Source organism: Bactrocera tryoni, chromosome 3, assembly GCF_016617805.1.
Source record: "Bactrocera tryoni isolate S06 chromosome 3, CSIRO_BtryS06_freeze2, whole genome shotgun sequence".
Classification (NCBI taxonomy): Eukaryota; Metazoa; Arthropoda; class Insecta; order Diptera; family Tephritidae; genus Bactrocera; species Bactrocera tryoni.
Window position 1 is genome coordinate 74434936 of NC_052501.1, and position 144179 is coordinate 74579114.

The following is a 144179-nucleotide window of genomic DNA, read 5'->3' on the forward strand; positions in this document are numbered from 1 at the left end:
TTGAGACTTGCGGAAAAACAAATATGAGAAGATCACATTCCAGTTTTTGAATACCGCTTTCGCCTACAAAAACACAATATTTAACGATGAAAACGTTCTAGCGCTAAGAGACCATCGAGATTCAGGAAAAAGCATAAACAGGTACATTAGAGGTAGCAGCTTCTAAACCCAAATTGGTTGTATCCTTTGAAGAAGGGAACTCAAATCCCCAAGAAAAGAAAGAGGCCTCATTGAGGGCGAAAGTTCTCAAAATCGGTCCGGACTCTAAAGCAAAGCTGAGACGTGTTGACAGGTAAACCAGAGGTGGCAGCTTTTAAGTCAGAATTGGCTGTCTTCTTCAAAGAAGTGACCTCAAATCCCTAAGAAAAGTCAGAATCCTCAGCATGTGGCAAAAGTTCTCATAGTCGGTCGAGACTCAGAGCAAAGCTGAAACAGGTACACCAGACGTGTCAGCTTCTAAGTCAGCATTGGCTGTATTCTCTGAATAAGAGATCTCAAATCCCTAAGAAAAGTAAGAGACCTTGCTCAGAATATGGCAACAATTCGCAAAGTCGGTAGAGACTCAGAGCAAAGCTGAAACTTACACCACAGGTGCCAGCTTGTAAAACAGAATTGGCTGTATTATTCGAACTAGGGATCTCTAATCCCTAAGAAAAGTAAAAGACCTCGTTTAGGATATGGGAAAAACTTGCAAAGTCTTTATAGACTCAGAACAGAGCTGAGACGTGTTAGCAGGTAAGCCTGAAGGGGCTGTCTCCTTCAAATAAGGGATCTCAAATCCCCAAGAAAAGTAAGAGACCTCGCCCAGGATATTCGCAAGTCAGTCGGGGCTCAGAACACAGTTTTGATTGTTGAAATTGAGAATTGATTGTATCCTTCAAAGAAAAGATCTCAAATCCCTTAAAAAGTAAAAGACCTCACTGAGGTTATAGCAAAAATTTGCAAAATCGGTCGAGACTCAAAGCAGAGCTGAGATCCAGTTCAGTCCAGTAAAGATCAAAACTCTATACCAACAACCTACGGTTGAAATTTGAGCAGCATTCCGGACCGTTTCATTCACCCAAAAGCGGTAGATTGTTTGAAAGTGTTAACAACCTCAAGTGTTTGGTCCCGCCTGAAGTTTCTTCCTCTTTAGTAGTAGCTTTAAATTTTTCACTTTTCGCATTGGCGCTTGCTGAATTAATTTGATATTTACTTCTGCATTTCTTGTGCCTCTTGCCTTTTCAAGTCTCACATACATTTTTATGTTGATTTCGAGCTTTATTTTATTATACTCTCCAGCAGCAGGTATCGACGAGGCCTACAATTTAACTCGTATAGCAGCCGCCTGTGCTGCAGTTTTTTCCGCCTCCTGGCTTCGTACTTACATTTATCTGCATGCTGTCGCTGGAGCCCTTACTGCAGCTTACGATTTATTACAAGCGCTTTGGCAGGCAGCACTCCTCTACTCTATTTCACTGCCTCAACTTAATATGCGCATATTTCTCAAGCACTTTTCTACCCCCTTTATCTTCTAGGCGCACCATGGAGCGTTTTTAGCGCGACCTCTTGGAGCACTTTTGGTTGCAGCAGCGCGATTGCATATTGAGCAGTGCTCCGCGGGACACCACTAACTGCGGCAAGCACGAATAGCCTGCTGTCAAGACCGAGAGCGGACATCCCTTCATAAATATGTATGAGTTTGGAAAAAAGGCTGGAAGATAGGCGTAAAGAATGCTCGTCAATACTTAAAGCTGTCATAAATGTATGCGAGCAATGTTGCACGTGGCAATTTAAATGTAGGAGCTGTTAAAAAACAGACATCCAATTAGACGCTTGTAGAACTGGACTGCTCATTAAGCGGTAATTAATGCTTTTACTGCGGTATTTTTTCTCTTGGAATTTAAATGGAGGATCACAGGTGTCTTGAGCTATGCTGCGGTTACATATATTCGTATTTGTATATGCGTACATTAGAGCGAGTCAATTTTTTCTATGGAATCGCATATGGAAATGTTCTACGGTTCATTCTGAGCAACTTTTCCTAAGCGACTACAGGCCTAAAACTGATTTCGAGCTCCGATTTTTAAGGCAACGTTTCTCTTTCAAGGATTTTAAAAAATGTTCGTCTGTTTTTGAGATATCCGAAGGAATAATTCCCGCACAAGCAATTTTTCCATTTTTTTGCTCTTTGTTAATCAACCCATTCTAGTATATATACATACATAGAGTCTAGTAAATTAGACTTGTGTGAGACTTGTTTATGATTAAGAGAGACGGTGTGATCTAAAAATACCTTAAAATTATTCCTATATGCCATTTTAATTGGCTCGCGAAGACAAGTAATAATTAGAGCTAGAGATCACATAGTATAATGCTTAGAGAAATATTTGTAATTGTGGGAACCAAGTTTATTTCTAACACAAAAAACCACGTGGCCTTTCCAACAGAGTTGAGGTCTTTCTCTTCCTCTGCTTCCCCCGGCATGTACTACGTCGAATACTCTCAGAGCTGTAGAGTACTCTCAGAGCGCAGCCGCTGTCTCTTAATTCGCTGAACTATATCAACGCACAAGAACAATAAATCGTCCCCAAAACCTTTCTCTCGAAAACTCGTAATGTTGACTCATCAGATGTTGTCATCGTCCATGCCTCTGCTCCAAATACTTGAACGGGAATAATGAGTGACTTATAGAGTAGTATTGTTTTGGACTTTACTTCTCAGTTGCCTACTTAGTCCGAAGTAGCAGCTTTTTGCAAGAGATATTCTGCGTTGGATTTCGACGCTGACGTTGGTGTTGGTGTTCATGCTCGGTGCATGATAGACGAAATTATCTACGACTTCGAAGTTATGACTGTCAACAGTGACGTTGGAGCCGAGTCGCCGAGTCGCGATGAGTTCGTTTGATGACAGGAGATATTTCGTCTGTCCTCCTTCACAACCCATACGCTTCGCTTCCTTATCCAGTCTGGAGAAAGCAGAGTTAACGGCGCGGTTGCTAAGCCCAATGCAATGATATGAAAATAATCGGCGTACGCCAGACGATAGTGAGTCACCTTCTCTGAAACCTCGTTCGGTATCGAACGACTCGGAGAGGTCCTTCTCGATACTGACGCTGCTTTTGAGAAACAGAAGCTCCAAAGACGAGCAAAAGCATGACATGGGTACTTTAAGGGGCATAAAAGACACCCATCGCTTGACCAAAATTATAAACAGTACATATGTGTCAAGGACCTCTAATTTCCGAAGATACTTCCACTACTAGCTCTATTGAGTAAAACTTCTATCTGCCAACTTATTGCTACATATCCATAAATATCGCCATTGATTTCATTGTCAAATGGAAAACTTGTAAGAGAACTCCATACATGCCATATTGCCACAAATTGTTGCAAGTTGAACTTGCACTTTTTTTGGATGACATTCAACACCAGTAGCACAAAAACTAACTGCAAATTACGGCATAAAATATTGCATATTGCCAAGTCCAAGTTGGCGGCCAAATTACACGAGTACATACAGAGTGGTCGTGACCATTGCTTTATGGGCCACTCCCTCCACACTTTAGTGTAACGCTTTAGTCTAGCGGAATTATACACGAAGCATGCCACACTCTAAATGGGTTAAGCGGCTGAGACCGGCTTACTTAATTGCCGTACTAAAGTGGTTTATTATGTATGTAGCACCGAAGCAAAGCAATCGAGCTGAGCCCAACAAACTGGAAAGACAGATCAAGCAACAAATGCTCCAACGCAAAAAGTGGAATGGATGGATGTGTGTACATAAATACATTCATTGGTATGTTTGGACGTGGAGACAAACCGCGAAATGTAGCAGTGGCGAACTGTCGATTGTTATAGTTGTATACAGCCGGTCAGAAAGCCAGTGCAGTCCACAACAGAAGCCAAAACTACAAAAAATACTATTTAAGTGCAGAAACAAAAGCAAGCCACAACTTGCCTTAACACCGCCACACGCCAATTTGCCACCAAAACAATTACCGTTAATGGCAGAAAAGCAAGTGCACCGCCAAACAAGTCAAATCATTAGCCTACTGTGTTGCGCAGTTGGACTAAGTCGGCCAGCCAGTCAATCAGCCGGTTGAACCGGCTGCTGAGCCAGCCTACGCGTCGGACAATGATAATTACTAAGCGCATTAGACAACGTCGATGACGCCAACGACAACGGCGGCACTGTAGGCGTTCAAATAGGCACTTAGACTTCGCAAATGAGCCATTCATGGCCGACTACCGTGTGAGCTGAGCACTAGTTTGCTCAATCGGCAAGTTTGACTGTGGACTTCGTCAGTCGGTCCATGTGTGACGTTCAGTCGGTTGTGCAGGAAAGCAAACAGCGGCGTGTTGTTGTCTCGGCTGGCGTCAGTTGTCTGTCTATTGAGGCGTACTACAAACTTATACAAATACTCCGACAATACCCTCAACCTGCCACCCTCCTCCACCCAACAAGTGATTTCACTACTCAAGTGTCTCCTTACAATTCAACTGTACTATTCCACTATTTAAACAAACAATCGCCTCTGCGTCCCACTTCATACCATTGTGTGTACTTACAGCCAGCCGGTTACAGCACTCCAGTTTCTCTTGCATGACGGTCAAAAGCTCGGTCAACTGGCTAGCCATTTTAGTTAGTTGATATGCAATAAAACTTTTAACAGATTTCGCCTAATGTTAACGGTTTTTTTCTTTATTTTTTTTTTGCTGCTATCCGTGTAATTTCATTGTGTTGTTGGCCGCTCGTTTGGCTTGCCACAAATTTCCAAAAGCCAGTTTCGCGCACTTGTTGCGTTGTCTGTCCGTGGGTGTTCGCTGTGGCTTCGATTGTGGCGTCAAATATAGTGTTTATTGGCGTTGCGCTTATTTCGCTTGTTTTTCAAGCAATTTATTGCTGTTGATTTTGTGGAAATTGATATCTGTGGGCAATCGAAAATTGTTTAGTTTTCGTCGGGACTTTGATTTTTTGTATATTCAAGGGCAGTGGAGCACTGCGTGCCAATAACAATGCAGTATGGTTTACAAAAATATTACATTTAATGGGACGGTTGTTGATATTCACTTTCATTTTCGACTTGTAAAACTCTAACGATTCTTTTTGATTTATTTTTTTGGGATTTTGGAACCTCGGACTCAAAAGGGTGGTCTGTCGTCCGAGGTTACAGTTTCCTTTTCGTTGGGGGCGTTTTTACGTGGAGAGTCCCGAACCTACAGCACAACCGTGGGGAGGGATCGTTCGCCTTATCACTTCAGCTCGCCTTCAAACGGATGTTCTTTGGCTAACCAGAGGATACTAGGTCTAAGACCGAAAGTCTTGAGCTGTCATATGTAAAAGAGTCGATTTCTGGCCACTCCCAATTGAATGGCACTCAGAGAACTTTCCTCACTTGCGTGAACTTCAGAGTTGAAAGGAAGAAACTGTCTCAAAAAATGGTCAATGTAATCCAAAAGGTCTGAAGCATTTAACTGCTTAAAAAGTTAGGTCACAATAGGTTAAGTTAGGTTCTAAGGCTGGAGATGGAGGTGATCGTTGTCGGTCTGTTTTGTGCAGTCCATTGAAAAACTAGAAAAGGAACTACTGTAATTAGATCTAAGGTATATATGTATAAACAGATAACCTTGAATACATTACAAATCTGCTTGGGTGTTTAATTGATATTTCTGTCAGCTAAGCTGGATGTCTGAAGATGTGTGATCCGAGGTATATTAGACATAATCTCGCAGTCAAAAAGAAAATTAGATGCTTCTGCTTTGTCTTCCTCCAAGTAGCTTCTGTAACTGAAAACTGGTAAAGTTTAGTTTTAACACGTGAACGCAATGACCTGTTAGAACCAGAACAAATAGCTTGTGGGTTCTCTTGCGATTTACATTGGTCTAGAAGGATCTTACAAACGCGCGAGTACTGATATTTGCCTAGCGTTCACCAAGCTCCTGCAAGGCCCGGCTATCCAGCAATAACCGGCAAGAGACCAGTGAGCACCTACCCATTCGACTGTTTTAAAAGTGTCTATGCGCAGCATTTCCTTACCAACTCGACAGCTTTGTGGTTTCCTGCTATTTAACTGATACAACAAACTAATTCTCCGTTAGTAGTGAGGTTAGGTATTCCTTAAAAAGCGCTCGGTCAATAAGTTCGAAAGTAGTATGGCCAGGAATTAAGTAATCCAGTATGAAAATAACAAATAAATAAATATTTCGGAGTAATAAATCAACTCGCTCAAGCAGCTCAAAGATAATCACCGCGATGGAAGCAGCTTCACTGTAAGAGCTCAGCCTCCTGCTGCTATAATAGAGACAGCAAGCAATGTAAAGCAGAGCTCGGGAAAAATTTTGCAAAGTCTCCTGCAGCATAAGCTGAACACAAAGCTATTAAACGCTGAAGTCTTAAGTATGAACTGAAAAGCAGCTTAACCAGCCTCTACCATGGACAAGCTTTCTGTCTGTGTCGTTGCCTTTGTCCCTAAGTATGTAGGTAAACGCAATCGCAATGAAATATAGATTTTACAGCTTCAATTGCAGTGGAAAATTGTTTTATTGTTGTATTTGTTGTTGTGTGGCTTACAGGCAGTGCCGGTGGCACGTGTAAATGTCGTCTTCATCTCATAAAATGGGTATAAATATATTTATGAGGGCAATATACGTAGTTCAAACCTCTCAGAAATGTGTTCGGCTTGTCATTTGAATATGTGTATATGTCTTAATACATATTTACCCACACATTTTGTATATTAAGAGGGGAAAGCATCTCTGCTTTTGAAACGTTCAAACCTTACGGAGAGCTCTTCGGCAAGTAGCCACTAACAACTGAAGTCATGCGACCCACTAGATTTAGTATCCTCAACAAATTCCTGCAACAAAATTCCACAACTTCAAGCTAGGTTATGTTAAGCTATGGTTACATAAATTTGTTTGAGATTATTTTATGATTAGGCTATTTACTATTCGCAACAGCACCAACTAGCTTGAGACACAGCATTCATTATTGGAAAGAATTCGCCTGAATAGACCGCGTCCAGCACGCAGTGATGAAAATATAGCGGCCGCAGCTTAGAGTGTACACGAAGACCGTAGAGACCGGCGTAGTTCGCAACAACTCGGACTAACGTATGCAACGACTTGGCGCATTTTACCTCGAGATCTCAAATTGAAACCGCACCAAGAAAGCCGTTCGACCTTCTCAAGCGACATAGCTTCGATTTATGGGTTCTTGAAAATGTACAAGAAGATTCGACGTTTTCGAGCCAAATTTTGCTCAGCGAAGGGGCCCATTACTGGCTCAATGGGTAAGTAAATAAGCAAAATTGGATGGGTGTTTGGGACGAAGAGCAACCTGAAGAGACTCAAGAGCTGTCATTTCATCCAGAAAAAACAACAGTTTTGTGTGGTAGAATCATCGGTCCATATTTCTTCAAAAATGATGCCAATAAGAACGTAACCGTCAATGGCAGCCGTTATCGCGCCATTATAACCGACTATTTGATGCCTGAAATTGAAGCACGTGATCTCAGCAACATTTCAACAAGATGGCGCCACTTCCCACACATCGCATCAATAAATGGATTTGTTGAGAGAACACTTCGGAGAGCAGATAATTTCACGTTTTGGGCAGGCCGATTGGCCACCAAGATCGTGTGATATTACGTCGTTAGACTTATTCCTGTCGGGATATGAAAAGTCTAAAGCCTATGCGGACAATCTCGCTTCGATTAAGGCCTTGGAGCAAAACATTACGCATGTGATTCGCCAGTTACTAGTCGAAATGGTAGAACGAATCATCCAAAATTTGACTCAACGAATGCACCATCTGAGACAAAGCCCCGGCCCATATAATGTACATACATATGAAACGATGATTAATGAGTTAGGGAATGGTAAACGGTTTTCAACCAAAGAGGCGCTATTTCTGAGCAGTGGATATCTCAACTACACATTACTACAAAACTATTTGTCGATTTATCGAATTTTTGTAGTGATGAACTCTAAAGCTGTCGAGGATTAATGGAGGAGATTGAACTTAATGATATCATTTTTCGATTGGCGTTTCCATTTTACAACAGTAATGGAAACTAACATTATTCATCGATGAAGTTTTCAGTATATTTATTTATTATTTATTCCACGAGAGATGAAATAAAAAAGAAAAGAGAAGAGAAGGAAAAAATACATCATATCATATCACTTAGAAAATATTGAAGCATAAATTTCATGCATATTATCTCCCATTTAAGCTGCGATGAAGCATTTATTTGGCTTTAAATAACAAAACATTATCACAAATTTTCATGACTGCATATTTTATGAATCCAGTCGGTAAAAATGGAGAGTTATATGTACAGAGAAACATAGAAAAGATAAGTACATATATTGGCAGTATCCATCCACATTAATTTGGCGTGATGCACTCAGATGGTGCATTAAGTAATTTGTACATTGAGCCACATTTTTACGGCACTCTTGTGAATATGATACCCATATATATTTGTCATCGGTTAAAATACAAATAAAGGGTGTTTTTATTGAGGTGTAGAGTTCATAGGTGGAGACGCTGTCAAAATAGCTGTGAAAAGATGTGTATGTTAAAGCAGCTGTCAAATTAGTTGTCGAAGTAAACACCAGTATTTGACATTTTCTTCATTATTCTTGCTATGGTTATACCTGATAAATGGCACCCGGAAATTGTAACTCGAACTCTCCTCCGTATAATTGATATTTCAAGAAAACGTATTTTGCTAAATTGGTAGGACTGTCCTTAATTACTGTCAACTGTCCTTAATGATCTGTGAACCAGTTTGAACAAAACACAAGCCTATGACTGGTACAAAGCCTTCAAAGACGGTCGAGAGATCGTTAAAGACATGCCTCGTTCTGCACGACCTTTGACCTGTGCAACTCGAATGAATATATAATTTGAAGTAGAGTATATTCTGCCCTGTCCACAAAAATACGTCAAACCCTGTAGAAGAGCCTTGGCAAACAGATCGACTCCCATCACTTTTGTCGATTTAAAGGCCACTTTCGCTAACACTGACAGGAGCTGCCTGTTTAAATTTGGTATCCCTGTGAAACTCATACGGTTATGTAGGACGATGCTAAACACAACCATCAGCTCCGTCAAAATGGGAAAGGATTTCTCCGAGCCATTTGATAACAGATGAGGTTTTTGACAAGCAGATTCCCTCTCGTACGCCTTGATAAATGTAATGCCGGAAAAAGTGGTACGAGGCTCTAATCTGAATCACAATGGCAACTTCTTATCTAAAAATACAATACTTCTAGGGTACATAGATGGGACTGACAACATAGGCATTAACAATGCAGCCTTTTCCAGCCTAAAAAAGCTAAATAGGTTGGTCTTATGGTAAGTGACGGCAATGTTAGATTCCTCGAGGTCACACGTAAAGATTCCTCATTTCTTGAGTACTACATTACTGTTGGCAGCTATAAATTTGAAAAACTGAAGGACACTGTATATCTTGGAACCAGCAGAAATTCCACCAACAATCTGCGATTGAAGATCAAAGGTAGAATAACTCTTGCCAAACTGGTGCTACTTTGGGATCGGTAGATAATTGAGAGAAAGGTTCGACGAAGAAATAAGTTTATTAGTCTCTCATCATTTCCTTCCTTTGTGCTCAAAGAACAAATAAGTTTATAAGTCTCTTAAAGGTTTCCTCCTATTACACGGCGCAGCAACATGGACGAGGACGAACCGAGTTGAAAAAAACTTGGAGCATTGGAGAAAATTGTTCTCGGCAAGCTCTTTGACGCTGTTTCCGTTAACGAAGAATATCGAAGAAGATGGAACCACGAACTTTATGGAATCTACGGCGACATGAATACAGTTTAGCGTATAAAACTTCAACTGGTTACTACTGGCGGGTCCTCGGAAAGCATTGCAGGCAACTGGCGATGTTTTGTGTTCTTGAGCCAGACTAACCCACAATTGAATATAAATAGCAGCGATGCTCTTTTAAGCAGCATATGCGCTGTTTAGCTCATGTCATTTTCTATGGGAGATGATATTCCAGCGAAAAGGCGCTTTGATTCGATACCCGTCAGTGGACAACGAAAGGAAGAGCCGCACACATCCAATGGAAGAACCAAGTGAATAGCGACCTGCCTATACTTCGGATGAACAACTGGTGTGACCTCGCAAAAGATAGAGGAAAGGAGTGAAGTCTTGTGTTCTCAACTTAGAATGACCCTTGGTTGTAGTGCAAAAGAAGAGGAAGTTGGTTGGCTGGTTGAAAAGAGGGACGCTAAAGCTCGCACCTGCAGCCGGCCGCTCTAAAGTCAACATTAGGCCCCTTGTGCGACCTACAATACTACCCAAAAGTACTTTTGGAATGTAACCTTGGTTGCAATTGTTGAAAGGTGTTTCTTTAGAATCCAAAAGCCCTTGAAATAGCAGTTTGGCCGGTGGCAACTTAGGGGAATTTCTAAACCGACAGCCTCCAAGCGAGTTAGCTGGTCTGTTTTTACATTTGCTGTTCTAATAATAATTCCATAAGTTGTTAGAACATAATTTTTTTATAACGTTGAAATAAACACCCTTTATCTACTTGTATAGCTTTTTAAGGTGCTTATACCATATATATACATATGTCATATAAATATGCATCGTGGCATGCCACATGCATTTTTGAATTCACTCATTCGCATACTATAACGGTATTGTACATTGCCACGAATTATTTATGAGGCACTGTTCAACGCCCCAGCCATAGCGCCAACAAAGCAATGGTACACCTATATATATGATATACAAATATGCATATATATACAAATGTATATGTAAGTGTATATGAGCACGCATTTCCATATGAATATCTGTGTATATCTGCGTGTTGTATGCTTTTATTGCCACCCAGCAGCTAATTTAATATTTGCGCATACAAGGATTGCGCATAATTAACAATTTAACATTTCATCAATTCAACGCAGCGCTTGATTGCGCAACAGCTGGTGCAGGCGTTGAGGTTAGTTGCATTGCGAGTGTGTGCAATTTAATTTTTTTCGTTTTGCGTGCCATCGCTCCTGCCCATTTTGGTTTGTTGGTTGGCTGATTCAGCAATCGCGTTGTCTTAATGAAAATTGCATGCGTTGAGTTGGTTCGCCAAATGGCGAAAGGAATGAATTGCAGAAAATACAAAAAATAAATAAATAAATTTTTGTTCAAAAAGCAACATTAAATTGCAAGCGTACGGCAACGCACAGCCACACACATGCACACAAAAGCGTCGGTTTGTTCGAAATAAAAATTTTAAACATTTTCCCAGTTGAATGGTTGGCGAATGCATTTGGCAGCTGCCAGCTAAGGCTTACCAACTTTCAGCGGAATTTTACATGAGCAAATTTAAAATTTGTACAAATGTTATCTTTGTTAAACAAGGAGAAATTTGCTTTTATATTACAAAAGAGAGCTGGAGCAAAGTAAAAAATTAAAGCTAAAGGCATATATTGCATCGCTGAGAGAAAAATTTAAGTGTAATACGAGTACGCATATAATGGGCGAAGTTATAGTTTTAACATATTCGAAAATTTCTTTGATTCGAAGCATTATATATTATGCAAAAAATATGCATTTAGGATTATGATTACTTTTTAATTACTTATGATGTCTACTTCTGAAACGTAAATACAGGAAAAATAAAGATAATATTATTGAAATCGTATATCGACATTACGGATTACAATTACTTTTTGATTACTAATGATTAGTATATTACATTACTCTTGTGATTACTTTTTCATTACCATTACTTAGACAAAAAAACTTTTTATTTACTTACAATGTCTACTACTGAAACGTAAATACAGGAAAAATAAAGATAATATTATTGAAATCGTATATCGACATTACGGATTACAATTACTTTTTGATTACTAATGATGAGTATATTACAATACTCTTGTGTTTACTTTTTCATTACCATTACTTACAAAAAATTTATTTTTTCTGTTGAAATCAAACACTAAATGATTATGATTACTAGTAATAGGAATTATGATTACTGTTAATCACTATGTAGTCTACTTCTGAAAAAGAAATACAAAACAACAAACATTTTAATATTCAAATCGTACATTTGAAATAGAACAGAAAAAATTAAGCGATTACTACTTAATTACTCATGATTACTACATTATGATTACCATTACATACATCGAAATCGAACACTTAATTTAAAGATTACTAGTACCAATAGTAAAAACTATGCTTTGTATGTAATGGTAATCGTAATGTAGTAATCATGAGTAATTAAGAAGTAATCGGCTAAGGTTCTACTACGGATATAAAATTACAAAACAATTTACATCTTACTACTGAAATCGTACATTTTACATTACGTAGAAAACTGTACATTTCCGATTACCATTACTTTTTGATTAGTTCTGATTACTATGTACATTACATTATGATTACCATTATAGAAAAAAATTAGATTGTAAGTGATTTTATTATTACTAAAATAACGGCAATTATACTTAAGTTATATAAAATTATGATAACTCCATTCTTTGTGGTTGCGGTTAAAGTAATCAAACTTTTTATGATTATAGAGGATGACCTATTTGGATGCTCCCAACTCTTTTAAAAAAACTTCAAATTTAATGGGAAATGTTTATTATCATTCGAAAGAACATTATCTAGCATTTATCTCGAGGTGTTTTTGCCTTGATTTGGAATGAGCGGTACATTCGAGGAGGAAGCGTTGACATGATTCTATACAATCTTCTTTCAAACAGATGTTCAGTCTAGCAGTATGGATGCCGTTTGGACAGTATTCAGTTGTAATTCCGACAGTCATTGAGAGGTGGACCTTGCTGAGAGCGAAGAGTTTCATAGACCTCCAGACTTCTGGCCTAGAGGAAATCGTAGCCTTGCGATTACATAGCTGCTGGTAGTTGACCGACTCTTGCTGAGCTGGTCGAATATTCAATAGTGCAATAGTGAAGGACAAGACGCTAACCTGTTCCCATTCCGCAGTTAGTTAGACTGAAGTAGATATTAGATTAACAGGTTCCTGCAATACCGATGTGGCCAGGCAACCAAACCAGCCCACGATAATCATAAAATAACATAATGCGAGAGATGAGGAGTCTCAAGCTGTGGTGAAAATTATTCAAACTAAAATGATAGACCTCCATTAATTATCAAAAACCGTAATACATCTTCTTCTATTTCTGACAAAGAGTGTGCTCACAACAAGAAATATGTCTATATACATATGTATACAGATAACCGAACGGCTTTGAAATCAGTAAAGTTTGTTTAGGATTTCATCAAAAAGTAGTCAAAGAGAGCCTTGATCTAATGGTGGATCTACCACCCTATTTCACGATAAAACTGCAATGGATTCCAAGATATAGTGGTATTCCAGGTAACCGTGAAGCCGTTGAACTATCTAGAGCACGCAACACCCTGCAACTTTCTTATTCTTTTTTAATTGGCGTAGACACCGCTTACGCGATTATAGCCGAGTTGACAACAGCGCGCCAGTCGTTTCTTCTTTTCGCTACGTGGCCGAGGCTGTTGGTAGTTTTTCAGTTTGGAGGCTTTTTACGTGGCGGGTCCCAAACCCAGCGCACAACCCTATGGGGAAACACCCTGCAACTAGGCTACGGAAAAGTAGGAATGCTTTAGAATAGCTGAGGATATATGGAGTCATTCCAAAAAGCCTTTCTGCGAAAGCTTCCCAGGAGTTCATTATGCTCCTTAATTGGAAGCATATGGGCCTCACTATGCAGGTGTTCGATAGGAGACTTCAAGAGGCATCCTGTCGTAGTTCGGAGTGCCATGTTCTCAAAAGTTTGGTGCTTCTTCGTCTGCGTTTCACTGCATCCAGGCGACCATATTTGTGCGACGTAGGTAAGGACCGGCTGGCCGATTGCCTTGTAAGTTACCAACAACGTGGCTTTGTCCTTTCTCAATGTGCTACCAGCCACTTGGATTTTGTTGCGGCTCTGTACTGATTATCGTGGTCGTATAAGGAGTGAAGGGGCACAGACTGTCGAAAGTCACACTTCATATTTTTAGGGTCTATTGGCAGTCGGAATCTTAACCCCATTGACTGAAATTTTATGGTCAAGTCTATACTCCTTCGTCCAGTTTGTGAATATGGTCGCTTGGATTTAGAGAGGGTGAGAGTGTTCAGTTCCGTGCACCCTACAGAACCCCTTGTTTAATTCTTCTCAGTTTTGATGATTGACGACCGCTCAGGCCTTAGTGTCTTCATTACTGGGGAGAGAAGAGTTATTAGACGATAGGACTCCCATTTGTTTGCGGGTTTCCCAGGTTTCAGTCGTGGGAACACTCTTCTGATTTTCCACACATCGGGTATTTGAAGTGTGGTCAGCGACAGAGTGAGGACCTTGGTAACGTAGCTTGCTACCGTCGAGCGTAGATCTTTTAGCATCAGCATGTTAATGCCATCAAGACCAATGGATTTGGGCGATTTTGCCTTGTTGATGGCACTCTAAACCTCCTCATCGGTAAAAATAAGTGATGCCCAGTCTTTTGGCTTTTTGTGCAGACGTCGGGTAACACATCCTTTGGCTTTGTCTACCGAAGAGTGCAGTGTGAATTGCCAGCTAAAAAAGCGCGCGCGCTTCTTCGGGTCCGAAGAGGCATGGCCATTGAATTGAATTTCAACTCGGTCATAATGTCTCTTTGGATTAGACAAACCCTTGACAGTAGTACAGTTTTAAGGATGGTAAATGGCATCATCTAATTGAGAGTCTAGGAATCGGGTCATTTCGACGTGAGAGGAGATAAGACGATATAAATTGGTACGCAAAGAACTTGTAAGTATCATTAGGAGAATGAGCATGCTTTTAGTATTTATGAGTAAAGGCGAAAACATTCTAAATTATAAAATATCGATTTTATTAACCTGAAGTTCTTTAAAATTATGCAAATATGTCCAAAGAGAACAAACACCAGCTTAAATTTCCTCTGATCAAATAAGTAAGGTAATGAATAGTTTAGCAAATTAGTTGCGCAATTTAATTTAAATTCGCCGGTGTACGCCCTAAAGTATGCTTCTCTGCTTACAAATGTGTCTAAGTAAATATTTCATTACGCCGTTGTTAGCTTTCGCAGTATACCCTTTTCATCATTTGCATAATTTAAAGGCACTCGCCGCTACTTTAAAGGGTCACTTCACCCGCTGTGACATACACACGCATACACAGCTACCACTACCACACACATGCAGCTCATTGTGGCCCTTAACCATTTTCCCAGTTTGCTTTTGTTGCTTGCATCAATTTGACTCATCATTTTAAGTGGTTTCACCATCATTTGCCGCTCAGTTGAAAATTTGTCGGCTCTGATGTCAAACCATTTATTTATTTTTAACCTTTTCACAAATTCTGTGTGTGGCGAGGGAAGGACTTGTAAAGGTTTATGAGATAAATCTCTGTATAAGTTTAATTTAAATCGTTTTCTGTATTTCTTTCAGCTACGTTTTCTGGCTTTTGTGTTTGTTGCAAGTAGACAATGGAAAGCATGTTTGGTTTTTCTTCTCAAAATGGAGTATGTTTATAACGGAGACAGGTTGAGTATCGTAATTTTGTTGTAAACAAACCCAGCACCCCTGGTCGGATTGTACATTGATTTCCTCTGAAAGGAGTTTGACACTGAATCCCACTGAATCCATATTCACTAACTGGACGAAAGAGTCCAAACTGGATCTTAATATCACAATCGACGGCATTAAAATTTCAACTGTCAACAACACTACGATTTTAAGTGTTACACTATACAGCATGTGCTCCTTCACTCCTCATACGACCACGATTACTGCCAAAGTATAGAGCTGCAATAAATTCCTGAAATCAAAAGCGGAAAGTTCCTAGTGAAAGGACAAAGAAACCGATGACATCAAGTAGTATTCCGACCAGCCTTTCCCATTCACAGCCATTCACAGTGGATACGTCAACACTTTCGGCAGTTCTCTACCATTGGACGGCGTACTAAGAGTCAAGCCATAACCCAGACGAAGAGCTAGGGTTGCTCCTGAATTTAGAGTGACCCTTGCGCAACTTCATTCTGGTTACTGTAGCATGTTAAACTCTTATTTATCCAAAATCCAACCCGACATTCCAAATAAGTATGTGTAAGCCTACCGGGCAATGAGTCACCGCATGTCTCTAACCATCAATTTGCATGCACAGCGAACTCTCCACACTTAACACACTACTCCGTTCGAGCCCGTCGAATCAGCATGTTTTCTGGGATTATCGTTAGACGACTTCAATGAAAACCAGTCGGAACTTTAGCACCTAAGCAGGGACTTCTTCACCGCACCAACAACAATAACAAAAAAATCTTCTTTAATGTTTTTCTGATAAGATATCGAAACCAGGTTTTGTGCAGTGTTATGCCTCTAACCATCATAAGTCCAGTAAAGTGCCTAATAGCGATCCACTCCGTTACGGAGAAAGGACTCTCTAAGTTATATGAGCAATCAATTCCATCCAATTCATACATAGCCAGGTCTATTAGGTCGATTGTGATTTACTAAAGTCAACAGTTTTACAATATTAATGAGAACAAACAACAGTTTTTCATTTTAAAAAAGCTGTTACCCATCACTTGCGGGCTTCGAAGAGGGCCAAAGAGCATAAACTTTCATAAAGTTCCCAAGAAAATCGGTAAAAGCTTTAATACAAAGCTTAATGTTTTGTTACTGTTATGTCAAAAGCCGAAGACAATACACAGAACAGAATCCAGATTATATAAAAACAAGCTCAATTGTAACAAATTCAACGAAAAGAAAAGAGGCAAACAACAAAAAGTCACGTGAAAAACCCTCAGAGGCTTTGTAGGCAGCAAACAAAGAAAATAGAATCGGAACGTTGACATTGTGCTGTCAGCGCTGTGAACTGCTGCGGGCATACTCAGCTAAATGGGGATATGAGCACACACTAAAAAAATCGGAAAAAATAAAATGGAATCAACCAACAACAAAGCGCCTCATGTGTGCACGCATTTTCGAAGAGTATGTAGCGGTTGTTCCGAAAGTGGGGCACAAATACGAGCGCAACCCGCTGGCAACTCGACGACCGCGGGGGGTGTACTTGTGTAAAGTTTCAGCGCGTTAATGCACTTTATTTCACTTTGATTTGTCTGTATGTAGCGGTACTCTCGTGTACCGCCATAGGCTTGATAAAATAAACACACACACGGAAATTCACTACAAATTGTTTAAACTTTTTGCTGTTTCCATTTTGTGCTTCTCAGCTCCCGTTTCTTCAACCTAACCTATACACATACATACTTCATTCGTGTTCGCCAAATATTAAAGTAGGGCTATTCACTTAGGTACTAGTACATACATATGTACAAAGGGGTCTGGCTTATGGGTATGTAAACAAGCGAAATTGCCGCATTTGAGACAAAGAACAAACTGAAGAGATTCAAGAGCTGCCATTTCATCCAGAAAAAAGGAACGGTTTGGTGTGATTTGTGAGCCGGTGAAATCATCGGTCCATATTTCTTCAAATATTTATGCACGTGAGAACGTAATCGTCAATGAACCGACTATTTGATGCCTGAAATTGAAGCTCGGGATCTCGACGACATTTGCTTTCAACAATATGACCGACGCAACTTCGGTGAGCAGACAATTTCACTTTTTCGGCCATCCGGTTGGCCACCAAAATCGTGTGATATCACATCGTTGAACTTTTTCCTGTGGCATTATGTAAAGCCTAAAGTCTATGCAGACAATTCCGCTTCGTTTTAGGTCTTGGAACAAAACATCAGGTGTGTCATTCGCCAATTATCAGTCGAAATGCTTGAAGAAGTTATCGAAAATTGGACTCAACGGACGGACCATATGAGACGAGGCGCGGCCAAAATTTGAAAAAGATAATCTTCAAGAAACAAATGCCAAAGAATGTTTTCCCGAATGATAATAAACATTCTCCACAAAATTTGAAGCTTCTGCGTTTTTTCTTTAAAAACAAGTAGGGAACCTCGAAATGGATCAACCTCTTTTAGCATAGAGTTTGCTGTGTTCAATATTGCATCAATTTCAGTTCACAGATAGAAAATAACTGGACTTGCTACCTTCTTCATTTCGCTTTTTTACTGTTCTCATTTCTTGACGAAACTAAAATATCTTTAATTAAGATTTGGTGAATCCACTAGCTTCAACCATTTTTTAAAGTAACACCTATCATTAACATAAACTCATGGAATACCGCTTTAATTGGAACCAGCAACTAACTTAATTTTTGTTAATTATCTCTTTGCCGACACTTATCATTACTAATGTCTTCACTACCTTTGTGAGGCTCTACTTCGACACATTTAAAGTCCTTTGCATTTTGTAATGATGTATAGAAGCATTTACCTTGTAAGCGCTTGTAAATTGGCTGGAAACGTGCTTGATGGTAATGCCTCTAGAACACGCTCTCAGCTGCAGCTTCATTAACGCAGTAATTTACAAGCACATTGTTATTTCGTCGAAGCCCTCAATGCATACCGAGCATACATACGTGCCCAGTAGGAAATGAAAGGCGATATCATTTGAAAATTTCTGTATATTCTGATGTAAAGTCTGATATTTTTAGTTGAGCTCCAAACTATTCAAATATCGCGGCGATGAACTGATAAGGAGCATGCATCAGCTACTTTATAGAATATGGTCGGACGAGAGTATGACCAACTATTGGAATTTAAGTGTGCTCTCACCAATCCACAAAAAGGGAGACCGAAAAATCTGTGCCCATAAGGTTCTTTCGAGCGTATTGTGTGAAAGATTAAAGCCCACAAACTTTTTGGACCTTATCAATTAAGCTTTAGGCCTGGATAATCAACAACTGACCAGATATTCACCATACGCCAAATCTTGGAAAAGACCCGTGAAAAGAGAATCAACATAAACCACCTCTTCGTCGATTTCGAAGCTGCTTTTGGCAGCACGAGGAAGAAGGAACTGCAGTTATGCCGCTTTGTCTGAATTTGGTATCCCCAAAACTAAGACGGATGTGTAAACTGACGTTGAGAAATACCAAAAGCTCCGTCAGGATCGGAAAGGACCTCTCCGAGCCATTCGATACCAACGAAGTTTCGGACTGAGTAGGCAATTGAGAAGTTGGGTCCTCTCTTGACGAATCAAGACCAAATTCTACAAGTCACACCTCATCGTCATCCTTCTGTATGGTCGACGACAGCTGATTAGTCGGCGTTACGAGTTTTCGAGAGAAAGGTTCTGCGGAAGATTTTTGGTCCTTTATGCATTGGCAACAACGAATACCGCAGTCGATGGACCGAAGAGCTGCACGAGATATACGATGACATTGACATAGTTTAGCGAATTAAATGAGAGCGGCTAAGCCGGCTAGGACCTGTCGTCCGAATGGATGAAAACGCTCCAGCTCAAAATATTCGACGCAGTACCCGCTGAGGAAAGCAGAGGAAGAGAAAGACCTCTGTCTGTATTCCAGAAAGTAGTTTGAGCACAAAATCTAGTTTTATCCAGAGCATTTTTCATATCGGAAGTATAAGTTAGTAGTTCTAGATGAACCTATTATCTTGACTGCCAGAGATGATTTATTCTCAAGTCGAGTTTCCACTGAGCTTTCACAGTGCGAGCTTTCATTGAGCTTTCGGAACAAGTTACCGCAACACCGCCAAGTTGCAGCACTGACGCATTTTCCTAGCGGGAGGCAACTGTATGTACATAGTAACTATACTCAAATTGGCATTGAAGCGTGCTGTGTGCCTGGCAAGCGCGACAATGCGGAGAATTGTTAAAATTCTGTATACAATCAGCGAACAGACGCAACTGGCCGACAGACAAACAAGCAACTAGGCTGCACTCACAGCAGCAAACAAACTAAACAAACAGCGAACATGTAGCAGACAACAACATAGCAACAATTACAACAACAACTAATAGTCAACAACTGCTGTTCAACGCAATGCAATGCAGAAACAAATCGCATAAATCGTTTTACGCTGCAAATATTCGCTGATGCTCGAACTTGGCAGCGGAACGACGGCGCATTGGCAGATTGGCTGGCGGGATGCGCCGCTCGCTGTTACTTGGCATGCACACATGCTCATGTTGTTATCCATTAGATACAGGGCGAACGCGCCAGCACGCACGCAACATATGCGATTACATGCAATCTTGGCGCGCATTTGCGTTATTTATGCGAAACAAACGCGTTCCAGGGGGCAAACTGCGCGCAGGACCTGCAAAAAAACGTAGGAGCAACGGCTTGAGCTGAGAGTGGTAAAAAGCACAAAGCGCGCACTTAATGCCATACCTATATATGTATATAGATATCGCGACTTAGACGCACGCACTTCTGCCCGTGCCAGGTTAATTGCGTGCCGTTTGTGGCAAGCGCTGAGGATCCACAGCCTGGATTGTGGCGACAAAGTCGGACGCGCTCGCCTCACACGCACTTCGAGTAGCCTGCTCCACGGTGTAGGCAAATTCAAATTACCTAGTATTCACCCTTCTCAATGTACCTGCCAATGTAGCCAATCACATCCATTTGTTGTGCCTGTCGCAACGCCAACGCAACTTAAAGGCCGCAGCGCGATCGCCTGTAGCTCACGTACCTAGTTGGAATGTGGATTGTGCCGCCAGTGATAGGTAGTGTAAGCGCAGCATGCGCTTTGAGTACAACAATTACTAGCCAAAGCAACAAAAATGTTGGTGGAAAACAAGAGATCGTCGTTAAGGCACACATACCGCCAGTGAATTCTAAACAACTGTTCCTTTGTGCCGTTTTAATTTAATTGTTTGTACTTAAAATATTTCTAGTATTGCCTTGAGTGCCGCTGAGAATTTTCACATGACGGCTATGTAGTATGCTCTGCACTCGAAGTAGGAGTCTTCTTTTGTGTGGTGGTTAGAGCCCATAATATTAGACGGCATGCCGAGTTGTTGGGGTAACTGAGGTACAAATTAACTATAAAAATGTCCTTTTTATTTAGACATTTTTTTTTCTAATGATCAAATGAGCTAACTGAGAAGAAGAGTGCAAAGTACATATCTGTAAAACCTTCAAAGAGGCGAAGTGCCTGGCCTCATTGCATCGAGCAACTTTGTAATAAGATTTATATGCACAAAATCTGGATTATAGGGTACCAAAAAGCTGATAAAGAGATGATTTATATGTATGTCCAACCTCTAAGTTGGGAATGTGGAAGAGAAGGACGATATACCAAAGATGCCTTTTATGATTGGCTGGAGCTCGCTCCCACGATTTAAAAATTGTGCATGGCCTCCCCAAATGGGTTGAGGCTGATCGACTTCGCAGGGGCCCGAAATATGGTTGTCTGTAGTACTAGATTCCAGCACAAGAAAGTCTATCAAGCTACCTGGCTGCCTCCATCGAAAAGTTCGAAACCAGATCGATTATGTTGTGATAGATGGACGACACGTATACCGTGCCTTTGACGTGCCTACGCTCCGAGGACCTAACATCGACTCGGACCACTATCTTGTTGCAGTCAAGATTCGCACCCGCCTCTGTGCAGCAAAAAACGCACGCCAACAGACACAAGGAAGGTTCGACGTCGAGAAGCTGCAATCACAACAGACAACCAAAATTTTCTACTCGACTTGCACTTCTGCTCTCTGAGAGCACTCGTCAACAACTCGGTATAAGGGAACTGTGGGACGGCATTTCAAGCTTCTAACATATAGCTGCAATCGAAATCATTGGTTTTTGTAAAGGCCGAAAGAACGGCTGGAATGCGTGAATATGAAGAGCTTGAGAAGCTGGCCGTAAGGCATAAGAATCACAAATTCTACGAAAAAATGCGACGACTAACATAAGGTTTGAATAGCGGAGCATAATCTTGTAGGTGCCAAAGTCGAATAGCAATTACCTGCCTGGAGAACAAAAAAGCGTCACGGGCGATGGATTACCGGCCGAGCTACTCAAATAGAACTAACAAGGTGCATACATCAGACAAAAAAGGAGGTTCCACAATCGCCGCCAAATAACGTGTGATAAGCCTCCTTAATATCGCATATAATGTCTTATCGAGCGTATTGGGTGAAAGACTGAAGTCCATTGTCAACAAACTGGTTTGACCTTATCAGCGGGTCTACAGACCTGGAAAATCACAATTGACCAGATAATCAACATGCGCCAAGTCTTGGAAAAGACCCCTGAAAAGAGGATCGACACACACCACCATTTTGTCGATTTTAAAGTCGCCTTCGACAGCATGAAAAGGAACTGCATCTATGCCGCTATGTCTGAACGTGTTATTCCCGAAAAGTTAATACGGCTGTGGAAGCAAGACTATAAAATGTTCGGTTGCACCTCGAGCAATTTTTTTTTTTTTTCAAAATTCAATTTCAAAAAAATAAAAGAATTTTCTACTATCTTACAAGCTTTTCTCGGTTGTTCCACAGTTTTTTTATCGCTTTTGCGCCCATTAAAATGAATTCAACTTACAATATGAAATTTTTATAACCACACGCAACGCATATTTCGCTCACGAAACGTCCATCGACAGGTCCTAACTTCATTAAGCGTGAGCGAGTCTTCCTGCTCTGCGAATTTATGCGATTACATAAATTCTGCGGGAAGTCTGCTGCTGTCATTAGGTAGCTGCTACTACAACTAAGAGCACAGTGAAGCGTGAACGTTTTGCGCGGCAGTGTTGCCACCAGTGGCTATCAAATTTTTATTAGATTTTTTTGCACGTGTATGTGTGTGCATATACGCCATTTTACGACTTCAAATTTCAGTCATTATTAACAGTTTCCTCAATTTTATGGACACTTAAAGTTGTTGGCAGAAAAGCAAAGCATTAAGATGGGAGGAAAAATAAAAATGAAAAATTGCACATCAACGGAAAAGCCATGAAATGACGATGAAATATTCCAGCTACCTAGTTATATATGTACATAAATGAGATAAATATATAAACATGGCAGTAGCGCATGAATCTGCCAACGGAAAACAAATTCTCTTCTAAAATTTATGTGCTAAATAATTTTATGGAGGTCACCTACGGCCGCATAGGACCTAAGCCCTGCCATTGTATGCGAGGCTGCACTTGCCACAGTCCGACAGTCCCGCTTCATGTGATTTATGCGCATAAGTCCCTTTTAATGCAGTCACTCACACTATTACACTAAGCACTGACCATACTCACACAGGCTTACATACCGACAGCCCTTGATCACCAGCTAAATGACCGTGGTGATGCCGGTGGTTCGTTGCGGCAGCCAAAATATAAAATTGAGGCTGTAAAATAAAAACGTCATGCATCATAAATGGCAGTGCTCACATGTGTGTTGTTGTTTATTTTGTACTGTTTGCGCGAACATTAAAGTTTAGTAAGTGTATATGTATGTGTCAAGCTCTCACGCGTACGGTAATAATTAGGAATTTTCTTATTAATGGCGCGTGTTGTGTAATAATAAATATGCTCTGCTGAAACTGGGCGATTTGAGCTTTTTGAAAATTTCAAATAAAATATATTAACTAAATTGCAATGGACTTCGCGGCACGTTTTTCGCATTAGCAGGCAATGTCGTATTCACAAAATGTCAGTGTATTGAAGGTAACTGAGATTTATTAACCATTGATGGATGACGTTCGTATATCATGTTAAAGAGTAATTCGCGGTACGGTACCAGAAATGACCTGAAAGCTGAAAGGGTTGTTATTTCGGAGATCTAATCGGCGAAAAGTCAAATTCGCCAAATTCCAAAAAAAAAAATTAGTATTCCTTTTTCTTCTTTATTGGCATAGATTCCGCTTACGCGGTTATAGCGGAATTTCCAACAGTGCGACACTCGTTCTTCCTTTTCGCTGTTTAGCGCCACTTGAGATTCCAAGTGTAACCAGGTCCTTCTCCATCTGGTCTTTCCAATGGAGTTGAGGCCTTCCGCTTCTTCTGATTACCGCGACGGCTACTGCGTCGAATACTTTCAGAGCTGTAGCATTTTTATCCATTCGGATAAGATAATACGCTTAATAATTTGAACTATGTCAATGGAGTCGTATATCTCGTACAGCTCATTGTTCCATCGAGAGCCATACTTGCCGATCCCAATGCGCTAAGGACCATAAATCTACCGCAGAACCTTTCTCTCGAAAACTCGTAACGCCGACTCAGTAGATGTTGTCATCGTCCATGTCTCTGCATCATATAGGAGGACGGGGATGACGAATGACTTGTAGAGTTTGGTATTTATTTGTCGAGAGAGGATTTTATTTATCAATTTCTTACTCAGTCCTGTTGGCAAGAGTTATTCTGTGTTGGATTTCGATGCTGACGTTGTTGTTGTTTTTAATGCTAGTTCCAAGATAGGCTAAATTGTGTACAAATACGAAGTTATGACTGTCAACAGTGACGTGGGAGCCAAGTCACGAGTGCGACAATTATTTGTTTGATGACAGGAGATATTACCCTCGTTCAACATCAGACCCATTTGATTCGCGAAAACATCAAAAAAGTCTGCAAAATAATTTTGGATGAAGGTAAAATGAAGTAGCTTGATATATAGCAAGCACTCTAAAGATATCAACTAAAAGTGTATCTCGTACCATTCACAAATAGTTGGGTATGAGAAAGTTCTGTTCAAAGTAGGTGTCGTGCGAGCTCACTTTTGACCAAAAACAATGACGAATTGATGATTCGGAGCAGTGTTTCGAGAAGTTTAAGCGTAATAAACCCGAGTTTTTGCTTCGATATGTGGCAATGGATGAAACCTGACTGCATCATTTCATTCCGAAGTCCAATCGACAGTCATACGAGTGGATAAAATAGAGAGTAACGGTGTGAGCTTTTTTCCCCCACCCTTGTGTAAAGTCCTTTTTGTACTCGAACTCAGTTTTATCAATTTCCGTTTAACTTTTTTGTCGTTCTTCCATTACTGCTTACTCCTTGTGTTTCAGGAAACCAAAAACTTCCAACTTGACCATAAACAAATAATAAATGCCAAGGAACCAAAACTCCGTGCAGATTTCCGTGTTTTTTTTTGTAAAATATGTTTCAATGTTATTACATGCACTGAAAAAGCCTTAATATTTTTTAAGTTATGTATATAAGTCCGCCGCATGATATTTATACCTTTCGGAAGTTAGAACTCCTATAAATTGAAAAGTGGCTCTTCTTGAGAGTGAAGAGTTCCCTAGACCCTTTACTATTTAGCCTGTTCCAAAGGGACCTTCCGACTGCGCAGTTGTCGGTAGTTGATCAACGCTTTCTAATTTGTTGTGAGACCCAACAGTCCAGTAGTGAACCCAAGTAGCCAACGGAGCTCCTACTCGGTTCCATTCCGCAGTTATTGAGACCGACGTACCTGTCCTGACAATAACATCAGCTTTACAGTTACCAGCAATACCGATGGGGCCAGTCGAATCACAAAATAACTCAATGCTAGAGATAAGGAGTCTAGACAACCTTTCACTAGACTTGAGCGCCAAGTTAGTGAACTCGCTGACCTATTATCCGTGCGGGTAGTCACCAATCTTTAGCGCCTGCATTGCGGAGCAGTAGATTTGCTGCCTTTCTAGCAGCCATCTGCGATTGAAAGACACTACAAAGGTCAGGAAACCGAAAACTGCACCGACTGCAAGTTCCCGATTATGTACGAGGAATACCAACCCTCCCCGCAACTTTGATCCATTCGTAAAAAGGTCCCTTCAACAATCAGTTCTTCCCTCACATCCCTCACTCTAATGTACGTGAACAGGAAAGCGACAGCCAGGGCTAGGCTCGATAATCTGGTAATCTAAACATTTTTGAATGAAATCAAAGTGTTTGAGGATTTCAGAGTTAAGATCTAAATAAACACATTTCTTATCGGTAACTCAGGGGCTGACTTTAAGTCAGTGAAGATATAGTCCAAAATCGCTGATTGTGATCCCGAAATCAGAGTACCTACTCCATAAAATTGGTGACAATGTTAATTTGAAGTGCTTTATGGCAGGATAATACTCTACCACAGATTTTCAAGATTTTTTTCTCAATCCGCAATATTCTCAACTATGTTCAAATTCAGATCCAAAATGGTCTCACTATTTGCTATTGGTTTTTAACCAACAACAGCCTTATTAAGCACGCCTCTTGAAAATCGAATTTATGTGGATTACTGCTCAAATCGATATCGTGAAATACACCGTTAGTTACATTACCATAAGTAAAGATTTGGATGTTTCGAACGAGAATCTTAGGACCGGAAACACGACATATTTCTCCCAATTAGTTTGAACCCCCGTTTCTTTGAATCTTCTCTGAAGCCTGTTCACTGGAAATATTTAAATTAAGTCCATATTTCATTTTAAGTACTTATGAAAAGAGCTTTAAGCTTTCTCATACAAATTTTGAAGATCTAACGGCATTTTCCGCAGCGTATAGCGCAAATAATCTCAGAAATACGTTCTTTATCACAAAAAAGAAACGCTGCAGACAAACTTTTCACACACTGCAAGCACGACACGACTCCAACACTCCTAACACCTTCAACAGCGACTAACTTCGCAACATAAATATATATATTTACTTCTGTACTTTTTCCTATACACACAAGTACTTACATATATATGTACTTGGTTGTGAATAGGGACACATTTAAGTGTGTCTTCAAAGCTGTTCGCTGTCAGATTTGATATCCTGCAGGGATAATAAATTTCTGTTGCAAATGCGAAAATACAAAATGGCAGACCAACAGCATTGCCAGTTTTCTCCACTGACACTAAAGGCGGGAAGCTTAAGCGGTCTGCAGCCGCTCTGCGGGTTTGCTGGCTTCAAAATTTTATTTACTCGTTTTTGTGGTGCTAGAAACACTCAGCAAGTGAGTGGTTGCGGAATCCTTACAAGAATTTAATTGCTAACTTACGAAGATAAATGGAAATTCGAAAAATTTTGTTACTAATTTGAACGAGATTTCAAAACCGAAAAGCCACCTGCAGTTTGAGTTGAAATAAAATGAAGATGGAGATTACTCTTGCATGCCACAAGCTCATAAATAATAATAGTGTACTTAGTAGCTCCGTGAATTATGCGGATTCCTGCTTATTCACTAATGTAATGACTTTTGGTAGAGTTTTGTGATGAAATAAAACATAGAAAAGAAAGAAATAGAAAGTGGTTGAAATCGTTAGGAGAAGTATATATTTACGCTTTATTTTTGAACCAAAGAATTGCAGAAATTGTGGTCTAGCCTTCGAGATTGAAAAGAACCTTGAGGTGGGTATAAGGTGTGGCAGCAGGGGATGGCGAGAATTCTAAGTATTTTGGGTAATTAAGAAGAGGAAATAAAAAAAACGACATAAGGTCTCTCCCTTACCATCATATTGGGACAGAATAGAAAAGCTTATACCTTGATAGAACTTAGGGGCTTTCAACATCTATATAGAAGGTTCAAGCTAATGCAATGGGATCTCGACAGAAGCATGGTGAAGAAAGTCAAAACCCAATGGAAGGTTACCTGGGTGAAAAATTGCAAAAGTCATGAGCAAAACGGTAGATCACAAAATTCCCAATGAAACACGATAGAAGAGACTGCAGAAACATGCGTCAAGCGCAGGCATCCTAAACGATGACTACTCCTCTTGGATTTTGCAAGTGAACTCCAACTGGTATCGTAAAGAACCAAACTGGTCTATGCGTGGCTTATTGGTCTACCAGTTTAACCTAACCTAACCTAATAGAGTGGGAGCCGAAATCTATTTGCACGGACCTGGATCTCCGACGACCCTTCAACTTTCCGGAATACTTCAGTATCTACCAGGCGGAGGTCTCTGACGTCTGAAAAGTGTCTCAGATAGTTAACAACGCAAGATGCAACATGAACCAGATCAATACATACATATGTCGATAGTCAGGCGGTAATTAAGACAATAATCTCACATTGCATTATGTTAGAGAATGTCCTCAGAAGCTGGGAGGCTTGGTTCCAGACCACAAAGGAATTCCGGTAAACGCTATAGTTGATGAGGTTGCCAAAAGTGCCATCCGTCTGGTTACCGAACCAGTGCAGTACAATACGGATGTCAATGAAAACGATATGCAGTGAAAGTTTCCGAAAGGGCTAACAGACGGTTAGAATGACTTAAAGACATGCGGATCGCCTAGATCGTGTGCAAAGGGCTCAAAGACTTATCAGGGTGAGATAGAATGCCTTAAAGACATGCGGATCGCCAAGATTATGCGCAAGAGCTCTAAAGAAAAACACGTAAGGTTTTATTCGCACGGTCTCGAAAGAACTGCAGGAGGGTTTTTGGTCTTATGACAAGTCACAACCTACTAGCATCACATGGGAGTCGGATGCTCATTAGTAACAACAAAACTTGCAAAAGTTCCAAGGACATATACATACATAAAAGACTGCTTATAAGGCAGGACGTTATATAGAATTCGTTTTGAATATAGGAGCTTCGAAGTTCAAGGAAGTAGATAAAGTATCACAATTGGGATTAGCAAGCAATAATTTACCAAGAACTGCGCCCTTAACAAACTCTTAATTCGGACCTCTACTGTCAACTAATGGATTGCCTTGGACTGTCTGTAGGAAGCAAACACCCAAAGGCGGACAGCTTTAGCCAATAGAAGAGACATTGTGCTTCATAAAGGTAATGCTAGGCCGCACAAATTGATAGCGACTTGCCAAAAGTTCAGTAAGCTTGGTTGGGAGATTCTTATGAATCCAGCTTATCGACCGTTTTGGCACCAAGTGATTACTACCTAGTTCCTGGCAAATTCAAACCAATCTTCAATTAAGTTTTCGCGATGAAAATGGCGTTTCTAAAGTTTACTAAACTCAAAAATATTCAGTCCAGTTAAATATTTACTTTAAAATATCTATTTAGTGTGTATGTAAAAAGTCTGTTAGTCGCTCAGCCGCTAATAAGTTTTCATTTTAGGTACCGTTGTCGACTAAGTAAATATGTATAAGCACATGTGCGCGCCTGTGAAATCCTCTCTAGCAACTCAAGTGTAAAATACAATATTACCAGCGAAAACTATATAGACACATACCTGGGCATGCCCACACAAAAGCCACATGTGAAGCAACGTGGTTGTGTCCTTCAACTCACACACTCTCGCTTACCCGCCACACACGCTCTCACATGAGCACTTTAACACTTTTCTTGGTTCCAAATTTTTCCACTTCAGCCACTTCACCTTGGCTGCCAAACCAAGTGAAAATTTTCGAAAAATCACTAAACGAGAAAAGCCGAGAAAGTCTTAAGCCAAATTGTGGCGGAGCGTGTGCGTGTGTTTATCGCCTTACGGCTGCAATGTCTGAACTTGCCGCAAGTTATGTGACACACAAATGTTGCTGAATATAGTATACATATACTACATAGCTTGTTGTTGTACAACAACAATATTTTCTACATTCCTCTTTGCTCCTCGCAACGTGTCTTTGTTTGTTGCTGGGACTTCAATTTCATCTTTGGCTTCGAATGCTTCGAAAGGTGTTCTCTATTGGATTAACTCGAAACCATACAAGCGCGCACACACACATATATATATGGTACGTACACGCATAACGGTTGTTGGGATTAGTTGTTATTTAGGATTTTCGTGCATTCTTGCGCTTCCTGGTCATTGATTTGAGAAATCTTGCAAGAGGTATGCCAGCGGGTCGAGTGAACAAATTGCATTGTTTGCAAAAGGCGGAGTATTTTAAGGACTAACATTGCGTACGAATTTTTAAAACAAACCCTGTAGGAAATGGTAAGATATAATGCGAGAAGAAAGACCCTAACTAAGTATATATATATCAATGATCATCAGATGAGCTAAGTCGATTTAGGCTTGTCCGTATGTATACACTCAAACTAATCCCTCAGCTTTTGAGATATCTGTCTGAAATTTGTCGTTCTTTTCTCAGCAAGAGGCTGCTCGCGCTACTATCGGATATAGCTGCCATACAACTGACCGATCAAAATCAAGTCATAGCATGGAAAGATCTTTTATATGTCAAAGGTTGGGTCGCGCCATACCTACTTGTCCTTAGATGGAGGTTCAGTTTAATTTTGACTAAAATATTCGTCATAGAGAACATCATCATCTAGTGCCTTGAACTGCGTAGCATCTAAATATCGAAGACGAGTTTTAGATAATGCTAGACAGAAGCATAGGGGACGTTCGAGCGTTTTTCTTATGCTTACTTCCCAGCATTTTCTGCATGTAACCTCGCACTAATGCTCATCCGGTTGACATGTGACGATCTTGGCGAACCGCATGTCTTTGAGATATTCCATCACACCCTGATCCGTCCGTCAAGCCTTCCAAACAATTCAGCGTTTTTATTGAATTCCGCATTTCCTGTACTGACTCGGTAGTAAGACTGGTTTTGCAAGTTTGAGTGAACGAAAATACTTCTTAGGAAAACGTGAAGAAGCCATGGATAAAAGCTCTACTGAGCTGCATGAAGATTAATACAGAACTAAGTCAGTTTAACCTCAGATTAAGCGAATAGAACCTACACAGAGGGTGTACTGTCGCCTCTCCTGTGCTCACTTGTAGCAAATGAACTTCTCAGAAAATTTGAAGGAACAGCACCCAAACTGAAAACTATGCAGACGCCAATGCTATGCTAGTGACGGGCAAGCGTGATGAATAACCGCTTTAAATGTCTTATAGCAATGGGAGATATCGGCTAACCCAGAAGTAAACGATGGTAAGATAGATATGGTTTAAGAAAGTATAAGATTATTAAGAAGTATAAGATTCCGACATGGAAACAACCGAAGCTTAAACGGGTCGAGTTAACAACTAACCATCATATTTGGAAGTAACCGCTGCCAGCAAAATCTCATACAGGAAACCGTTGGAATGTATACAGCAGCCGGGCAGTGATTGCATAACGGGGGTATTAAGAACCAGCCGCAAGATTGGCGGCGTTAGGTGAATTTTTCTTAAGAACTTTTGGTCCCATTGGCGGATTTTTCAACATCTACACGGACAGATCCAAAATGGCTATTGGATTGGGCAACACGATCCATTGTGTGGACACTAGATCTCAGACGACCCTCAAGCTGTTGAAATACTGCAGTATCTTTCAAACAGAAGACTTTTGCGATCAGAAAAACTGCAACAATAACTAATAATGGAGGAAACGACGTGAAGAACGTCAATATACTTATACGTCGATAGCTAAGGGGAAATTAATCTCACATCGCACTGCGTTAGAAAATATTTTTAGAAGCAGGGGGACGATAAATATAATCGCTGGAACCGGAAAGCGGCTGCAATTGTATCGGGTTCCAAGCCACAAATGGGTACTGAAAACTAAACATCGAACCACGATACGTAATTAAATTTCCGAAAGGGCTGACAGACCGATCAGAGTGAGATGGTCATGTATGATCATGAAGACCGTGTGCAAGGGATCGGAATGGAAACACTCATGCTTTTTGCACACGATCTCAAAAAGATTGCAGGACGGTTGGCATATATGTATGTACACAGGTCACAGGTCAATAAGTACTGGCATCACTAGCAAACCGTCTTGACATTATTAACGATGACATATGAATGTAGAAAGTGCAGGAAAGTAGGAATGTGAGAGGCGCTAGAACATCTTTTCTGCTTCTGTGCAACCTTATCTAGAACTCGGCTTAGAAATGTATGTGCTTCGAAGTTCGAAGGACTGGATGGAGTATCAGAAATATGTAGATACCAAGTCTTCGCAAGATTTGAAGCTCAAGGAACTGGATGAAGTATCAGAATAAGATACCAAGTCTTCTCGATCTTTGGAGTTCAAGGTACTGGATGAAGTATCAGAATTAGATACTAAGTCTTCACAAGCTTTGGAGTTCAAGAGACTGAATAAAGTATCACAAATAGATACCAAGTCTCCGCAAGATTTGGAGCTCAAGGAACTGGATGAAGTATCAGAATTAGATACCAGGTCTTTGCAACTTTTGGAGTCCAAGGGACTGGATAAAGTATCAGAATTAGATACCAGGTCTTTGCAGCTTTTGGAGTCCAAGGGACTGGATAAAGTATCTGAATTAGATACCGAGTCTTCGCAAGCTTTGGAGTTCAAATGACTGCATAAAGTATGAGAAATAGATACCGGGTCTTCGCAAGCTTTGGAGTTCAAAGGGCTGAATGAAATATCAGAATTAGAAACAAAGTCTTCGCAAGCTTTGGAATTCAAATGACTGGATAAAGTATCAGAAACAGATAGCAAGTATTCGCAAAAAGAGTTGATATCCTGTACGACATAAACTTCAGCTCGTGTTAAATTGTGTCTCCATCTGGCATTACAAAGGACCTTTAGGCGTAACGAATGTTACGTTATTGTGAACCCGACCTCAATCGCTTGCAATCTTAGCGCACCAAACGAGTGAGACAGAATATGTCACTCACTTTTTTTACACTTCCACCTTCTAGTCTCATAATATGCTCTGACAGACCGATCAGAGGTCTAGCTAAAGTCATTATCCTTGAACTCTTGCTCATTGAAACAGCTGAGCATTTTGTGACTCATTTTATGCGAGATTTCAAAAACTTTCACTACGCAAACTCATTGAGGAATTTTCAACTAGCACTTCACCTTGAAACAACAACTATTTACCGCACGCGCAACAACAAATTTCTGAAATACAAAATTTTATGCTCGAACGCCTTGCGTCGCTGGAAACTGATAAGCAACAAACTGACACAAGAAGCTTTTTGCATAATCGTAAAAGCATTTCACCAAATGACGACGCTTTCCAAGTATTCGCACGCCCCTGCACCCGCAGCGAGTACACATAAACGCATGAAATGACAAAATTACAAAGTAGATCTTACTTTCAGCCGCAAGGAATAGCAACCAAAAACAAAATGTAATAATCCGAAAAGACGAGGGGATGAGGGAGTGAGCAGAAACGGCAGATGGCGCTTGAGATTGAGACAGAAAGGGAGAGGAAAGTGTTAAACCACAAAAACGCGGCGCTGCGAGCTGTTGGCATTCAGTAATGCAGTGAGGGCGGACGCGGTGTGAGAGGCAAGTAAAGAGTGGGTTGCTTTGTGTTAGGCAAAGGCGTAGCCATCAGCAACATTTTGATGCTTTTATCGCCATTTCCTTACTGTAACCGGTTAAATAGTTGTTGTAGTTGCTTTTTTACATTATCATCATCGCTACGACAGCATGCAAATGCAGTGTTGTGTTATACTTATTATCCTTGCGGTAGCAATGATTGCAACGCTGAGGACAATGATGCCCCAAATGCGCAACAAGCCGAGGCAGCAGCATTTAAAGGCAGCCTCATGGACTGCTGTTTAAGGGAGTACAAAATATAGTTATTAGGACAACAAAGGAAGAAAACAGGTAATTGAAAGGAAGAGTTAAAGCGTGGGATTGGTGAACGGGGTCTACAGCAAGCATTCATTCATTAGATGACCTTGTCAGACGAGCTTTCAAGGCAGTGAAATAAATTGCTTATTTAGGGGACTTAAAATCGCTGTATTTTTGGATTCCCGGTTAGTATGTCTTTGGCTAAGCTTTGTTTATCTCTAAAATATTGTGAGATCTACTCCAAGTTTATGAGAGGTATTTTTGAACTCAACCGCTAACCTCTATTTATCAAGTTCCCATGCCTTAATATCATATATGTATGTATATATTCGAGACAGTTTTTAACATAGAAACTTTTCACCAGAGACTGGGGAAATCGGTTAATGCATTCCCCTCAACCCCCATATACCCAATTGTCTTTCGTCTGGTTTACTTCTTACCGTATACATCGGATGACTTAGTAAGCTGAGACGTGCTTTAAAAATAGTTTTTTTTTTTATATCTTATGAGGTAACCCAATCAGATTCCCCTCTCCTCTGTTGCCTCTTTGGTAAGATATTTAGGACCGCAGCCCTTTGGCTCCGAAAACCTATTTGACTCTAAGGCAGACAGAGGTTTGACAGTCACTGAGAAACGAGACAGTGGACGCCTAAAGCTGGACGCTCAAATTGGCATTATCTGCCTGAAAGGGGTTACCAATAGTGGGTAACCAAGAACGTCGAGTTCACGTAGCCGAAAAGGACAATCGACTATAGAGTACAAGTATAACTGTGTTCTCCAAAATTATTTGGGAAATATGCTGTTACAACAACAACAATGCATTTTTTTGGATTTTTTTCGAACGCCTTTACCATTTATTGTACGCTTTGATAAATACTTTCTGGAGACTCACCGAAGCTATAATACCCTTCACAAAAAAAAACAACGATTCCATACAATAAATTTATTCGGATCGGTGAGTAAGTATGGAAGTAATATGCTACTGTGATCCTTTAGTCTGATCTTTTTGACATTTTGTGAGAATTTGTAGTCTGAAAAAAAATGCTCGTACAATAAACTTTCATTTTCATCGGGCAGTTTGTATGGGAGCTATATGTAAATGATCTGAAAAATTTATTGTTGTTGTTGTATCGGCAGAAAATATTACTGAAGTAATTTTGAGGCTGAGTTGATTGCCCGGATGAAAATACGGGTCCGTTCCGGTTACTTAAACCTGACTGTCGTGGGAACGGACAAAAAAATCTGAAAATTGTCTTGGCAGATTGTACCATTGCTTTGAACGGTAATCTTTATTAAATTTCGTAAAAATTTTTATTCAAATAAAAAAAAAAAACTTTTGTAGATTAGGTTATGTTAGTGAACATAACAAATCAACTTACACCTCATAACATAATATCTTATGCTACGTCAAACGCAAACAATAAAATTTCAATTCTTCCGAACACCCCATTTTGTTCCATTCCACATTGTACCCCACTTTGCTGCCAACTATGAAACAGATGACATCAGTGTTTTGACATTTCTCTGAACCACGGTAGAGCCATGCTCTGAACACAACATTGTTGTTGTTTGACACCTAAGTTTTTGTATTTTGTGCAAAGTGAAAAATTTTGCGCTGCGCTTTTAAAGTGTTTTACACGCTGCTAAATATAAAAATTACGGGTTTGTTTGCCAAAAAACACAGCACTGCCTATAATAATGGCGGATCCAAAGTTCGAGAACTTGCCGGGAATTGTAAGTATGCGCATATTAAGTGGCCGTAAATGGAAATTCAATAAAACTGACTCACATAAGCATACCGCACCTTGAAACGATTTTGTATGTAATTTCACTCCTTTTAGGCTTATGACCAACCCGATGTCTATGAGACGCCCGACAATGGTGAACCTGATACATCAGATTATTATGAAGAGGAGGCGGATAATGAGTCCATCGAGCGTATGCACATCTCAACGCGCGATGCCTACAATCGTTTTCGTGGCGCTTCGCTTGATGGCAGCGTAGACTTTTCTGATCGTATTGGCCGGCGTCTATGTAAAGGTTACGATGCGCGCTCCGGTGAGTACGAACTAGTCGGTTTGGGTGAAAAGGAGACACCGGTGCAGAAATGCCGACGTCTACAATGCGAAATGAACGAGTTGATGGATGAAGTGGCAGCACTGCAGGTGGATCGTAAAATTGCACAGGAAGAAAAAGATTCATACGATGCTGTGGCAACCGTTATTGCTACGGCAAAGAAAGTATTGGACTCTTTACGTTTGGAGCAAGTGCTAGGCAAAGAGCAAGCACCATCAGCCGCTGATAAGGAAGTTAAGCAATTGATTGGTAGGTTTTTAAACATATGCAAATAGAGCAAAAACAAATTTAAAACGTTAATTCTTTTTAATTTCAATTATTTTATGCAGGTCAAGTGGAGGAATTCAAAAAATCGGGACTCTTAACCGCCATACCAACACCAGGCACAGATTTGGCTGCATCTGCACGCATCGCTAAGCTAGAGCATCGTTTGCATCAACTGGAACAAGCTATTGGCGCACAACCAGAGAAACTCAGTCGTCTAACCGCCGTTACGAACACAACAAACGTTTTGGAGGCGGTGCATCAGCTTAGCACCAAAGCAGCACTGTTACAGCCCGATAAGTTGGATGTGATCGAGACGCGTCTCACTACACTCACCGGTAAAATGGATGCAATTGCCGAAAAATCGAGTGGTTCTGCTGATGATGCGAAGCGTGATCAAAAAGTTATCGAACTGTATGAGATTGCGAAACGTACGGAGCCGGTGGCTGAAATATTGCCAGACATAATTGAACGTATGCAAGCGCTTGAATCTTTACACAAATATGGTGAGTATGCGGTTGTAGTGTTTAGTGAAATCAATAGTTTATAATTCTACTTTTTATATTTATTATATAACAGCTATGAATTTCGCTAAAATAATTGCTGAAATTGAGGAGAAACAAACTACTATTGCAACCAGCTTGGTAAGCAACAAAGAACTGCTACATTCGGTGCAAGAAACATTTGCACAAAATCTGGAAACCATGAACAAGGAGGTCGCCAAAGTAGAAGAGCGTGTACAAGCCATTGCGGGCAAGAAATAAGTAATATATAAAGCGTTGCACACACATTTCACTCACTGAGGCAACTGCTTATGTCTAAACTAAATAAATAATTTAATTTGTTTACATATTCTCAAAAACGCAAAGTATTGTAATTTTCGTTTAAGCTAAACATTAACTGTGAACTTTGTTGGGTTGATTTTAAATCGGCATTAAGTTGCAGTAAACATTTTTATGTCAATAAAAGTTAATGTGCTTTGAAATAAATTCAATTTCGATGTTTTTAATGTATTTTGCGTCCAGTCAAGTATGTAGTAGCTGCAGCAACAACAGCAAAGTTTTTGAATACCATAATTTTCACAAGAGCAAAAACTTATGTGTATGCAAGCGGATATTAAACGATTTAGAACAGTTTTTTGTATCTCACATTAAGTGCAATAGTAAGGCAACTACAATAATGCAAATTGTGTTATGTATTGTACTATATAGAAAGCTTCTCCATAGCATCTTTGTGGTATATAGAAAATTGTGCACTGTTTCGTTCACTGTGGCTGCAAGGTAACACTCGTTCAGTCTGTTGTCTTGAATCAAGCAGGATAGTTTTCATTCAGTCTGTTGTCTTGAATCAAGTGGCGTTTTGTACATTCTAGGATATATTAAAATTGCTGCACATTCGCAGTCCAAGCCTTAACTTCAACTTACTAGTTTTTATATTCGCCTATTCGAAAGCAAGAAGGAATTGGTTCAGCTAATACTATTTCTGATTACATATTTAGAGATAATTAACTTCACCGAATCAAACTGCCAAAGTAAGCATTTGATCGCAATATAACTATATAGATGTGTTACATATAATTTATCCACTTGCATACATATATATTTAAATAAAATTCACAATTCGAACTGAATAAAGTAATGTGCTTACCTTTACCCTTATGTACAGAAGTCTGATGTTGGACGCTCGATATAATTTTTACATTGACCATATTATGTAAATGGTTGGGATTATGGAAATACTTAACAAATTGATTTTATAAAATAATATTTTGGGTTTTCTAACCTAATGCTAATTTGGAAAAATACGCGCCCGTTGAAGCGTCTTCCGCTAGAGACGTAGAAACAAGCACAGCACAATAAGCACTTCGCGCATGTTTAAAGCATACTTTGAGTTGCACAGATATACAGACAAACTATCATATATTATGTTAAATGTAAACTACACTGATTTTAATTAAATTACACACTTATAAAAAATATTTAATGCACTCAAATTTAACACACGACATTTTCACACTTTTCGAACGGGGAACAAACTGGAATAGAACTAATCTGACTTTTCATGCCGTTTCCGTTACTTTGTCAAAGGCGAAAATGTAACTAGAACATATCCGTTGTTAAGTCTGTTACAAAACAGAAAAGTGCAACGGAGAATATAAAAAAGAAAAAATGGTGATATAAGAAAAAATGGATGAAAAGAAATAATATACAAAAAGAAAAATATAAAGCATTAAGCTCGGCGTAAAAATTATAGTGATGATGTGGTTATAATGCAAGTCAGGACAGTGCGAACTTTAACAAAATCTAGTCTGCAAGTGCAAATTTTCTTTGGTTATCGCCGTTACTAGTTGTTTGTTGTTGCTAGCACAGGCTTATATTTCGTAAAGAGTTTTTTCCAGAAGTGTCGCTACACAAGGAAAAGAAGTGTTATTCTTTAGTATGCCATTGTGATTATTTTAGGGGCTATATACAATGAGAATTTTCAAATAATTATTATTTTTTATTTTATTTTCTTAATGTACATATATTTGAGAATGCACACAGAAAATTTTATAACGTTCCGGTGAATATTTTCGAAGTTACACGCAAATTTGAAAAGGCGTTTCGGAGTGCTTGGAAGTTCAAAGCCAACTTTAAACGCATTTTTCTCAAAATGGTGCTTTCAAAGTCCAACATTACTCGAAAACGGCTAAACCGATTAGTCTCAAATTTTTACACGAGTTTCTTAATATATTTTTTAGTAATCAAACGAAAGTTTTTTTCGTACCGATACATATTTTTTCGTTTATAAACAATTTATAGTCGAAACTTTGATCAAAAATTGATGTTTTTGGTAGTAATCGCCATTTTGTCAAAAAATTTTATTTTGCTTATTCCTTCGATTTGCTAAAATCTAGATTAACATTACTTTAACGAAATCTGTTTGGTTTTTTAATTTCAGAGGATTCAGTTCAGAGATATAGTGGTCAGCGCAAAACGTCTTTTTTGAGAGGAGCTCCCGAAGATCAGCTGTAAGTTTTTTCCAAATAAATATTTTTACTAAAAACTAAATCTTAAAATACAGTTAGAAGATACCATAATATGTGTAAAAATTTTTAGTTCAAAAAATTTAAAAGATTTCTCAAGAAAAAAATTCTGGATAATTCGCTTTAATTGTAAAATTTTTTGGATTAATAACTCGCTTTAATTTTCCAGAATTTTTTTTTGAGAAAACTTTTAAATTTATTAATCCAAAAATTTGTATACACGGCCTTCTAACTGTATATAACCCCTTAAGGCTTAAGGGGACTTACCATTTTCATTTTTCGTTCGTCATATTTGTGAATTAAATTTGCCTTTGGTTATTTTACAATTTTTATTTAAAGCCTTTTTATTTATATTATTCATAATCATAATCATAATAGTAATAATAATCATAATATAATAATAATAAGTAATAATAGTGATACGCTCACGTCGTATAATATCTTGAGATAGTACACATTTAGCTTTGAATAAATTTTCATACATTTTTTTCGCCTTTAATATCAATTTATTATATAATTTTTCACTGCTTCATTCCCGCTTTATGTATACATATTTGCATTATGTTTTGCTGCTGCTTTCCACAGTATATCTATATATGTATATATATATGTATATATGTATATATTATTGATTGGTCTCAACTTTCTCCATTTTATTTTTAAATCCTTTAAATATAATGCTTCGCCGTTTTCCTCATTTTACTATACTTATATGTAGATATTTTTGTGTTTATATGTCATTTAGTTATATAATGAGTGTTGCATATATGTATGTATGTATTTATGTTATGTAGTTTTTTTGTGTTTTAATGCAAATGTGTGCTTTAATGTGTATGTATGTTTGTTTTTGCTATGCTGTGAGTGTTTTTGATGGTTATATTGGTTTGTTTGTATATATATTTTTTTAATTTTATGTTATATACTTTTTTCTGTTTTTGTAGTTCTATTTTCTGCTGCAACGCACCTAAATGCCTGTTCAATTGCCCATAATGCTGTTCACACTTTTTGTAGAATTTTAATTTTATTTTTTTTTTTCTTTATTTTTTCAGAGTATAAGACAATTATTTAAATAACTTATTGTTGCCTCTTACTATTTGTTATATACGTAAGTGTGTATATATTTTTTGTCAGTGTATATATCTGTTTCGAAAGTGTTGTACATTTTATTTTTTTCCTTATAATTTTTAATATCAATAACTGTTTTGTTTGTAGTTTTGCTTTGATTTTTATTCATTATTTCATTAATAATTGTTTTGAGTTTTAATGTCAAACTTTTTAGTTCCGTTCTTTCGATAATTTCAACAAATAATAATTATTATTTTATAATAAAAAAAATATAAATATTAAAAAACAATAAACTGACCGCTTTCACTATGCACACATTGTCAGTTCAAAGCACAAGCTGCGCTTAAAATTTGGAAAAGTTTTGAAAAAAAGTGTTTTAAACATTCGAATTATTTTATTTTAAACATTTAATTTCTATTTTCAGACCATAACTTGCCTACAGTACTATGCGCTTAACGTTCGTTCCCTAGCATGGAACAACGAAAGCGCGCTATACATAGCTTTTACATTGCTTACAAAGCATTCACTTCACTTACAAAGCATTGACTTCGCTTACAAAAGCTTTCACTTCGCTTACAAAGCATTCACTTCGCTTACAAAGCTCTAACTTTGCCCACGAAGCTTTCACTTTACATAGGAAGCTTTTCCTTTGCTTACAAAGCGTTCACTTCACTTACAAAGCTTCCACTTTTCTCACAAAATTTTCACTTCGCTTACAAAGGTTGCACTTTTCTCACAAAATTTTCACTTCGCTTACAAAGCTTTCACTTTACTTACAAAGCTCTAACTTTTGCGTACGAAGCTTTCACCTTACATAGAAAGCTTTCACTTCTACAAGGCTTTCACTTCGCCCACAAAACTTTAACTTTGCTTACAAAGCTCTGGATTTGGTTACAAAGTTTACCGTTTGCATACAAGGCTCTTACTTTGCTTACGAAGCTTATAAAGTTTTTACTTTGCTAACAAAGTTCTTAGTTTGCATACTAAGTTTTCACTTTCTTTGCAAAGTTCTCACTTTGTTAAAAAACTTTCACTTTCCTTACAAAGCTTTAACTCACAAAGCTTTCTCTTTGCTTACAAAGCTTTCACTTTGCTTACGAAACTTTTACTTTGCTTAAAAAGCTTCCACTTTGTTTATTATCGTCCATATACACCTAAAGCTTTATAGGGTTCCTACACTTTGACTTATCTAAAAGTATGCGTCTCAAAGCTTGCACAATTTAAAGTTGTTTTGTGAAAGCTTTTAAATAATTGTTCAGAGCTTTGAAAGCTTAAAACGTTTATAAAGATTTTTTTCAGTTTTCAAATAATCATATTCAAATAAATAGTAAAGCTCACAAATTCACAACTTTCCCATACTACCTTTTTTAAAAAGCATATCAACCCCGCGAATTTCTTGAATCTAAACAAGCTTTCGAAGGTACTGAAAAAAAACACTGAAAGCTCAAATAAATAATCACATTCTAGCCCAGCACAAAATACTATATTTAAAAACTTTTAAATTAAAAAGCTTTAGTAGTTTAGCTTTGTAGGCTTTAAAAAGTTTTATAAAGATTTTTGAAAAGCTTCGAAGGTACTGAAATATATTATTAAAGCTCAAATAAATATTTGCCTTTTAAAATACTACAAGCACTAATTTTTTAAACTAAAAAGCTTTAGTAACTTGAGCTTGCAAATTTTCGAGCTTAAACATTTTAAGAGCTTTTTTGAAAATTTTTACATTCTATATTTAAACTCTTGTCGCATTTTTTAAGAGAAATTTGTAACTCATCCGAGCTTTTAAGCTTAAATATTTTCGAGAGCTTTTTCGAAATGTGGCAGACTATATACATTGCATACATTTAGGTGTTTGTGGTACTTTTATGTCGTTTCATGTAACTCTTTTACTTCATCTATGCTTTACTTTATCGCTCAAAATCATTTAACGGCATTTTTGTTAAATTTTTAAATTAACAATATTTGTTGAGAAAAAAAAGTTTTGTAAAATTTGTTTCGTAACATTTTTCAATTTGCAATGGAGGGATGTGGTTAATGACATACTCATGATATTTTACTACTTCTAAAATCTTACAACGATTGCTTGTGCTTTTGAGAAGTTTATGTGGCCTTAGTTTAGATTGCCTTAGGACTTGGTTATGAAAGAAGAGATTTTTTTTTAAGTGAGAGTTCTCTATTCAACTTAAGAAAGCTGAGAAGGTAAAACATTTAAATATTTCTTTAGAAAGGTCAGAAAGAAAGCAACCACTCGTTTAAATAACGGTTTATATAGAGCTTTTTGAATTTTTTTTCGAAATTTAATTTATCTAACGCTTTTTAGTGGAGCTTTCAGTACATTGTGTAAATTAGTTGGTTCTTTTCGTGCTGAATTTCAAAATATTTCTCGCGTTGGTAACTCTATGTAGTTGTTCTTGCACACCGAGTGTTGCAACATGTTTTAACTTGTTGGATTAGTAACTAATTTTGGGTTTTTAATTTTTTTCTGTATGCATACATATTTATTTTCAATTAAAAATTATTGTTTTTTGGTTTTTAATAATATTATTTATATATTTTTAATACTTTTGTTTAAAATTTAAATTATAAGCAGTTTGTTTTTTAGTTTTTTATAAACAAGTAGTTGTTAAATAATAATCATAACTACTGTAATTAATAATTTAGTTTAATTTTCTTTAAGAACTTATGTATTTTAGAATAAATATTTTTATTTGAGATAATTCATTTTTCATTTTTGTCATTATAATTTTTTTTTTAATTTTTATTTATTATTAAGTGTTATAATTTTTTTTTTTATTTTTTTAATTTTCATAATTTTTTTTTTTTTTATTGTTTTAGTATTTTTATGTTTATTTTATATATTTTCTTTATAATAATTATTTTTTTTTGTTACAGTTGCAATTATATATATTTTTTAAATATATGTATATATATTGTTTTGCAAATCATTTTTATTTTCTTTTGTTTTGCTTATTTTGGTGGAATCCATATTAGTGCTTTTATAACGCCTAGTAGGCCACTTGATTTACATATAACATAGTGTTTATTGTTGTTGGTTGCTAAATACATCAATTACATTTGCGTTTTATACATTCAATTTTTTGCTTAGTTTTAGTGAATTTAAAGAAGTTTAAAATACTAAAAAGGACAAACATAATAAATTTTTTTTTTCAAAAAATCGAAACAAAAAGATTAAAAAAAATATAATAAAAAATCATTTAAAAATAAGAAAAAAAAACAAAAAAATATAAAAATCAAAAGTTGGCCAGACTGTTGTAGCTAACCTCAATTTGGTTAGAAAAAAAAATAGTTTTTTGAGGTTAGTTAAGCAGATAAATTGCTAAACTTTTAAATTTAAGTTTAAAGATCTTGAAAAATATTTCAAAAACTTGGCCACACTTGCAACTTAACCTCAATACGGGGCTTAAGCGGGCTAAAAATATGTTTTTGAGCTTAGTTAAACGCTTTAGCGCTCAAAATAATATATTATTTATTTATTATTTTTAATGCGGAAAACAGTTTCACCAAAAATTATTTAGAAATGAATTTAAAAATTAATAAAAAAAATAAAAAAAAATTGTTAAAAAATAATATATCAAAAATTATTAAAAAATTATTAAAAAAACGAAGTTGAAAATTTTTAAAAAGATTTAAAATATTATTTAACCAATAGTATTTAAAACAATATATTTAAATTAAATTTAAATAAAAATATTAATATAAAAACAAAATTAAAAAAAAAACAAATTTAAAAAATTATTTAAAACAATTATTACTAAGCAAATGGTATTTAGAAAAAGTTTAACAATATACAAAAAATATACACCATTAAAAAATATTATTTTTTTTCAATGTTTTTTTGTAAATCATTTAATTACATTTTTTTAACGAAGAGAGCAGGCATATTATAAATATTTATAAAATGAAAAATATTACAAAAAATTAATTAAATAAAATATTATTAAGCTAATAGTATTGAAAATATTATTAAAAAAGTATTTCCAGCTGTCTTCACTTAAAAAAAAATAATGTTATGAATATTTATAAAAAATATTTTAAAAATTTTAATTATAAAAAAATTAATTTAAAAACTATTATTAAAATATTAAAAAATTATTTCCTACTCTTTTCGTATTTATTTAAATAATATTATATAGAATTATAAAAAAATATTTTAAAAAAATATTAAATAAAATATTGAAAAAAAGTTATTAAAAATTTTTTATAACGTAAAAACATATATTATTAAAAAAATATTTCCTATTCTCCTCGTTCTAAAAAAAAAATTAAATTATAAGGCATTATAAAAAAATATTTTAAAAAAATATTAAAAAAAAAACATTTAAAAAAAATTTCAAACAAAGTTAAAAGAATTTTATAAAAGAAACATTAAAAAAAATTTAAAAAAGAAATATTAAAAAAAAAATTATAATTTAAATAAATAAATAATTTCCGATCTTTTAATATATTGTTTAAATTAAATTATAAGGAATTATAAAACAATATTAAAAAAAAACATTTCAAAACAAATATTTCAAACAAAGTTAAAAGAATTTTTATTAAAAAAAGTATTAAAAAAGAAATATTAAAAAAAATATTTAAATTTTAAATAAATAAATAATTTTTTTTAAATATATTGTTTAAAAAAACAATATTTTAAGCTCGCTTCGTTTTATAAATCCACTCTCGCAGTCTGGCCAAAAATTATTTATATTTTTTAAATTTAAATTTAATAAAACAATTGCCTATCTCATACAACTGTGTATGTGTGTGTGTGCCTAAGCCATTTCACTTCAAAGTCTTGCTTTGCCAATTAAACTAGCGTCATTTCAACAACTAAGCACATACATATGCGTTATAAATATTACTGTTGTCTTTATTTTCTTTCTTTTGCTCTTTACAATACTTTATTCTCAATTACAACTACATTTACACATAAAAAGCTGTATTTTGTGGGCGAAAATAAATTGCTACACGCACAATAATTAATTTTTAATGCATAAACGCTAAAATTTTTAAACACATATTTAGTATACACGCATTATAAAATGCTAATTTTTTGTTGTTGTTGTTTTTTTGCTGCATTACTTTGTTGTTTGCAGAAATTAAACTATTTACAATAAACTATTTGCATATTTTTGCAAAAACAAAATAATTAAATAAATACAATTAAAGTGAAAAAATGTCTAAATTTACACTTATGCTTGCCTACAATTAAAATAAATTAAATATACAAATAAATAATTAACAGTTATAATAAATTTAAATTTGTTCATGTTGCTTAGTGTTTTTTTATATAATTTTTGATAAATTTTTTTCTGATAACAGTGAAGCGTATTTAAGTTTTTTCTTTTTACTTTGCAATATTTGCGTTTCCTTACACTAATTTTTTGTTTTTTTATTTTTATTTTTGTTTTTGTTTTTGTTTCTTTGCACACAATTAGAGTGGATGAGTAAATATTTTCTTGAATATGCTTTTTTTTAAATACAATAAATATTTTTATGCATTTTTATGTTTTGAGAAAATGCGAAAATTCACTACAAAATATACCGAATTTTACAAATACAACAAATACAATAACTAAACCGCACGCTACTAGAATGCAAACAAACTTTTGTCACGTTTTTACCACTTTAATACCACTGTCCGTTCAAAAAATAGCATAAAAATTCAAAAACGACTGCTGCACGACTTTCGCTCGACGGAATCCTCAGCGGTTCGGACCAAATGTTTCTGTCAATATTTTTGCATAAATACTCAGCGCTTTGCTACGCTCCCTTACGCACTTACATGTTTTACTAATTTTTCATGTATGTCGCATGTGTGTGTGTGTGCTTGCGCTCAGTGTGTGTGTCTCATAACGGCCTAATTTCCTTTTCACTATTTTACTTTTAGCTAACTTTCCTGTAATCATTAGTTTCATTTTCACCTCGCCAGCATATGGTACAATATATGAGCCTGTCATATATGTATGTATGTGTGTGTGTTTATGTGCACATATGCATGCATATAACGCTTTATATGCATGTATGTGTGTGTGTATATATATGTATATCTTAATATTTATAGCTAAATAATACATAATTATTCCTTTGTTGTAATCTCATATTGTTTTTGTTTTTGTTTTTGCATATACTGTTCAGAAACACGCTGTCCTTAAAACACTAATACGGATTCCATCGTAATTGTATCTCATTTGTTGTTTGTCTGTGCATTTGACGCCGTTGTGGCTTGAATTTGTGATGCGGTTTGCGATGCCGACTCCAGTGTGCGACGTGCCAGTCTTGACCTGAAGTGCAGAAAAAAGAAATATCGTTTAAAAATTGTATAGTTAAGTAAAATTAAATGCAAAAATGGAATTAAAGCAAAATTAAAAAAAAAATATATATATATGACACATTTAGCATACTTTTAGGCGTTTTGACTTTTCGGTAAACAGATTACTTAAATTATTATGTAATTTAATTCAATTCAAAAAGAAAACGAAACGGTTTTTGGTTTCAAACTCATAAAAAAAAATATAAATTTAACATACCCATAGGCGCTAATTGTCTAAAATGACTATATATGAACTTCTATATGAGTTAATGAATATTTATATGAATTTTTTAAACAAAATTAAGCTTATGCTGCACAAACCCACAGTTGGAATTTAATTGTAAAAAATATTTAGCATACTATTAGGCGTTTTGCCTTTTCAATGAATATAACAACTTAAATTATAAAATTTTTCTAGTCAGTTTGTTGGAAAATAAAAAAAGAAATCAGAAACCAGTTACAAACTCAGAAAAAGTTCATAATTAGCATACCCACCCGCAGGCGCTATTTGTCTAAAGAGTCCATATGTATATGAACTCATGAAATCTTATTTGAGTTAATAAATCTTTATTTGCGTGAATTTCTTAAAGAAAAGTTAGCAAAAGCTCCACAAAACAAAATTGGAAGTTAATTGTAAAAAATATTTAGCATACCCGCAGGCGCTTTTCACTTCAATTGCTATGGGTTTGTACATTAATACGTATTAGCTTGAATTTCTTAAAGACAAATTGATAGTGTGTGTAAAACAATGCACCAAACTCCGTAATAAAAAAAATTTAAACAGATACATAGCATATACGTAGGCGCGCTTCGACTAAAATATCGTTACATGAGTATATTAATGATTATTTTTGTAAATTTATTGAACAAAACGAAAAAAAAAAATATTTCAGTACTCAGTCTGAGGTTTATAAAAAAATTCTTAGCATACTCACAGGCGCTAATTGTCTAAAATGCCTATATACATATGTATGTATATATTCTTGAATTCTTATTTGAGTTAATAAATAATTATTTACGTGAATTTTTTAAGAAAAGTAAGCATAAGTTGCACAAAACACAGTTGAAAGCTAATTCTAAAAAAAAATATTTACCACACTCTTAGACGCTTTTCACAGAAATTGATAAACGTTTTTTAATTTATACTTATTTACTTGAATTTCTTAAAGAAAAATTGAGAGTGTGTATAGAAAAAAGCACTAAACTCAGTAAGAAGTTATTTATAAACAAACTCTTAGCATACACGCAGGCGCACTACGCCTAAAATGTCGTTACATGAGCATATTAAGGATTATTTTTGTAAGTTTATTTATTTAAAAATGGGAAGAGTGGAAAAAACATTTCAACTAGCGAAATCTGAGCTCTATGATATAAAGAAGGTGAAGATAGTGGCTAAGTAACAATTTACCAAGGTTTAAAACCCCGATTTCGGTCTTTTCACGTTAGAAACGATTCTAGGGTTTGAAACATCCATACCAACCTAGCACTCATCGCCACTAAATCTTGAAATAAATTATAATTTTTTTGCAAACTTTACTCACTTTATCTGTCCAGCCAGTAGCGGATTTATGGCATATAGCCAATCGTGTACCTCCTTATCGCCCAATGTTTGCAGCAGATAACCACGATGTTTAGTGACCACACTGCAAGAAAACAAGATTAAATAAAAATTTTGCAAAAAATTATTTTTCAACAATTTCAATTTCCAAAAAATTTCGAAAAATTTGTTCTCAAAAATCAAAAAAAAATTTAAATTTTAGATCTTTTACCTAAATGTGTTGGGTATCTTAACCATCGCAGCCTGATCCTCACTGCACTCAACCTGTGCGGTCGCCAAGTTCAATACTGCACGTTCCACTGGATCCTTCTCGGACTTGTAGATGAAAACATAAGGGCGTCGCACAATCTGAACGAGAAAATATTGATTTCAATAAAAGAAGAAAACAGCGTTTTTTGTCTTCCGCACTTACCACCCAGCGCTTCTTCCAGCCCGAACCGCCATGTTCCAATACATTCAGCACACCCTTGCGCGCCACCACAGCGCTCACCCTAATCTCCTCCAACTCGGGTACGTACAAGCGTAGCGGTAATGCCGGCTGTGTAGCGGGTGCTGGCGCTTCCCAACCGTTGGGCGCATCAGCGCGATCGGGCGAACATAACCTGCAAAAGGCGCAGCAAATTAACAATGAGGCAGAGTTTAGACAACGCGGTGGCACGAAGTATGTAAAACGGTAAAGTGAGAAGCGTACATTGAGAATTTGAAAAATGTGGGGAAGAATGCAGTTAAATTTACAAAAGTACGCATGAAACATTGATAGACTTATACAAAAGCAATTCGTATTTACTACCGTAGGTGAGATAAGGAGAGAGAGGACGACTTGTGGAGTATGTGAGTGGTGAGTAAAATTATGTGTTAGTAATGCTTACGCTTAGTATACAAAATATATGTGTGTATGTGTGAGTAAGTGATCGCAATGATTCACTATTTGACTAATGTGTTAGTAAAGCATATGTGTTAAGTTATTAGTGCTCTTCTCGGAAGCGTAATTTTCAAACAATAGTGTGTTTTATTGGAATTTTCCAACAATTATGTGTTTTTGTTGCAAAAGAGTACTCTTACTTAAGAAATCAATATAATTTTTCGAACGCTTTTAAGTAAATGAACTTAGCTATGGAAAACTTCGTTATTCAGCTTATTCAGCTTATTGCCGCTAACTCAGCATATATATTTCTGCGCAAAAAATGCACTTATAACTAAGATCTACACCTAATACTATATTTTAAATGAATTCAGCGCATTTTTTGGTGCTCTATTCCTAAAATCTAAGCTTAATGTAACTTTAGCAAATTCAGCAAATCTCCTTAATATTGAATATTTATATTATTTACATATTATAACACAAACTATGCAGTTTAAACCAATTCAGCTTCATTCAGCATATATTTTGTTATTTAAAAACTAATTCAGCACGTCTATTAACAATTAGTTCTTCACTTAATTACACTGTAATAATAGTTAAAGAAAATAAAGATATTTTTTTTCAATTCAGCGCTGGGAAAACAAAAATTAGTTAATTTCAGCTGGCGTTAATCTTCTAATAAAGCTTACAAATGTTGAACACATCGGGAATTTCTTCTATTCGAAGCACACTATGAAATTCTAAATGCTTTAATAAACGTTTTTGGTAACTCAGCGCTTTAAAATCTACTGATACTGCTCTCTTATATAAAATACATTGAAAGAAGTTATACTGAGTAGTAATTATACTGCTTACTTTATATTCCGCAGCGCTTAAAACAGCATATTACCATATATTCAGCAAGCTTAAATCTGCTTATTCTGTTTTTTTGTATAAAATACATTGAGAGTAGTTATACTGAAAGTTACATAATTCTATGCAGCTAATCAAAATCATGTGAAATATGTACATACATATGTGCTCTCTTAAATAATAAATTCAGCACTTAATACTACAACAACTTTTTAAATTTCAGCAAATTTTATTTATTGGACGACGAACATTTTTTTCTTTCTAGCAACCTTTCTATAGCGCGAATACTTAGATTCAGCTAATTCAGCGCTATCAAATTTATGATAACTTGAAAAAAATCGTGTAATATTTATTTAATTAAGTTTGTTTTTAATTCAGCACCAATGCATTTTATCAAAGAAAGAAATTCAGCTCATTGTTTTTAACATTATTTAAACGGAAATAATGCTAAATATACGATTTTCGAAGTATTGCATAGACTCAGACACAATTTTACTGGAAAATATACGTTTGGTCGACAGAAATATTTTTCTTAATTCTAGCAGTCATTCTATAGTGTAAATGCGTGTATTCCGTTAATTCAGCACCATCAAATTTTTGTTATCTGGCCAGATAATGTTTATTTCATTGTATTTGTTTTAATTTAATGTCATCTTTTTTAAAAAAAAAGATATTCAGCGCATTATATTTAACTTTATATAACTGGAAGTAATGCTGAATATACGAATTTTGAAGTATTGCATAAGCTCAGGCGCAATTTTACTTGGAGATATACGTTTGGTCGGCAGAAATATTCTTCTCAACTCTAGCACTCATTAGTAGTGTAAATGCTTGTATTCAGCTAATTCAGCACGATAAAATATTTGATATCTGGCCAAATAATATTTAATTAATTATACTGTGTTTCATTCAGCGCTATTACATATTTTTAAACATATTCAGCGCGTTATATTTATCTTTATATAACTGGAAATAATGCTGAATATGCGAATTTCGAAGTTTGGACAGAGTTTTACTGGAAGATATACAATTTGTTTGAAAAATACGCTTCATTTGATGAGAAAAAGCTTTAACCGTTAATGTGACAGTAAAAAAAATACAAAATTTCGAAAGCAAAGCAACAAAAAAATTCGTACAAATTCAAATTTGAAATAAATAAGAAAATTACCTTCGTCTAATTTTTGGTGTTGTTCTAATAAGTTGAAATTTGTTTTGAGTTTTACCAAATCAAGAGATTTACACACAAATATATAAAAAAGAAAAAGAACACAAAAGCAGAGTAAAAATTTAGGTATCAGATACATATTTTTGTTTAAATATTTTCGACAAGAATTTTGTTGGTAAACAAAAAGGTATAAAATCGTTTTCCTTTCTCAAGTAGAAAACTGAAGATTTCCAACAAAAGAAGTGGGCAATCGCAAACAGCTGCCGGGTATTAGCAAACACTAACTCAAAAACGGACTACTTACTCGATAGAGTTGCTGGAGATGCAGCTAACGGTCATGTCGGCGCAGCCCTCATCACTCGGCGACACATCCGACTGTGTGGCTGGCTCTGCTGTGGGATCTGTTGCTTTATTGTAGGTGCCTGTGGTGAGTGAAAACAGATAAAAATAACTTTATACAGTGACAACATCAGTACAGCGCTTACCCTGCACCAGCTTCAAGCACTTCATCATCAACTCCTGCTCTCTTTGATTGTACTCCCGTTCGGGCACAATCTGTTGTGGATCCTTAACGGGTGTCTGTGGTGATGGCGGTATGACCATATGTACCGGTGAGGTGGCGGCGCGCGCTGCCAAATTACAGACGTCCTTCTCTGTTTTGGTTGTGGGATTTGGATTTGTATCCATGCCGAGACGTTCGCGCAACAACAGCAAATGGCGTACACGTCCCACCTCCTCGAGACGCGTCAACTTTTCCAACTCCCATTGATGATCGAAAATGAGCGAATCGCCGCGTGGCCGCCAGCCAGAGAGATTCTCCTCGCCGCGCACATAAGTCGAACTGGTATCTAAGACGCGTCGCTGACGTCGTTGCACACCTTTTTCCGCCACGCGTGAGAGAGAGAGAGAAAGAAAATGAGCGCATTAGTTGTGAGCTTTTTGTGAGCGCGTAGCGAAAGCGGAACTTTTGAAGCTTCTCAACAGTTTATTTTTATTTTTTATAAAGAAAATTTGTAATAATGAGCTATTGTATTCGATCTGATAATTGCATGATTAGCTGCTTCAAGCATTAGATGGTAAACAACGCTTTCGAACGGCAAATAACAAACAACCAACACTACGTTAAGAATTTCTACCTGGACTACCTGCTTCAGAGGCTCTACGCAATGACAACTCATACACGCCAGACAAACGATTTGCTTCCGGATTGCGATACTGTCCGGAGAATAGATGTTTCAACGAACGTGGACCGGTGCGTGCATCGCGTCCGTAAATGACCATGCTGAGGTCTTTGGTGATTATAGCAGGGCGCGCACAGTTCTCGAGCTGCAAAATAAATTGGATTAATATAAAAATCGTTTTTTGGCATATTCAGCACATATTCAGCGTATTGCATATGTTTATGAAATGAATTTAGAACTTTAAATGTACATGATAAGTGAATTTTTATTATATTTAGACAAATGCGAACCAATTCAGCTCAATCAACATTTTGTAAGCCCCGAGTTATTAATGACAGAGGTCATATTTATGATATTTAGTAAAGGCTTTTATTTAATTAATAAATTCAGCACTTATTTAATGAATAATTGTGTACCTGCTATGAAAAAACATTCAACGTATAAAGTTACTGAAAAATTTCAAAGTGTTCAGCGCAAATTCAGCAAACATTATTTGTCAGTTTTGCAATTTTTTGCAATATTAACTGCTTTTTAAAACATTTCAAACAAAAAAACATTGTCAGCCAATAGTTTGTTGATTCAGCGCAAATTCAGCATATGTAAACATTATATTTTTGTATTTCAAAGTATAGTATTCACTATTAAACAGGTTTTTATGACAAAATATTCGACGTGTACAGATATTGAAAATTTTTCATTGCATTCAGCGCAAATTCAGTAAACATTATTTAACATTTTTGCAATACTACCTACTCTTTTAAACATTTCGAGCAATAAAATACTTTGTTAACAAATTGTTTGTTGATACAGCACAAATTCAGCGTATGTAAATTTTATATTTTGGTGTTGGAAAATATATTTTTCACTTCTAAACAGATTTTCATAATGACAATATTAATACATATTATCTAAATTTATTCAGCAACATATTTCCAAAACTTTGCGCTTGTTATTACTAATTCAGCGCAAATTCAGCAAACATAATTTTGCAATATGAAAACATTTTGAGCAACAAAATACATTGTTAACCAATTGTTTGTTGATTCAGCACAAATTCAGCGCATATAAAGTTTATATTTTTGTATTCGAAGTTATATTATTCACTATTAAATAACTTTTTATAATGGCAATATGCATATACATTATATAAACTTATTCAGCACACATTCAGCAACTCATTTACAAGACTTTGCGCTTGTTATTATTTTTTGAGTCACTGTAACAAAGTAAATTACACAAAACTTACCTCCAAATAAGCACTCAAAGTAATGTAAATTGTCTCGCCAGCCTGTGTAACGCGATTCAGCAGAGTGGAATTGTGTAAGCTCGAATCCCAAGCAGCTTCGAAACGATAGAATGAACGGTCATCGCCGGGTACGTCCAAAGTTTCACCGGGGAACAAGCCCAACGACAAAACGCACGAGTCCTCATCCAAGTCATCCGAAGATTCGGGCGTATTGCGTATACGTCCAACCACTAGCTCACGTATATCGCGCCATTTCACTTCGGCTGTCGGTTCGTGTACGATAGTGATACGTATGCGGCGTTGTATGCCCTGATGGAGTAGGAATAGACCACGGCATGGAAGATCGTCGCTATGCTCAACCACCTGTTGGGTAGGAAAACAAGTTGTAGAAAAATTTACCTAGGCAGTAGAGCCGCCGAAAGTAATTACACATACCGATGGCACATATTCGCCATTCGGAGCCAATTCGCATATTTCAAACCAAACCAAGACGTCATGCTTGGCCAAAACTGTTGACGTCGATGGGCATGGCAGTGGCCCAAATTTGGGACTGCGCACCGGTTGGCTTATGGGAATGCTTGGTGGAAGCATGCGACGTGGTGGTGGTCGCGAGACAAATTCTTGCTTAGCATCCTTATGCAAAGGATGTGTTTGGTAATGTCCGAAGATCTTAAACATGATCGGTTGTGTCTTCAAATATTCAATAAACGATTTGGTAACTGGTACAGTAATCTGCAAGCCAATTGAGAGCATATTAATAGAAGTAGGCAATTGAAGAGGCACTACAACCGCTTACATTTTGCACATGGTAGAAGCCAAGTGGTGCGCCCGATGCAGAATTCTTGACCGGTTCGGTGGAGAAAGCCTCCTCGTGACGATGCAAGAAGCTGCGCAAAAAAAAAGTATAAGCTTATTATAAAAGCAGCTCGCTTGACACGAACACAACAGAACTCACTTGAACTGACAGAAAATATCAGCATATTCAGCGCCTATTCCTGTAGCTTGTAGTACGGTTACGCGGAATGTGAACTCTTTGCCGACCTGCAAATGCTCGCCGGGCTCTTCATTGGCTTCCTGGCACTCAGAAGCTGAGTTTGAATCAATGCCACGTCCGGAATCAGCATCCTCAAGTTCTATTAAATTTTTATTTAGCAAAGTCAAGCACCAAATCGATTTAGTGCATACACCTACCTTCAAGCTTGCTGTCCAAACCACCGTTATCGATATAACGCTGCACATCATCCTTCTCGTTCAGAGCGCGATACTTTGGCTTGGCATCATCTTCGTTGAAAACTAAGCGCGCCGATTGCTTAACGCCATTATTGAAGTCAATGGACTCCTCATCCTGCAAAAAAGTGAACGAGAGCGCGTAAGTTTAAGTGCGTTTATGTCTAATTTTCAAAAATATTCACCAAAACTGGTTGCACCGCAACGCGCAAGTAGCCACGCACATCGCCACGTTCATTAACAATAGCCACCTTATGCACCAATGGCACCGGATATAGCAGATTACTCAAATAGATGAACGAGCGTCCGACCATACGGAACCAGGGAAAGCGATCATAGAAGGGATCGCCGCCTGTGAGACTCTCCACATTGTAATCCGGTGAAGTAGGGCTGAGCTCAGCCTCGTTGTGATACATTTCGCGCATTAACTCCAAGCGTTGTCTAAAGACGAAAACGGGAAGAGGCAACGGTACAGGTGGTTAGTGTTGAAAGTGGTGTATTTTAGGCAGAAAAACTTGATAAGCTGGTGCAATTTAGGCGCAAAACAAGAAAATTGAAAAATAAAATCTTGAAAATTTATGCAAATCAAATGAAACAACATTTAAGACCATATTGGTAATGAGTTGCTGAGTATGAAGTCATGCATTTGCAACTCAATCTTGCTTTGGAAATATGAAATTTAAATACGGTTCCGTAAATCTATGCTTTGCAGATCTGTATTGATTTAGTTTAGAGATCCTTGCACTGCATTTAAGCGTAAACAAAGCTTTTCTCGAAGCCTTGTACTATAATTTATATAGAGTTGAACTTGTGGAACACTACAAATTGTTTAGAAAACTTGTTAATTGATATTCAGCAGCTCATGTTATGGCGTTCCTCAAAGGCACATTTATCTTTTACAACACAAAATTTATCATTTACAAACAACATAAAGGCATATCTACGAATAATTCACAAAAAAATTAAATTATAAAACTTATTTTTAAGCATAAAGCAATTTCTTTCACAAACATAAAAATACACACAAAAGAATATATACTCAAAATAAGTTTAAAATCGTGCAAGACATTCAGACAGCAAATAATTATTTTTTTATTACTTTTCTTTCCTTGAATAAAAAGTTTAGAGCGCTACTTCTAAGTATTTCTTGGAACAAATTCGAATTTCCCCTTCATTCAACTTCTTTAAAAGTTTATAAGTCCTACGTTTAGAACTCCTAAAGAGTTTCATTTTTATGGGAAGCTCTATAAGTTATTTTGAAACCGTTCTTATTGAATCTAAAGACGGTCAACATTGGGAAACTCATGCATTGTCTATACGACGTTCTCGAGAAGAGCAAGGTAAATAAAATTAAAACCCGATGGAACGAGCTACCTGGGAGTTAAACTGCAAAAGTCATGTGTACTGAACGGAGAACGGAAGTAAACAAAATTCCTAATGGCGTTCGATAGAAGAGACTGTAGGAACATCATCGGATTACTAACTGATCACTGTCTGGTGGCGACACATGCCCGCACGATGAGGCTGACAGATTGAGAAGACACCAGAAGGCACCAGAGAAACAATGGACCATCTGTTGTGCACTTTTCCTGTATTGGCCAGACTACGCTGTAAGCACCTGGGGTCCCCACGATATGATACAGTGTAGGAGGTATCGACAGTGAGGTCGCAGTATCTGTTAAAACTCGCGTCAAGCGCAGCCATCCTAAACGGTGACTACTTCTCTTGGACTTAGCAACGGTACCCCACGGTATGATACACAGGAGGAGGTATCGATAGTGAGGTCACAGAGTCTGTTAACACTCGCGCGGACATCTTAAGCTCTATCTGGTATCGCAAAGAACCAAACTGGTCTTTGCGTGGCTAATTGGCCTTCCAGATTAACCTAACCAAAAGACGGTGAACGCAGTGTACGACCAAAAGAGATCACCATCGTTTCACTCCAAAGCCCACAAAATATTTTTGGATGATCGTAAAGTGAAGTTGCTCGAAATAAAAGGCACCTCAGAGATATAAGTTGAAGGTGTACATCTTATCATTTACGAATATTTGGTTATGAGAAAGCGCTCTGGGTAAAGTGGGTGCCGCGCGAGCTCGGTTATGATCAAAAATAACGACGAGTTGATGATTCGAAACAGTGTTTGGAGACATGCAAGTTAATAAACCCAAGCTCTTCCGTCGATTTGTGACAATGGATAGAATATGGCTCCCGAAGTCCAATCGACAGTCATCCGAGTGGGCAGTACACAATGAACCCGCTCCACAGCGTGGAAAAACGCAACAGTCGGCTGGCAAGGTTATGCCGTCCGTATTTTGGGATGCTAATAATTGTTATTGACTACCTCGAAAAAGGAAGGACCATCCATAGCAAGTATTTCATAACGTTATTGGATCGTTTGAAGGTCGAAATCGCGGAAAAGCGATCGCTTTTGAAGAAAAAGAAGGAGCTGTCTCACCAAGCCAATGTACTGTGTCACAAGTCAGTGAAAACGATGCCGAAGATCAATGAACTTGGCTTCAAATTACCTTTGCATCCACCATGCTTTCCAGATCTGGGCCCCAGCGATCAGATCTCAAAGAATCTCAAATGTTCACTGGGAATAATTTTTTGTCGAATGAAGAGGTGATCGCCGAAACTGAGACCTATTTTGAAGCAAAGGACAAATCGTACTACCAAAATGGTTTCGAAGAGTTGGACGGTCGCTATAATCAGTGCATCACCTTGGAAGGAACTATGTTGAATAAAAAAATACGGATTTTGCGAAACAAATGTGTTTTACTATGGACTATGGCCGAGGATATTTCAATTGACCTGTTACAATATTGAACTTGTGGAATACTAAAGAGAGCTTCGAACTTCCATAAACTTAAACTTAACACAAAAACTATAATAATATAATATAAAAATAGATATATAAACACATATGTTTATAAGTTTAAAGAAAAAAACAACAACAACAGAAAAAAGAGTATAGCAAGCTTGAGCTTTCCAAATATTACGAATTTAAAAATAAAGACCTCGTTGTAGCGAAAATGAAAGCAGACCTAGATGGCATTAAGTTAGCCAATGAAAGACGAGATGGTGAACTGCCAGCACCGGCTTTCTTCGGACTCGTGCGCACCGCCGACGAGAGGCTATCGCTTAAAGGCGCCAACAGCGACGACGACGACGACGATGATGTAGTGTTAACGTGATTTTGTATTTGTAATTGGGACTGTGGGTATGTGTGAGTATTGTCGGAATTATTTGGTGACGGGTATGCGCCGTTATACGTAGTAACTGTAGTTGCGGTATACGGTATTATGCCATCGTAATGCAGAGCCTCGGCCGTAAGCACAGCGCTATCACCGCACAGCGAGGTCGTGTCGTAAAGCATGGACGATGGTGGACTCTCCACATTGTAGATTTGGCGCATTAGCTCCAAGCGATAGCTGATGTGTTGTTGTTACAATTTTTAATAATTTTTTTTGGTATTTTGTTTTTGTTTTTGGTTAATTTGTAGGACAGTTAGGAATGTGGTCGGTTTGAGGGGGGCGGGGCGTAAATGTGAGGTTAGGGCGAGCAGTTTGAAGAAATTACAAAAAAAATAAAAATGAAAAAATACATACAATTTTGTTAGTAAAGCCTAGGATATGTATGTATGTAGCTAAAATACTGTATTATTGTAGGTTATGAACAATGAAAAATGTTAGGTTAGTAAGTGATATGAGCGATATGAGTGTACGAGTGCTGTGCGCAGCGCTTATGGTGGTATAGACGTAAATATTACGGTAAATTTTACGAAATTTCGTTTACTCTTCAATTTGAAAGCTTTGAGAAAATTTAGTAGCATTTAATTTTTTACGTTGATTGCAACAGAACAACCACCATGCACGTTCCAAAAATTATAATTATATAATTTATTTGAAAATTTAATTTTACTTTGCATTTAACAAAAAAAAAAAAAAAAAAATTGTAACAAAACTGCTGCTACTTTACCCCTGCAGCAACTCATTGCAAATGCCTTTGAGGATCTAAATTTACAACAAAAAATATAACCTTACTAAGGACAGTGTTGTATTTTCATTACCAAAAAAAATTAAGAAGAATTTTAATGGCCAAAATAATGTTTGCGATTTTGAAAACTAAAATTTATGTGTGAAGACATAGAACTACTCACAAACTCGCTTCCGAAAAACACAATATTTGATTGCAAATAACTGTACAGAAACTACAACTACACTTACCGCAATTTCTCCAAGGACCAATAGTGTGTGGCGCCATTCTTGGTGTCGGTCACCTCTACAGCCACAATGGTTTTCGAAACTGGTGGCGCGCCAAACTCGTCCTCGCTTTGCAATGGCGTAGCGGCTGAGGCCAGCTCAGGTGGTAGTGGTGAGTAGAGCGTGTCGGTGAGCAGTGTGAATTGGAATTGCACCTGTTTTAGACGGATTTTAGTATTTTAGGATTGTATCAAATAAAATATTGAACTCACCTTCTTTTTCAACTCTACGGAAATGGCATTTGCTTCCTTCAAAAATATGGCATTGCCCCAGAGATCGTCGCGCAATGAGGTGAATTGGTGGTAACGCCATTTGCGGAATGCCCAAGCAGCCAAGCCGGCTTCGCGTGCGGACCAGCAGGACTCATACAGTGGATTGGCTGAAACGAAAGGAAGCAAATAGTTTTGAAGACACTGTACAAAGGTGGTGCTAACGCTACCCATTTAGATGGAAAGGGTAATAGGGATAAATATGTTTTATAGAAAAAATAATAATAATAAAAAAAAGCAAAAAATTATAATAATAAAAAAAATAGCAAAAAATAATAATAATAAAAATAATAGCAAAAAATAATAATTAAAAAAAAGAGCAAAAAATAATAATTAAAAAAAAGAGCAAAAAATAATAATAAAAAAATAAAAAAACGCTAACTTCTGCTGTACCGAAGCTTTAATACCCTTCAAAGACTCACATAATTTGTACAAGAAAAAAAATTTTTTCTATCAATTTGTATGACAGCTATATGCTATAGTGTTCCGATCTGAACTATATGTTTGGAAATTAAAGTGTTACCTTGGACAACAATTCTTGCCAAATTTCGTAAAGTTACCTCGCCAAATAAAAAATTTTCCATGGAAGCACTTGACTTTGGTCGTTCGGTTTGTACGGCAGCTATGTATATGCTATAAAGAACCGATCCGAACAATTTCTTCGGGAATTGCACCATTGTCTTAGGAAATAATGCCTGCTAAATTTCATGAAGATACCTTGTCAAATAAAAAAGTTCTCCTTACAAGAACTTGATACTGATCGTTCAATTTGTATGGCAGCTTTATGATATAGTGAAGCGATCCGAACAATTTTTTCGGAGATTACACCATTGTCTTAGAGAAAAGTCCAAGCCAAATTTGATACAGAAGTCTCTTTAAATAAAAAAGTTTTCCCAAGAAGAACTTAATTTTGATCGTACAGTTTGTATGGCAGCTATATTCTATAGTTGTCCGATATCGGTAATTCCGTTAAATAATCAGCTTTTTGGGGAAAAATGGACGTGTGAAAAATTTCTAAGCGATATCTCAAGAACTGAGGGATTAGTTTGCGTATATGGATGAATATTATTTTATATTTTACAAAAAAAATATATATATTTTTTTAATATTGTTTGAAAACACATTTTCAAAACAGAGACCATTTTTGTTGAAAAAAACTAAAGTCTAATTTAGTACCGTATATAACGGAGACTTTCGCAAGCGTTGGCATCACTTGCATAACATTGGAAAGAGAGATAGTCAAACAGCTGACAGCATGACAAAAGCACTATTACAACAGTGGCTGCTAAACTGTAAAAACTTTAAGTTGTATGAAAGAGAAAACGTGAATCACGCTTGCTCACACTGAACACGCGCATATGGCTTAAAACTTATAACGGTCCTGTGGCGCAATGGATAACGCGTCTGACTACGGATCAGAAGATTCCAGGTTCGACTCCTGGCAGGATCGCACATAATAACTTTTTTTTCTTTTTTAAATTTATAGTATTTTAAAACGAAAATAATAAGAAATATTTTATTTATTGCTACTTACTGTATAAATCTTCCTCCTGGTGGAAATCTTCGGGCGAGTAGCTGCTGTACATCGACATGGTCATCGATTGCTCCTCGACTTGCTTTTGCAGCGCATCAATGCGTGCTTCATAATTCTAAAATGAAAATAAATATTTATTACAATTCAACTACAAACACAAGCCAGCAGCCACCACGCACCTTACGCTGCTCCTCGAACTGCTGATCAGCCTGCATCTTCTCACGCTTGTACTGTTCCTCTAAATTATCCAAACGCTTCTGCATTTCGGCCTTCAAATCTATGCCCTGCTTCTCCAACAATTCACATTGTGCGAAATTCCAGTCCACCTGCTGGGTGTCGCACTTCTCCGTCTCATTCTCGTTCTCGGCATTCTCAGTGATCTTATCGCGCAACTCACGCGCCTGCTCGGGATTGGTGAAGCGAAATACATGATTTTTACCGAGTATAACACGCGAGCCGGTCTTCAACACCTCCGGTTCGACTAATTTGCGTCCATTCAAATAGACCAAAGCATCTTTGTGCGGTATGAGCGTAACGGTACTGCTACGATTTTCGAAAGTACAATGCTCTTTCAAAATATGCGAACCGGACAATTGTATATCTTGCGGCACATTGGCCTCGTGTGTGCCCAAACGCGTAATGCCGTCTTTAATGTAGTAGAGTAGACATTCCGATAAGTTCGGGTCTTCATTTAGATTGACCAAATGTGGTGTTTTCTTTGGTGAGAATACACCAACGGTATCACCATCCTCCTTGACGGCTACACCCATTTCAGCGAAGACAGCTTCGCGTTGCAAGCGTATCTCTTCGGTGCGTTTTAATTTTTCCTCCCAAGTCTCGTTGAGTTCTGGTGGAAAAAAGAGTAGGAAAATAATTAGACAAAGATTCTTTTCAGCTGAGCATTAGAAAGAATGATTGAACGAATTCAATATGAGACGGATTGATGTAGGGATTTTATCTGATTAGAAAACTGGTGTATGGATTCGATAACTTAATCTGAGCTAGAGCCGACAGGCTTTAGTTTAAAACCTTTCATAGGTATCTAGTCGTAGTTTTCGGGAGCTCTTCTGAAAGTGAGACGATAACGAGAGCAAAAATCTTCTTCAAAGCTCAGATTACTACCCATCACTTCTACAATAGCGATCCTAGAGTAGTATAGTAAATGAAAGTCCGTTTTATATAATAATTTCAATATTAATTTTCCAAAGTAGTTTTTTAAAGATATCTAAACGCAGTTTTTGCCAAGGCCGTCTGAAAATAGGACGATAATGAGATCAAAGCTCTTTAAAAGTCTCTCAGAAGCCAAGATGAACAGTACTCTTCTAAAAAAACGATACAGCATAGCATCCTCGACAAAAAATTCTGACATACATTATAGCCTGTTGTAACGAAAGTTGGATCTACGGAAACGGAACGTACTCAGTTCTTATCTGACCGAAGACTATTAGCTCAAAAATAATTCCAAATAATTTTTAAGGTTATTTTTTTTGGTTTCAAAACAGCAATAACAGCGGGTATGAATCTCCCCTCGAAGGTGTAAAATCTTCTGAAAACATCGTCGATCGGAAATAATTTTCGAAAGAAAACCTTAGTTCAATACTGTTCAATTATTTTTGGGAGCTTTTGAAGAATCCGTTAGCCAAAAGGCCGAAGAAAAATCATTTGCTGATGTGGCCCGGAACCACATTATTATTGGTCTACTGGAAGAGTGAGATCTCGAATAAAAAACTACCAGAGCCCAATGGAAGCTCCGGCAATCAAGTAATCCGGGTGCACCACCGTCATGCACGAATGCCGGCTGGTACCAACGCCAAATCAAAAAGATTTACAAAGCGGTTATAGCCAAGGTAGGGAAGATATACACAGGAAGACTGGTAGCGGTGGACATTAAAGATATCACGTTCAGGCCAGTGGCTAGGGCTCACTAGTGCCTGTGATCCAAATCTGCCCGCGGAGGGTTGGAAATTCTTTAAGGCCTTCGAATCAGAATCTGACGTGAAGAACAAAAGAAACACAATGCATATCCAGCTGTTCTTAACAAAGTAATCCATCGAAAATCTGACGAAAAGTGGAGGGAGATCAACTATGGATTCACGAAGGTGAGAATTATACCTACAAGTCTGACGCCAATGCTGCAGATAACCAAGCATCGGAAAACCAGATCAATAAAGTCGAGAAGGATCCTATAGAGTCTCTCAATTGATGAAAAAAATATGGAATAAATTTTCCAAAAATTGTTTTGTGGAGCTTTCCCCTAAATGACGAACCCGAAATTTTATAGAAAAAGTATGTATATGGTTCAAACCATGCAAGGGCCGTTAGAGAGCAGCTTGGTATGCTTAATATTTTATTAATTTCTCTTGTGTTGACAAGAGCTTTTAGAAAGTTTTGAGCCTGTCTTTGCTGCACCAGAAATTTTCTCTAAAAGACTGACAATAGATATTGGTGAGTCTATCTGAGACACCTAACTGATTTACTTTACTTACAACGTAATCAAATTTCCTCAGAGCATATTGAAAAGAAGCCGCTTAGGAAACTACAGATACACTAATATTCGAAAAAAAAAATTATTTTTTCGAAGTGGGTCCAAAGCTTTTAATATTATTTTCGCTCTAATAATAAATTACTCTTCACTCCTGCACTTTACTTACCTGCAATCAATTTTTCGCTGGCCTGCAGCTGATCCACTGCCATTTCGGTAGTCGAACCGTTGCGATTGCGTGTCTTTGTTGGCGACTTTATTGGTCCGCTGCCCGATTTGGTCATTTCATCTTCTGTATAATGAGAGAAGATATTAGATTTCTTCTTTAGTTTTGTGTGTTATTAGACATTGATAAGCGCATAGACATATACATATATATATTTACAAATATTGTAGTAGGTATGTATTGAGAAGCGTGCAAAGCGAAAGAAGAATAGTTCAAGTTTATCTGAGAAGATGGTATGTTTCTTTGTGTGTTTATAGATCTATGTACAAAGGTGGGCGTGTTTTTATGTATGAGTGTTTCTATTGTATGTATGTATGTAGGTATGTTTGTGTAGTAAATAAGCAATGAGTTTAAGAGACAATCATGAAAATGTGTTCATATCCGGTTTATGTATTAAAGTGGCGGAAGCGCAAAAAATTTCGAAAAAATGTTGTTGGAAACACAATTATTTGTATATTTGCTCTGTACAAATACAAACTGCAGACGAGTACAATACATACAAATATATCGGACGTACAATTATTATATTAGATATTCGTAGTATGGCTACACTGGCGGTCATAAAAATGGGCACGGAGGAAAATACTCTTATGCTCTATACATCTAAAATAATGTGATTATATATTCCATTTTTTATTCGGAATTTTCAATACTTTTCTAAAAGAAATTATGAACGTTGCCACCTGTTAAAACAATTTTTTTTTTATTTAAAAAATGATCGCGGAAGAAAAGATGCCTACGGACTATAAATCATTGATAATAAAATTATATTTTCATTATTTTTTAAATTTTTATACTTTTCGAAAACAAGGGTTGCCACCGGTTTTATACAAATTTTAATATAAAATAATTAAAAATGTTTTAAATACTGCTTTATAAGGTTAAGAAACATTGCATACACTATGATTGAAGATTGTGAGAAAGATTGCAGATAATTTTTGCAAGAGTTGCCACTTAATTAAATTAAAAATAAAAAAATTGTTACCACAGTGACAAATGATTGGCACACAGTTATCAAACCGAAAATCGACAAAAGATTATTTATAATTGAAAATTTTTTTGTGCAGGGTTGCCACCTGCTTAATATTTGAATTAATTTATTTCATTAAGTTAGAGAAATGGTCGGCAAAAATCCACAGCTGAACACCAACCTGGGGTGCCGATTGATAATAGATACCACACTATAACGACGATAGCGGGACGAATTCAAAGTTCGTCCCTGTTGCAGTGGGGTGGTATCTAGCCAAGGTCTGACTCCTCAGTTGGTTGTTCGTTGCTCCTCAATAGCATAACATGCAAATAAGACGTCTTACTGTGGTTGCAGGTATTAAAAAAAGTGCAGAATAAAGGTGTCATGCGGTCCGTGCCGGCGATCAACCCGGTTCTCGGCTCTCAAACAGTACAGTCTCGAACGGAGCTTACGTATAACCAATGTCCTTCGAAATATGAGAGCCTAATTAGGTAGCGGAGGCTAAGCGCAAGTGAACCAGTGTAATAAAAATAATAAAGAATTAAAGGAGTGCGGATTTTCTGAAAAAAAACCGAAGGGAACTAGATGTTCCCAGAAAGGAGCAGCATTCGTAACGAGCTCGAAAGTAGCCGGCTCATAGACAAAAGTTAAGCTTGGTCTCGGTGTAAAGGCTGGCACTAGCCCTGGAGCTAGAGCTAAGCTTCGTTCCAGGAAAGCAGCAACCAAAGTAAGGCTACAAAGAGATGACAAATGTGGAGCTGCCAGTAGTGCATCTGCTAAAAATAGCCTACTTTTAAGGTCAGTGACCCAACGAAAGCCAGGTATATGGAGAAGCGTCATGCTATCGACCTGCTTAGAAGTTTACAAGTGCAACCCCCAATCAATCAGGAGCTTACAACTGAACTCTAGAATTCCATTGGTTACGCGAAAAAAGTCTACTTAATTTTAAGCTTGAACACCCAGCAGTGGCAACCAAGAGACAGAGGTCAACTAAAAAGAATAAGTCGTCAGTCAAAACGCCGAAGAAAGAGAGTGTGACACCCGCTTAATCATTTGCGGATTTGGTCCGGAACCGCATTATCATTGGTGTTCTGAATGATTGAGGTCCCGAAAGAAAAATTCCCAGAGCCCAATTGAGTTGGAGAAAGTTGCGCTGACGCTGCAGGTGCTAGTAAGCAATCCGCATGCCGACTGGTACCAAGGCCAAATTAAAATGATTGCTTTCGATGGCGAGAGATCGGTCGAACTTTGCAAAGCGGCTATACTCAAGACCACTAGGGGAGGTATACTGAGAACTAGGTTGGTAGTGGTGGACAAGAAAGCCATCCTATCCAGTGCAAGAGTAAGGCTTTGAACTCGGCCGGACCAACGCAACCAGACCACATAATACAGCCTACATTCGTCAAGTCCTTCGAGGCTCCAGACTCTGTTGCTACTAACAAAGGAATACGAGTATGTATATCGAATTTTTGAAAAGCCGGGAAGATCAACTATGGATTCACGAAGGTGGGAATCATAACCTACAGGTCTGACGTTGATGCTGCTAGCCACCACTAGATGGCTGAAGTCGACGACGATCTTATGAAGTTGAGTGTATTTCGGAGTCTGAGCTTGCAGACAGACGCTCAAAACTCTACACCAAGAGAGAGAGAGAGCTTTTGAGCGACTTTACATTAATCCTGCAATCCGAGAAAAATATTAATTCCTTGGAAACGCTAAATATAAGTCTTATTATTTTCTTTAACGTCATGAAGTAAAAAATATCATGAAATAGTTTTTATCACGATTTTTTGTTGAAATTTTTATTTAATGTTTGTTTTTTTTTGTAAATTTGAAATTATTTGCTATTTACCGTTACCATATTTTCGAAAAAAAATTATAGTGTCACCATTTTTATGTCCACCAGTGTACTTAAGTCTAAAATATTTCAATTTTGAGCACTGGAACGCAAAAGAAGCATGTCAAAAGTGTGGTTATGTTGAGAGTACGAGTACAGTTACACACACACACAAGTAGATTGCAAAAATTTTACTGTGGTTAACTTGTACATATGTTTATATTAAAAAATATATATATTAAGTAGGCTTGGTTATATAATTCGGCGTAGTTTAGACATTAGCAAGCTTGAAAATCGCACAACAAATTTATAATAATAATAGATATTATTTGTACTCTTCAAATACGCACACACACATACACACGCGTATTTGTATGCACACAAGCGGCTGCATTTATTGGCTATTAATTGGCATTTAAGCATTTTTGAGGTTAGTTTGTTAGCTGGCCATGTACAAATAGCTTGTGTTTGTTGTTGTAAATTAAGTATTTCACTTTTTTGGTTGCTAAAAGCGTGCATTGCGCAATAATTTCCAATTTCCATTGGCTGTGTGGGTGTATGTGCGTGCGTGTGTTAGCATTTTTCGATTTCATTTGGACTAGCATGTATTTTTGAACACACATACATATGCATAATTAATGCTGTGGTTGCGGTTGCATAATAATTGCACTTAATTTGCGAGTAGTAATTATATTTTCGTTTATTTTTCATATAAAATTGCAAAGCCTTGGCATAATTTGATTAAGGAAATTGCTAATTGTTGTTGGTATACTTTTTGTTTAGCAGTTCTACTTACTATTCGGATCGCGCTTCTCACAAACCACTTTACCATCGGGCCCTAAATGAGAATATGTATAGACTATATAGGCTCGTGTTGTTCGAATTTAATTTTGTTAATGTTTAAATTAATTATAAATCTGCGTTCAGTCAATTAAGTTCATAAAATTTCAATTGAAATATGAAAATGATTTATGTGCTCAATTTTAATGATTTTTTTGAAAATTATTTCGTTAGCATGAATTTTATGATAGACGATTGAATAATTTATTGAATTTTTTTGTGCGAAAATTTTAAAATTAAATTAAATTTTATTAATTAGCATTAAATTTTTGTGAAAAAAAAAATTTTAATTTTTATTAATTATTTGTAATTAAATATTTTTTACGTAATTAAACTTTAGCGTCATTCCTTGCTCCCTTATTAAATTTTTGTGTAAAAAAAAATACTTTTAAAATTAATTAATTTAGAATAATTTCAAATTTTTGTAATAAAATGTTTTTTAATTATTTGTAATTAAATAGTTTTTATGGAATTAATTTTTAGCATTAATTTTTGAGAAAAAAAAAATTATTTTAATTTTTTAATTTTTATTAATTATTTATGATTAAATATTTTTTACGTAATTAATCTTTACCATCATTCCTTGCTATTATTAAGTTTTTAGTGTAAAAAACATTTTTTTTTTAATTAATTAGTTTTGAATAATTTTAATTTTTATTAATTTTGAATTATTTGTAATTAAATAGTTTTAACGGAATTAATTTTAGGCAATAAGTTTTTGAGGAAAAAAAATTTATTTAATTTTTTAATTTTTATTAATTATTTGTAATTAAATATTTTTTACGTAATTAATCTTTAGCGTCATTCCTTGCTCCCTTATTAAGTTTTTGTGTGAAAAAAAATTAATTTTAAAATTAATTAATTTAGAATAATTTTAAATTTTTGTAATAAAATGTTTTTTAATTATTTGTAATTAAATAGTTTTTACGGAATTATTTTTAGCATTAAGTTTTTAAGGAAAAAAATTATTTTAATTTTTATTAATTATTTGTAATTAAATACTTTTTACGTAATTAATCTTTATAATCATTCCTTGCTATTATTAAATATTTAAGCGTAAAAAACATTATTTTTAAAATTAATTAATTTTGAATAATTTTTATTTTTATTAATTTTGAATTATTTGTAATCAACTATTTTTTAATTATTTGTTATTAAATATTTTTTACGCTATTAATTTTAAGCATCCTCATTTGCTCTATATTTAAATTTTTTATGTGAAAAATATAAAAAATTTAATACTTATTTATTTTGAATAATTTTTAATTATATAAATTTAAGCATTCCTCTTTGCTTTTTAGTTAATTTTTATGAAAATAAAAATAAATTCAAATTTTCATTTATATTTAATTAATTTTTAAAATTAATTTTAATTTAGAATAATTTTAATTTTTATTAATTTTGAATTATTTGTAATTAAATATTTTTTTTTGTAATTTAATTTTTAGAGTTATTCTTCACTTCCTTATTTAATTTTTGTATTTTTAAAATTATTAATTTTGAATTTTACTTTTTTGCTTTTAGTCCAATTGCTATTGCCTACTTTTTGGCGTGGGTTAGTAGTCGAATTACGGAAAGTTAGTGCGATTCTAATTTAACTCAATTTAACTATACAATATACAATATTTTAATAAATAAGTAGTATAAAAAATCTTAAAACTAACGGTAAAATGCACGCCACACCTACCTTCTTGCACTTCAATGCCCTCGGCCTTCAAGAGATCGCGCAGCTTCTGTATCTCTTCCTTGAGCTCACGTATAAGCTTGGCATTGGCGTCCTCGTTGACAATGGCCTTGCAAACGATCTGTTTGGCGCGATCGGCATAACTGAAGAAAGGATATAAAGATGTTTTTTTTTTTAATTAAAAAAAAAAATATATTTTTTGTAATATCAAATGTGCTTCTCAGAAGAATCTTAAGTTTACAACCTAAAAAGAAAACTTTTTCAAAATTCAAAAAAAAAAAATCATAAGCTTGGATGCTTGGCAGAGCTGTATGGAGGAGGGTGAGATGGAAACATACCGGCACTTTCCTCTCCATTATTTCCAGCCTTTGCAAGACTGAGACACAAACATCACGGTAGTCTTATTTTGGCGAATCAGAAGACATAGGTAAAAGTAACATTAGATGTCTCTACAAGTTTGTGATAGACTCTAAAGCGCTTTGTCGACTTGTAAGGGTCTTATATTTTATTATTTCCATCTATATAGGAGTTTTAGGTATCAGGACCACCCTGTAGAAATTCCTTCTCATCATAAACCTTGATTTTTCATATCGAAAAACTAATAAAGTGGTGATCTAATAAATAGCATAACCACTAAACCTTACATCAGACCATCTGCCTATAATTTTCTCGATCAAAAAACCTTTTGAATATATTTCTGTGGATCATTAGATGACTTCGATAACTACTAAACCGAACCTTAGCAATCAAGTGGGGACTAGATAAGCGCGACGACAACACAGATTGACAATCTCAGTGATATAATGGCAGTTTGTAAATAGATTTGCGGTTTTTTGACTTCCTGATAACAACTTTAATTCGATCTCTGTTCAAACCATATCGCTAGAGGTTGTTTGGTTTTCCCGCTCAGTCAACACAAAAGTCGTCTGAAAATCTTAGATGACCCATTAAAAGTTACTCACATCTCATAAAAGTCTGATTCTTCTTTCTTTTTGTTCCTTTCTATTGAGGTTAGAAACTTTTTAGAGATATTATAACTAACATGGACCTCATGCTCCTCTGAATATCAATTAAACTATCCAACCTGAGAGAATTTAGAATTTGAAAATCTAAAGCGAAGTCGAGGAAGGAAGATGCTTTTAACAGTTGTCTAATTGCTTGAAAATGTGAACTATTCGTTAATTTAAAAGAAAACTGCTTAAAGGTTTTGAGGTTCTCTGAGGTTTGTTTTTCATGAAACCGTTATAAATTTTATGAGCTAAATTTTCTTAAAGTTACTATTCAATCTTTTGAGTTACTCACCGCAATGTGCTCAATGTTTCATCATAGTTAATGTCAGCTGGGGAGATCGCGGCAATCATGGCGGTCTTAGAGTTGCCACCCAAGTTTTCGCGCAACAGCCAGGTCAAAACGGAGTCGCGGTAAGGTATAAAATCGGCTTTCTTTGATTTCTTGTTCTTAGAAGCCTACAAATTGAGCATGATAAAGCAGGTTAAAATAAAATACAGATGCTGGTAAAAGACTACACTGCGGAAAATTGTATGAGTCAAATGTTTAAACGAATTGTTGTGAAATTATGATTTTTTAAACTTTTTGAAATATTATTATGCATTATAAATTAAAATTTTACAAATATTATATAATATTATTCATTTAAAATATTTATATTTTTGTAAACATTTAAATATGTATATAAACTTCAACCAATACAACTTTTCAAAGCACAAGGCAATTTTTTTCACTGTAACAGACATTATTTCGCTTTAGTTAAAGTTTAATACTTACAGACTGTTTTTATTTGGAAATTTTTAATAAATTTTGAATATTCACAAATTTTTTTCAGTGTACGAATTTCCAATATTGATTATACAATTTTTTTTTTGTGCGAAATTGTTCAGCATTGGATGAATGAGAGATAAACAAGAGCAAAAAAGGCATGTGAATAGTAAAAGCTTCAAAAACTGCTGCAATAAAAATTTGTTTTAATTCGAAATTATTACTTACAATTTCGGCCAAGGCCGAGATAACTTTGCCGAGTGTTGTCAAAGACTTATTGATGTTGGCACCCTCCTTTAGACGTGTGCCTTTAGCGCCTGTCGAATCCGCGCGTTCGGAACCAGCCAAATCGACCAAGCTAATTTTCGAAACCTTCTCGGTGGTCAGATCGGTCATATTGTCGTGACGACGTTGGGTAAAGAATATGGTGAAAACGGCATGTGAGCGAGAGCTGGTCTCATTCATGTTGGTAGCGGCCACGGTGCTGATGGAGTGGAGGAAGAATGGAAAAGGAGTTATGAAAAAGGCTAAATTAGTTTGCATTAAGTATTTTATAGCAAAAATTATTGAAAAATATATTTGGAAAAATAAAATGTAAAGCCTTTGGAGCTGCAGTTATACTATTTCTTACTAAAAGTTGTTAAAGTTCTAAGCTCTTTGTACCCTGAGCGATTGATCGAAACCAGTTTCTGTATGGGAAACTTACTTGTTTGATGATATATTTTTACGAAATTTAGTAGATATTATTGCCCAAGGTAACGGTATAATCTCCGAAGAAATTGTTCAGATCGGGTCACTATAGCATATAGCTACCATACAAACTGACCGATCAAGGTCTTGTCCTTATATGGAAAACTTTTTTATTTGACGAGATATCTTTACAAAATTTTGTATAACTTATTATTTAAGTCTACGGTACAATCTCCGAAGACATTTTTGAGATTGGCCTACTATAGCATATAGCTGTCATACAAACCGATTGATCGGAATCCAGTTTTTGTAATAAGACTTTTTTATTTGACGAGATATTTGACTGAAATTTGGTACGAATATTTACTCAAGGTAACAGTATAATTTCTAAAGAAATTTTTCAGATCGAACCACTATAGCATATAGCTGCCATACAAACCGTTTGATCGAAATTCAGGCGTTATGTAGAAAACTTTTTTATTTGAAGAGCTATCCTTACGAAATTTGGTACGGTTTATTGCCCTTGGGAATAGTACCATCTCTGAGGTATTTACGCAGATCGGATTACTATAACATATAGCTGTCATATAAACCGATTGGTCGAAATCCAGTCTTTATATGAACAACTTTTTTATTTGATGAGATATCTTTATGAAATTTGGTACAGCTTCTTGTCCAAGCTAGCGGTACAACCTCCGAGTGAATTGCTTAGCTCAAACCACTGTAGCATATAGCTGTCCTATAAACAGACTGATAAAACTAAAGTTCTTGTATGGAAAACTTTTTTATTTGACAAGTTATATTCCCAGTATTTGATATAGGGTTTTACTCAGAACAGTGCTACAATCTCCGAAGAAATGGTTGAGATCGGATCACTGTAGCATATAGTTGCCATGCAAACTGAACGCTCAAAATTAAGTTCTTGTATGGAAAACTTTTTTGTTTAACGAGATATCTTTACGAAATTAGGTGAGAATTATTGTCCAAGCTAACGGTATAATATCTGAAAAAATTGTTCAGATCGTACCACTATAACATATAGCTGCCATACAAAGTGACAGCCGAGGTTAACATTTTTTTTTTGTTTTTGCATAAAAAACGCTTATTTTATAAATAACATTTAACTCAAAAGCTTTGATTTCCCATTAATAACTTTAAAACTAGCAATGTCTCAAACAGTTGAGTAATATTATTATATTTATTTAATTATTTTCACTATTCTTTATGCTATTTTTCTCTAACGATTTTGTATTGGCTTTTGTCTGTTCATAAAAGCATTCAAATCAAATTAATTTAATATATAAAAATAGTAAATCTAATTTATATATCCAACAACATTCGCTTACCGCGCTTTGTTGCCCTCATCGATGAGATCGTGTATGTCCTGATAGTCGGTGACGGCCAACTTGGATAAATCCTCCACATATGGACCGAGCAATGGATGCTCACGTACGCGCAAGTTACCTTTGTTCTTCGGATTTAATAAATCGCGTACACGTTCGCAATAGATTTCCATATATGAAACCTCAACCTGCAGGCGCGCACACAAAGAAATCAAGATAAATAGTAAGTAAGGCAAAATAGCAGCATAGAATAATGGAGAAAAAAATGTAATAAATGAGGGCGTATTCATCAGTATGCCAAGCGACAACATGAGCGCCAACAACAACAACAACATATTTACAATGAGTGCTGCAAGCATTCGCAATATTGTAAATTCGCTTTGTAGTGTCGTCTTTGTATGCATAAACTATGCGCATAAATCCCTTTTCACACATACACCCACACACACTTAACTCCGCTGAGACAACTGTCAGCACTTGCATTCTAAAGAGACAACATATCAGCTACAATTGCACAACCACCCACTCCGCTCCGCGCCACACTTGCTGTCTCACTATTTATTTGTGATTTTTCTTCCACATGCGCTTCACTTCACTTCACATCCCTTCACTTTACTTCACTTCACTTCACTTCACTTTCCATCCCTTCACTTCACTCACCTTCACTTCACATCTCTTCACTTTACATCACATTTCACCTCACTATACTTTATTACTTTTCGCTTCACTACATTTGTTTGCTCCTTAAGGCATTGCAGGCGTCCTCCTCAACTTACCGAATACTTGAGTTCGTTTGTTTCCGTGTCATGTATACGATTGAAGAGATCCTTACAAATCATCGGTATAATGCCCTCTTGATGCTCCTCCTGTTTGCCCATCATTGTGTATGATTTGCCGGCACCGGTTTGACCGTAGGCGAATATGCATACATTATAGCCGTCGAAGGAGTGTTGCAGCATCTCCTCGCCGATGTCCTTGTAGACCATCTCTTGCGTGGAGAATTCGGGATCCCGTGGCTGTCGCAAAAGTTTATTAAAGGAAGAGGAAGGAAGAAAAAAAATGCAATTAAAAAGTGTTTTCATTTAATTAATTATCGAGTTCAAGTGCTAAATTCATTATGTGTAGGAAAGTTTGTTAAAAGAATGCTTTGAAAGTATTCTTTTTAATATCCTGTAAAAGTACTTACATCGTGTGACCAATAGGAATAATCGAAATTGAAGCTTTTGATGGCTTCGCTGCTGTTTATTGGTACTTTGGGATTTGTGATAGCTGCAAGGATGGAAACGATATATAATACAGTTATTAAGATAAAATATGATTTAGTAAAATTTTATGCTTGAAAATCGGCGTCAATAACCGTACTGAAAGCAAAAACTTTCGAAACATGGCTCTGTTTTGGTATAATTGTTAAGTGTTCTATTTCAGCTTTTCGGGCTAAACTGGGCTCAAAGATGAAATACATATAGAAATAAATTTTGTTGTACTCACCGGTGGTTGCACCGCTCATTTGAATTATACATTTTGATTCTCGACCGATTTCACGCGAATTGAAGGGTCGCACTCGAACCGCCACCTTAACGGACGACATTTTGGCGGTGAGAGAGGCCCAAAGGCCTTAATAACGCACTAGAAGCTGCAAGTAAATAAGGAAATAAAAGTTTTTAATTTAATATTATTTTAAAATATAGATTAAATGTTTTTTTAAGAAATTGGTAAGTAACGAAATACGAATGGATACCTAAAAGTATTAAGAGAGTACTATCTAGACCGAATTTGTATCTGCGAATCGCTTCTGAATCGTAACAAAATCGACTCATTTTTGTCGCGGATGGTCAGTGGTGCTGAAAAGTGTATCATTAACGACAACGTCAAACAATGGCGACCGTGGTCGAATCACCATGAGCCGCCGCCAAGGATAGCCAAGCCATTCACAGTGAAGCCATTAACATCTTCATCGACTCGCTCACAGTGAATGGCGTACTTGGAGTTAAACCACAACCCATTACAGATGCAGAGCTTGAGTTGCCGCGAAAATCGAGAGTGACCCTTGAGCAGTTTTGTTCTAGATACTGTAGCACATTAAACTCACACTTATCCAGAATCAATGCTGACATATCAAACATATGTATGTCTTTGCATGCCCTGCGGACCCCACAAACCTGACACCCTTCTCCCTATGGTCCGACCTCGTCGAAACTGCACGTTTTCTGGGTCTACCGCTGGATGATTATCGTTGACAACTTATCTAATCCTTACCATAATAACGGAGCTTAGGTATCCTTTACAACAACAACATGGTCAATCCAGAATTGAAGGTCAGAAAGGTTGGTCACCTACCGCCAAACCTTCAGACCATTACTGCCAACAATTGAATCGTCTCAAGGAAGCAACAGCCCAGAATCGGTCAACAGTCAAAAACAGAGGATCTGGGTTCCTCAAAACTATGTTAGCTAACACACATTGATAATGAATCGCCAGAAGCTCGGGGAGCTCCTATGCATCCACCTTATAGTCCTGACCAGGCACCAAGTGATTATTACTTGTTCCAATCTCTGGTAAATGATTTTGGTGGTGGAAAATTTGATTAAAAAGAAATTTTTGAGGAACGACAATCCCAGTTTTTGCTAATACCGACGAAGGGTTCTACGACGAATTTTCAGTTATTCTCAAATTAGTAAGACGTTTTCGAACAAATCCTTGCATATTTGATTGAAATTGGATTATTCTAACTATACTAAATGCATCCCCGAAAACTTGGACTACTGCGTCGCAGAGGTTACGATATAAGAATGGGGAGAAGTCACTGAAGAAGAGGTGCCGTGAACTTTTTCATGAATGAGTCGAAGCTAGAAGAGAATGTCGAATGAAGAATCTTCCTTAAGAACCTCTCTAAGTCAAGCTTAGCTTTAGGTTATCGGTACATGATAAATGAATGGGGACAAGTCGCTGAAGAAGAGGTGCCGTGAACTTTTTCATGAATGGGTCGAAGCTAGGAGAGAATGTCGAATGAAGAATCTTCCTTAAGGACCTCTCCAAGTCAAGCTTTGCTTTTGGTTATCGGTCCATGATAAATGAATGGGAGAAGTTGCTGAAGAAGAGGAGTTCCCTTGAGGTTTTTCATGGATGGGTTGAGGCTAGGAGAAAATTTCGAATAAGAGTCTTCTTTAAGGACAAGCTTAACTCTAGGTTATCAGTCTATGATAAATGAATGGGGAGAAGTCGCTGAAGAAGAGGAAGCTCCGTGAGCTTTTTCGTGAATGGATCGAAACTAGAAAAGAATGTCGCATGAAGAGTCTGCAGTAGGTATAGACTGCTTTAGTCTCTTTCAGGCAGAAGTGGCTGCTATTAAAGTGCCAGTAGTCAAGGAGGTTCTAACGTCACTAAGTATAGCATCGAGTTACTGCATTTTCAGACTCGTTTCAGTGCATGAATAAAGCGGAATCGCTCACTTCGGAATGAGAATGAGTTGAATCCCTGTGTCATATTGCGTTCTAGTACTGGACTTACAGACCCTATATTTTTGCTGCTTCAACAACAACCCGTTCCCACGACAGTCTGGTATACGTAACCGGAACGGACCCGGATTTTTTTCCGGCCAAGGACTGTCAACTCGGCAGATTTATGCGGACGTTGTTTGACGACCTGCCTCTGCGCGACTGCAAGCTCCTTCTGGCCTTCTTAGGAGATCTATTGCAACTTGCTTTTAGCAAAATTCAACTTGCTACAAGCTACAAACGTAGTAGTCCTTATTGGACATTAAAAATAGCATGTTATAAGAACAAAATTTTTGTTGGATTTTCGGATCAATTTACCAAACGAAGATAAGGTGGAGCATTCAGATACTATCTTTCCCATTGTGCAGTCTTTGAAGGACTGAGATTGAAGCATCTCGGCAGTTATACCTTCGATGAACTGGGCGACTGACATAAGCCACCTCAACAAATTTGTGTTCGGCCCAAAGCGCTTCGCCGATTTGTGAGCAGTTATAGGTTTATAAGAGTTATAGATGCCGCAACGTAGCGGCTGTAAGCTGTCCAAGTGAGTTTTCTGTTAGGATTGAGCATTTAACCTTAATCTGACCTTACTATAATAAATAAGATCTTCAATTTAATGCAAAAATAAAGAATTGCCTGTTACTGAACCTTATATAACGGTTCTTCATGGCTGAATATTGAAAACATACAACAATTTTCATAGAAAAAGTTGTCCTAATTGGACTTAAAACTTGATCTAACCATTGACAGCTTAGAATGAAAGGTATGCACGGTATTCATCTTCGCATATATGTCTCCAGGTATACTACAAGTATATATATATTGCGCCTTAAACATAAGCATATTAATAAGTAGCGCCATTCGGCACATAAAGCTGCCAATTAATTCCGCTTCGGCAAAATGTCAATACGCACACATGCACCCAAACTTTTCATAGCAGGAAGGTGAAAACGCTTAGCATTAATAAAATTTGCTACTTTAGTGACTCTAGTTGAAGTGAGCACACGCGCCGCACTTTTTTCGCCACTACTGTTTTTATATATGGAGCAAAGGTGCTATAGACGTCAGTGTAAAAGCACATTTGCACAGCGGAGAGGGTGAGAATGGCCGGGAGAGCGCTGAAAAGTTGCAGAAAAGAAATTTGTAACAACTCGCGCATAATTACCACATTAATTTGTTTATTACGCTGAGTACCTGCACATTAGAACACGCACACAAGCACAAGCAGTAGGTAATATATGTGAGAACCTAACCGGATGGTATTCTGTATGTAGTTGTGAGCTTTGTGAGTTGTGCTTGTATGGGTAAAAAGAAAAACGTCACAAAAGTTGCCACAAAGTAGCCAAGTTTTGCTTTAATGAATGCCAACCCACACAATCCACACATACAAACACATAATAGGCACAGGCACATATTTTTGCATATTTCTGTGCACCTGTGGCAACACTGGCGCAGTAGCGCTTACGTAAATCCGCTCGCAAATTGCCAAAGCAACTTTTGTGCCTACACTTTTGTTTGTTTATGCGTGTGTGTATGCACTTTATGCCAGCTGCGCGCTGCTCGAGTGCCTCAAAGTTGGTACGCCATGGCGTATGAGCAACACAATGGAAGCGAAGGCGCGCAATAGCAACAGTAAATGCATGTTTTTGCATATACAAACGCATATATGTATATATACATACACAAATATATAAAAATAAATATATATATAATATACATACATACACACACACACACTGGTGCAGCCGCTTTGAGTGCGCGTTGTCGCAGCCACTTATTATTTACATTTAAATTTCATTATTCGTAATTTTCAGCAACAAAGCGGCGTAACGGAAAAATAGCGCACATACAACAACAAACACAACAACAACAATAGCAACAAACACAACAATAACAATAGCAACAACAAAAACAACACCAACAACAACAAACGAACAAAAAGAAAGCAGCACACAAATTGTGGACTCGCTTTTAGCTGCCATATTGTTGTTGTGCCGTCTTTTGTTCGCTGACGTCTTTATGTTGGGGTTGCTTTTCTGCGCTCCATTGTTGTTTTAAGCAACAGCAAATGTGATTTCAACAAATTTCATAGGTATGTTTTAATTAAATTGATGGTGTGACGTGGTCGCCAACTCCTGTGGTGTTTCGCTGAAAGCGGCGCCAGCGCGTTCTTCATAATTTAAAATGCTTTGAGTGAGGTCATAAATTTGAGGTTTGCAGGTGGCGCTGCAGCGTTGTTAGGGTTAATAATATGTGTAAATTATATGAAAAGAAATATATTAATGTAAAAAAGGTGCGATTTTCCGGCAGGTTGTTAGTTTTTACAGCTTTTTAATAAAAGTGAAATTAATAGGAGGAAAAAAATATTTGAAAAATATATGGAAACGGTTACTTGTCTTCACACAAACTTCCGAAAACTTCCAGTATACATATAGCAATATATCTTTATAGTGAAATTTATAAAGGGTGATCCATTTCGAGGGTCGCTATTCTTTCAAAGAATGAGGAATGTTTATTACCATTAGAAAGAACATTCTTTGGCATTTATGATTTGAAGATTATCACTTTCAAATGTTGACCGCGGCTACGTCTCATATGGTCCATCCGTTGTGTCCAATTTTGAATGACTCGTTCGAGCATTTCGACTGGTAACTGGCGCATGACACGCGTGTGTTTTGTAAGCTGAATCGAAGCGGGATTGCCCGCATAGACTTTAGACTTTACATATCTCCACAGGAAAAAGTCTAACAGGTGTGATATCATACGATGTTGATGGCAAACCGATCAGCCCAAAAGGTGAAATTATCTGCCCTTCGAAGTGTCCAACATCCATTGATTGATGTTGTTGAAACCAATTGTCACCCAGATCACGAGCTGCAATTTCAGGCAAAAAACAATTGGTTATCAAGGCGCTATAACGGTCGTCATTGACCGGCATCATTTTTAAAGAAGTATGGATCGATGATTCCACCGGCCTCGAAAACACACTGAATGAAATGGCGGCTCTAGATTCTCTTCAGGTTGTTTTTCGTCCCAAATATTGCTTACCAGAAGTGTGCCTCATTGCTGAACAAACTCTAGCTCGAAAGCGTCGTATCTTCTTTGAGCTTTATTTTTTTTTTATTAGGAAAATATTTTCCAAGAATAAAATTAAGCTATCAGTTAAGTTAGGTTAGAAAGTCGATTTTAACAGCGATCTTAAATCTGCTTAGAGTCCTGATCCGCTTTATTACCTAAAACTACTATATAATAGATCATAAGATCCTTAAAAATCGACAAGCGCTTTGATCTCATCTGAAATTTGTTGAGACGTTCCCTTTTTAGTTTCCGCTTTGTCTTCTGGTTCGAAAGTAAGACTGCCAAGATGCTTCATCTTCATCAAAGTCTGGACAGTGGAGGAGAAAGTATTTGGCTGTTTCGCCTTTAGCCTCTTCCATGCAATGTCGATAACTAGAGTCCAACTGGAGTTTAAGCCCTAAAACATGAATGCCTATTGCATAATGTCTGGTAAGAATGCCTCCGATTGCGTCAATACGAACTTTGCTAAAGGCAAGTAGTTCAGCAGATTTCAGGCGTGCTACTCTAGTCCAAAAGGATCTGGCAGTCGCACCCGCCGGGGTGAGTCGTCGACCAGCGCCTGCTAAGCTAACGCAAGATTCATTGAACCAGTGCTAGAACACCTCGAGATCCAACTCACTGCGATTCTAATGTGGACGGGAGAAGGGTGCCTTCTCTAGTTAACTCGTCAGCTCAGCAGTTGCCAGCGCTTCTTCTATTCTTCTGACCAGGTACCCAAACGGGACTGATGCTCTAGTAGCTTGATATTATATCTAGTGAGCACAGACACTCATTTACTAGCTTTGATCGCACATTTAGCGACCTCAGTCTTTTTTCGGACCCTTTCATATGACCAACCTTTTTGAGCCTTAAAGCGCTCTTTGTAGCAATGCACCTGCCGGGAGTGTCCATTGGTGCTATGTATAAAATGACATTAAGTGCTATTAATTTCTAGTTCTCAGTGGAGCAGAGATGCATATGAGGCTTATTAGTAAGTTTAGCCTTTTCGAGCGGTCTCAAACACCTGACGAATATGCCAAAGAACATTATTAGATTGACAACAGATTCTTAGAGCAAAAGCACCACCTTTGATGGGAATCCCCACATTTTCGTCTTCGGTCTTTTACAGCAATATAAGGCAACCGATGTATTCCTTGAGTATGGAAGATGAACCCTATGTATAAGTTCACGCAAGTGAGGAAAGTTCTCTGAGCGCCATTCAAACAGAAACGACTTTTTTACATATGCTCAAGCATCTCACGACTTCGTGCTTTAGACCAAGTATTCTCTGGATGGCCAAAAATCATCTGTTTGATGGCGAATTAAAATGACAAACGCTTGGTAATGTCATACAAATGGATGAAGACACTCCAGCTCTGAGAGTATTCGACGCAGTACCCGTCGGGGGAAGTAGACCTCTACGCCATTGGAAAGACCAGGTGGAGAAGTACCTGACTGCGCGCTGTTGTAAACTCAGCTATAACCGCGTAAGCGGTATCTACGCCAAAAAAAGGAGAGAAATCTGCCTTTACTATTTTTTCAATATTTGGCCTTCCCAAAAGCTTTCTACTAAGAATAATCAGTTTTCGCTTTGCTTAAGACTAAAGAAAACCATACTTGTTTTAACTTCTTGTTCCACTGGGATGAAAATACCTCTTGTGATATAAGAAATCAATAAATTTTACGGATTTAATCTATAGCTTAATATACACAGATGTTTTCAAGAATTATTATTGCTAAAATAATTAAGCTTTTCACCAACAACAACAAAAAACTAAAATATATAATTGTAGTTTGCCAGCCCACTGCTAAGGGTGGTGAATTTCCGCGCAACTTTACGTCCAACTTCAGCAGAAGAACAAAATAAGCAACCCCAAACACCCAAGGATGAGTCATTTTGTGGCATCCAGAAGTAAAAGAAATAAAACAGCAAAAGTTACGAGACTTGCTTTCCTATTTGCACGAGCTCTTTTATGCTAACTATTTCACTCTGTCATTTTACGGCCAGCATTGGTTAGCTCATACCAGCGGCTTACCGTTATTCATGCTCTTTTCAGAGTTAACACGGTAGCCAAGTTTTACAGTTATTATTCCACTTTTTTTCGCATTTCTTTTATGGCCACATGAGGCGGGACAGTACTTTATGGCGCAGAGACTCGACAGCGCCACATGCGACTGCCGCCAACCGAAAACTCACACAGACGCACACACATTCAAAGGGCATAACGCACATATGCACGCTGATTTTTAACTTCCTCATTTCCCGTTATATGGCGACAACCACAGCGACTGCCATAAATTTGAAACAAATATTATTTAATGTTTGTTTTTATTGTTTGCTGTTGGCTGTCATCCTATGGCGTCCGCCATTTTCCAACGGCACCACTTGCCGCCGGTTAGCTTAACGTCTGCTCTTGACTGCTTTCTGCCTTCTTCGCTGACGGATGACTCATGTAAATTGGCAATAAATGCGACAATTTTCTTTGGTCTCTTCTCTTCTGCTGCTTCTTTTGTTTCTTTTGCTTCATGTGGGGCTTTTGCTCTTGAGCTTATTTGTAATTAAATTTCCGTTATATATTTTGTAGTAAAGGTGGTTAAGTGAAAAGTTTATAGTGGCTAGATGAGGGTGTATAAAAATAAGTCGTGGTGAATGGGAAAGTTAAGGGAAATTTTAGTAAATGTATTACGTATTGAGCGACACGGTATGTTGTTGTACAAATTGCAAAAATTTAAAAATAAATCAAATTTCGTGGTTGAGGTTCAATGACCCACAACAAACAAGATTTTTTTTATAAACAAGCTTTAATTGAATAACGTGTGTAAGCATGTTTTTTATTCAATAGACCCTAGAAGTATGCAAAATATTTCTTTTTTTAATCAGCAGCGACAGAAAATATGCAATAGCGCCTATAAGTATACAATATAATATTTTTAATCAATAGCGCCTGAAAGTATACAATACAATTTTTTTTATTCAATAGCACCTATAAGTATGCAATCAATCTTTATTAGGGTTCAATGACCCAATAGAGGTAGAAACAAGATTTTTTTATACACAATATTCAATTGAATAACGTTTGAAAGAATATTTTTTATTCAATAGATCCTGGAAGTATGCAAAATAATATTTTTTAATCAGTAGCGCCTGAAAATATGCAATATAATAATAATATGCAATAGCGCCTATAGGTATACAATATAATATTTTTAATCAATAGCGCCTGAAAGTATACAACAAAATTTTTTTTTATTCAATAGCTCCTATAAGTATGCAATAAATCTTTATTAGGGTTCAATGACTCAACGAAGGTAGCAAAACTGTTATTTTTATAAACAAGATTCAAACATTTTTGTTAACTTTTTTCAAATTTGCCAGTAATCTTCACCCGGTTTATAAAAATATTTCTTTTAAATAGCACGTGGTCTCAAAAATCTTCAACACAGAGAGACACTGCCCAAAAAGCCATAATTTTTGAATTTGTTATAAATTATGCCTCTTCAATTTTAGAACAAATTTATTATTCTTTGTGTTTACAAGCTGAGCTCGATGATCACAATTTTCTACATAACCTATAATCGAACTTGATTCAATACCCTAGTGTGCCGTAAAAACTACAGTGACTAGTATATGGTATATTTCACTAAGTGGAGACCGAATGTGGAATTTTATGGTCCTTCCTTTTTTTCGAACTTAATTTTTTACGTACATATATATATCCGTGAGATGGCGCTAAGATAGATTGACTTCGAATACTTTCTTGATATAACCGAACCTTCGAATCAGCTAGGCAATATATTTTCCTTGGCTCCATAATTGCCTATAGAGTCTTTAATTCCCTGATAACTTTACAATTTGAATAGAGAAGTGTCTCGAATAGACTTGATGGCTAATAGAAGACTTAATAAAATGACACCGGTCGTTTCATAGAGACCCCCCGCATGCATAGTACCGGTACTATTATATTAGTATACAGTATGAAAAATAAAATGTACGTATAAACATGAAGTGTCTGTCCTCACTTGAAATTGCAACAAGCTACTTCAACATTAAACTCGGTCATGGCGGAATCGCCTGTAACTACCTAGACGATGAGCTAGCAGGTGGGCGCACACCCTTGGCTAACTCACCTCAGAATGGGAACGAGTTGTAGTCCATTGCACCTTGCGTTCTAGCACTAAACCAATGGACTACACGTAAACTTAACAGGCCCTGTTCGATGACCAGATGCCGTACGTCTGCGAAACCCTTTTGGCCTAGAGTAGAACGCAGGAGCTCTACTGAACTACTTGCACCTGACAAAATTCATCTACTTCATCCGGAATGATATGAGTTCAAACTGAACATTGTCTAATAGGCACTCATGCCACGGGGCTACAAATCTTGACGTACACAAATTGTCCAAGTTGTATGGTGGAGGGTGAGATAGACACAACCAAGCACTTTCCATTGCATTGTCCATGCTTTGCAAGGCTAAGTTGAAACAACTCGGCAGTCATACCAACGGCGAACCAGGAAACAAAGCAGAAACTGCCATTAGCTGTCTCAACAAATTTGTGAAAGGCTCAAAACGCTTGGTTGATCACTTAACTTAACCTTGGTCCAAATAGAAATTTTAAATTAAGTTCAAACAGGCTCGCTATGAAGTAAGGTATGATAAGTGAAGCAGAAATAAAAGAATTTAGTAAAAAAAACAACAGGCATATAAATCAGTGAATGAAGATTCAGAAGCTTTTATGAGCTTTCATGAGTTTTAATGAGCTTTCATGAGATTTCATGAGCTTTCTTTAGCTTTAGTGAGCTTTCATGAGCTTTTAAGAGCTTTCCTGAGATTTCACACGTAATCGAATGTTAGGGCGACTTTTGATTAACTTCGATTTTTTTACTTCAGAAAACAGGGTAAAGGACTCATAACTGGTTCTTACCTGTTTTGTATGAAATAAAAAACTCTAGGAAAAGAGAATTTTTCATTATATTATTTTCATGTATAAGCATTTATGAAGTGGTACTTACATTAACAAGGAAACCAACTTTTCTCTTGTTATAATTTTTTCAATATTTTAAGAAGTATTCACTTGCAAGGTCAAGTAGTATCCTTAAAAATAGAGCTGGACATTTTTTTAAAAACTGTTAACCAGTAGCCTGACAACATTTTGTGCATGATAATTTCTTTTTCGATATCGAAAAAATTTAGTGTCGACAATAATAATTTTCAAAAAGAAGGATAAGGCTGACCTTTGCCAATGAGTTACCTCTACTCTTTCTCCTCTATATGATAAGTAAGGGAGAAAGTTTGTTCTGTATGAAGCAAGTAAGGTGTATGTGACTTTAATCCAATTTTGATTAAAATAAATTTTTGAAATTAGTGGATTTTGGGAAACCATTCAGCTCCTTCAGCAAATTTTCTTTAACCTTTTTGGTCGACTGAAAACGGGTTCCACTCCGATAAACGTTGACTTGTCAAACTCAAAAATACATGTCTCATCGGCAGTTATATAGCAATATTCTACATAAATGTGAGATCGGAATTCGCACGAATAAGAAACGAGACCTGTCTATGGTACTTGTTTTGAAAAATAATTCAACTTTATCCGGACGAGTCAAGCAAGAACGTGTTTCATACACAAAATATCCACCAAAATCATTCGAACTGGACTCGGACGCGCGAGAGATGTCGAGCTCTCTTGCTATCTGCCCAACACTTGCCTGACGTTTTTCAAGTGCCATATCCTACACTTTTTTTAATATTTTTACAGTTGAAGAGAGCGAAGGTCTTCCACATTCCACATCTCTCGACCGCCTTTGACGATTTTGTACCACTCTTAGACTTGACGCAATGATTCCGTACACGAAACGTGGCTAGAAATACAAAATTTGAGAAAAATTCATTGTTCGGTATATTTTTCCATTGTATCCATCGTTAATATTTTTCTTCTTCTTTTCAAATATAATAATATATCTAAGCAAGTTCCTCTTTCTTTAAAACTATAAATATTGCTTAGTCTTCGATCAGGTAGTAAAAGGGAAGTGACCCAAGGATTTTCGACGTTTTTTCTCGAAATCGGTTATTTTTTAACTTTTTAAATCAATACAATTCAAACACTCTGCACTTCAGAAAATGCACCTAGTTGATTACTATCACTTTCGAACATTTCTAAATTAAATTCTAACACTTAGTTAAATGTGCCAACTCAACATGCAAAAACAAATTTTATCTTTTATCTGACATTTCTTTTGTATGCACACGCCGTTATACAATATTTGAGATGGCAACTTCAACACAATTGCAGAAAGAACAATAGAGCATTCTTCCACTGATTAGAAAGCGTTTTCTGAACAAAAGTTACAACACAAACACAAAGCGAAATTGTGCTCTCGACTGCAAGTGTGTGTGTATTTTGACATTTGTTTGTAGAAAGAAAGAGTCTTATGTCTTCATACAACACACGGCGAATACCAACAATAACTTACATACATTTATAGAGTAGGGTATAGCGATAAAAGTGGTCGAAAGACGAAAAGGAGGTGGTGAGATAGCGCAGAAATACATATTAACATATATATTATAGTTACACGACTGCTTTTGTAGTGGTGTGTTTGGTAAAATACATTTATATTTTCATTCCAGTGCAATAGCGCCAACGCCACACTCTTTTTAGTATAATGTCAATGGGAACATACAACGAAAACATTGCTTTTCAGCGCTAACAACCACCAGCAGTCGATGAAGAGCGATAAAACTACTGGCAAAGCGTAAAGCAAACTAAAACTATCGTATACAAACACTAAAGGTATTCGCAGGGTTGTATGTGTAGTTATGTAGACTTGTGTGTGTTAAGATTTGGTATGACTCATGGCAGCGAATTGAAGGGAATCCCTTCAAGGCGCACACCCTCAGCCAAGAATATATTGCTTTGCTTATTGCTGATATGTACGAGCGCAAAATTGTCGGATGTGCGGGAAAAAATTGCAAAATAATTTTTTTTTAACGAAAGTGTGGAAAAAACAAGAAAAACGTTAAGTTCGGTTGTGCCAAAGTTTTTTCTATTTATGCAGGGTATATAAATAAAAAATGTTCTTGAAAGACTTCATTTCAATTGGTGAGTGCTTGTATGACAGCTATATGCTATAGTGATCCGATTTGGACAATTTCTTGGGAGTTTACACAGTTGACTTGGATAGTAATCCATTCTAAATTTGGTAAAGATATCTCGTTAAATGAAAAAGTTTTCCATACAAGCACTTAATTCCGATCGTTCAGTTTGTATGACAGCTATATGCTATAGTGATCCGATTTGGACAATTTCTTTGGAGTTTACACAGTTGACTTGGATAGTAATTCATTCTAAATTTAGTAAAGATATCTCGTTAAATGAAAAAGTTTTCCATACAAGCACTTGATTCCCTTCGTTCAGTCTGTATGACAGCTATATGCTATAGTGATCCGATTTGAACAATTTCTTTGGAGTTTACACAGTTGACTTGGATAGTAATCCATTATAAATTTGGTAAAGATATCTCGTCAAATGAAAAAGTTTTCCATACAAGCACTTGATTCCGTTCGTTCAGTTTGTATGACAGCTATATGCTATAGTGATCCGATTTGGACAATTTCTTTGGAGTTTACACAGTTGACTTGGATAGTAATCCATTCTAAATTTGGTAAAGATATCTCGTCAAATGAAAAAGTTTTCCATACAAGCACTTGATTCAGATCGTTCAGTTTGTATGACAGCTACATGCTATAGTGATCCGATATCGACATTTCTGACAAATTAGCAGCTACTTAGGGTGAAAAGAAGGTGTGCAAAATTTCAGTTCGATATATCCAAAAATTAGGCACTATAATGCGCATAAACAGGTAGATGAACATGAATAAATCGACACACCCCGTCATGCTGATAATTTATGTATTGTATAGGGTATCCGACGTTTTTTTTCTGTTTGTTAAAAACTTAGTGCTAAACGCAATATACTCTACTGAGGGTGTTAAGATTTAAAATATATCTTTCGGCCTCTTCACTACGCTTATGTTTTTTCTCATTAAATATGCGCTTAGCTCTCATATATAAAGCAATTGTGTGTTCGATTCGCCACTCGCTAAGGTTTTAGAAATTACTATACTACTACTATTATTTAATTGTACTAAATATTATCCACATACTATATATAATATATACATATTCACAACAGATAGGCGTGTTAATATATATTTTTTTCTCACAATTGCTCACTGATCGACAGTCAGTCCTTCAGCATATTTTTAATGTTCATTACACATATTTCATGAATTCCTCTAAATTTGTATAAAATTTTCGATTTCGGAAGGGATTCACCCACCATAAAACCGCCACTTTGATGACTTAAACGGAACGGCAGCATATTTACATGTTATGAGTTATCTGTCCAATCAGCAACGTGCCTCAATATATTTTGAGAGGTTCCACCGACAATTTTCGAAGTAGACTTGATATTTCTGATTTCAAAATTCCCAAATACAAAATGTACACTTTTTCAAACATAATGAGTATATATTGGAACAAGAAAACAGCCGGAAATTGCAAGTAAATTCAGGCAAGATATTTCAAAAAGTGTAAGTTGGTAGAGCTGTCCTTAATTACTATAGCAAACATGACCGCGATCTGTACAACTAAGTAGTACGTTGCGATTTTTACAATAGCTAAAAATATCGAACCAAAAATTTGTCCAAAATTTTGTATTTCTAACCAAAATTTGTGTGCGGAATCATTGCCAATGTTGGAAAAGGACTACGGTTATTCAGTTTTATCAAAAACATAAGCATACGAGTAGCATAAAGTCTTCAAAGACGGTCGAGAGATCGTTGAAGACGTGCCCAGTTCTGGACGACCTTCGACCTCTTCAAATGACGAAAATATTAAAAAAACGAGAGGTATTAGAGAGATATCAAGAGAACTCGCGTGTCTGTTCGAATGATTTTGTTAGATATTTTTGATATTAAATGCGTTCTTGCTCGACTAGTCCCGATAAAGCTAACTTTTTTCAAAACGAGCACCGTAAACAGGTCTCTTCTGGCATGCTTGAGCGTGCGAATTCTGATCTCACATTCATGGAGAGCATTACAATTGCCGATGAGACATGGGTTTATGAGTTTGACATGCAAACAAGTCAACAAACAACGGAATGGTGGAGAAAAAACGAGCAGAAACCAAAAAAATCACGCCAAAGCCGCTCAAAAATCAAGGTGGTGATTATAGTTTTTTCCATATTCGTAATCTGGTGCATCATGAAATTGTTATGGAGGGACAAACGGAGTTCTATTTGGAGGTTTTAAGGCGTTTGCATGAGAACATCCATCGCAAATTACCAAAATTGTAAAAGAACAATTCATGGATTTTACACGATGAGAATGCACCATCGTACTGAGCCACGATTGTGACCGAAATTAATGCCAAAACGCAATGAATGAATCGGTGAACCACCGTGTTCACTAGATTTGGCTCTGTGTTATTTTGTTTTGTCTCCCAAACTGAAATAGCCACACAGTGGAACCCTTTTTCAGCCGATCGAAGAGATAAAACAAAATTCGCTGAAGAAACTGAAGGTCAGCCCAAAAGTTGACTATGAAAAGTGTTTCGAAGGCTGGAAAAATCGTTGGCTTCAGTGTATTACTCCTGGTGGGGATTAATTTGAAGGCGACTAAATAAATATTGTTGAAACTTAAATATTTTGCGTTTTATTTCATAATTTCCATGTACTTTTTTTCACAATGTATTACTTTCATTACTGTATATTTTTTTTTTTAGAATATTAGTTGGACTTTCATTGTTTTATAAACATCCAGCATCCAAAAAAGTTTGCATCATGTGCGATTTTTTTTTCTTTGAAACCAGGAAAATCTTTTTTTTTCACTTCTCTCACTTTTGAGGATAAAAATTTTGGACAACATGTTTGAAAAATACAGCAGCATAGCTAAGAAAAGTACAGCACTGGCACAATAAATAGTTAGAGGAGCGGTAGGAGAATATTAGCTTCTAACACAATTATTTTCTCGATTTTCTAATGTTAGTTGCGCCTCCGTAGCTAACACAACTTTTCTTAGAATCCTGTGCTGTTCAGAGGCACGTGATACTTGTAGCTTCCTTCCCTTTGTCGAATAAAATATATGCATACATGTGAACTGTGAGAAGAAACTCTGAAAGTCAACTAGCAGAGCTGCTATTTATTTTCCTAAAGCTTTGAGGACTAAATTATTATACTTCATTCGAAGATACTTAATAAAACCAAAACTAAACTTAATTCTTTATTAGACTTATTAATAACATGTAGAAAGTAATATTTCCAAAAGCCTAATCGTGGAACTAAGTGCTAAAGAAACTTACTATTTCTGCTTGTTCTTTATTTATTTTCTATAACTCAAAACCAAACAACCAAACAATTTTGAGGAAAAACTTTCACTGTTTTCCATTATGTATTTTTTATATTCTCCATTTACCTCAAAAACTTTGTATTCCTCTCCTTTGTGCTGTCTCAAAACAGCTTGCAAATTTAATCCCAGCGTAAAGGTGTTGCAATTTTCATATTTTTTAGCACTTTTTCGTTAAAAATTAATTTTATTTTAATGAAAATAATTTCTTTCAGTGAAAATATTTTTTGTTCGAAATTTTCGTTTATGTTCGTAGTAGTTTAAACAGTTGCTGTAAGCAGTCGTGCGTTTCACGAGCTAACAGTAAACACTGAATTGAAATTTTCAAGAACACAAATGAACGGCTGTTACATAGACACGAAATTTTAGAAAACTAGTTGAGTTTTGAAAAAATATTTTGCACATTTCACACATGTTACGGCGAAAATCAAGCACAAACGCTGAGAACTTTGCAGTTTCATGGAAGAAATACTTTTAAATTTTTTTCAGTTATGCAAAAAATAAAGGACTTTTACTGTTGCAGATTTACTATATTTTGTTGAAAACACATTTACTACTACGAGAATTAATTTTTTTTAATAAAAAAAAAGCATTTTTTCAAGTTTGAATTTTTTAGAAAATTTTTTTATTTTATTTTTAATATTTTAATATTTTTTTACATTTTTTCACTTGTATTTGCTTTACACTTTGCGTCAACCGCAAGCACTGACCGTAAGCACGAAACCGTTATAGCGATTTGTCACTGAAACGCTCGTCAAATAACAAACTAGCCGAAGCGCAAGCAATCCTTTCGTGCACATGCGTTCGTAAACGCTAAATTGTCAGGAGACTTCGCTAGCGCAGAGACTCACAGAGCGCTGGGAAGTCAAATTAGTGTGATGAGAGAGAAACAAAAAACTGAAAAAACGAAATGGGAGTAAATTTCAGAGCGTGAGCGAAGTGAAACAAAAGGCTGGAAAAGCGAAAATGGAGTGAATTTCATAGCGAGAGTGAGAGCGAGAGCGAGCGCAGCATTTAAATATGAGTAAACTTCCAGCTAAGCAGGTAGAAAGTAATGGAAGCATGGAAAATATGAAAAGAGCGTATACATATGAGAGTTCATGTAGTTATGAGAAGGCGCATATATTAAATATACAAACTGTTTTGTTGTGTTTTGTTGTCAGAGTGAGCAGGCACTATATACACATCACTTAAAACACCGTTGCAGTACAAACAAAAAATTGTTGAAAATGCGTGAAATGCGCAAAATATTTTTTCTTTTCAATTATTTTAATTTATTTTGAAATGTCTACTTTAAAAGTGTTAAATATACAGTTTTTTGAGGTTATGTAGTTATTTTTATTTATTTTAGCTTGATTTAAGTTATGTATTTTTTGATATTAGTTGACGTGTAACGGTGTGAGCGCATGCACATTTCGATGGACCAGATGAGCGACCAAAAAATTTTAATAAAATTATAAGGAACATTTTAAAGCTTAATAAAATACAGAAATTAAAAAAATACTGAAATTAAAAGAAAAAAAATATTTAAAATTTTGAAACGTTACATAAAGTCATTAACTGACTCCAGAATTTTGAAACAAAAAATTTTATTTTTTTTTTAAATAATTTTTTTTTTATGTTTTTATCACATTTTTTTATTTTTTTTTAAATAAATTTAAAAAAAATTTAGTTTAAAAAAAAAATTTTTTTTTATTTTTTTAATAAAATTTTTTATATTTTTTTAATAAATTTTAATAAAATTTTAGTTTTTAATATTTTTTTTAATAAAATTTTAGTTTTTTAATAAATTTTTTTATTATATTTTTTTTTTTTAATAAATTTTTTTTAATTTTTTTTAATTTTTATGTATAAAAAAGGTGGTCATTGAAACTCATTTAGCAGTCTAAATCATTGATAAGCTCTCCGAAAATCAATTGAACCAGACATAACCAGTAACTAACCTGATATAGCCCGATTTATAACTGTTGTCTATAAATTTTAAACATTTCTGCTTCAAGTAGAAGATTAGAAATTCTTGAAATAATTCAAAATTTATGCAGAGCTTCTGGTATATGGAATAGTTAACACAAGACAGGGACTTACAATTAAACCTTTGCAATAAATAGTCTTTGCGCATATACATTTAGTGACGATTTAATTTTAATTATGTGCTTTTTGGCTCATACGAAGTCATTCAAAATATAAATTACAACCTCGTAACTCAACCACCCACAGTGGTCCATTACAGGCCAAGTTTTCAAGGACCAACAAATAAAATCTGTCATGTATTTTACAAGGTTTACCATAAAAAGTAATGTAAGTGCCGCCCACGAGCTACTCATGCTCAAACTTACGGCTGCTTGCGCACCAAAAACTATATAAAAGACGTTAAAATGAAAAAAGCGTAGCCTAACATTAGGCGCTACCGCTGCTTTAGCCACAAATTTGCTGTCACACACAATAGTACAGTGTTTTGTACATACTGAAATTTACTACAAAGCGTTTACTGAAAAATTATTGACTGCACAAAAGCCTATTTATGTTTGCTGTCATGAAAGTGTGTATACATACATACATATGTATGCTGGGGTGTGTATCTGGGTATGTTGCCAACTTTGTTTGCATTGTCATGACCTTTACTAATAAATTTTCATGTTGATAGCTTATATGTGCAGCTACTTGGAGTGTGACTTAAGGAGGAGACCAAAAAAAGAGCGTACGGCGTGTGCTGGCGCCTAAATGTAGACAATGTTTTGTGACTCAATAGTATTTGAGCACAATTTTAATGTATTGAGTTGAAGAAAAATATGCTCGTAGGTGAGTGACTATTTTGTGTTTAATTTGAGCATGTGAGCGCCTAAAAATATGCAGAGTGTTTGTAAATTATGCGGAGAAACCGAAATTAAAATAAATGTACATACATATGAGAAACATATGTATATGTATGTACATATATAGATTTTTAGAATGTTTTCATTATAGGTTTTTTTTTTGAGAAGGCTACGAGTGGTATTGTGGAAAATTTTCATATGCTCGCCTAAAGGTAGGCAACGAATTTTTTATGATAATGCAGACACTCATGCAGACTGTTTTCAAGTTACTTTTCCTTAAGAAGACAACGAGTGATATTTCCGAAAATTTTTATATGCACGCCTAAAGGTAGGCAACACATTTTTTTAGAACTATGAAAGAATATAAAGAAACCTAAAAACGCATAACTGCGTTGTATGAAAATATTAGGTGAAAACGACTCTTTGACTATGACTCTTGACTCTTTGCTAATGTAAAATTTTCATATGCGCCTAAAGGTAGGCAATGAATTTTTTATGATAATGCAAACACTCATGCAGACTATTTTAAAGTTACTTTTTTTAGGAAGGACGAAGTGGTGGAAAATTCTAATATACACGCCTAAAGGTAGGCAACAAATTTTTATAACTGTGAATGAATATAAAGAAACCTAAAGGCACATAATTGCACATAATTGCGTTGTATGAAAATATTAGGTGAAAACGACTCTTTAGCTATGACTCCTGACTCTTTGCTAATGCTAATGTCGTGTAACTGTCGCAGCGCCTGTATGTAGGCAAAGTATTTTTAAGAAAATGTGCCAATGAGCACAAATTTAGTTAACTTTGAACTGAAAAGCGGATATTTATTATAAAACGTAACTATTTGACAGTAAAGTATACATTTTTTAATAAAAAAGTAAAATGAAAGCTAAAACAACAAATTAATGTGAACAACTAATATGTATATGAAAAGTTTCGATTCGCAAAATGATGACTAATTTTCATAAGTACAAATTTTGACTACTTCGTTTGCATTTTTTACCAATTGCCAAACTGAAGACAACAAGTATTATACGTAAAAACTGAATAGAAACAATTTTGCGCAGGTCACTTTTAGGCTTTCTATATATTCGTCATTATATATAGCATTTAGTTGTGCTCCTCTTGTTGTTGTTGTTGCTCATCATTGAAATGTAAAATTTCCAAAAGCGATTCCTTGGTCGCCGTCGCAGTCAATATTAGAAAGACCAGAATTGATGTTAGAAATAGCGAGAATAGCAGTAAATAGCCAAAGGCGCACATTGAGGTGTTGCGGGAGGGCCGAAGCAGTAATTTGGTGTGCAGGGCATGGCCAAGGCACGCACTAGCACACGCACACACGTAAAGTTAAACGCAGCTATGGAAAATCACACAGTCAGCCCGTCAGCTAGCCAGCAAAGGCCAACATACACAGTATAGATGGGTGAAAATTTTTCAGCTGTTGGTATAACAGTTATTCGGAATACATATTTTTTTCTAATCACACACAGTCACTGCGTTTATTTGCATTATTTGAACTTTTAAATACTTTCAATATAGACTTTTTCTCACTTTTTCTTATATTTCGCTTGTAATTTTGCATATGCAGTGCCTTTTTTGGCTTGCTTTACGTTTGCAGTGTGATTTTCAATTTTTCTGTACAAAATCGATAGTAGCGAGCACTTTATTTCAGTCTGCGCGTTAACGTAACAAACCAACCTGACACGAGCTGCGAGCAACCGAGTACTACGAGGCTTAAGGGTAAGCCAGACGTTAGTAACCTGAAACTCGCTGCTCGCATGAGTCAAACAGCAGCGACGACGACGACTACGACGACCTATACGACGAAAACGGCAACAATAATGTTGACTACGACGATGACGACGATATTGACTGTTGTTGGGGGTGATGAGAGTCAACGAAGGCAATACTGAACTACAGTGAAGCAAAATGATTTTAAGTGGTTGTGATAAAATAAATATAGTATGTACATACATACTTTTTTTTTTAATTTGAAGAAGTTGTTTTTAAAGAAAATTGAAATCTTTTCCAAAATTCTATTAAAAATCAATAATCTCTACAATAAACCTTGACAAAAAATTATTTTTGTAAAGTTTCAAAAAAAAATCGAAAACTTTTGTTTTCTTTAATTCCGAACCTGTGTAACTTTTTAAGATGTAAAATTTCAAAAATTTTCGATTTTCAAAATTTTCAAAAATTTTTTGAAAATGGAACTTTTACCTACATATATTCCAAATAAACCATTTTTAATCAAGTAAAGAAATTAACAAACAAGCAAAAACAAAAATAAAAAAATATTGAAAATTAAAAAATATTAAATTGAAAATTGAAAATAATTTTTTCCAAAATTTAAAAAAAGCAGTAACCTCTAGATTTAACATGGACTAAAATTTTTGTTTTAGGTTTTCGTAATGTGGGACCAGTGTAACTTTTTAAAATTTTTTTAAATTTACAAAATTTTTGAAATTTTTGAAAAATAGAACTTTTACCTACATACATATATTCCAAATAGACCAGTTTTTATCAAGTAAAGAAATTAACAAACAAGTAAAAACAAAAATAAAAAAAATATTAAAAACTTAAAAAATAGGTATTCAAAATCAAAAAATATTAAATTGAAAAAAATTTTTTCCAAAATATAAAAATATCAATAATCTCTGGATTTAACCTGGACTAAAATTTTTGTTTGAACATTTTCCAATAAAAATTTCGAAAACTTTTGTTTTCGGTAATTCTAAACCAGTGAGACTTTTAAGATTTCAAATTTCAAAAATTTTCGATTTTCAAAATTTTTAATGAATTATTACATATTTATTTTTAAACTTTTAAAAATTTTTAAAATTCTTTATTTTCAAAATATTTTAAAATTATACTTTTACCTACATACATATGTACATATATTCCAAAGAAAGCATTTTTTTCTCAAGTATAGAAATTAGCAAATAAGTAAATACAAAAAATAAAATAAAAAAAATTCAAATAAAAAAAAATGAAAATTAAAATGGAAAATATTTTTGTTTCAAAATTTTATTAAAAATTAATAATCTGTTTACTTAACCTGGACTAAAAATTAGTCTCGAAAAAATTTCTGATTATTAAAAAATATTATTTTGGAAATTTTTCAATAAAAGTTTTGATAATTTTAGTTTTCTACATTTTTTTGATGCTTTCCAAAATTTTAACAAATTTTTGTTTTACGTAAATATGTATGTTATTTAAAAAAAAATATCCTTAAACATCAATAAGCTGCAGTAACAAATTTGGCCAAACATTATTTTTGAAAAGTTTTTTGAAAAAAGTTTGTAAAAATAATACTGTCCCCTTTTACCCACAAACATATTTTCCAAAGTTTCATCTATTTTTTTGTCAAGTAAATATAAAGAAATAATTAAATAATTTAATACAAAAAATTACAATCGATATTTGTTTTTGAAAAAGTTTTGAAAAAAAAAGAAAATTGCTTCAAAATTTCGAAAGTTTTTGTTTTTGGAATTTTTTTCCTGTTTTCCAAAGTTTCAACAAAATTTTAAATTACGCAAATACTGTATTTAAACAATTCCACTAAAAATGCAGATTTTTTTTTGCAGTAGTAAACTTTGCTAAAAATTATTGCTAAAATATTTCGAAAATTTTTATTTTTCAAAATTAATAACATTATTATTTATTTTTAAGGCAAATGTATATTATACATATTATACATTATATTGAAACAATTAATTCGATTTTTTCGAAAACTTTTTATTTAAAATTTCAAAACTTTTTGGAAATTAAAAGCACTCAAATTTATTTCCAAAAAAATTTCCCAAAAAAAATAGCATCGAAATAATGTTCCACGGAGAACGTTAACCCAATTTTTGTTTCCTTTCAAACCCGAAATTACTTGACATTATTTAGTTTGGGGATTCTTGACATATTTCACTACTCGGAAAGAAGTTCTTCAGCCCTTGTGTTGAGCTTAGAAATTTTAGTCTTCCCTGCTATTGGATGTATGACCTCAGAGTAGTGGTGCTTAATATAAAATTTCTAAGTTTTTCAAACACTAGAACGCACCTCTGCCTCGGTGTCCGCAATAATATTTTGGTTCACCTCATATCCAATCTAGTACGCGTTCTGTACTATTTATTCTATTGCCTATCTGACTGAACTTCTGATGACCCTACGCTCAAACCAGGCTTAAGTATTGGACTGCTTTATTTGAAGAATTACTGTCAAAGGCTTTCTAAACTTACATTTAGAGTTTGAGAAGGGTTATGGTCTATACATTAGCTTACAACATAATTCCAGGTTGGGGACTATATTTTTGCCACACTATTATTGAAAGAATTATTCGACATTCATTGCCTTCGAAGAAACATATATTGTGGACTTCTTTATCTTCTTTATTGGCTTAGACATCCCATACTCGGTAGTAGCCGAGCTTATATATTCCAGGCTGAATATATGCAATACTAAAGTATGTTCAAATAGAATCAATTTAAAGAATTTTAAATTACATTTTCCTTCATATCCACGCACGTTCTGGAACATTGTGCCAACGCGCTACCATATCGTCATAAATCAAAATAAAAAACAACAAATAAGCTACGTAAAGAACCCTTCGTCTGACGCATGCGTCTTTTGGGAATTGAACTCACTCGTACGCTCTTCTAATAAGTATTGCATTACCAACTAATGAGAGTGTGGGAAAAGTGAGTATGCCAACTTAAATTATGCATTAAGCACTTACAAAAACCGACTCAAAGGAGACGAAGAAATGATTGAAGAAAGCTAGCAGAAGGACCATAAGGAAAATTCGGGCAGACGTATGCATCTTAAATAAATTCTTACATATTAATGAAATGAAAAAATTTAACTTTCGCGAAAAATAAAATGTCAAATTAATTTCAATTTCATTGAAAGTTAAGGATTTGAAAATAAATGAATGAATGAATTATTATTTATTTTTTGCCATTGCAGTTATTTATTTACTTTTAAGATAGACAATTTATAAAATTTTTGATTCTGATAAGTTTCGAAAATTAAACTTTTATTTTTGAAATTTGAAAACTTTGGTTTTCCAAAAATTTCAACTAATTATAATTTTTGTTTTTTCAGTAATTTTTTATATACTTTGAAGATTTAAAATTTACAAAAGTTTTTATTTTCCAAATTTTCGGAAATAAATCTTTTATTATATATGAATAATATGAATTTTTTTCCCCAAAATTTTCAACAAATTATTTTTTTTTTCTAAATTATTTATTTAGTACTAAGATTTAAAATTTATAAAATTTTTGATTTTAAAATTTTCGAAAATGATACTTTTGTGTTTCGAAATTCGGTTTTGCAAAATAATTTTCACTTTAAGTAAGTTATTTATTTACTTTTCAGATTTAAAATTTATAAAATTTTTAATTTTCAAAATTTTTGAGAATGAAACTTGTATTTTCGAAATGTGTAAAATTTTGATTTCCCGAACTTTCAACAAATTATTATTTTCTTTTTCAATAAATTGCTTCTTTACTATTTAGATTTAAAAGTTATAAAACTTTTCATCTTCTAAATTTTCGAATATTAAACGTTTATTTTAGAAATATGTAAAATTTTGGTTTTCTAAAATTTTCAACAAATAATTATTATTTTTTGTAAACTATTTATGTACATATAAAATTCAAAAATCATAAAATTTTGGATGTTCAAAATTTTCGAAAAGACTACTTTTATTTTTGAAATTTGAATAATGTTGGTTTTCCAAAATTTTCAGCAAATTATTTGGTTTTTTCAAAAATTATTTATTTACTTTTAAGATTTATAATTTAAAAATTTTTGATTTTCAAAATTTTCGAAAATGACACATAATTTTTGATAATTTGAAAAATTTTGGTTTTCCAAAATTTTCAATAAATTATTTTTTTTGTCAAGTTAATAAATATGTTATATTAAATTTAAGTAAAAACAATATTTATACAGTTTTTTCGAACTGTAAAAATTTGGTTTTCCAAAATTTCCGAAAACAAATTTATTTGCTTTAAGTATAGAAATATTGTATATGTATATGTACATACATATATATATATATATAAAATTCAGTAAAAATTCTTAGAAAATTTTAGTTTCCCAAAAGTAAAAGAATACTTTTTAGATTTTATTTATATGATATACATAGTTTTTAAATTTTACTTTTCGAAAATTCACAAATTCTTCTTTAAATAAATAGATAGTAATTTTTTTCAAAATTTTCGAAAATTACTTTTGAAATTTTTTAAAATTTAGAATTTCGTCATTTAAAAATTTTATTTTCCAAAATTTCCAAAAAAAAATATTTTTTTCAGTAATTAAAATTGAATAAAAATATCTTAATTAAATAAATAAAAAATTAATTTTGAGGAAAATTTTTATTATTGTAAATGATTTTTGAAAATTTTTAGTTTCCCAGAAATTAATTTTGTATATATTTTTTCAACTTAATTTATATATTTCCAAAATTCAAAAAAATTTTCTATTAATAAAGACATATTGATCTTTTTTCGAAATTTTCGAAAATTACTTATGAAATTTTTTAAAATTTAAAATTTCGTCATTTAAAAATTTTAGTTTCCAAAAAAATATTTTTTTCATTAATTAAAATTGAATAAAAATATCTGAATTAAACAAATACAAAATTAATTTTGAGTAAAATTTTTATTATTGTAAATGAATTTTGAAAAAATTTCGTTTTCGAAAGTTTATTTAAAAAAATTTAAGTAAATTAAAAAAAATATTTAAAAATATAACATACATATATTTTGAGTATCATTTTTTCGCTATTACATTTGATAAATTTAGTTTTTGAAAATTTACAAAAAAAATATATGTTTTAAGTATATAATTTCAAAATTCAGTAAAAATATAATTTCAGCAATTTATTAAAATTGTTAAACTTTTAGTTTTCCAAGCTCAAATAAAAAAATATTTTTTTTTCTTTTGTAATTCAAAATTAAACGTAAACTACTTTTTTTTAAATTAAAAAGTAAATACTGTCAAACCCTCTCGCCAACCACTTTAAACGTCACTTCCATAACATTTTCCATGTCACATCCACGCTCTTAATGTTTAATGTTGCTTGTCAACTTAGCACTAAAACACCAACAACAACATCAATTGCTACAACAACAACAATTGTGTTAGATTACAGCATTAAAATTCAATACATTTTGGCAGCTGTTGTGGTTGCCACCAACAACTACCGTTAGAATGCTTGAAAATGTCCTCTAATATTGCTGCCAAAAGCAATAATTTTCGCACACACCCACACACGTACACGTGGGCGCCCACAAATATGCGCGTTGCTTTAGTTTATCAGCAGCCTGCTGCTGTCAGCGCCTATGGACATCATTTGTCGCTGAGCGACGCGTCATCTGACTCGTCATCACCATCACTGTTAGCAACAAGAACAACAGCAACAATAAATATAATCAGTTTTCTGTTTAAATGCATGTACATATGAATGCGCGTGTGTGTGTGTGTGTGTGTGTGTGTGAGCAACACTTAGCGCTGCGCCAGCAAGCTGGCTGACGTAAAATAAAAATTTTATTGATTTCTAGGTTTGTATGCGTGTCTTTATGTGTGTGTGTGTGTGTTGGTAATTGACACTGCTTATCTGAGTGTATGTGTGTGTGTCACTTGCTCTTCAATGGGTTTTCTCTTGATTTCATCGGCTCTGACAAGCCATTTTGCTATTTTTCGCCTCGAGAATCAGACACTCAGTCGGCGTGTCGTTTTCTTTCGTCGGCTTGCTGATTCCTGCTCATTCTCCAAAAGTCCGTAACACTTCTCTACTTTGTTAGCCTCATATACCGTTACTTTTCATAGACAAATATATGTATGTAAATATATGAATTTTTATTTATATTTGTCGGTCTTCTGTCATCTTTTAATTCTTTGTCATCGCAAATACTTTTATTGGTCTGCTGACATTGAGGTTATGTTTGTTGCCAACACACATATGGCGCTAGTTTTGCAAAACTTGTTCAGTCAAGCAAATAGTCGTATAAACGAGCATTAATTTTATCCCTCTTCTAACCACATGACGTCGAAAGTTTGGTACGTGAATCAGTGGGAGTTTTGTTAATACACGCGTCGTTCGGAAACAAAAGTTTTGCGATTTCATTAGCGTTAAAGTTCATGAAATGCGATCTTCAACTAATGCCTGAGAATATCACAAAATTATGATGAGAAGATACAACCATAACTGTAGAAAAGCTTATTTCTCAACAATTTATTCAATGACCTTGAAAATGGTTGTCTACTTTCGGTGAAAATTGAGGTTAAATTCCATTAATTTATGCAAAGTCTTCTAAACACAAAACAAAAAAAAAAATGAGAATAGTCTAGTATATAACGATAAGCACGCGAAGCATATGGGTCTGTTAGTGAACGAAGGTAAGACAAAACATCTCCTGTCATCAAACAAACAGTCGTCGCACTCTCGACTTGGCTCCCGCGCCACTGTTGACAGTCATAACTTCGAAGTCGTAGATAACTTCATCAATCTTGGAACCAGCATTAACACCAAAAACCATGTCAGTCTCGAAATCCAAATCCAATAACGCTTGCCAACAGGTGCTAGTTCGAATTGAGAAGGCAATTGAGAAGTTCGTTCGCGATGATTAGAGACCAAACTCTATAAGTCAGTCATTATTTCCGTCCAGCTATATGGTGCAGAGGCCTGGACGATAACAACATCTAATGAGTCGACGTTACGAGTTTTCGAGAGAAAGGTTCCGCTGAAGATTTATGGCCCTTTGCGCATTGGCGACGGCGAATGCCGTGTTCGTTGGAACGTTGAGCTGTACGAGATATACGGCGACATTAACATAGTTCGGCGAACTAAGAGACAGTGATTACGTTGACTAGGTCTTGTCGTCCGAATAGATGAAAACACTCCAGCTCTAAGAGTAGTCGACGCAGTACCCGCCGGCACAACCAGAGAAAGATGAAGCGCTCCACTCGGTTCGAAAGACTAAGTGGAGAAGGACCTGGCTACACTTAGAATCTCCAATTTGGCCCCAAAAAGCGAAAAGGAAGAACGACTGGCGCGCTGATGGAAACACGGCTATAACCGCGTAGTGGTGTCTACGCCAATAAAGAAAAAGAAGTAATTTTCTAGAAATTAAAGACAAAGAGAATGAGAATCGACCCCATGGTAACACCTCATGCTTTCCCAGATAAAATTAATGACGGCTGATGTAAGGTTATGGTCGTTTGTGGACTAAGAATTTGAAAAAAAAATCAATTTTTTGGACGTGTGGTTTTCAATGAAAGAATACTTTTTGCGGAGTTGATCATTTTGACAGCTGTCACCGGATTAATACCCAACTTGGTTTGCATTTTAGAATGAACAGTCTTACTCCGGAACAGGGCTTGGAAATTCTGCGAATTTATTACAAAGTAATGGTTCGGGAGCTTGGCCAACGCTGGGCAAGATCCTTTTAGTTCAAGATCGAACGCAAGAGGTCTATCCTTTTGGTATCAGTAAAGCTAGTCTCTTCCTAGTTGTGGAGCTTTCAGCAGGCCATTGCCCTATTGGTGTACATGCCGTAAGGCTGGGAATCATACCAACCGCTATCTGCAGAGGCTGTGACGAAGGAAGAAGACAAGGTGGAAACAACTCAACACTTACTACTTGACAGTCCTGCATTTGAAAGGTCAAGACTTAGGAGCGCATACCTTTAGACATCCCACCGACCTGGCGGGAATGGAAATTAAACGACTGTGTAAATTTGTATTGTCTACTAAGAGTTCTGCCAATTTATAAGTTCGAACACAGGAGTTTTTCTTTTCTATGGCTTCACAAAGGACTACACATAGCAGTGCACGTGTGATCTTTCGAGATCAGCCGTCTGATCTAACTTAACCTAAGCTAGTCTAGCAGAATCGGTAATTCAAGCAATCATAGATCTATTTCACACCACGTGTTCTCTAGTCGATAATGCACATTCTCAGAACTCTTTACAGTTCAAAAAACAAGATGATCACTGATTTGGAGTGACTCGAAGCCTTGGTTGAGACGCTGTTAAATCCACGAAAAGTCACTGTTTGGGCAGAGGGCATAGGTGGTCCACATTTCTTCAAAAACGGAGCCAGCCATCGCTAAAGAAAGTACGTAAGACTAAAAAAAGATAGACTTTTAGACTCGGCCGCTTATTTGGCGAAATCTGCGAAAGTTGACCTAATGCAAGAATGCGTTCAAGAAAGTTAAAATGCGCTCGCACCAAAACCTATTATATCTAAATGGCAATATGAAAGCCTTCAAAGCGACATTACAATTGCCACAACGCTTTATCTCTCATATTAGCTCACGTAACATTTTATAAAATTTTATTCCCCTACAAGTGCACCGTACACGGCACACACGGCGTATGAGTGTTGGCTGCCGCACAGAAATCCATTAAAACTATCTCCTGTTTATTGGCACTTGCCGAGACAACACGAGCGAATTTTTAATGCCTGCCGCAGCTACAATTCACCTCACATCTTCGATTCGTGAAATTATTTGCTCAGCGCACGCACACAACCAGACACATGCACACCGGAAGATGGACGAAAGCAGCAGTGGCTTTGGTTGAAGCAGAATTCGATTCAACAAATATTGCAATGCAAGCAAGCTGTGCAAGCATTTGAGCATGTGTGGCGCTCTGTGCATATAAATCTATTGAATATCGGCAGTCATGCAAGTGCATTGTACAAACATACAGACAAATGAAAATATTGGCACAAGTAGGCGTGCGTGTGTTTGTATTGTGCGCACGAGTTGAACTATTCTTGGATGCGTCATGCAAACGCCCAGCCAGCGCTCAGTATGCAAGGTATGAAGTTGGCAGCTGAGTTGTGGAAAAAATATATATACATATATGGTTTATGTGAGATTTTTCTACAAATATATAAACTACATATGAGATATATATATGAAATGTATGTATTTGCCTTACCCAATACAAGGGTGTAATTAAGTTGAAGTCTGCTTTTACGCTTATAAAGTAAAAAATCGGCTAATTTTTATAAAAATACTTTCTCAAGATTTTCAAAATCGGTGAGTTAGCGAAATTGTAAGGGTCCACTTGACGTGCTTTGATCTTCATATTATTTTTAGCAAGCACAAGTTTGGTTATTGAATTCGATGATATTAAAGTATATGCTCTTTGAGATTGTTTTTTTAAAAGGATGTAATCTGACTTGTTTCTGGCTCGGAAAATGATAGACTTCGAAAAAAGCAAGTGCTCTCAAGTAACTCAACTAACAACATGACTTGAACTTCTTCGTAAAGTGGGCGTGACGAAATATACATCATCTCATTAACTACTGTAGCTAGCAGGTGAAGCTAGTATGAACGCAGTGAAAGTACAAAATTAAGAAAATATATACATATATTTATTTTCTCAAAATGCTTTTGGAAGACAAAACGTTAACTCCGGTTGCACCGAAGCTATAATACACTTCACATAAAAAAATCCTCAAAAGATCATAATTCCCAACGCTCGGTTTGTATGGCAGCTATATGCTATAGTGGTCCGATCCGAACAATTTCTTCGGAAATTGTATTATTGTCTTAGGTAATAAGCCATGCAAAATTTCGTGAAGATATCTCATCAAAGAAAAAAGTTTTCCATACAAGCAATGGAATCTAATCGTTTATTTTGTATGGCAGCTATATGCTATAGTAATCCGATCTGAAAAAATTTTTCAAAGATTTCATATCTGGCTTAGAAAATAATTCGTGCCAAATTTCGTGAAGATATCTCGTCAAATAAAAAAGTTTTCTATATGTATGCTATAGTGATCCGATCTGAAAAGATCCTTCAGCGATGACAATATTTCATTAGACAATAACCTATGCCAAATTTCGTGATTATATCTCGTCAGATGAAAAAGTTTTCCATACAAACACGTGAATCTGATCGTTCATATTGTATAGCAGCTATATGCTATAGTCGTCCGATCTGAAAATATTCTTCAGAGACCACATTATTTCATTAGAGAACAACCCATGCCAAATTTCGTAAAGATATCTCGTCAAATAAAAAAGTTTTCCCTATAAGTACTTGAATCCGATCGTGCAAGACCAGTCTACAAGTACCCAAGAAACGTATTGAACGTCGATTCAGCGTGTCACGAAAAGTAGCAACTTTGGCTAAATTGGCTCACTTGTAGTAGACTAGTCCGATTCTGTTCTCAGACACTAGCAGAAGCTAGCTGGAAACAAAATTTGGCAAAATGACTCCACTCAATAGAAAAAGCTCCAATATACATAGTATAATATTACATATCGTCACCTAAATTGCAAAACAACGTATCATCAAAAAAGTCGAAATTGAGTTTTGTATTGCTTACGATTCAATACATCATATTACATATATGTAACATAAAATTTTCAGCTGCAGCTGTCAGAATAACCAATATATTGGGTAGTCGAAAAAGTCTTTTCGTATTTTTTCAATAAATGTCGTTGCAGTCGTATATCTCCAGTGCTACCAATCACATTGTGTCATACCATATAGTGGAATAGTTGGAAAGGTGAAGTTTTAAACTTCATTTAACCACAAAGAAATTAAATTCGGTGAAGTTGAAAAAAAGGCTACAGCTGTTCAAAAATGAGTGAAAATAGTGAAGAAATATACATATTTCTATATATTGAAATTTTTGTATTAAGAAGGGAAGAATGCCACGCAAGTCACCAATGATATTTGTGAAGTTTACGGAGACAATCAGTATCAGTTCGTGTAGCACAAGAATGGTTCGCTCGCTTCTGTTCTGGAAATCTCGATGTGAAAGATGCACATCGCTCTGGTCGACCTATCGTTGAAAAAGTCGATGAAATTATGGAAAAGTTTGATCAGGACCGCCACATAAGCAGCCATGACATCGCTAGGAACTTAATATACATCATCAAACAATTTTGAACCATTCAAAAAAGGCTGACTACGAAAAGAAGCTCGATGTTTGGATACCAAATGAATCGTCTGTAAAAAATTTAATGTACCGAATCAACATCTGCGTTTCTTTGCTGAAACGTAATGAAATCGAACCATTTCTGAAGCGAATGGTAACAGGAGACGAAAATTCGATCAAATTTGACACTAATGTGCGAAAAAGATCATGGTCCAAGCGTGGTGCAGCTCAACAAATGTCGCAAAGCCAGGATTGCGGCCTCGAAAGGTTATGCTGAGTGTTTGGTGGGATTGGAAGGGAATCATTCAGTGAGCTGCTCCAGCCTAGTCGAATGATTGATTCTACATTTTAGTGTTAACAACTGATGAGATTGAAGCAAGCAATCGAAAAAACGGCCAGAACTGATCAACAGAAAGGGCTTCGTCTTCCATCAGGACAACGCTAGACCACACACATCTTTGATGACTCGGCAAAAACTGGGGGAGCTTGGCAGGGAAGTTTTGATGCATCCACCATATAGCGCTGACCTTGCACCATCGGACTACCATGCATTTCGGTCAATGCAGAACTCCCTTAATGGAGTAAAGCTCGTTTCAAGTGAAGTCTGTGAAAATTACTTGTCGCAGTTTTTCGCCGAGAAACCAGAAAAGTTTTACACTGATGGAATAATGTCTCTAGCGGAAAAATGGCAAAAATTTGTCGATCAAAATGATACATATTTGGTTTATTAAAGTTCATAATAAATACAAAAAAAAGTTGAAGTTTGATTAGAAATACGAAAAGACTTTTTCGACTACCTACTATATGTTTCAGATTATAATCCATGGAGCCGTTGTTGCTGCTCTTGGCTCATAAAATCAGCGAATAGTTCTGTCCCTTTTTTTCCTTCATGGAGTGCCATTTAAAGTGCTTGGTAGGCAATCAATCAAGCAAAAATTATTAAAAATGGTGAAAGGAATTTTTTATAAACAAGCAATTTCAATAATTTACATTTTTTTCGTATTTATTAGAAATTTAAGCCGACAGTTAAAATCTATAACGAAAAAAGCGTCTTTATGCTTTGCCAAGGGTTGGCATTGCTACAATTCGGAGACGACTGGATAGATCGCGCTTTATCAGCACATATTTATGCAAGAACACGCGCATAATCAATTCTTCTTAGAGCAATGACAACAACAACAAAAAAATGAAAACAACAACAGCAAAAACATAAACAACAAGACTCAGCTTGCGTAAAGTACAACAAAGAGAGCGAAAAAGTATGGTTAACAAAAAATTAATGTGTTGTTGTTGTGTAATATGTATAAATGCACATACATACACACATATATAATCGATGTCAGCTCAAAGGAAAACAAGGAGGAATTTTTGCGCAGCTTGTGTCAGTTCATATTAGCGAATTCTTGCGATATCACGACGACGTAACTACCAGACAGTGATTAAACTGTCAAGTGAGTTGGAAGCGAAACGCAGAAGAAACAACAATATAGACAATAAATAACAAAAAATTCGCAAACACACAAACACACATGCGAAATATGCATGAATTCTAAAGACTCGCCAAGGACAATGGAGACTGGCTGTGTACCGTTAGCTGTCAATGACACGCACGCTGAGCTTGTATGCTTGTATAGCGCATATACTTATATGTATGTAGCTTTAAAAGTGACAACAACAACAACAAAGACAAAGAATTGCGAAAAAGACGAAAAATTTCAAACCAACAATAGCTTAAAATTGATAGAAGGTGGAACAACAACAACAGTACATGCATATTTGTTGCTGAATTCTTTGTCAGCGCAAAGCAGACAAGCTGCCCACACGCGCTCACACATACGCACAAAAACAAAAAAGTGCACAAAAATCATATAACGGTGTAAACAGCACGGTTGCGAAACAAAAATACATAAACACAGAGAAAAAGAGAAAAAGAGGGTTTAAAAGCCCCACACAAAGCTACGCCACTGCAGCTGATCTATGGACGTCGCAAAATTTGGCTTTGCCACTAACTCGACTTTAAGGTCAACTGACTGACAAAGGTGAAAGACTTGCAGTTTTTTGTGGAAAATGTTAATTGATAGCTTTGCAGCCTTTAACATGCAAGAAGCAGAGGAGCAACACAGTTGAGGGGTGAGCTTATGCAGTTCGGAAGCTCTTGCGGGACGCTTTGTTGATATGAGATTAAACGTAAGCGAGAATAATTTGTTAGAATTATGCTACAAGGTAGTTACAGCCGCGCATTATCACGCCGAGGGACCTGACCTGACAAAAACTAATCCGTTGAATAACAAAGAAAGCTTTTCCCGCGAGCTTTCACCACCTGTAAGCCTCAAATTTTAGTTCTACCATTCATTTATTCATGCACCATCTATTCGAAGGCTGTTGAAGACTTGGAGAAACTTTCATATATCGCTGAGTTCAAGTTAATAATAATTAGGAGCTAAAGCTCGGCTAAGTTACTAGCGAGCGTGTAAAAGCTACATTTTGTAGAAAGAAAGTTCGTGACTCTTTCAGGGGTCGATTTTTTGACTATTATATTTTATGTACGCTCCGAAAAGTATACCTCATTGGTATGAATTTCTTTCATAACATTCAATTCCGGTACAGAATTGGCTGATCTTTACTAGAATGTAGTAAAAGAAATCGTGGAGCCATTAAGGCTAAGTCTAACTGCTAATTTTAAGAGCTTAGAGGGTGAACAAATGCATTGCATGAAAATGTCTCGACAAAGTAGTATTGAATTGACGGTAAAGAAAAGTCTCGATAAAAAATGATCTTTGAAGTTAACTACTGAAATAAAAAAATCCGAAAAACGAAACCTCAAAGAAACTCCAGTCACAGTTTTATGATCAAACCAATGAATGAGTTGATTGAATATGAAAAAGTAAGAAAGCGATAGTGGTAATCCTTCAAAAGGAGCTTATGTGTTCCTCAGTTATGAAAAAGTTACTGATCATCGATTCTACTAATGTAGATTAAATTTGGAGGAGCTATACGCTATGCTCCACCTAGGAACTACGGGAAAATATATATACTATACTTGGGTGTGATTGGTATCAACCAACATATCTTCTACTGAGATAAAGAGAGAGTCGAAGTTTGCTTCGAAATTGTAGTGATTTCAAATCCTTTTCCAACAAAGACTTGAGATTCAACGTTGTGGGAGAAATAGTTTCATAGTTCATAGTTTCATAATCCAAGCAGTGTACAAAAAAAAAATCGCTATGCTCGATATTTGAGCAGAAAATAGGAGCAGTTTAAAACTGCGATACCATGAAAGTCCATATATACACCTTTACTAGTTTGTGGGCAGTACTTCTGCTCTCATTTGAGGTCACTACCTTGTTGTTATCTAAAAAAAATAGTGTTTCACAAGTCCCTTATGAGATGGCGCTGAAAATCGCACTAACACTACTCTTTACCAACTCACGGCTGAACTACAGAACTCACATCATCAAGGCACTGGAGAAAAGGAATATGGTGATTCCAGAATGCAAATGGAAAGAGGCTGTACTGCGATAGCTGAAACCATTGTGGGGGAGAGTAAGATTCGTCTTGGTGCTACGAAGTGCAGCCCACAGGGTGAAGTTCTAACCGCCCTACTATGGAGTCGAGTAGCAGATGCCCACAAGCAATGGGATTCGGTGCCAGGAGTAGGCCTCTGATATTATCATAATAGCACGAGGTAAATTCGAGAACACTTTCTGCGACATAGTCCAAAGAGGCTTAAGTCTAGCTAAGGGATGTGTAATACGGTAGGTTTAGATATCAACCCGCCAAAAACAGCTGACGGCCTGTCTCTTCCGGGCTTGAGGCGCCTAACACTTGACGGCGGGGAGTTGGAGATGTCGAAAGAGGTCAAATTCCAAGGACTCACATTAGACTCAACCTTACGGTGGAAAAACACGTAGAATGAACACTGTTCCGAGCCACCAAAGCACTCACGATATGCAGACGCCTAGCCGTTAAATTCTGGAGCTACAAGCCAGGTATCATCAGGTGGCTGTATACTAGGGTGATTCAAAAAAAAATTTTTTTTTTTGTTTGGTACTCTGAAAAATAGTTTCCTAGACACCTCTAAGAAAGCCTCTCCAAAAACCTATGAGTTTCATCATTCATAATGATTTTTTTCATTGAGTTATAAAATTCATAAGAAATAAAAAATTTTCTCAAAAATAATCAAACTTCAATCGTTAATATCTTTTAAACGGTTGGGTTTACGAAAAAATCTTAGTAGACCTTTTTTGTAGAGCATTCAATTTCCTACAAAATCTAAGGAACAAGATATTTTTTCAAGTAGTTGGAGGCGAGATATGAATTTTTCTATCTGATAATAAGAAAAAATAGAAAACTGTATGTAGAAGGACCTTCCCGTTACAATTAAGAACTCATGCTTGGAGAGGCTTTCTTAGAGGTGTCCAGGAATTTTTTTTTGAATCACTTTACTGTATACCATGACCTTAGGTCTCTTATGGAGCGGTTGCTAACTCAACTTCAGCACTTGAAGTCATGCTGGTGCTCACTTCTTCTTCTTAATTGGCGTAGACACCGCTTACGCGATTATAGCCGAGTTAACAACAGCGCGCCAGTCGTTTCTTCTTTTCGCTACGAGGCGCCAATTGGATATTCCAAGCGAAGCCAGGTCCTTCTCCACTTGGTCCTTCCAACGGAGTGGAGGTCTTCCTCTTCCTCTGCTTCCCCCGGCGGGTACTGCGTCGAATACTTTCAGAGCTGGAGTGTTTCCATCCATCCGGACAACATGACCTAGCCAGCGTAGCCGCTGTCTTTAATACGCTGAACTATGTCAATGTCGTCGTATATCTCGTACAGCTCATCGTTCCATCGAATGCGATATTCGCCGTGGCCAATGCGCAAAGGACCATAAATCTTTCGCAGAATTTTTCTCTCGAAAACTCGTAACGTCGACTCACCGGTTGCTGTCATCGCAAAAGCCTCTGCACCATATAGCAGGACGGGAATTATGAGGGACTTATAGAGTTTAGTTTTTGTTCGTCGAGAGAGGACTTTACTTTTCAATTGCCTACTCAGTCCGAAGTAGCACCTGTTGGCAAGAGCAATCCTGCGTTGGATTTCCAGGCTGACATTGTTGGTGGTGTTAATACTGGTTCCAAAATAGACGAAATTATCTACAACTTCTAAGTTATGTCAACAGTGACGTGAGAGCAAAGTCGCGAGTGCGACGACTGTTTGTTTGATGGAAGGAGATATTTCGTTTTGCCCTCGTTCACTGTCAGGCCCATTTTCTGTGCTTCCTTGTCCAGCCTGGAGAAAACAGAACTAACGGCGCGGGTGTTGAGACCGATGATATCACGGCTACGCTTCACAATTTCACTGTAAACTGACTATCTTAATATTATTTAATATTTCTAACTTGCCTACACTAAAGTCCCTTTCAGCCCACGGCTGACATTTAAATTCACATTAATATAATTAAAGCATCATTTGCTGACTGAAATAATTAATTTAAGCAGATAAATCAAATTAATCTCGTACACACAAACTGCTGCTTCCAAGAATTTCAAAGTTTATAGGCAGCAACTTTTCGCTCTACAATATTTCGGCAGTCACGCTGGATACACCTTTATTTTGGGTGATATGTTTCAGATGTTCATAAATTGTGTTTAGCTGATGCTGCGAAGCAATTAGTGTCAAATTTATTGAATTTATTCGACTGACTTAATTAAAAAGTCATCCTACGAGCGACTGAGTCGACATATAGGCAAATATATACAAACCTAACATACATATATACGCACTGAAGAGAAGAACCCTCAACTATAAATATGTAAATATTTTTCGTGTGAAGTCACTGAACGACCTTTACCTTTCAAAAGTCCAGCAATTCGAAAGTTCGGCAACACAACAACAATGCCAAAAAGTGCACGCACTAAATAAATAGCCTTGCGCTCTAAGCTCACACAAAGAGAATCGCTGTGTGGAACTGAACTCAGGCGGCAAAGGCTGCAACGAGCTGCGGGTAAGCACAGCTGTTTAGCGCTAAAACAAAGCAAGATTTGATGAATTTTGCAGTGGCGGCGCTACTTTAATGAGAGCAAATGCGAGTGAGTGCCAGCTGCAACTTAAATGTCCGTATGGTGATTTTAGTAGCCCGCGGCCACAGTTGTGTTAAAAGTGAGCAGCCTGAGTGAGTAAGTGAGCTGACACGCACCACCTTCAGGGGTTCAATAAACAATTAAACAGCGGGGGCGACATTTTCCCGGTATTTTTTGGTAAACTCGGTGCGATTGCGCCACAGACAAGCAATTGAACTCACATGCGACACGTGCCCCAAATTAAATCGCACACAAATGTAATTGAAAATGTTTGCTCTCTTACTTTTGGTCCCAAAGGGCAACAGCGTAAATAAATTGAAATTAAATGAAGCAGCGAGAAAAGGAATTGGTAAATAGCAGACATGGGAGGAGGGAACATTGTTGAGTGAAATGCGTAGTCAGGATGTTGTCAAGAAATATGGAATATCTATGGTATATGAAGTTGAGCGTTGAGTTGGGGTATAATCAAGAGCTATATTTTCAAGATATTTTTAAAAGAGGTAGATCAAAGAATGAACATTAATATGAAACAACTGGCGCTTACGGTTATGCTCGACAATTGATAATCGAGTATCTGCCATTATTTGTGGGTGTAAGGCTTGAAACAAGGAATGTTCGCTGTCGAGAAGCTGTAATCACAGCAGACAGCCGAGGTTCTTTCACTCCTGCTCTCTGAGAGCACTTGTCAACATTTTGGTATAATGGAATTGTGGGACGGCATCTCAAACTTCTTATATACAGCTGTAAATGAAACCGTTGGTTTTCAGAAAAGGCAAAAGAACAGCTGGTTCGTTGAAGACTGCCGTATCACAGTGAAGAGAAAACAGACTGCCGATCTCGCAACGTTACAATCGGCCACAATACGTGCGGGATGGGATAGATACCGAGAGTTGAAGAAGGAAGTGAGACGCATTTTCAGACAGAAAAAGAAAGAGGCCGAAATGCGTGAGTACGAAGAGCTTGATAAGCTGGTCGACAGGTGTAGTGCTCAAAACTCTACGAAAGGATGAGGCGACTAAACGAAGGTTTCAAGACTGAAGTTATGGCGGGAATACTTCTGCAAGCAAAATACCAGGAGATGGCGAACCCGATTCCCCAATCGATTACGATGCAGAGGGCATTCCATTTCCCGACCATTAAGAAGTTTGGATAGCAATTATCCGTCTGAAGAACAACAAAGGTGCGGGTGCCGATATTTTGTCGCCAAAGCTTTTCAAATACGGCGGCGATGAACTGAAGAGGAGCATAGATCAGCTTATTTTTAGAATACATCGATATGATTGACCATAACAACCGTGGAGCAGCAGAACTAACTACTTTCTTCAGGTTGGACAAATAAACGAAACAAATGGGTCTGGTAGTGAACGAGGGCACGACGAAATATCTTCCGTCATCAAAAAAACCGTCGCTTCATACGCAACTTGACTCCCACGTCACTGTTGACATTTCGAAGTTATAAATAATTTCGTCTATCTAGGAACCAGCATTAACACCAACAACAGTGTCAGCTTCGAAATCCAATGCAGAATATCTTTTGCCAACAGGTGTTACTTCGGACTGAGTAGGCAATTGAGAAGTAAAGTCCTCTCTCGACGAATAAAAGCCAAACTCTACAAGTCTATCATCGTCCCCGTCCTGTTATATGGTGCAGAGGCTTGGACGATGTCAACAACTGATGAGTCGGCGTTCCGAGTTTTCGAGAGAAAGGTTCTGCGGAAGATTTATGGTCTTTGTGCATTGGCAAAGGCGAATACCGCATTCGATGGAACGATGAGCTCTATGAGATTTACGACGACACTGACGTTGATCAGCGAATTAAAAGACTGCGGCTATGCTTGCTAGGTCATGTCTTCCAAATGGATGAAAACACTCCAGCTCTAAGAATATTCTACGCAGTACCCTCCGTGGGAAGCAGAGGAAGAGGAAGACCTCCACTCCGTTGAAAGGACCAGGTGGAGAAGGACCTGGCTTCGCTTGGAATATCCAGTTGGCGCCACGTAGCGAAAAGAAGAAACCACTGGCGCACTGTTGTTAACTCGGCTATAGTAAGCGGTGTCTACGCCAAGAAGTCTCTTCTTGGTCTTGATTTAAGACTTGAACTTCAAAACTGCTCATTTCTAAGCTTCAAGGGTGTATATTAGAACGGGTAGATTTTATTTGATATGAGGGAAATGTTCTACAGACCATTCTGAAAAACTTTACCTAGGAGAGTATAGGTCTAAAACTGGTTTCGAGCCAGCGACTTAGAGGTGAAGATTAAAAAATCTGAACAATCGGTTGTATGGGAGATATATGATATATTTGTCCGATCTAACAGATTGCGACAAATGGTCAGTAGTATATCATTTTTTTTCATTCCGAAATCTCAAAAAATGAAGCACAAATTTTTACGATTTTTCGTGTTTTGGCTCTATGTAATCCGAACCGATGTATAAACGTTATTTTCGTAATCCTTATGCATATATATGGAAATATATGTAAGCATATAGGTCTACGGCATAACTATGTGCGCCAGCCCATGAGGGTTAGCAAGCTTGTAAAATGTGTGAATGAATTTGCGCATCGATGGCGCTCATGTGGGAATGAAAACAAGACCAAAGGCGACTAAGGCAAAAAAAAAACAAACACAACTGAGAATGGCGTAAAATATGCTTGAAGTCAAAAAGCGAACGCATATACGCAACGAGGCGCAAATATTTGTACGCACACAAACAATATGTGCCAACAACAAACAAACGCCATAAAGTAAGCAAAAGCTTAGCAACAACAACAACCAATCGCCAAAGGAATATATTTTGTCAGTGTGGAAAAAATAGTGTAAATGACTGCATACAAACATACGTAACATATACCATAATAAATATTTATTTATTTGGTACGCATTATATGTATGTGTACATATGTATGTATGTACTACATATGCATATGCATAAGTAGATGTGTCTAAAGCCGCCACTGCCCTTCTAACCCCAATGGATTTTCGGTCAGTCATGAATGAGTCATACGCAAGTCGCACCAAATGCCATCACAGCTTTTTTGTGTGAGGCGCAATGTCCTGTTTTGACTTTTTTCCAAAATTAAGGGCGGCATGTTTATATCTAAATAAAGCCATATCTCTAAATAAAGCCATACTAACAATAATTACGGCTTATTAAGTTTTTATTTATTATGCTTGGCTAAGATTTCTGTAATGTTTACCTTGAGTGGGAGTATCCCAAATCCGAAGCTTACTTATGCTATGAGGTCAGGAAGTTCAGCAAAATTTGCCTTTGAAGAATGCGCCTGAAAATATGCAAAGAAATACAAAAAATTGTTTAAAGTTATCACTTTTCAATTTATATAATGTTCAATATTAGCAAACAAATATATATTAAAAAAAAAAGTTTAAAATTTTTTTTCCGTATGAGTTACTTACACCTTTTTGCCTACCAATAATTCTTTAAAACATTTACCTCTCAAAATTAGCTTATTAAGACCTTTAAGGAGTCATCCCATGTGATGAGCTCAAAAAATCGATTGAATTTTTTGTTTTCAAAAATTTCGTTTAAAAGACACAGCAGTTGTAAGAAGAGCTGTTCGGCCGTTAAACGAACTTGAAACTTGAAACACGCTTTTCACTGTGTTTTTCAAACTTTCCTCCATCGTATCTCTAAAATGGCTTGACCAAATGACTTGGAATTTGTAGATTTATAGAGTACAGTCCACACATATAAACGCATGCAATCCCTAACAAACGGACCGTCACATGGGATGACACCTTAAAATGATAGGAACCCCCTTGCGTTCTCCCACAATTAGTTCACTCAGACCTTTAAAGAAATAGGATCTACAGACAGAAAAGAGCTGGAGCCATATAATATTATAGAAATCGGCTACGCCGAAGCGATATATATAAGACGTTCCATTTAAAACCGGGCTCTTGACTGTATTCGAGTCCGCTCATGCTCCCATTGCTGGAGGAAAACCCCATTTAATATGGTCTCTTTTCTTTCCAAAAAGTATAGTTAAAACTGATGAAATAAATGAAAAAGAAGCTTTAAAACTCATTTCTGAGAGGTTGAAGGAATATGAGTTGAAGTCAAAAGCCATTGAAAGATGATATTACAGAAATGCTGCTGTGGTGTTGTAATATGTGAAACTTGGCCAACCAGCTAAATCAAGGGTGAAACCGAATATCCATGATGCAAAGGTAGAGCTCTGGTGATGGGATCAGTAGAGTAGTATGAGCATCTAAAACCTTGTAAAACTATTAACAGACAAATAACTTCAAGATGAAGTGAGCGTTTGACGCTCGGGAATTTCCGAGTAGGAACGAGGAAATAATTTGTCAACATAATAACGCTCGGCTTCATGCCACAAGACTGGCTATATACTATTTGGAAATCAGCGGCTCGCAAAGAATCAATGCAGGATGAGACGGTGCATTATATGGTTCAAAAACCAAGAGCTGTCGGTTTATAATTCCGACCTTTTTTACAAATAGCTCCCCGCAAAAGACGAATAACTTCTTCTTCTTTATTGGCGTAGACACCCCTTACGTGATTATAGTTAACAACAGCGCGCCAGTCGTTTCTTCTTTTCGCAATGTGGCGCCAATTGAAAATTCCAAGTTAAGCCTGACCATTTCAACGCAGTGGAGGTCTTGCTCTCCCTCTGCTTCCCCGACGGACCTAGCCAGCGCAGCCGGTGTAAATGACGCATAACACTCGAATATTATTCCTTGTTGACAGATTGACCATTTGGAAGGACTTCGGAGTGCACCACATCTCGCTAATCGAAGAAAACTGTCAACATAAAATTAATTTTTGCTCTACTTAGATGTGATTTTTTCAACTCACTTTTGCCACGATAATCGGCCAAATAATCATTCCTTTTTGGGTCATAAGGATACATCCAAGACTCATCGCCAGTAATAATAGGTTTCATGATATCCTGGTAGTCGGAAAGCACTGTTTTACAGACGTTAACGCGACGCAGTCTTTAAAAAAAAATTTAATGATTTTGGAACCAATCGTGCTTTCACTTTTCTTAAGGGTCCAAATGAAATTTCAAATAGGTTTCACTTTCCATATACGATATATTCGATGCCAAAATGGTCTCTGACAGTTATTCATCAATTCTCAAGCACCAATTCGTAAATTTTGACGTGTTGATCAGCAGTTGATGTTGATGGCCGTCCTGGATGTGATTCGTCGTCCACGCGTTCTCGACCCTCTTTGATCGTATTCTTTCATATTTTCAATGACATTTTTCCAAATACTTACTCAAATTTTCCTTTATTTAAAGACACCTTTGCTTTGCTGCGCTGTTCCATATTAATTTATTTCAAATCATTACAAATTACTGGCGCCATTAAATTACACTCCACAAAGGTACTAACGATTTCGGCAGCAATTTAGCGCGCATACAACAATTTAGTACAAGAACTCAGAAAAATTGGGGCCACGCATTGTGCAATTAAAATATACTAGCATGTAATTTTCTAGTATTTGCTTGTGTATATTTATGTGTGAGGATACATACTAAGGACATACAGTGTTCTCTGCTTAACTGCATTAGGGTGGCCGCAGAGTAAATGCACAAAGCTGAACCGAGCGCAAATGCGCGTGTTGCGTAAATGGGAAAATGCGCTTGGTTCGACTTTAAGCGTCCTCTCTGCGGGTATCCTTACGAAAATTGAAGGTAGCCACTTGTTTAAAATTTGGAACTGAGAAACTAAATATTTATATTTTAAACACTTGCAGCTTTCTGAATAAAAAATTGTTCAGTACGGTCAGTTAGAGAATATAAAGCAAAAAGATTTTGATGGTTGCCACTTGTTTCAAATTTCAAAAAGAAAAAAATAATAATAGAATGATAAAAACTGAATAACTTTTTGAATTGTTCACTTCAATACTTTGATTGTTTAAGGCAAAAGAGAAAAATACAGAGCTGCCAGATGTTTGAAAAATTTCAAGTTGAATGATAAGTTGTAAAAATCTATATAATTTTATGAATATTTCACTTTAATACTCGGAAGGCTTAAAGTTGTAAAGAAAAATAATGTGCTGCCAGATGTTTGAAAATTTTCATCAAACTTTGAATGAAAAATAAGTTGTAAAAAACTGACTAATTTTATAAATTGTTCAATTCGTTACCCGGATGGTTTAAGGCTAAAAAAATACAGCGTTGCCAGATGTTTCAAAATTTTCAATTGATTTGGAACTTGAATAATAAGTCGTACAAAAACTGAATAATTTTAAGAATTGCTCACTTTAATAGTCGAATGTTTGAAGGTCATACAACAAATGGAGGATTGCCAGATGTTTGAAAATGTTTAATAAATTTTGAATTTGAAAAATAAGTTGTAAAACAAAGAATAACTTAATGAATTGCTCACTTTACTACTCGCATGGTTTAAGGAAAAAAAATACAAAATACAGAGTTGCCAGATATTTGCAAATTTTTAATAAATTTTGAATTTAAATAATAAGTTGTAGAAACTGAATACTTTTATGAAATATTCACTTTAATAGTCGGTTGTTTGAAGCAAAAAAAAATAATACAGTGTTGCCAGATATTTGAAAAATTGTAATGAAAAATTCTATGAAGCGATTTAAACAATTTTTTGCTATTCACAATGTAAGGGTATGATTTTAAGCAAAAAAAATTGAAGGTTGCCACCTATTGAACTTTTTTTTAAAGAGCAAGAAAAAGCGCAGCTACTGGTTACAGAAAGCTAACAATCAAATTATTTTTTTTTAATTAAGTGTTGCCACCTATTGAACTTTTTTGAAAAAGAAAGAATATGAAAAATTATATTGCAATACAGCGCATTCAATTAAAACGGTTACCGAAAGCTTACAATAATTTTGTTTTTTTTGAAAAAGTGTTGCCACCTATTAATAATTTTTAATAAAAAAATATATTATATAAAGGATTTATTATATACAGCACTCCCTCATCTAAGTAATTAAGTTAAATTAGGTTAATTGACGCATTGAATAGATTATCAGTAACAAGGATTTCAATCTGTTGAGAAAATATGGCAACATAGTTATAGGTAAGCAGTGAATACTGTACTTTCAAGCAAATTTGTAAACGCCAATATTTTGTTTGGTTTCGTCCTGTGGTAATACTCTGGGCACCAACACACCTACAGCACACTACAATACACACACATATATATTTGCTACTCCACACTAACACAGCTTAAAGGTAGCTCGGGTCAATTGCATTTCATTATGCGTCCATTAAAGCAGCACTTCAATAAATTGTCGTTAAGCGAATGCAAGCAACTACAAAAACAACAAAAACAAATATAAAAAATCACATTCAAAATCATTAAAATTTAGCGACAAAAATGGCTGCCGGCGAATTTAGCGGAAATTCTATTTAAATGCAAAAATTTGCATAGAGCAAATGACGTCCAAATACTGAGGCTGCGGGGGAGAAGGACTTGTGATTTGTGTTGAGGGTAGCAAAGTATTAGCAATCGTGGGGTGTATGAAAGCATAAAAAAAGTGCGCAAATAAAATTTTGGTGTTGAGCAATTCGCCGTGGGCGCAGTTGGCAATGCTGGCGTGTGCGCTTGAGTAGCGTTCAAGGACAAGCGCATCAAACGTCGACAGTACGAGTGTGAAATTGAACTTGCCGCCGTCGGCACATTGCTCACATAACTGTCAACGCTTTAAATACTTCTAAACGCTTTCAATGTGCGCGCATAACGGTGAATTTCAATTATATTTTCAGCGGCATATTTTAGTTATGTATTATTAAATATTTGCGTGGGTTGTGATTGGACGTTAGTGCGGGGTTGGTAATTAAAAAGACTGTGCGACCGACTTTATTCGCAATTTTTACAATAACAAATTAAAATATTGTCCAAAACCATCTTCGAATTTTTATTAGAAAATCTCCGAGTCATGTAGTCTAGTTCTCTGTCGTGCGAAATTATCTTTTTTAGTTTGGATTTGGACAAACTTTATACGTCGTCTTCGGCTTCTTACTAATCTATGATAGATTGTGGTGTCTGTCCTCATTAGAAATAGCATCAAGCTACTTTAGCTTCAAGCTCGTTTGGGTGCCTGATCAGAGCGGAATCGTTACCAACTGTAAAAGTGATGATCTGCTCAGAGGGGGCACCCTTGACCTGTAAACAATGGAACGGGATCAAGTTGAGTCTCCAGCACTGGAGCAATGGACCTCGACGACCTAATTCTATGCAATTGCGAGATCCTTTCGGACCAGTGTGGAACGCAGGAGATCTACTAACCTACCTACTCTGAGCAAAGTTCATTTTGCGCAATCGTAGATGTTCTAACTGGACACTGTCCAATAGGCATTCATACGATAAGGCTTAAAATCTTGCCGTACAAGTTTTTCAAAGTTTTATATAGGAGAGTCCTGTGGAAATATCTAGGCACTTTATCGTACACTGTCTAGCCTTTGCAAGACTAAGGCTGAAACACCGCTGTAATCTTTTCCTCCGCTCCAACCTGCTCATGCGGACTGGCGCCTCGGGTAATATTGTAGTGGTTGTGGTTAAATCCCGAATGCGTTACGAACTGACTTCTTGTCAGTTGAATGTGCAACCGCGTGTCGAACCCAAAGTATGCCAGAGGTTTTCGAAGGACCTCGAACCCAACCAAGGTGGTTAGTGTCTCCATTCCACACTGCCAATTTCTACTGAAAATGACATTTTCGGGGCGCTGGTCAGCGCATTAATTTGATCCGCTGTGCTTTTTAGCGCTGTAGGGTAAGGCTGTGGTCAGTAGGTACCCAAGTTAAACACACACCGGACGTTGTCGACAGTGGCGTGGAACCAAGTCAATGAGTGCGTCGACTATTTGTTTGATGACAGCAGATATTTCGTCTTTCCCTCGTTCACTTCCAGACCCATTTGCCTCGCTTCCTGTTTGTCTAAATATTTTCAAAAGCTCTTATGTCGGTAAAAGACGCTTTCTAAAATGACCTCGAGAGCTGAGAGCAAGATGGTTGTCAAGTCCGAATAAAAATTTCATATTTTATAGATTTTTATTACCAGCTTTGGACTCAAAGTTCGTCCCGTAAGCTAACGATTTGATGTGCAGCTTTTCGAATACTCGTGATAAATTGGTTGGTACCTACTAAAATTACAAGATAAGTTATTCTTCAAGTCTTGTTGAAGAATTCACAGAAAATTTTAATTTAAAAGCTCGTTTGAGGTTCAAAGCTCGCTAAGTCACTACAAAAATAACAGCTGCAGAGTCTAAAGCTTTCGAAAGCTTTCAAAATTGTATTTGAAAACTGAAATAGACAGTAACTATAAAAAAAATCAAAAAAGCTCGCTAGAAAAGGTACTACTTTTCAGCGAGAAAGTGAAAAATATTCTATATATAAAAATTCACAGAAAATTTAAATTTAAAAGCTCGTTTGAGGTTCAAAGCTCGCTAAGTCACTACAAAAATAACAGCTGCAGAGTCTAAAGCTTTCGAAAGCTTTCAAAATTGTATTTGAAAACTGAAATAGACAGTAACTATAAAAAAAATCAAAAAAGCTCGCTAGAAAAGGTACTACTTTTCAGCGAGAACGTGAAAAATATTTACGCTCAAGTTTAAGATTATGAGTCATTTACGTTTTGAGTGCTTTTAAGCTGCAATATATAAACTTCTTTGGCTAAAGTTAGAATCAATATTAAAATTTATTGCGTTATAATTGAAAATATATTATATAAATGTACACACATGCACACACGCCCCTACACACATAACTCATAAAGCTTTAAAGCTTTGTGCTGCCATTCATAACGGCGTCGAAAGCAAGAAGAAGAATAATCATAACCATAATAAAGATGACGACGTTCGTCATCATTAAAATTCGTATGCAGTCATATTAAATTTCTATTATGTGAGCTGCGATATGCGTATGTAGTTGTGCATGTGAGAGTGTATGTGCATGTACGCTGCTGCCGCTAAGACTCCAAAAATACCTAAGACACTCCACCACAACCCGCTCTCGCCTAAGCATATGCCACTTGTAGACTATATTTATAACGGTAATACGTACCTACAGCATATTGATTGCATGTATGCGTGCGAGTGTGTGTGTATTTGTGTGTGTAGCTGACATATTGCAACGGCAGCCTGGCATACCATATTGCGTGCGTGAAAGTGGATTTGCGTGTTTGTTTGGCAAAAATGTTGTTTTTAGCTGTTTTCCAGAATATAATAAAAATCGTAAATATTGCGTAGTACCGTTAACGCTGGAGGGAGTTGATCGTAAAAAGTAAGGGAAGGAGAAGAAAAAGTTTGGAATATTATATGGTAAGGAAATGTATGAGGGTGGAAGGGGGTTGGGGTATTGATTTTACAAATTATAGTAATTAACAAAGGCTAATTAATAAAGACTAATGGTAGAAAGCTTAAGATGTAATAAAAAGTATGTAAAAGATATTCTTAAATAGAAATGTTATTAATAAACAAAAAAAAATGAGGAAAGTTCTCCCAGCGCCATTTACTTGGGAGTGGCCAGAGATGGTTCTTTTACATGTGACTCCAGCAGCTTACGACTTCCGGTCTTAGACCAAGTATCCTCTGAGTAGCCAAAAACCATGCGTATGAAGGCAAGCTAAAGTGAAAAGGAGAAACATTCCTCCCAAGGCTTGTGGGACCCGCCACGTAAAAAACACCTGCCATGAAAGGAAGAAAACCGGCTCGGATAAGAGACAACCACTGCAACGCATTGAGGATTGAAGAGCATGCACCTGGAATGTCCGGTCCCTTAATTGAGAATGTGACGCTGCCCAGCTGGTTGATGTCCTCGTAAGAGTAAAGGCTGACATCACCGCCGTCCAAGAAGTGCGACGGACTGGACAAGGACTGAGGAGGTCATTGTGGCTTTTATTATAGCGACTATACGTGGTATTAGAGGGACTCTGTCGCCAAGTCTTGGCATTCAGTCCGGTGGATGAACGTCAAGCCACAATCCGCATCAAAGCGAAGTTCTTCAACATATCGCTGATCTGCGCCGACGCCTCGACGGAAAAGAAGGACGATGGAACCAAAGATGCCTTCTATGAGCGCTTGGAACGCTTCTATGAGAGCTGCCTCCGCCACAATGTCAAAATCGTGCTTGTCGACTTTAACGCCAGGGTGGGAAAAGAAGGTATATTTGGCACAACGGTCGGTAAATTCAGACTCCATGATGAAGCATTCCCAAATGGGTTGAGGCTGATTGACTTCGCCGGAGCCCGAAATATGGTTATAAATAGTACAAGATTCCAGCATAGGAAAATTTATCGAGCTACGTAGCTGTCTCCAACCAGATCGATCATGTTCTGATAGACGAAAGACATTAGTGTTTTGGACGTCCTAACATTGACTCGGACCATTATCTTGCTGCAGCCAAGATACGCACCCTCCTCTGTGCAGAAAAAACTGCACGCCAACAAACACAAGGAATGTTCGACGTCGAGAAGCTGCAATCCAATAGACACCCAAACGATTTCTTCTCTGAAAGCACTTATCAGCAACTCGGTATAAGGGAACTATGAGACGGCCTTTGAAAGTTCATACGTACAGCTGCTGTTTTCGGAAAAGGCAAAAATACAGCTGGTACTCAATCCATATTTAAGATATAAATTCGCATAAAAAGCCTGCTTTTTACCCTGAAACCCTAACTTCTCAGAAACCTGCTGCGAATAGCAATCAATGGAATAGTTAGTAGAGTAACCGAACATTTGCTTATAATTACCAGTCAAAAAGCTTTGAACTCTTATATTTGCCAAATTTAATAAACTTGTTGAGAACTACAGTGTTAAGAAAATGAAATAATTAATATCTTATACTTAGGAATGAAATAATGAAAACTGAATATATACGACACTAAATTTGCGACGAAGCTTGCAAAGCTCAGTCGAAGACCTTCTAAAGAATATAAACAATTTCCGGGTTTCACAATTTATATAAATGATCAACAGGACGAGCTGCGTCGATCTCGCCGTTTTCGTCTATATATACGCGAACTAGTCCCTCAGTTTATGAGATGTCGTTCAGTAATTTTGCCCACAACCTTTACTATTCATAAAGCTGCTCATTTGTCGAAACCACCGATATCGGACCACTATAGCAGATAGCTGTCATACAAACTGAACGATCAGATTCAAGTCCTTGTATGAAAAACTTTTTTATCTGACGAGATATAATCACGACATTTAGCATAGGTTATTTTCTAACGTAAAAATGCAATCTCAGACGATTTTTTTCAGATCGGATCACTATAGCATATAGCTGTCATACAAAGTGAACGATGAAACTTGAGTTCTGATATGAAAAACTTTTTGATTTGCCAAGATATCTTAAGGAAATTCAGCATATGTTACTTTTTAATGCATGGCTATAATATCTGAAGAAATTTTCTAGAACGGACTGCTATATGATATAGCTGCCATGCAAACTGAACATTAAAAATTAAGTTCTTGTATGAAAAACTTTCTTATTTGTTAAGATATTTTCACGAAATTCGGCATATGATAATGCTTAAAGCATGGCTACAATATCTGAAGAAATTTTCTAGATCGGACTACCATATGATATAGCTGCCATACAAACTGAATGTTAAAAACTAAGTTCGGGTATGAAAAACTTTTTGATTTGTCAGGATATTTTCAGAAAATTCGGCATATGATATTGTTTAAGACATGGCTATAATATCTGAAGAAATTTTCTAGATCGGACTACTATAGCATATAGCTGCCATACAAACTGAACGTTAAAAATTCAGTTCTGGTATGAAAAAAATTTTTATTTAACAAGATATTTTCACAAAATTTGGCTTATCTTATTTTCCAGGTCAATGCTACAATCTCCGTGCCACCATAATATTTCCCGCACCACTTATGATGTATGGGGCATAAAAAATGCTGGTGAAAGAATAAAATACCAGCAGGTGCATACTAATTATACAAATAAGCGCGTTTGCCTGTTTTCATATTGAAATTAACAAATGTTGCAACAACAAGTGGTGATAAATCTTCCGTTGCAAGCGGTAAATCTCGCAAATAGGATGACACACAAGGCAACTACAATACAAATTGCAAAAGAATAAATAATAAGTAGACACACACGTGGACAACAAAGCAAATGAGCATATATTCATGCATACACACATACATATGTATGTTCATATATTGTATATGAAGTTGCATATTTCAGTGCACGCGCACTCAACACACAATCCGCGCTTGCCACCGTGCATACTTGAGCATAATTTTTAAAATACAAAATCTACTTTGTCGTATAAGTAATTTTATTTTTACAACAACGAGGCTGTGGCACAATGCGTTGCGCCTTTTGTGCTACATTGGCGTTTGCGGATATGACATAGTATACATATATGTACATATATTTTTTTTTTCAACATTTATAGAACAAGTGAAGGTACAAGATAAAATGATATGTATACATGTGAGCCTTGGACCTCTTATTGGTAGATATGTAGATATACGTATATACATATATTTATGTATTTGTGTATGCGTTGAATGGATGACTCATGCGGCACATTACCGTTGCAACAACAACGACATTAAGTGTATTTGTATCTATGGCTGGACATTCAAAAAATCCTCCATTCCAATACAACTCAGTGAGAGCGCATTGTAGAGCACAGCACCTACGCGCGGCGGTGAGAGTAAAAAGTTCGCTCCCGCTCTCAATAAAATTTTCAACCAGCAGATGTCTTACTACACCAGTGCTCATCCAAGAGCACAACAGTTGTCTTTTGGCAAACACTGTGTTGTTCACAGTGTATAAGTAAAAGGTTACTCATACGCCCTGTCAGGCGCTGAAAAGCACTCACTAGCCGCCACTCAAGCATACAATCATTGTATAGCCGAACGCAATTTGTAAATCATGTAAATTAAGTAGATGGAAAAGCGTAGCAGGCGCCTACATTCCAGCCAGAGCCGTTAAATAGACGAAGTTTAACGAATGGCACACGAATGTACGAGCATTGGATTCGTGTTGGTGAGCGCAGAGTAATTTTGTCTGCACATTTGTTGCTGCTTTTATGCGATGATTCATCCTGTGACAACACACATATGCATATAACATTTATATATATACATTTGAACTTTTAGGTTTACATACATATGAAAAATATATATAGAACATACATATGTAAGCAACATCAAGCGCATATAGAGTATAAGGAAGTGTAGTGAAATGACGGCAACAAAAGCGGATATTTTATTGTATTTCTATTTTGCTTTCTACTTGTAAATTTGCTTATGCGCCTAAAAGGCTGCAATGAGGCGGTGAGAGTATGCTATATATCAGTCAGTGTAGCGAGACTAAAAGTTAAGAGTTCTATGAATATTTTATTCCGGTTGAGACAGTGTTTGGGTGCATGTTATTATTGCAGAAGTTTTCTTACAGGGTGAGTAGATATGGATGATATATAAGGGAAATTAATTACTTTAACTTTTTTATTTGAGGAGTTATCTTCACCAAATTTAACATGGATTATTGTTCAAGAAAAATTTGTTCTCTCCGAAGAAATTGTTCAGATCGAACGACTATAGCATATAGCTGCCGTACAAATTAAGCGATCAGAATCAACTGCTTGTATGGAAAACTGATTCCTTATAAGAGATATCTTCAACAAATATTGCATAGATTATTCTCCAAAGCAGCAGTGAAGTGTCCAAAGAAATTATTCGGATCGGACCACTATAGTATATAGCTGCCATACAAACTGAACGATCGGAACCAAGTGCATGTATGGAAAACTTTTATATTGGAGGAGATATCTGCACCAAATTTAACATGAATTATTGTCCAAAGGAAAGAAGTAATCTCCGTACAAATTGTTCAGATCGGACCACTATACGATATAGCTGCCATACAAACTGAACGTTCGGAATTAAGTGCAACTATGGAAAACTTTTGCATTTGAAGAGATATGTTCCAAATTTGGCTTGGATTATTATCCAAAGGAAAGTTGCAATCTCCAGAAGAAATTGTTCAGATCGTACTACTATAGCATATAGCTGCCCTACGAGCTAAACGATCGAAGGAAGTGTTTGTATGGAAAAGTTTTTTTATTTTAGGAGGTATCTTTACCAAATTTAGTATGGACTATTTTTCAAAGAAGAGATGTTATATCCGAAAAAATTTTTCAAATCGAAACACTATATGATATAGCTGCCATACAAACTGAACGATCAAAGTCAAGTTTTGGTATGGAAACTTCTTTATTTGTGCAGGCTATGCTAGCTTCGGTGCCACAATGGCATCTCTAAACTATGACAAAAGCATTACAAATATCAAAGAAGTTAAAAAAAATATTTCATTTTACGAAAACATGCGTCAACTTCGACCCACTGTACAACTTCTACTATATGCCCACATCTAAAATAAGTATAGTATGTTGTAATCGTTTGTATGTTTGTCAGCATATAGCTTGTTACGAATGTTATTATTATTATTATTCGTGTTTGTTTTCCATCTGTTTTCCTGTGTAATTGTGTGCGTGCTACTGTTGTAGTTTTAATTCAACTTTTTGGTGCCAAGAAGTCGCTGAGATAGCGCACTAACAACATACAAATCTATTAAAAAACAGCAAATTGTATGTTTATAATCACACATTTGTTTGCAAGTTAACACAATAGACACACACACAAATCATTTTCGATGTACACGGCCTGCCTTGAAAGTTCTTTCATTTCCTTTTCTACACTTTCAGATGTTATGGTGTGTGTAGGAGTATGTACTTTAATTTTTCATTTCTACTCTTTCATATTTGTTTATAATATGCAATGTAGAGGAGGAACAATATGGTACTAGGAAAATATGTTTGTAATGCAGGAGGAGAGTATATCTGTTATATGTCTGTATTTACTCTGAGTTATAAACTCTAGTTGAAGGTTTTGTTCAGTTTTCGCTTTAGAAGTCTTAAAGAGAAGCGGAGTTTAATATAATAGTTTTTAGAAAAGTATCACATCGGTTGAACAGACGTCATAATATCCTTGACAAAGTTTCGCTTCGAAAACTTGATTTTGACCGATCAGTTTGTATGGCCGCTGTATGCTATAGTGGTCCGATCGAAACAATTTCTTCGGAGATTGTAGTATTGTCTTAGACAATAACTCAAGTAAAATTTTGTTGAGATACTTAGTCAAACAAAAAAGTTGTTCATACATGGACATGATTTTAACCGATCTGTTTGTATGGCAGCTATATGCTATAGTGGTCCGATCGAAACAATTTCTTCGGATATTGTAGTATTGTCTAAGGCAGCTACTCTTGTCAAATTTTATTGAGATACTTCGTCAAACAAAAAAGTTGTTCATACATGGACATGATTTTAACCGATCTGTTTGTATGGCAGCTGTATGCTATAGTGGTCCGATCGCAATATTTTCTACGGAGATTGTCGTATAGCTTAAGGCAAATACTCACGTCAAATTTTGTGGAGATACTTCATCAAACAAAAAATGTTTCTCTACAACAACTTGATTTTGACCGATCAGTTTGTATGGCAGCTGTATGCTATAGTGATCCAATATTGGCATTTCTCACAAAGGAGCAGCTTCTTAGATGGGAAAAGAAGTGTACAAAGTTTCAGTTCAATATCTCAAAAATTGTGAGACTAATTCGCATATACAGGCTGGCAGACGGACAGGCGGACATGGCAAAGTCGACTCAGCTCTTCACGCTGAACATTTCCATATGCATATATTTTATAGAGTCGCCGACGTTTCTTTCTCACCGATCTTACCTTCAAACGCTGGACCCATGGACCTCCAGTGAGGTTGACAAGCGATGCTCAAAAAGCAGAACTTTTACGACTGCGGGATACTTCTGGAACTGTTTGCTCTTAGCAAACCCAATCTCGCGGCAGTTATAGGTATTCTGACTGGACTTTGTCCAATAGGTTAACACGTGGTCAAGCTAAATATTTGGTTGAAAGCTCTTTGCCGCACTTTTAGCGAATAAAATAGAAGAAAGAATATTCTTCCTTTAGGTCGGATGAGCGATTCCCATTTTAATAACCAGCGCTGCAATTCTTCCTTTTGATCGGATGAGGGACGCCCATTTTAATAACCACCCCTGCAAATGATTTAAGAACCTGAACCTAGAATGTCCGGTCCCATAATTGTGAAGGCGGCGCTGCGCAGCTAGTTGATGCCCTCCTTAGAATAAAGGCTGAAATCACCACCGTCCAAGAAATGCGATGGACGGACAAGAACTGAGGCGAGTAGGTCCTTGTGGCATTTACTAAAGTGGCCTTATAAACGAGCACAAATTCGGTGTAGGATTCGTGATGGTAAAGAGATTCTGTCGCTGAGTTGTGGCATTCACCCCACTCGATGAACGTCTAGCCACAATCCGCACCATCTTTGAACCAGTATTAACACTAAGAACAATGTCAGCCTCGAAAAACAAAACAAAATAACTCCTGCCAACCGGGCACTAGGCCATGTCGTCTGAAATGATGAAAACGCTCCAACTCTGAAGGTATTCTACGCAGTACCCAGGGAGGGAAGCAGAGGAACAAGAAGGCCTTCACTCCTTTGGAAAGGCCAAAGTGGAAAAGGACCTGGCTACACCTGGAATCTATAATTGGCGCCAAACAGCGAAGAGGAAGCACATTTTTTTTACAGAGTTTGGTGGAAATCTTTTCTTTTTTAGTCAGATAAGTTCTTCAAAAAACGTAAGAGCCTCTGAATACTTATTATCTTGCCTTCATTAATATTGACCCTTCATTTTGTAATTTTCTAGAAATTTTTCAGTTCTTTGTTTTTTTTTTTTGCCTTTCCCTGTGCAGTGAACATGAGATTACCATATTGAAAATTATGAAAACACACATTATTTCTCACATGAATGCATGAGCGTCTATATAATATCCAGTTTCGTGCTGAGCTTTTGTAATTTTTTCACTTTATTACCAGCGCGCACCCAACTCATACACACACACACTCTGCCGCCCATCAAGGACTGGCGGATGAGTAATGCAACGTGCACATTGTAGAAGAAGTCAAAGCAACGGCAGAAGAAAGCCTACACACACGCTTCGGTGCATCCGAAAGCAGCGAAGACCTCAAGTCAGCTAACAAAATAAACTATTGCCACAAACCACAACAACAACAGGAGCAACAAAACGCTAAAGAAATATGAAAACATCAACCAAGCAGTAAATGAAGTTGCCGCACAGGTGACAAAGTGAGTGGTGTAGGTTTAGGAAGCACAAAATAATTGCTATATGCGGTGTGTCTAACGGGAAGCTCGAGCGTTCGAGTAACCAAGCAGCCGTATAGGGCTTCAGCCAATTTCAACCAACGCAACAACGAGCAAAACATTATTAGTTTGACTGATGAAACGCATTTGCTCCCAGCTTGCGGTACCAAAGAAGGCTTGCAGCAATTCCGTACGTTGTCTGCCTCATTCTTCCACACAGTCGGTGGCCTCAGTTGTCAGTTAGTTGCTTAGTTACAGCTTCTATTTATTTGCATCGCTGCCACGATTGAGTTTGTGTGCGCTTTTATCAACTTCGCTGCTGCCCGGCGGTAATAAACAGTTATTATTTCATAGTCAAGGTCCTTCCTCATTACAAAGGATGGATGAGTTCAAGATTATTTAATATTTTTTATGCACAGTTTATTACAATAATTTTGCAGGTTTTCGTATTCGTAATAGCTTTTTGCAATACAAATAAATTACGAGAGTGACGAATCGAATAAGCAATTAACATAAATTGAATAGAGCCGTTCTTTCTTTTCGCTGTTTGGCGTCAATTGCAGATTCCTAGTGTAGTCAGGTTCTTCTCCACCAGGTCTTTCCAACGGAGTGGAGGTCTTCCTCTTCCTCTGCTTTCCCCAGCGAGTATTGAGTCGAATACTCTCAGAGCTGGACTGTTTTCACCCCTTCTGACGAGACCTAGTCAGCGTATCTGCTGTCTCTTGATTCGTTGAACTATGACAATATCTTTGTATATTTCGTCCAGCTTATCGTTCCATCGACTGCGTTATTCGCCGTTACCAATACGCAAAGGACCATAACTCTTCCGCAGAACTCTTTTCTCGAAAACTCTGAACGCCGACTCATCAGATGTCGCCGTCGTCCATGCCTCTGTGCTATATGGCAGGACGGAGATGATAAGTGACTTGTACAATTTGGTGTTTGTTCATCGAGAGAGGACTTTTATTTCTAAACTGCCTAATCAGCCCGAAGTAGCACTTGTTGGTTCTGCGTTAGATTTCGAGGCTGACGTTGTTCTTGGTGTTGATGCTGGTTCCAAGGTAGACGATTTTAGCTACGACTTCGAAGTTATGACTGTTAGCAGTGACATGGGAGCCAAGTAGCGAGTGCGACGACTGTTTGTTTGATGACATGAGATATTTCTTCTTGCCCTCATTCCCTATCTGAGCCATTTGCTTCACTTCTTTTGAGTAACTGTACTCTTTTAGCAACCTAACCTCAAAAAAGCCAGCTTCATCGTGACCTAGTAACCACGCTTATCTCTATCATGCAGTTGGAATTCCCGAGAAACTGTCAAGTATACAATACATATGTATGAACTAATCTCATTTCCGCAGCGCTAGCGATAATAACGGTATGTTTGTGCTATGTAGGCGCTTTGAATAGCCTCATTTCCTCATTTTAATGCCCAGTGGGGTCTCATAATGCTTAGTCGTGCTATTTAATTTTCAGTTACTCAAGCAAGCAAAATGGAAAATCACAAACAAACAACAAGGAAAATATACATATTTCCACTTCCGCGGTCACATTGATGTCGTACACAAATAACGGGACATAATAAGTTGCACACACATGTGACACAGGCCTGAAAGTTGTTTGTGTTCATGCGGCATTTGGTCGGACGCTTTGGGGCTGGAAATTAGCGCAGAAGATTTTGTATCACTTTTGAACTTGCTTATATGTACATATGTCTGTAGTATATATATACATCCACGTATATATGTGCTTGTTGAAAACATTGTGCATAAATTTGTAATTGTCTTGTTGACTCTTATTTTTCATAATAAACTTTGGTGGGTTTTCAGTGATTTGCGTATGTGCTCTGGGAGTGGGAGGATGCCGGGCTATAAATCTTATAGAAAGAGCGAAAATGTTAGCATATCTAATGCAAATGCATGATTTCATATTAGCTGTATAAATTAAGATTTGAACAAGAAAAAAGTTAACTTCGACTGCACCGAAAGAAGAAAGACCTTTATCTAGATTTTAGGCGGTCAGTTTATATGGCAGCCATATGCAATATTTAGGAAAATGAGATCCCAACTTGACATCAGCATACCATCTACTATGCATGCTTGAAACAGCGGAAAAGCTTTATGAAAGGCTAATTAAACCCAGACTCGAAGCGGCTATCAATAATATCAACGAAGCTGGAGGACTCTCCCCTAGACAACACGGCTTTAGGCCCGGCAGATCAACTTTAGGTGCCATAAAATGTGTTGGTAAAAGTGTAGAAGCCGCACAACATAAACTGCATAAATGCAAAAGAATTGTGTTTCTGGTTCCGAAACGCATTCGGCAGCGCTAAATGGGTGGATATGATCGACGCTCTCGAAAAAAGCTTTAAGGACCCAGACCGCCTCAGAACTATGGTGCGAAGCTGTCTTTGTAACAGAAAGCTGCTGCACCAAACTAGAGAAGGATCACGGCAGAAAGCGGACACGTCAGGAGCAGCACATGAATTCATTTTAGGTCCAGACTTGTGGAACATCAGCTACGTCGCTATATTAAAACTCAAAATGCCATACGAAACGTACTTAATTAGCTACGCGGACAACATTGCAGCAGTAATTACAGCACGAGACAGAAGAAGCGCTATGAAAACTTAAGCAGGTCATGATACGAATGCAAGTATGGCTCGACTCACACAACCTGCGGCTCGCAAGGGAAAAAAACAGAGCTTCTACTACTAAAAAGTAAGCGCATACTCCTCGAAATATGTATGCAAACAACTACGAATATTCTTAGAACATAAAAAACAGTACCTAGGCGTAAGACTGGACCTAGACTATTCTACTGGATACAAATCCAGCAATCCGCAGGAAAAGTCGGCGAAAATCACATCCCAACTCAGCAGACTAATAGCCAACCAAGGAGGCCCCATGCAAGAAAAGAGAAAGCTCCTAATGTCAACGACTATCAGCGTCCTATTAAACGGAGCTGAGATCTGTGAAAATGTGCTTAAAAACGAAAACCGGCGTAAGCTAGTGACCAGAGTGCACCGCACCGCAGTCCTCAGAGCTGCATAAGCCGAACAGTGTCAGGCGATGCAATATTGGTTATAAACGGTAATGCGCCAATTGACCTTCTGACATACGAAAAGAAAAAGATATGGGAACAAATATGTACATAAAGATACAGTAACAACATGGCAACGAATTAAATTTGGAGAAGTCGAGTTTTACACAAACCAGTTGTTATCCGGTTACGGATACTTCAAAAATTAGCTCCAGAGAATGGGAAAAGTCGAAGAGCCGCAATTTTGCAACTCCTCACCTGCAAAATAAAAAACAAAAAAAAAAAAAAAATTCTAATTGTAGCTCTACCAAATGGGAGCTACTATGGTATCGGTAAACGATTGAGAATCAGATCACTCTCTCAACGAACAAAAATTACACTTTATAAGTCTCGCATTATTCCCGTCTTATTATACGGCGCAGAAACATGAAATATGATGATCCGAGATGACAAAGAGCACTTGGAGTGGCCTTAACGATTCTTTTACATACGGCTCAAGCATCTAACGACTTCCAGCCTTAGACCAAGAATCCTCTGGGTAACCAAAAAAACATCCGTTGGAAAGCGAGCTAAAGTGAGAAGGCTCAACATGCCTTTCAAGGGTGTGCTGGGTTTAGAATCCGCCACGTAAAAAACACCAAAGGAAAGGACACAACAGCCTCCGATGAGAGACCCCCTTTTGATGACGACCACTGCAAACGTGTTAAGGGTCACGATTTAAGGGCATGTACCTGGAATGACCGGTCCGGTGTAATTAGAAAGTGATTTTTTAGAACATTAAACCAAATCAAGTGAATTAAGTGCTAAAACCTTTCATTATTGCACAGTTATTTTAGTGAAAATTTGCATTCTAACGCAACCTTGAATTCACTGCTTGGCCATAGAAGACTAGTGTGAATGCGGGGTCTAAAAACAAGTAATTTTTTTTTGTAATTGATATGGTCTGTTTTCATTGCCAATTACTCACAACTACAAGGTAAATAAACAACTGTAAATACCATACCAATAAAGCAACTCAACTATGCAATTGTGTAGTACGAAAAAGATTAAAATAAAATAAAATACATATTGCTGTGGAAAAAAGTGCAGTTAAAATGTGGAGAATGCAAGTTGCGCCAACCAAAAATGAGCGAATAAAAAGCAAATGTAAACAAACAAGCTACCAACTTTTTTCGTAAGCATGGTTGTGTGTGTACGTTTTTGTTGTAGAACGCAGGCGACCGCAATATTTCGTGTGTGCACGCCACCAAACGCATTGCAATTAACCGCAGCAGAAAAACGAAAAACAAAAGGAACTAGAGAAAAAAATTGGTAAATAGTAACAATCAGAGCAGGAAGAGTAACTACAAATATACAGGGTGTGTTAAGTTTTACGTTGGCAGGTAAGTCTGAAATAACTTTTGTAGATATTTCTTAAGCGAGCAACAATTTCTGTATCTCCTATTAGAGTGTAGCACCTCAATGAGAGCGAGTAACCGATGGGTTGGTTAGTCAATTATGCTTTAAAACCTTCAATTGTTTTTAATCGCAGAAATGAATCTTAACAGACTTTATGGCCCGGATGACTCAAAAATGGATGATGGAGTTGGTGCGTGGATATACTCTCCTATGGCAGTCTTTTAAGTTACCGAATCTTCTTCTTCTTCTTAATTGGCGTAGACACCGCTTACGCGTTTATAGCCGAGTTAACAACAGCGCGCCAGTCGTTTCTTCTTTTCGCTACGTGGCGCCAATTGGATATTCCAAGCGAAGCCAGGTCCTTCTCCACTTGGTCCTTCCAACGGAGTGGAGGTCTTCCTCTTCCTCTGCTTCCCCCGGCGGGTACTACGTCGAATACTTTCAGAGCTTGAGTGTTTTCGTCCATCCGTACAACATGACCTAGCCAGCGTAGCCGCTGTCTTTTAACTCGCTGAACTATGTCAATGTCGTCGTACAGCTCATGGTTCCATCGAATTCGATATTCGCCGTGGCCAATACGCAAAGGACCATAAATCTTTCACAGAACCTTTCTCTCGAAAACTTACTAAATCACTGCAGCATATTTCAAGTAGAAGTGTGCTATTACGAAAGCCGTGGAGATGTCCCATAATGCACCTGCAGGCAAATTCCAGAGTCAACATTCACGTAGTCAAGCAAACAGCAATCAAGGCGGTAATCTCCTATGGCATATCGGCCAGATCTTGGGAAGCAGGGCAGCAGTGGTCACTTCTACTGGGTGTCAAGTCACAAAGGCATCGAAGGCAATAGTGGACGATATTGCCAATAATAGTGTACGGCTGACACCCGAAAACGTTACCAACAATGGGAGACCCATACATTGTCTATAGAATGAACTGGACAGAAGCATGGTAAAGAAAATTAAAACGCAAGGGAACGAGCTACATAAGTGTAAAACTACACAAAACTCATATTGGCACTCGTTAGAAGAGACTGAAGGAATATGATCGGAATACTTACTGGTCACTGTCTGGTGGCAACACAAGCCCGCAGAATGGCGCTGATAGATCAGAAGACTTTAAGAAATGTCTAGAACAAGGTGCAGGGAAACAATAGAGCATCTCTAGTGCACTTGTTCTTCATTGACAGAGACTACGCTGTAAGCATCTGTGATCTCCACGGTAGATACACTGGAAAAGGTATCGATAGTGAGGCCACAGAGTCTGTTGAAATTCGTGCCAAGCGCAGGCATCCTAAAGGATGACTACTACTCATGGACCCAGTAACGGAACTCCAACTAGTCTACGGGTGGCTCATTGACCAACTAAGCTAACTTATAGTTCGTTCCCATGACAGTCGGGTCTACGTAATCGGAACCGACCCGGATTTTTATCCGGCCAAGGAGTGTCAACTGGGCAGATATCTGCCGCTAGAACAACAACAACAATCCGATCTGAGCAGTTTCATCGGAGATTGCATAATTACCGTGGAAAACAACCCATGTCAAATTTCGTGAAGATATCACGTCAAGTCAGAAAGTTTTCCATACAAGCACATGATTCCGATCATTCAGTTTGCATGGCAGCTATGTGCTATAGTGGTCCGATATCGGCGGTTCTGACGAAGAGCGGTTCGACGATGTTGAGCAAAATTTCAGAATAATATCTCAAAATCTGAAGCACTAATTTGCGTATTTACAGACTGGCAGACGACAGATGGCTAAATCGTCTCCTTCTGGGTGTTTAAACGTCGTTACAATATACCTTGTTCAGGGTATAAGAATATACCTGACAACCCATTTAGACTTGTCCACTTTCCCGTGCTATGCACCCTGTCATTACTGGTAAATAAATACAACTTGTGAAGAGCTTCAGCTTCGATAGTCAGACGGTTTGCAACCGCAAAATAGCAAACAGTCTGCAGCAATAACAACAAAGCGAAGTGATATCGAAAACTACATGCAGCGTCATAGATATACGTATGCGGTTATAGCGTCGTGGAAAAAAGCGGTAACTGCACATTAAGCAAAAGTTCGAGCGAAGAAGGCAAATTGTAGGCAAAACAAAGTAGGAATGGTGTCAGGAGGGAGCAAGTCTCTCCGCACACACGACGAACTCGTAGAAGTGCTCTTAAGCTTACCATATATTGCTTACATATTTGAGTAAAGTGCGTGAGTAATTGTGTATAAGTACCGTTAGTGTAGTTGAGTAAAAAGTAAATTCATTGCAAAGTGAGCGCAAGTGCAATAAATCATTGAATGAAGCCGAAGCCTGCATTACAACGTTGTACCAGATGCGAGCTACAGGGGGGGAAAAGAGTAAAAATTGTTAACAATTACAACAACACTCGATTATTATAGGTATATAAATTTTTAATGACCATGCATTAAGCGTTGCTGTTCTGTGGTCCGAAGAGAAACTTTCTTGCAATGAGTTACAAGCGAGTAGTGGGGAGCAAAGGAGTATAAGGATTGAGAGAAGAATAACATTTGATTCTTATATATAAGTATGTACCATATATACACAAATATATTCCTAAGGTCTTACATTATGATATTAGCACATGCAACGGGCAATTGAACGAGGAACCACATCGCCAATCAACGTGAACTTAAACGCTACCCAAAGAAATAAAGCGAGAATAAAACACTTTTGGAAAGGATAAAACAATGTACAACTACAAATATCTGGTAAATTCGAGGCAACTATCGAAGCCATACAGTTCGTGTTTTCCATTTCGCTTCGTGCACACAGATTTGAGAATTTGAAGAAATTAGTGCAAGTTTCTTGAGATTTGCATCTATCGACGATCTTTGAAATGTATTTTCATATTTTATTGTCAAAGTGCTGGAATGGTTAGAAAGATAAATACATTAGATTATGCCAATCAAGCGCTCAGAGCTTCCGGCGACTTCTTATCAATATGAGTGGCCTTGCGGTTGGTACTGATGGAACGCTTTTCTTCTTTTGGGCAATTGCTTACCCTCTACGGTCCGATTGCTGGCATTAGAAAACCGAATTAAGCGTTTGGCCGCGACCGTTTTCGCATGACCGTGTTGTAAGTGGTCCGCTTTTCATCCAATAAGCCGCCACTTCAGATATAGATCTATTTTGTTGCGATTCGGTAGCTATTCGCAGATGGAAATTCGATCCATGAGGGTTTTTACGTTAACTCGTGTGGCACCCATATCTCAAGCTTCCTTTTGTAATAAGCAAAAAGATTTATAAGCAATGCTGTTGTCAGGGCTTGATAAGAATGGGGTAATAAGCGCTCCTCAGAGTGTCGACATTAATCAAAATCTCACGGAGTAGCAAAGTGAATGGGAGGACTCCATCTTTCCCAGAAACAAATTAAGGAAGCTTGGATTTTATACAGGTCACTAGTTGAAGCAAAAACTTGGCTTGATGACGAGTTTTCGGACACTGCATCAGGAAAATCAACCAGGTTGGTATGCTAAGTTTGGAGATAGACATATCTACTGAACCATGACATTACATCACTTACAACTATTTTGGTATCAGAAAGCTCCGCGCAAAGTGAGCTCAGTTTTGATCTAAAACAACGACGAGTCAATGATTCGGAGCAGTGTTTGGTGAAGTTCAAGCATAATAAACCCGAGTTTTTGCCTCGATATATGACTATGGATGAAACATGGCTCCATCATTTCAAGCCGAAGTCTAACCGATAGTCATCCGAGGGACTGCACACAATGAACCCGCTCCAATGCGTGGAAAAACGCGAGCTGACAAAGTTATGGCGTCTGCATTTTGGGATGCGCGTGGAATACTTATCTTTTGTTGACTATCTTGAGAAGGGAAAGAGCCTCAACAGCGACTACGACATAGCCCGTTCCCACAACAGTCGGGTCTACGTAACCGGAACGGACACGGATTTTTTATCCGGTCAAGGATAGTGAACTCGGCAGAACTCTGCCGCTACAACAACAACAACTACTATAACATTATTGTACCGACTATTTCTTGTTCTCAGACCTCAAAGCAATGGTAATAATCGCCAAAACTGAGGCCTATTTCGAAGCAAAGGACGAATTGTACTACAAAAATGATTCCCGTTAAAGAAAATGAAGTGATAAAAATGGTATCGAAGAGTTGGAAGGTCGCTTTAGGCAGTGTAGACCCCTTGTAGAGACCTGATAACAATCTAAATGAGAACCTTACCGAACTATCACCTAACTAACTTAATTTCAGTTTCATTAATCGAAATACGTTTCTAGTTCAACTTTCGCGTAGCCTAAATAACGGAAATTTATTTTTACTTCGAACCGCATTGAAATGCCTCATACCCTGATCTCTTATTCAAGTATTTTACTCCTCCTTAGCACCTCCAGGTATTGAACGAACTGAAGTACTCTCAGTTGCCAAAATCTCTCAATGTAAGGAATCATGATATTACTGCAAATTGTTGCATACTTGTCGGAAACTCTCGAATAAAAATTGATGCCCTCCTTCATAAACAAAGCATTTTCTCAATTTCCAAAGTAAAAAATTAAAAACAAACACCAGCAAAGCAGCCAAATCCCACCGATTACAGCATTGATTAATGGTTTATATGACACTGCGCTAAGAATGGACCAGCAACATTGCTGCTGCAGCGCCCGGAAATATACGACAACCAAATCATAACAACAACAAAGTATAAAAAGTAAAGAACTGACCTCAAAAAGCGGCCAGCAGCTGGCGGCGGCTGCTTGTTCCACTTTGTGACGACAAAAGTTGCTCAAATTAAATATAAAAATATGGAAAACTGCAAGAAAACAAACGCGAAATTAATAAAGAAAGAGAAACAACGAGAGGTGGGAGACAGAGAAAGGTGCAAAATGGGGCAGAAAATAAATTATAACAAAAACAAATATGCACTGAAAAAGGACACACTCACTTTGTTTACGCCAAGCAGTAGTGTGGCAACCTCATTCATGCAAGCTGCCCACAGGCGCGAATGAAGTCGTTACGACAGCGTCAGCAACAACAACAATGACAGCAGCAACAACAACAACAATAATGAGAGCAACAACTGGCGCTGCTCACATTGCTGCTAATAGCGGTGCAGTATACGATTTGTTGTTGTTGTTGTAGTTATTGTTGTTGGAATATTTGTTGTTGTTTCTTTGCTGTAGCCACCTCTGCCCGTGTTCCACTTACAAATGTGGGTGCTTGTGGTGTACAAAATGGAAAATAGCTGCAAAATGCTGCAATGACAAGCGCATTTGACGTCACACAAGACAAGGCACACACACACACTCACAAACAAACATGCATACACTTGCAGTGTTTTCTGTGCCAACACCCACACCCATGCACGTGGAAATAAAGCCGACAAGAGCCGTGACAGCCACTTCAGCCCGAGGGTTGCAAGCGCTGAGCACCACACAACGAGGAGGGATGCGCACTGCATGGATTATGAGGGCGCAATAATATAAAAAAAAGACATAAGAACCCAAAAGGATCGAAAGTTATTGCTTGCTAAAGAAGACATGGCATATAAATTAAGATAAATTGGCGACCAAATTAAATATTTGCAGAAGGCACGCATGCAGACGCCGAAGCCGCGGCACTAGCAACCTTCTGTGCGCCCCTAAGGTGACCCGTTAGCCAAGCGTAGCAGACGCAGCAAACAAAAGGGGTGCAAGGAAACGTTGAGGCAGACAGACGAAGGACATTTTTTCTTGTTTGTTTGGAGAGAGTCAACAATTCGAAGAAATGCCGTATCAATTACTTTGAGTAACCAAGCTGAGTACACAGCAACAAGGCGAAAAGACGGCTTTTTGAATTAGAAAAATTCATTCAAATTGCTAATAAGCCGACGAAAATGTTGGAAAAAATAAGAATAGCAATAGCTAAAGAGGAAAATTAAAGTAACATTTGTGAGACTTCTTTTTCAAGAGTAAATCGGCTTAGATGTCGAAAATAAAAGCATACTTTTAGGCGAAGCTTACTTTCGAGTATTATTAATCTGGTGAATAATCATACTTGTACACGGATTTCTGGTGAGCAAAATGCAAAATTTTTCAATAAGAGGGAGACGCGGATAGAAGAAAAGCGCAAACAACTAAAGGGTTTTTCAATAAATCCGCTGCAAAAGTAGGCCAATAGGGACTGCAAAGACGCCTTATTTTACCCCGCTCTTTTGACATTTCTCTTTAGTAAGGTTTGCCATTTCATCATGGAAAATATACGATCCAACAACGAGTCGAAATTATTAAAATTTACTACCGAAATTCGAAGTCAGTGGCCTTAACTTTAAGAGCGCTACGTTCACATTAAGGTCGTCATAATCGTCCTGTCAGATCAACAATTGAGCTCCTGTGGAAAAACTTGAATCCACAAGCACAGTACAAACTATTCCCGTACCAGTGAGACAAAGAAGTACCCGTAGTGTCGAGAATATTGCCGCCGTTAGCGCATCAATTAAGAAAGACACAAATCAGCCTCTCACACGTCGTTCTTAAGCGTTAGGCACCTCTGTGACGTTGTTGTGGCGAATTTTTCGAAAAGACCTTGGCCCACATGCTTACAGGATCAAATTGACGCAAGAACTGAAGCCGCTTGACCACCAGAATCGTCGTACATTCGTGAATTGGGCTGAGCAACAGCTTGAAAATGATCCGGCTTTTCATTGAAAGATCATCTTCTGCGATGAAGCTCATTTCTGGCCGAATGGCTTCGTTATTAAACAAAATATGCGTTATTGGTCAGGCAGCAATCCACACGTACTCCATGAGTCACCATTGGATCCCGCAAAAATTACGGTTTGGTGCGTTTTGTGGGCCAGCGGCGTCATTGTGCCGTACTTCTTCCGTGATGATCAAGATCGACATGTTACCGCTCAATGACAACCGAATATTTTTGCCCCAAATTGGATGATATGGACTTGAAGAGTATGTGGTTCCAACAGAATGGCGCCGCAAGCCACACAGCGAATGTCATAATCGATTTATTGAAAACCAAGTTTGGTGAACGTGTTATCTCACGAAGACGGTCCAGTCAAAGGCTTTCGCAACCTTCCATAAGTGCTGGTTGCTGACCACCGACTGCTGAGCTCGCGTGAGGCCCATAGATCCAGGGCACGAAGGCACGAAGTCAGAGGAACCCCTGCTCGTCCCCATCCTAATGAAATTTGGGCCATGGTATCTTTTCTTGCAAATCCATCGACATAATAGTTTCCGACAATTTCGACAACAACAACAATGACAACAAGACAAGTTTAATATAGAAGTCGCTTGATGCAACCGTTAGCGAGGTCATGCGCTCCTTTGAGTTCACTGTCAGCGAGCTCAAGGCCTGTATAGCAGTTCTTCTATCAGAGTAGATGCATACCTTCTTAAAAGAAGCCGCACTTCGGACTGCTGACTTATAGCTGCCGATTCTGCTTGAAAGGCCCACATTGGTATGGCAGTCTAAAACAATAGTTTAGTGGGAGCTCCATCCTACCGCATACCAATAGCTCTTTTACAACAATATCGGACATTGTGTTTCCATGATGGCTTACTATAAAGGATGACGTTCACGTACTACTGCTTTTCGGTCGTGACATGCAGTCGAGAGCCCCGCACTGAGGAAAGGAATGCATTCGGAATTTTATATTTCCTCGTAAACAAAACGAGTATATTTGGATTGACAGCTAAGCCGCTTCTTTCCGCCCAGCTAGCTATCACATTGAGGTACCAATGTGTCCAGTGTCCAGGAATTTTCCTATCCATGACAGTAATGATCGCTTCCAACCGCATATTTTTGGATTACTATTCAATGTCATGAAATGCCCCCATCGCATATTCCTATGCGTGCAGAGCAGTATCTACCGAGCTGCATTTCCTGGAGGCATCTTAAGCATCCAATATTATGTCTTCCGGTATAAAATCCCTAAGGGTAGCCTCCCCTCTGCATTTTCGACTTTAAGCGTCTACTCTGCCACTCACCCTGATGTGCAGATCCATAAGCTTCTTCAACATCTTCAACAAGAACAAGAGGATGCCAATAGGCGTGAAATCCTGGGCATTCACTTGAAAGCTCTTACCGATCTTCGGGATGTGGCGTTCTTCTTACCTGTCTTCAAGCCTTGCGAATGTGGCCTAATGGGATGGATGGGATTCAATACACTCTACTAAAATTGCGCAGCCATTAGATCCCAGGAACTTGAAGGGTTTCAATGAACTTAACGCATTAAATTGAGTTGCCAACTTTAAAAAAATGGTGGCCACAATTCCGTTTAACTTCAAGTTCAATAATCACCAAAGCTCGACACGTAGCTATAAAGCAATAAATCGAATAAACATATGCCTCTTCCCCCACATTTCTGCTTTCTTTTTATTGCACATTCATCATTCCAGCAATTCTCATTAAACAAATCCCCGAAGACTCACAGTGAGACAGCACACACTTGTTTGTATTTACATAGTTGCATGTGTGGCAACAAAAACGTCGCATTGTGGCATTAAAACAATTCATCTTCGACTTTGATTGGCAGCGCCAACCCCTTAAAGGCGTAGGTCTTCGCAATTGTCCGATACGCACGTGCCGGCGCATGTCATATGTGTCTATGTGTGTACTTATATGTAACGGTATACTACTGTAATGTAATTTATATAGTTAAACTAACACCGAGACACATCAATTCACACCCACATCAATTTTGCACTTTGCACTTATCGAGGTAACCACTTGCGAAACAAGCTTCACTTCCGTTATAAGTTTTCACGTAACCCCGTATGGTTGCATTTCAGTGTGCGGCCATAGAATTTCCGCCTTCAGCAAACAAAAACTATTATTTTACTAAATACAAAACTGCGTAACTTTATCGAGCGCCCCTTACACCGCTCCGCCTCCGCCACTTTATTGAACGCCTCCTCAGTTTCGCTGTAATTTCCAGCTGCTTTTGACAGCTTATTACATTTTGTGTCGCTTCATAATCTCCTTTAATACTTGCTCATATCTACTTTGTTGAATTCCGGCTACTCGTAACAATGTCAAGCTCAGTGAGATTCGATTAAAGGTGTATAGGAAGGGTATAACAGGATTTGCGAACAGTTGCGCTTAGCGCTTTTTCCCATATGCTCACAAAGGGGTATTTCAATGCCAGCAAACTACTGACTTCTTGTTGCAGATTATGTACTTTTTATTATGATTGTGGTTTAGTGGGAGTATGTTGGGATTATGAGGATCTCCGGTGTGACGAAAATAGTTCCATACCATGGTATTTGTTGTGAATGTCAGTCGCTTGACTACCAAACCAGCTCAGGAAATACGCAAGTCGTTAAAAATAGACAGTGATATTACCAAAAGGGCTAACAGACGGATCAAGATAAGATCGAATGCCTTGATGGCATACAGGATCGCCAAGATCATACGAAATGGAGTGGAAAGAGAACAGACAAGCTTTCTATTCACAAGGTCTCGAAAAGGCTGCAAAACGTTTGTTGGGCTAATGACAGGTCACAACTTACTGGTAGATCATGCAAGCCGTATGGGCATTCCTAGCGATGACAAATGTAGAAAGTGCGAGGGATTAGGCATGAGAAAGAAGTTGGAACACCTCCTCTGCTTATATCCGGCCTTAGCTAGAACTCAGCTTGGATATTTAAGAGCTACACAGTTCAAGAGACTGTAAGAAGTGTCAGAATTAGATAGCAAATCTTCGCAATATTTGGATATCAAGGGACTGGATAAAATATCAGAATTCGGTACCAAGACTTGGCAAGATTTGGAATTCGAGGGACTGGTTGAAGTATCAGAAATACATACCAAAGCCTCGTAAGATTTGGATCTCAAGGGACTGGATAAAGCATCAGGATTAGATACTAAGGCTTCGCAAGCTTCGGAGTTAAAGGGCTGGATAAAGTATCAGAAAAAGATACCAAATCCTTGCAAGATTTGGAGTTTAAGGGACTGGATGAGGTATCAGAACTAGATACCAAATCCTTGCAAGATTTGGAGTTTAAGGGACTGGATGAGGTATCAGAACTAGATACCAAGTCTTCGCAAGCTTTGGAGTTCAATGGACTGGCGTTACAACGCATCTGTGAGTCTTTGCATGGCAAGAAAGCCAGCCAGTTTAACATATCTGTTATGAAAAGGAAGCGGTTATATTTTATGATAGAGATTTACAAGAGGAGAGTCACTTAAGATCAAGCGAGATGTGAAATGCAGTAAAGACGGTATTTTAGCAGCATTCCGGGTTAAAAATAACACAGATATTGATCGGCCCTCGCGATGATTATTAAAGTCCATTAAAAGTTAAATCTCTACTCTAAACAATGGTTTTTGAGAACGTTTCATCATCAAAGGCGGAATAAATTAATTGATTGTAGGACTTAAGCCCCAAAAGTCCCCCTATATTCCTACAAAAAAAAAAAGGAACTCGATGATATTATACAAAAAAGGAACGTATAAACATAACATGTCAGCATTTATTGGTTGGTTGGTTGAAAAGAGAGACGCAGCGGCGCCAGTCTGCAGGCGGCATTTAGGCTATCATTAGGCCCAGCAAATTAACATTTATCCAGCAAGTCAATGGATTTCTTCGGTTTTTTCCATTCCAGCTACCTAATATCTTTTAAGTTTGATCATTGGGAGCCGTAGAAAATATCCCGTGTCTCAACGGCTGAAGTCTAGAAATACGCAAAGATACATAATAATCCAACGTTCCATCATCCTTCCTCCATGCTCTGCATTCCGGCTAAACCACTTTCCCAATTCTCTGAATGTGGAAGCTTAGGGGTAGGTGCTCTGTGTTAACCCCTACAATTTT

The 144179-nt window shown here is 36.8% G+C and overlaps 2 protein-coding genes and 1 non-coding gene across 14 annotated transcripts; 2 read left to right on the forward strand and 1 right to left on the reverse strand.

The window, feature by feature from the left end:
• Window positions 1-34781: 34781 nt before the first annotated feature.
• Window positions 34782-36576, forward strand: LOC120772384 (dynactin subunit 2). The gene is made up of 4 exons (XM_040100974.1): window positions 34782-34981; window positions 35089-35572; window positions 35653-36093; window positions 36167-36576. The coding sequence occupies exons 1-4, from the start codon at window positions 34946-34948 to the stop codon at window positions 36349-36351; spliced, it is 1146 nt and encodes a 381-aa protein (XP_039956908.1). The 5' UTR covers window positions 34782-34945; the 3' UTR covers window positions 36352-36576.
• Window positions 36577-45420: 8844 nt separating this feature from the next.
• LOC120770293 (kinesin-like protein unc-104) lies at window positions 45421-114027 on the reverse strand. 12 transcript variants are annotated; one of them, XM_040097641.1, is made up of 30 exons: window positions 93314-93471; window positions 89019-89259; window positions 73484-73628; window positions 73182-73264; window positions 72772-73011; window positions 71999-72183; window positions 70191-70446; window positions 69972-69974; window positions 69489-69652; window positions 68190-68329; window positions 66459-66500; window positions 62799-62921; window positions 60327-60994; window positions 60148-60262; window positions 58557-58723; window positions 58309-58499; window positions 54267-54522; window positions 54046-54199; window positions 53810-53987; window positions 53651-53741; window positions 53290-53586; window positions 52855-53217; window positions 51564-51753; window positions 50913-51305; window positions 50732-50849; window positions 50431-50454; window positions 47961-48150; window positions 47760-47896; window positions 47532-47633; window positions 45865-45961 (listed from the first exon to the last, which is right to left on the reverse strand). In XM_040097641.1, exons 3-30 carry the CDS (start codon window positions 73581-73583, stop codon window positions 45865-45867), a joined length of 5067 nt encoding a protein of 1688 aa, XP_039953575.1. In that variant the 5' UTR covers window positions 73584-73628; window positions 89019-89259; window positions 93314-93471. The 12 variants fall into 12 exon arrangements, with proteins under 12 accessions (XP_039953578.1, XP_039953577.1, XP_039953582.1 ...); XM_040097644.1 differs by lacking the exons at window positions 89019-89259; window positions 93314-93471 and adding an exon at window positions 113941-114027 and having other exon boundaries at window positions 45421-45961; window positions 51573-51753; XM_040097638.1 differs by lacking the exons at window positions 89019-89259; window positions 93314-93471 and adding an exon at window positions 113941-114027.
• Trnar-acg lies at window positions 59991-60063 on the forward strand. Its single transcript has one exon. It is a non-coding gene; the product is annotated as a tRNA-Arg (tRNA).
• Window positions 114028-144179: the final 30152 nt, after the last annotated feature.

Excerpts from the sequence above, each read along its gene's own strand:
- LOC120772384 (XM_040100974.1), top strand. The coding sequence starts at position 34,946 with ATGGCGGATCCAAAGTTCGAGAACTTGCCGGGAATT. Across the intron at positions 34,982-35,088 it reads TCGAGAACTTGCCGGGAATT|GCTTATGACCAACCCGATGT; the intron begins GTAAGTATGCGC and ends CACTCCTTTTAG. Across the intron at positions 36,094-36,166 it reads TGAATCTTTACACAAATATG|CTATGAATTTCGCTAAAATA; the intron begins GTGAGTATGCGG and ends ATTATATAACAG.
- LOC120770293 (XM_040097642.1), bottom strand. The coding sequence starts at position 73,583 with ATGTCGTCCGTTAAGGTGGCGGTTCGAGTGCGACCCTTCAATTCGCGT. Across the intron at positions 70,447-71,998 it reads GATGAGGGCAACAAAGCGCG|CACCGTGGCCGCTACCAACA; the intron begins GTAAGCGAATGT and ends CCACTCCATCAG. Across the intron at positions 45,962-47,531 it reads CTACTGGCTGGACAGATAAA|GTCAAGACTGGCACGTCGCA; the intron begins GTGAGTAAAGTT and ends TCTGCACTTCAG.